At 41.3% G+C, this 144,179-nt stretch overlaps 1 protein-coding gene across 1 annotated transcript; it reads right to left on the reverse strand.

Moving 5' to 3' along the window:
• Positions 1–3,786: 3,786 nt before the first annotated feature.
• Positions 3,787–60,518, reverse strand: GAF1 (Polymerase/histidinol phosphatase-like protein). Its single transcript, XM_087673194.1, has 5 exons — positions 59,822–60,518; positions 6,074–6,151; positions 5,895–5,975; positions 5,374–5,528; positions 3,787–5,277 (listed from the first exon to the last, which is right to left on the reverse strand). The coding sequence occupies exons 1-5, from the start codon at positions 60,389–60,391 to the stop codon at positions 4,755–4,757; spliced, it is 1,407 nt and encodes a 468-aa protein (XP_087529320.1). The 5' UTR covers positions 60,392–60,518; the 3' UTR covers positions 3,787–4,754.
• Positions 60,519–144,179: the final 83,661 nt, after the last annotated feature.

The raw sequence follows: 144,179 nt of genomic DNA on the forward strand, positions 1-144,179 counted from the left end.
GGAATACATATGCTTAGAAAATAGGTTGTTTTTGTGTCTACCTCAAAAGGGATCATCCAAATTAATCCACAAGAATCAATCTAAGGTTCCAAATGACTCAACTACAATTGCTAATAACATTTTACTATTAAGTTAAGAAAGCCTCTTGTGTGATCAATCGAAACTTGAAGCAAGCAAGCATCACACTTGGCTCAATGGGAGTGAGAAATGAAGGAGAGTGGAATGTTGATCACTCTTCCCATAAAGGATAGTCTCACATTAGTCCCCTAAAACATTGTTATGCCGAGCTCTAAGACCTAAATCCTAAGGAAGTCAACATTCAACTGTAAATCCTAATTGTTGAGAAGCCACTTGACTGATTGAGTCCTCCAAGCCATAAGATAACTCCCATTGGGGAAGTCGTTCTCTTACTTCCCATGCACACACCCAAAAGGTTCATTTCATGCCTTTAGAGCACGTACAAGAAAACATGTGAAAAAGTTCTTTATTTCAAACAATAATACTTATTTCAAACAAAGTAAACAAAACTAGCTCTAGGCAAAAACTACCCTATATTGAGCCAAGAACCATCATAATCCGTCCAATATCAAGCAACCACTGTGAACTGCAACTATCGATATGGAGTGTTGCCTTGGATAGATCATTTGATATCGAGAAAATGTGCTTTAGACTAGAACTATCAATACTACCTAGCCAAAACGCATGCATATCTAAAATTGGGTGTTGCAACACCTACAAACATAAAGTCAATGAGGTTTCTATCTTCATCCTAACAATCACATGGCTCAAAACAAGTACAAATCCTCCCCCTCCGTGCAAGGATTTCTCATTATCAGACAAGTCAATTGCAAGTAACCAATACTTACATAAAAGCATTCTTTGCAAACGATTCTTTTTGGATGATAGTCTTCTTAGTTATATTGAAAGAATCAAAGCAAGAAAGCAAACAAATTTGATCAAAGTAACACTTTTTAACTTGAAGAAGATAAAATGAGTTATGAAAGAATAACTCAAACCTGATTATCACAATCTACATCCCTAATAATGTATACTGAATTTGTTGTAGCAACGTCCTTCTTAAATTCTCTAGAAGTGCTTGCTTTAACGACCTCTTTTGCAATGGTTTTTAAGGGCCATCATTCTAAAGTAATTTTGATAAAACTTCTATACATTGTGAAAAAGAGAGAAAAAGCTCAGCAAATTTTGGCAAAGCTTCCACACAAGGTGTGAAGAAGATCAAGCAAGCTTGGTAGATTCTACAAGAGCTTCCATGCAAGTGTAGAAAAGATGGGAGAAGCTAATAAATCTAGATATTCTCAAAGCTTTGTCCAATATAGGAATATTCATAATAATAATTTTTACACTTGCCATTTTAAGCTTTGTCCAATGTAGGAATATAGATTGGACAAAGCTTTGAGAATATCTAGAATTAAATCATTCAAAACATTTCTACACTTGCTATTGATAGAATTTACTTGAAGTTGAGAATATTTAGATGGAACAAAGCTTAAAATGGAAGTGTAGAAAAGATGGGAGAAGCTTTTGATCAAGAACTTAGAATTCAACTCGTTTGAATTGTTGTGATCATGGCAATTAGCTCTATGATTTTACTTTACTTCATGTGTCTGATAAATTTTTAAAATGCCAAAATTCAATCTCCTTGTTTTTCTATCACGAATTCTTAACAATATCTATAAAAAGTCAATAAAATTAAGATCTTCAGTACTCTCAAGTGTTACGAATATTCAAGTCCACTCATATATGCAATATAATATGTAACACAATTTATTTACTTAATCACTTTTTAAAAACATATATAGGATGCCAATGTGAATACATTAAAAATCTAGAGTGTCATTCCAACAAGTAAGTCCATCAAAAGCTCATAAATGCATGTCTCACTAATTATGAGCTTGAGGTTATGAAGGGAGTAACCCTTTAAGGATCTCTCTAATTTAGTGATAATCCTAAGGATCACACACACAATGAAGCAAACCTCTCCAACCTATTTATAATCTAAAAGGATTGTTCCACACATTGAAGCTATTCAAACAATGAGCTTAGTGGTCCATACCACCAAGAGGTATGTTTCATAGTAGCAACATGAGCACCAATATCCATTTAAGCTCCATCCTCCACTTAAAAATAGTGAAGGGTAATTATACTTGTTTGATTTCTTTTTGCTCCATTGTGGATACTAATCTCTTTAAAATAGAGCACTTGACTAATACAAATGAAAAAGTTTCAATTGATTACTAATAAATATACTATAAGTATAGTCGATAAGGAATTTTAATATGCCTTTATTGATCTAAACAATGTTGGATATCACAAACCCCCATTTTTCTTCCTTATCCATTATCTCCTAAACATGTCATCCAAATTATTACCATTAGGGATTTTATCAATGAGCATGTTTCTTGTTATTGCACATCTAATGAGAGCAAAAGTATTGAAGCACTTCTTCCGTGGTGCCATATGCATAGCTTAAATTTTAGCACTTATGTAATTGATCTAGCATAAATAATCTCCAAAAGCCAAATTATATGGGATGGAAACATTACGTACTATTACAATGGACTCTATGTCATGAAAGTTTGAAGGAAAGCTTGATCTCATGCTATACAACCATCCCAACTTTTGTTTGTACCCTAAGTCCTAACAGTTCCCTTTACAGTGCTACTCAAAAAATTCATTTGTTTTAAATGGCAATCACATGAAGACGTAGTATGCTAAAATCCACTTGCTATTAACACATTTGCACTAGGCATGAGAAGTTCAATCATGATATTTATTTTTCGCTTCAATGGTCATTGTGACTAGAGGCAATGTAGGCTATAAAAACATACCCAATGGCTAAAATACTGAGGCTAAAAATGTTATTGTAAGATAATCTAGTTGAAGAAATTACACACGCGAATCAAGGACTCTTGAAGGGAGAGAATTCACTTTTGGAGAAATTTTCAATTTAGAAATCTATGATTTTAGCACCCCATAAGATCTAGTTCTAAGGGGTCAAACAATCGCATGCTAGTGAGCAACCTTGTTATTACGTTCTTTTCAACCCTTCTCTAGGGGAGATGAAATGAGCACTCCCTTGATTCTCATTTTTCCAGCTTAGCATTGAATCATTAGTACATAATCCGAGATCTACAAAGAGATATCTAGCTTGAGTTCAAACCTACATTTAAGGCTCAACTTCAATGCCACAAATCAATATCCAAATGGCATATGAGACCTCGAAGAAAGCCTTCGTGTGCACTATTATTAAGACTGCATAATTGGATTGTGACATCAATCTAATTGATGCTTGAAAGATTGCAATTGTCTATTGGTGCAATCTAATGATAATAAAATGAGCAACATTTGCTACGGGATAGTAACCAACTCATTAAGGTCAAAATCAACTATACAACCAAGAGATGAGAAGTTTCAAGCTTGAGACATGTCAACATGGTTTTACAAATTACTTCAACAAAATTTGTGTTCGTTTTTAATTACTATTTCCCTTTTATGATCAGCTAACCACAAGTTAAAAGATTGACAAAATACAATCGTATAACCCATGGATATGTTCGAGAGTTTCCATGGGAGTGAAATATTAATCAAGCTTACTAGGTGAAAAGAAAATCCATGAAATGTTCATGACTAATTAATGATCAAGTAAGCCTTTTCAATAAGCTTAAATGAGACTAAAAAACTAGGAATGATGGCCAAATTAGTTTGAAGTGGTTACAGGCAAGCAAATATACACGTATGGCACACTTGTGCATGTTACTCAAAACGTTCAAGATCACAAGTTGGCTAGCTTCACAAGTCTGTCTTAGGGGCATTTATCTATGAATTACTAGTAGCATGGAATCATTCCTCAAATCTAAAAACATGCACAAGCTCGTTCCGACACACATAACACACACACACACAAGTGGTAGCATCCACACAAGCTTAGTTTAACTTCGAGATGGATACGCTTTGCCACGATTGGCCCTCTTGCCCCAGGTCCCAGGTGGCAAAGTGTGGCTTGAGATTGCAAATACTCACATTGTTTGCTTGCTCTTGTTTCTAGACATCTGTCAGTCGATGATCAGTGAAAATGGCATTGTGATCTGACGCGCCAATTGTTGCGGCCACAGATGATCACCTGCCTCGAGAGATCTATGTTCTCCACAATTACTTGGATTCCTAGGCAAGGAGACCTTTGCTCTCCACTTTCCAGAGAGCAAGGGCTGATTTGTTCCCCACACAATGTTAAAAACAGGATAAGATAGAAGTCCTCGTAATTCCAGTTAACTTGTAAAATTAGTCTTCCAAGAAAGAGTCTCCATGCCACCCATATGCCCTAACACGGCACAGGCAACGATAACAAATCTGTATTGTGAGGAGACTTTGGCCTTCACCAAAACCCTTCAAGATTTACGTGTTTCCATGATTCGCCCTCCATGAATATTTGCCCAATGTCTACTAACAATGATGAGAAAAGTAGGTGCCAGTGACCTCAAGGGTGAGCTGGTTTACGGCAGCCATGTGTGTGGGCATTCTTGCTGCGTTCGATTCCCAGGGACTGGGAACGGACCAGTCCTGATTTGCCTCACCCATATGGGAGGTATTGGCATCTTTAAAAATCGATCGCATTTTATTTAGAAAAACGATGAGAAAAGTGGGTGATCATGCATGACTGATGCATGATCATGTTTCATGAAAGAGGAGCTTGAAAAGTCATGGAGTCCACCTGCCTCTGGAAACGATGGCCATTATCATCGTTTAGTTCTTTTGGCTTGCCTTGTCTTGGGTTGTGCTGCTGCCTCCTTTGGTTTGCTCTTCCTACTTTTCTTGGGAGTCACACTAACATCCATGCTGATGAACTCTTCTTCTTTTAAGTCTGGTGCCACAGATGGCTCCGGTTCCACTTTCATGCTTTTCTTTCTGTGTCCCCTTGTGAGTTTTGAGACTGCACCAACGCTAATATTGTTGAACTCTGCTTCCAGCCTGTTTGATGCTACAGGCTGTCCTGATTTAGATGCCATTGCCTTATCCAAATTATCGACTGATCGTTTAGCCAGAAGCCTTTCATCAACAGAAGTCACTAATTGTCCATCCATCCCTACCTCTCCAGTTCTCTTCTCAAAAGAAAAAGAATCAGGTAACCTTGAGTTTGAAAGAGGATCCCAGACCTCAGGGACACTGAATAATGACTCATTGTTCCATGCCGGATGGCTATCAACAATGATAGCAGATTTGTAGGTCCTTTTCCTTGATAAACCACGTAGAATTGCATCTCTGTGAGTGTCAACCAGGCAGAGACTAAGTTAAGAAAAGTCAACAAGAAACCTGCAACTCCCCTCTCCCCAGCAAGACAAGGAATTAGCAGATTACTCGCAGTTCTTTGAAAGTGCAGATTTTGCAGCTTCTCTCGACAGCCCAAAGAAATGAGCCATGTTAGCAATATCATAGGGCCCCCTTAAGTCCACCGGTTGGCGAGCTCCACTACTAATTATGATGTTCCTTCCTCGTGTCAAACGCTGCAGCATCTGCATCCTACCAGGAAATCAGTAAGAAGAGGACATCTAGAGACATCTAGAGAGAACAAAATTCACTGTGAACAATTATATCAAGCTATGTTTAACTAAAACTTGGGACAGTGGGATAGGTGCTGATGTTTAATGACCAATCCCCACAAAAAGGAATTTGCTGATGCTACAAGTTGAATAGCAGCTAGTGCCAAATTTTTGGAAACAACCCAGCAGTTGCTTGTGTGAGATTGGAAAGACACCAGTGATACTTATCTAATTTAATTGTAAGCTTCATATTCATTCAAATCAGTAGAAAGGCACAAAAATTATCTAGGAACAATTTCTCTGCTTCATAAAGACCATCTGCAGCCAGACATGGAATACCTGTGCATTGGCAAACAATTCTCTTCGTGCTTTGGGATCAGTGAAAACTCCTGACAAGCAAACTTCGAAAAAAACTCCACGCTGTTAAGGCAAAACACAAGTGAATTCGTCATAGTCTACAAACCTGCACAAACATTGTTGGTAGGATATGAACGAATCAGGTTTAAAGAAAGGATTACCTGAATAGCTGCCTTAACAGAGGATGCCTTGAATGTGAATGGTAATCTATGGCATAAATCCAAAGAAATAATATCTATCTGAACAATGGCGAAAAAAAGCATTAGCAAGAACATGCCTTACAAGAAACAGAACCATGACATACCACATGTTTAAAGGAACCATGACATACCACATGTTTAAAGTATAAAGACGATGCATGCACACATGCAGAATAGGGCTGCTATTCCTAATCACAGGTTTGGAGAATACCACTACATACATATTAATAATATTATTGCATATACATTGAGCTAAGATCCTTGCTAATATGAAGCCCTTTACATTGCTATCGACAACAAAGTATACTGATTCCTATAATTACTCTATGCATCTCATTGTGCATAGCACCGCTGAGTGGATCCTAAGCTATCTCCACTGATGGTTCCATTACCACCACACTTTCATACTTCTCCATCTCTTTCCTTTATCACCAACACCCTTGAGGGTTGGTTTTGATATCTTCTGTTTTGTGATGTTGGATCTGACCACCTTGATGCCCTGCTCCCTGCACTGGTCACAGCCATCGCTGCTTGCTGTCCATTGCACACCACCTATTGTGTTACCTATTGTGCCCCATGTGGAAATGGAGAGAGAGAGAGAGAGAGAGCAATGGACAATGTGAGCTAAAAACAATTGACTCTACGTGTTGAACTGAAAGTGATAGAATGAAAGTACAACCTTAGGTCTAGGGTAGAACTAACCCCTAACTCAACTGAAATCAATTGACTATAGAACTAACTCTAAATGTGGTGACGCAACTTATTAGCTTAGTTGTGTTCACATTGCAAACTAATTAACTAGAACAATGGGCACTGCCCATAGAATTGGCAAATTCTAACATCCCCTTCAGGGCCAATTAGGAAGATTGATCACCAAAGGCTAGCAAGTTCAAGGACTTTCGAAAAGCCTCAAACTTCTCACAAGACTATGCTTTGATGAAAATGTTGACAACATTTTCCTATGTAGAAACATACATCAAATTGATCTCTCTTGCATGGCATCTCTCTCTAACATAATGGTAATGTACCTCAATGTGTTTCGTGCGAGCATGAAACACAAGATTCCGTGCCATTGCAATAGCACTCTGACTAAAAGAAAGAATGATTAGAACCCTCCAACAAAATCTATAGATCAGCCAACAATCTATGCAACTATACATATTTCACTATTATTGTGAAGGCTGGCCTCAAAGACGAGGTAGCCATTGTACGTTGTTTCTTACTTAGCCATAAAATGCATGAATGGCCCAAAAAAAAACAATCTCCACTAGTAGACTGCTTAGTGTCTGAATCACCAGCCCAATCTAAATTGTTGTAGCCTATTTATAGTTGCCACGAAACGTGTTTCCTACAGGTAGGTTAAAGATTATAGTTGGCCTAGCTTTGCACGTGTGGTCAAATTGTTATTTTTTGCCTTGTCAAAGCTGGCCTATAAAGAGATGGATTCCAAGTTTGAACATGTTTAATAGCAGCTTTTATGATTCATATGGCATCACATGGTCCATGGATTCATTTTGAAGTGCTGCAAAGGCATGAATTGTTATTGATTGATTGCAATTTGTATATTTAAGTAACTTTTAATCTATGATATTTTGCTTCTTTTATAAAATCTACATGATGAATAGTAAAATATGATATATCATGTATGTAAATTGTTGGTCTATTGACTATTCACTTAGATATTATATACAATGCTGAATCTTGTGCAATATGTGATTTGTTGTGACCCATGGGACTTAAAAGTACATTTATATGTTTCAAAATTTTAAATGATTTTCGTCTCAAATGAAACTTGTTTCTTGTATTTTAGGAAACTCGTACAAAACCTCGAAAACCCATTTCATACCACCTATTCCTAAAACCCCTAGCAACTAAGAGCCTATAGGCATAGTTGTCATGTACGAAAGGTACGGTAAAGTACAATAAAATACAGTACTAAATGGTCCCTTATGATTTTATAAGGTACGGTATGATATTAGTATGAGAAAAATAACATGATTTTTTTTAAAAAAAACATAAATCATCAAATGATAGAATACATGTTTAAAGTGAAAATAGCCATTTCATTACAAAATAAGATGAATGTATGAGGGTGAACTGCATGGGTTGTACAAAACATGCAATACAACTACAGTCTAGTACATACATGGATGACGCATCATAGTGGCATCATGCATGTGGATACAATGACAGTAGATACAACAAAGACAGAGCTCTGCAAAAATTATATCCTCCTCCTCATCCACCTCCTGATGTACACTCAAAAGAGTGTTGCCCGTCAACTTGAATGTATCAACATTCACCTACATAATGCATATAAGATTGTAAATGCTAAAGTCTAAATTGTAAAGTATATACTTCAAAGTTCAAAGTTTAAAACAACAAGTTTTAAATTTTATGGTTAAGTGTTTAAACTTTACCTACTTCGGACTACCCATGCTCATCATAGTCCTCATCATGCATAAGTTAGTGCAACAATAGACTAGCCGCTCTAACTATTGTGTGCTAAGCCGATTGCAAATCTTCTTATAAATGAGAGAATAGGCACCTCCAGTTTCTCTCACATGCATCCCAAGAGCAATCCTGGGGAGGATCCTTATGGCTAAGGGCTGAAGGGTCTTCAATGGGTATCCAAAGTTTTGCTACCAAAATAAAGGCTTCACAAGTGACTCTCTCCTCCAACAAGTGGAAGAATTAAAAGCCACGTATCCTCTCTAATCTGCATAGCATCCTAGCTCCTCCAACACTGCATTGTGGTCATCCATTTGGACCACACGAGTCAAATAAGCAAACTGATTTGAACAAGCTATCATCCATGATTGCCGGTGACTTGTAGGCCATATGTACCAATGCGACAAAACCATAGATGGGCTTATGCATACATGCCCATTTCCCCTCTACTATCTCTAAAACATGTACACATTGTGTCTTTGTGATCACTGTATAAGCATGTGCCTCCACCAATGCCGCTCTAAAGAAGTGAATAAGAAGGCCCATAATGGATCCCTCACAATCACTTATACATAACACCCTATAAAAGAGAGTCACGACAATGACAACAGCACGGAGTTTCTACCAGAACTGCTCATTAAGGCACAAGCATTGCATGGCTTTGGCCTCCTCTATCTCATGCTCAACCCACTCATTCCATAGAGTGGACACCATTGTTTAGCGCAAGGCAGACCACATCTCATAAAGGGGCTCCAGCAATAACCACATGTAAGCAAACTGAGTTGAAGAAGGCTTCTTCAACTCCAATGTGCTATGCTCATGATGCATCGCAAGCACCTTGACCTTTACTATGAAGAAGCTGACAACTAATGTAGCTTTGGGGACCACCCTCTTCACCCACTTGAGCTTCCCAATGTCCTCCATGAGCAAGTCCAAACAAAGACTTGCGCATGGAGTCCACTCAATCGTGGAAAACTCTGCCTCAAGCAAACGACCCATGCGCTGATAATTCAATGCATTTTTTGTAACAACTTGCACCACATTCAAGGGGCTCACCTACAACCACAATTTACAAATTACAAGTAGCAATACTTGGAAGAGAGAGAGAGAGAGAGAGAGAATGTTAAGCCTTTCAAGTTTCAACTTTCAAGATTCAAGAATAAAGAGAGATGGGGGTTGGGACCTGAGGGGAAAGAGAGTATGGAGATAGATATTAGAGAGAAATTAAAATAGGGAGATAGACAATTATGCATAAATCAATTATCATAATGAAAGAAAGTGAAACAAATTTAAAAGGCAACGTATACCTCAATGATAGCTTGCCGAATGTGGAGGTAGATAAATGTGCCTGTCGTTTTTCTCCCCCTCTTGCCGATATCTATGGCCAACAAAAAGTAAGTGCCGAGTGGACATTAGACGAGTATATTGATGATACCTCGTTTCTCACAATCACTCCATCCGTCGGTGAGAATGAAGCAACCATATTTTATCCATACAACCTGAATAGGATCAAGGGCTCTATCAATCCCCTTCTCCTCTTCATTAATCTTTTTCGTCCTCATATCGTTGTATGTGATATCAGTCCGTGCTTCACATGGACCCACATTGGCAATGGCTTTTACTATCTTCTTCCATTGCTCTTACTTTAGGACATTGAATGCAAGATTGCACTCAATCACCGTGCGTGCAATTTCAATGTCCGCAAGCCGTTGCCTTTCTCTAAGAGAGGCAACCGATACACGCACATGAACGGGAGCTTGAGAGAAAGAAGATTCTCTCTTCGGTGCCGCTTGAGCCTCCATTCTTTGTCTTTTATTAAAGCTGGATACGGATATGAAGTCTCTACCAGCAATGGTAGAGACCTCACCCGCATCAATTGAAGATACGCCCGCATTCAATGCTTCTTTATTAGTAGGCATAGGAGTTGGTGCCAATAAGCCACTTTAGGCTCCTCTTATGGATCCCCCCCTCATCTTGGCGAGAATCTCATCCCGCAAAAGGGAAAGGGGGAGGGGATTGCATAGCTGGAAAAGGGGGTGAGATGAGGTATCCAAGGCTTCCTACCCCCCAAAAGTGCCACGCAGGCGAAACACGCAAGTGAAAAGCGAAGACGGAACATGGAGAGACGCAGTGGTGGCCAGAAATGGCCCATTTTTCCGTACGAAACTGTATGGATACGTATGGTACAATCAATACCATACAACATACGAAGGCAACTATGCCTATAGGTGTAAGTCTCCCCCCCGAAAAATCATAAAGCATATGACCAAGAACCTTGCAAAAATATTTTAAATGAGAGTTGGCGGATTGAGACTGAGGCATTGGTGAAAAGTCTCACTCCTATTTACACTGTATTGCGCATCACTGATATAGAGGGGAGTACTTTGAGGCTTCTATATGAGTATATGGATAAAATTGGCGAGGCCTTGCTTTGCAATAGCTTTTTGCCCCAAGACAAGTAAGTTTTTGTTTAACTTTTACACGTGTAATTATTTGGTATTAACGACTCCTTGATGATTGATCATTATTCTAACATCTAAGTTTTTAACATATTTTATCTATAGGATTAATGAGATTCGCATAGTGTGGAATGCACGATGGGATTGGTTCCATAAACCAATCCGTGCTGTCACACATATCTTGCATCCCCTTTGACATAGCAAGGAGCAGTACACTAGTAAGGAGTTAGAGAAGGGCTTCATGGAATACATGAGGCGCCTCACAGGGGATGATATAGATATGATGAGAAGAGTAGAGGATGATTTGCTGGCATTCCGTAATCATTCTCTTCATTTTGGCCGACCCACAGCTAGGCTTTGAGAGACGTAGCTTTAGCCTATCTCTTGGTGGGAGAAATACGGCAATTGTGCTCCTACTTTGGTATGTGACTGGTGACTTTTATATTTTGAATCTTGATTATCTAATGCATTATGCAACCTAGGTAACAAGTTCTGTAATCTATTGCCCACTCAAATGTTGATTTTGCGGCATTAGCAATTGCCAATTACTTAACCTCAATCTTTTAAATTTGAATAGAAACGCATGGCCATTTGGGTCCTCTCCAAGATTGTAATTCAGGGCCTGCTAAGGCAATTGGAGCACATGGGCCCTCTTCCACACCAAAAAGAGAAACAAGCTCACAATTGCCCAGTTGGAGCGTTTAGTGTTTTGCCATTGTAATCTCCAACTTCTTGAGAGGACCGCTCTGTCCCCTCAGCCTTCACAGGTAAATTGGTAATGATTAGTATCATGTATAATTAACTTTTTAACCTTGAGTCCTTGACACTTGACATTGCTAATTTGCTTGGAAGTTGGATTGTAAATTGTGATATGTATGAAGTTTGAACATTAAGCATATCGAATCTCCTCTCATATGATATATCTGTCTTGTTCACCTTTACAGGTGAATGTTGACAAGATTGATATAGAGAAGATGCGTGACATTCTGCAGATACCATAGGAGGAGCAGGATATCTACTGCATGCTCTATGAGAAGCTATCGGCACCGATGCATGAGACTCGTGCACAGAGGAGGGTTAGAGTAAGGGCCACATATAGTCGTGCATCACAGGCAGAGTCTGAGTCTGAGTCTGAGGATGAGGCTGAGGCTGCTTCATCAACTTCTTGATCAGGGACCTCAGAGTCAGACGAGGAGATGGTGCACAGATCCTTAGAGTCCAGATGGCTCGTGATATACAGGAGTCAATTTAGCAGTGCAGAGTCCAGACTAGAGTTGTCGGTTGTTCATTGATGCCGATACTTATAGTCTCACTGGACTTTGGAGTTTTTACAGATAATAGATTATTCACATGACATAGTTACTATCATTGTATCTTGATCCCACTTATTATGCATCTCAGTCTTCACTGCTCTTTAAAGTTTAGACCATAGATTATTCATGAGTCATAAATTCTAATTCATTTTGTTACCTTATATTTTAAAAATTGAGTCTTAATTGTATTAAGTTGTCTTAAGTTTCAACCATGAAGTCCTCAATCATGACTCCTTAATCTTCACTTGTGACTCGTGAAATGTGTAATGAATCGTGATTTTAATCATATGACATGAAGACTCAAAGTTTTGTATGAAATTTGAATACACGTTGTAGACATTGATATATTTATATACCCACATATTACCGTTTTTTTTTTTAGTATACAATCCGAAACGCCATTTCTCCGTTTTCAAAATTTGGCCGAAACTCCGAAACTCCGGTTTTTTCCGTTTCCGTTTCCCCCGTTTCCGAAACTCCCCCTTACTATGAAACAAGGGTGCCATAGCACAAGGAAGACGATGAAGACAACCATGAACCGCAATGTCCTCCTGAAGGGATGTGAGGGTGATAGAGAGGCTAGAGAGAAGAGGTGATGGACTGAATGAATCAACCATAAAAAATGAATGAGAGTGGCCTATAAATAGGCACTGTCAGTCTAGGATGGCGCCCCTTTTTGGAGCTGCAAACCCTAAACGCAAAACGCAAAAATGCAAACTGCGGGTAAAGGGAAGGATTTCTCAACACCTCCTCTCATGCCCAAAAAGGGGAACAAGAGAAAAGTGAGGTGGGGATACAATGCCACATGCTGAAGAAAGCTCATGCAATAGGTGCCACTTGGACAATGTCCCTTGTGGGGAAATTGTTCACTTGCCCAAGCGCCCTAGTACAAAGATGAGAAAAACATACAATGCATAGGAGGAATGTCGAACTTTGTGTGGTGCCAAGAACCATAAGAATATGCATGTACTCGATCTCAGGAGTGGACTCCATGCTAACCAAGGGACGAAGAAGATCCACCCTGTAATCTAAGAATACAACTTAAAAGAAGGCCTTTGAAGATAGTCAAGAGACAGAATGAGCAGTAGAACCCGAAACTCAATCTCGAGAGAGAAGCCACTAGCTCTGTGACTCCATGCTAGAAGGAATACGAAGGCCTAACCACTAAGTCGTTGTTGAAGGCCCAAGGGCCCCAATCTAGGTAGATTCTTTAGATCCTGGGTATGAGGAGAGGAAATGGCTGCTCAAAGGAGAGCCACTCCAATGCGCAGCGGAAATGATAGAGAAATCAAATGTTGATGCCCAACCCACCACCGGTCTTTGTCTTCTTTGATGAGGAGCATCTTTGTGGGAAAACGCAACCAAGGAAGGCTGGATCTGATACAGACGACAATGCAGGAGAGAGAAAGACTAAAAACGCAGGAAAACCAACAATACTAGTTAGCATGCTAAAATTAGCTCCGAATAACGTGTGATAGACTAGAAACAGGCGCCAAACTGTTGTAGACAGCAATATCCAGCTTGGACCGCGATGTCCTCCGCATCAAGGGTGTGGACAGCAAGCTGAAATACCTGAAATCTGCAAAAACGAGATTGTTTTCTGAATGGAGAGTGATCAGCAACAGTCGCTCTGCTATAAATAGCTGCAAACTGCGGATGGAAGGCTGGAAACGAGCACTAGCATGTAGATGATAGCAAGGGACAGCTGAGACTGCGATGTCCTCCATGAAAGGGGTGTGGGCAGCTAGCTGAAAACACCTGAAACCTGCAAAAACGAGATTTTGATGCAACGGAAGATAAAGAGAAGTGGATGCCGAACATGCCACCGATCTTTGTCGTCACTAGAGTGGAGGATCATTGCCACTATTTGAGCAGATCCAGCTCTAATACCATATCAAAAGATGACATACCAGGGAGGCAGTAGGGTTTGCGCGGAGGAACACGAAGTGAACTCGGCAAACATAGAGAAGAGAAGAGAAGAGAGAAGAAACTCTGATGAATGGAATGATGAAGTTCTGAATCATGGAGTGAATGTGATACAAGGAAACAAGGGTGCCGTAGCACAAGGAAGATGATGAAGACAACCACGAACCACAAACCGTAATGTCCTTCTGAAGGGGTCTGATAGGGTAGTGGAGAGACTGGAGAGAATAGGTGACGGACTGAATGAATCAACCGTAAAGAATGAATGAGAGAGTGGCCTTTAAATAGGCACAGTCAATCTAGGATGGCGCCCCTTTTTGGGGCTGCAAACCCTAAATGCAAACGCTAAACGCAAAACGCAAAAACGGAAACTGCAAGTGAAGGGTGAAGGGTTTTTCAACAAAGTCTCCACAAGAGATAAGGTATCCGCCATCTGATAACACTGAAGAGTCATCAAATTACCAAAACTCATATGACCGAATCAAGCATATCATAGCACACGTAAGAATGTTAACTCACAGAGCATCATGAGAACTCCTCTCATATGCAACAAGAAAAGGCCCTTATACAAGGTGTCTGATAATCAAAGAGCGTAATCAAGCTTTGTCTCTAACAATACACTTGTCATCTTCAAAGATGATCTAAAATACATGCTTATTGAAAGCTGAAATGAACAAGAGATTCTATGCGATACCATGCACAAAGAAAACATCTAGAAGCATAAAATCTAACCCAACATATGTAATACACTTCCTGTAGGGGCTGAATGCAAAGATGTGAACAAACACTTCCATGAAGTGATGTGCTTGGATGTCCCACTGTCAGAATACAAGTATGCCATGTTTCAGCAACATTAAATGCAGTATCCGCCATGGAAGTGTCATAACTACATGTCAAAAATGCATAGTCCTCTACGAAAATGGTTGTGGCATCCCATCTAAAGACCGAGTGGCAGATGTCTCTTGAATAACCAAATCGGAGTCTTTCTTCTTCTCTTTGGCCAACCTTTTCCTGCATTCATCAATGTAATGTCTACGTTTCTTACACAAAAGTAAGGGGCTGCTTGTGCATCTTTCGAATCCCACTTTCTCTGATATGTTGTAGGAGGAGAGTAGCAAGAGTAGTTTGCTAACCTCTAGCACCATGCTGAGGTGTTTGAGGTGCAAGCTCTCCCAATCTTTGCAAATCACCGGTGACATAGTCCCAAAGATCCTTCGCAAAAAGTAGATTACAAACCATAAAACTCCACACGGGATAGTTGATGCCATCTAGCTTATCCTCCTGAGTGAGGACTCTCAAAATGTTGTTCTAACCCTTGATGTCCTAATTTGACATTGCTACAAATTAATGCACTAGTTCAGCAACCAAATACTTCCAAGCTTGAAGTGTGAAATGTATTCTTCCAAAATCCCAACACAAGATCCTAATGCAAGTACAAAACTATCAAAAATGTCAATCTCCTCGAAAAGCGTGTTCACACTGCACAAAAAAACACCCAATCTACAATTTACAACAATTCAATATTGTAGCATTGCATGTGCCTCGAAATGCATTCAACAACTTAATGCTGAAAATCCTCAAATTTTATTGTAATTTCCCAAGTTTGTTCAAATTTCTCTACCCAATTTGATACAACGTGTTCATTGCTTTGAAATGAGTGCCAAGCAAAAGCCCCAAATCTTCTCAATAAAACTTCGAGAAATAGAATAGATTGTATACTACAGTCTTAGATTTCGGTGTAATGTCACCTTGGGATGTGTTCAGACAACCACCACCAATTGGACTTCATGTTAAGATACATGTTGAGCCCAAAAATAAAAAAAGCCCCAAATTTCTTTCACCAATGCCGAATAAATTTAGTAATGTTTGCAATTTCTATGGAGATTCACGCATATGAGCTCGAATTAAACATAAGCCTCAAATTTTCTTGAAGGAATTTCAAGAAATTAGACAAGGCAATTAAAAACCCTCGAATTTCCTAGCACCGAGTGTGAGAAATCGAAAACTTCTTTGAAATCGAGGATAAGATGAGCAAGATGGATGATAAATCGTACAAATTTACGAAAACCCCCGAATTCAAAATTTAGGATTTGTGATTTTTTTTTGTTTCAGATCCACAAAAATGGCAATCAAGGTTGAGAAAATGGCAAACAAAGCTGAGAAAATGATAGGCAAGGTTAAAAATATCGCGACTAGGGCTAAGAGAGAGTGTGTATGCAAGACTGCATATGGGGTTACGTGCACGCTGAAAACAAAAGCATCTCCTTCTCAAAAACAACTTCTATCACAGGGACGTAAGATTTTGAGATGCCAATAACATTTAATTTTATTAATCAAAATGTGCAAGGCTGTTTAGCACATGATGCATGTGAAAATTATTTCATGATAACATGCCAAGGAGCCTGAGGATGCTCTGGATGTCAAAGACAAAAGTTGTGATAAGTTATACCAACTAGGATTTGGTGGTCAATTGGTGTCAATTTTTACCCTAGGGCAGTTATTTGGCCAATAAATATCAATGGTGATACTAGGGACTAGCATTAATTAATCATTTAATATCAATCTAAGGGTCAATAGATGTTGGGAACCACTCCAAGTTGCAAATGGCTTGGCCAATTTAATTATGGATGGGCACATTTAATTTTAGGCAAGGTTAGAAGGGCTGAAATTAATTTTCAAGACTATTTAATTTTGAATGGGTTTAGAAGATTGCCACTTGGCAAAAATGCCCATGTAAGCTGAGAAAACGTTTTTGGGGGGTTGAATCTCAACCATTCAGTCAATTTATAAGCTGGGAGAGAGAGAGAGAGAGAGAGTTGCTAGTTCATTTTCAAATCAAAGAACAACAATTTGTTGCAGAAGACAACCATCTCGTGGTCTCAACAAGCAAGGGACAACAAGAAAACACCTTCTAAGGACTAGCAACAACATTGCTAATCAAGTAACAACATATTGGAGGTGTCTCGCAATAGGTGGCCTCGCAATAGGTGGTTGCACTAAATGTAAGGTGGAGCAGACAACAAGCAAATTTTAGGGTTTTCTCTTGAAGAAAATCAGATTTCTCTCTCATCTTGGCTTTCTCTCACCTTCTCCAACCCCTTCTCAAGAGATCTCAACATTTCTCAACCATTTTGAGCAAATCTCAACCAAATTTGGTGGACAACAGAGACATCTGTACTATAAACACTAAATTTCTGCAAACATTAAGATTTAGCAACCACCTTGATACCCGTGCTGAAACCAGCCCTCCTCAGATAGGGTGGTAAATAACCTGATTAAGTACTAATTACAGCAAGCAAAAAATTTATATGAATTAAATATGCACACTTACCACTTTAATCTTGAACATTGGACAACTTGTTAGCCCCAAAATTGGCACCCTTGCAATATTTATTTATCTTCTATTGCAAACAGGAGTACAACTAAGATCCTCTAATCTCATCCGCTAATCTAAGTATTGATTGCTATCAAAACTAGCCGGCAAGCCTCCAAACCAATTTGCCCCTTGGTTTCCTTGGGGATTGCCTTCACCCTGCTTCTTAAAAGATAAATTCAGCCCCAAATCTAATATTGGCTAGCTGGCTTATTAAATCTCCCTAAAATTCCTCAATTTCAACTGCCAAAATTCAAGTCCTAGATTCTCAATTCTAAGCACACATCCCGAGGCGCGGACAAAACCCTAACTTCTATTGTAAACTAGGGTTTACAACAAAGATTAACTAAAATCTCTTCCTTTTGTGGCTCAAACTGCTAAAAAATGCTGAGATAACTTAAGAAACAGAGAGGGGATGGGAGACAATGTTGTAGAGAGAGAAATTTTAGAGTTTCATCGCTAGAAACATTGAAAAGCTATTGGTGCCCTCCTCAAATAGCCATGGAAGCTATCATCTATAGCTTAGAACCACCAGAAAGACTGTTCACCCTCTTGTACGATGTCCTCTATATGAGAAGGACCTTGGGCTATTACAACCTACACATGGAGGGCTCCAAATTGCTATCACATGCTGTAGGACTAATCCCTAGTGACTGCAAATCACATCAGCAGCCTCCTTGCTCTCTAATAGCCTTCTTCTCTCTCAAAATGGCTGAAATAGACTTTCACCAGCCCTTAAAAACGTTTTTCCCACTTACATGGATTGTATTGTGGTTGTGGGTTTTTCTCATCACATCACTTGTTGAGTGGGCATTTAGATTTATTTGGATTCACATCCACCTCTAGATACCCCTTTTCCTCTCCTTTTTTTTTTTGCACCAAACATCACAATTAATTATTAAAAGAAACTAATTGACCACATTTTTTATGTACATTTACGTTAAATACATATTTTAATTAATTAAAATAAACCAACCGTTTACATATGCACTTCGTGCGCCAAACACATCTTTTTAATTTATAATAAAATGAATCTGCCATCACATGACACAAATACACGCACTAAATAAAAATGTGCTACACACATAAATTTATAAAAATAAACTTGTATTTAGAGACTCTAAGTCTTACCAAGTGGTAGCCTTCTAATCCCATTTTCCAGCATTGTTCAGCTTATTAAATTCTTTTTTAGAATATTAATTCTGAAAATTAATGTAATACTTACTATAGTGTTTAAAAAATCAATTCCATCACCTAATAATTGAATTGGCTAGGCCAATTTGTCTTCCAAGTATCCCTGAGCAGTTATTGACCCTTAAACTCTAATATCACCACTGACATTAGTAGCCAATAAATTGGTTAGGTCCAAATTTGACATTGGATACCATCTAGTACCTGTCAAGCATAACTTATTAAACTTTTGCCTTTGACACCCACTGTATCCTTGGGGTCCTTAGGCTGTTACCATGAAATAACTGCCATGTGTATCACATGTGTTAAATAAGCCTACATATTTGATTAATAATTTAATCAAATGTTATCAACAAGATTAAAGCATCTCAAAATTTCATCTCTCCGTGACACTTGCCAACAAGAATATGTATCATACACTAAAATCAACACTTGAAATCGGTGAAATTGATAGGGGTTTTATATACTAAGCTATCCATTGTGAATTGCTTGGTGATTGTTTGTACAACAAAAGGCTTTTGGATTAGCAAAAGAGATTTTGGAATCTCAATCCATCAATAATTAAAGTTAAAGAAATACCAAAAGGGGTACCAATTTCAAGGCCAATCAAGTCTCTATTGTCCAAGATTGATAAGGTAATGTATACATATCAGTTTATACTTATTTATTAATTGCTATAATTAAGTGCTTGATCAAGCTTTACCACCCTCTCCGAGAAATAAGGTTAGTTTCATGGTTACATTGCTGGGATACCACTCAATCCCTTGATTTGGTGGGCCTGAGACACCTGATTGCAACTCAACGCTTTGTGCTAGTGCTGATTTTTGCTCTTAGTTGAGAAATTACAACACTATGTTTTCATATAGTGAGATGGAATCAAGCAATGATAATGTCTCTCAGCATGGACACTCGCATGGGAAATAAAAAAATCCAATGCCTAATCTTGGACAAGGCTTAGACCATGGACAGCAAGCTCAAAATATTGTTGTTGGGCAAGATGCAAGGCCTTCAAGGCATAATGAATTATGAGGCTAATGACTAGCAAAGTGAAGAGGAATTTGATGACCAATTCAAGAATCAAACGAGAATAGCAGCAAATCTCTTTGCTCACTTGCAAAGGATTCTCAGTTTACCTAATTTTTGAATACTTCGAAGAAGAACATCAAGGACAAGAAGAAGAAGTCATCTTCTACATCTTCGAGACAGCAAGGCGCATCGAAGGTAATGTCAAAGCCTTCACTTTGAAGCTTCCAAAGATGCTAATGAAGCAAAACAGTTGGTACCTACAAGGCAACGAATGCAAATGCAAGGCCATCATGAAAGTGTCAATTAAATGGATTTTGAACAATCGGACATGCATGCTATGATGGGGCAGTCAAAATACTTTGGTGGAAGCACGATTTTTCGTGCTATGGTTAGATAGCGACCACATACAAGAATGTATGGCACAAGTCCCTATCATATGCAGCAGCCAATGCATGGTGTGCAAGGCCCAATGTATTCAAGTATGGCTGAAAATGTACAAAACCCTATGTATCGCAACATTGGCTTCATGCCTAGACCACAAAGTAGCATGTTTGGTATAGCATTTACACCCCCGAATGTTTATGGGACTCAAGGAATGAGTGCTGGTAGTGCAAATGTTGTACAGAAATACCCTAGCATAGAAACACAAATAACAATTGTACGACAAAGCATAGACTGATAAAAGAACACAATTAGCGTCAGGGTGACTCGAAGACAATGAACACATTAAATAAATGAAATGACATGACTACCGAATATACAATGCTCATGCAGTAAACACACTATGCAATGAATGAATATTGAATGTCGAACTCCTGTATCTCAAGGATCAAGGCAGGGATATGTTGAGAAAAACAACGTATCAAAGAGACAGTAGGGTTTGCGGGGTGAAACACAAAGTGTGTACGGATAACACTAAGAAAGAAAAGAAACTCAGAAAAACACGATGATGATGCACTAGATCATGCTATAAGGAGAAACGCTGATACAGTGGAGCCGAAGCTCAGAAGATAACTGCATTGTCTTGTCTGAATCAGGCAACAGCACCTGTAGGGAATCTGCACAGTGAAGGAAGCGAAACGTAATCCTCCAGCAGTAGGGATATCAAAGATGTATGTTGAAAGTGAAGGACAGCTGTTGAGGGAGCGAAGCGCAGTCCTCTAATGTTGTCTGAGTGGAGGAGAGTGATCACCAGTTGTCGAGGGAGCGGAGCATAGTCCTCTAACGCCAGGAGACCCTGAGCTGCAAAACGCAGATGCCAAATGATGAAAGTAGGAGCCAGGATGCCAAACGCAGACTCCATCAGCCTCAGATGATGATGCCGATTGTGGAGGAGACGCCAGTCTAAGCAGAAGCCACCAAGATGATCAAACACGATGTGCAAAGCCTGGAGAAGATGACGCCAACTATGGATGATGACGCCAAATGGTTGGAGACTCAAAACGCAAGGTGTAGGGCTTGCTGGGGAAGACGCCAATTGTGGTGAAGTGACGTCTGACTGGGAGAAGCTCTCCAAAAGCTGAAATGCAAGCAAGGAGTGCCCAGATGATGGAGCAAAATTAACGCCAACTAATAGAGATGGTCACCAGGCCGTGTGAGCTATCGCCAAGATGTGTGGATGATGCCAACATATGATGGAGTCAAAAAGCAAGCAAGATGATGGAGATGATGAGAAAGAAGCCACCAACCACGAACCTCGATGTCCACCTGCAAGGGGTGTGGGGGCAATGGAGACACTAGAGAGAGTGTGAAGGGGTGTCTAATGACAAGAGAGAGGTGAAGAATAAACAGTGAGTGTGCTGAATGTGTGAAGAGGTGGCCTACAAATAGGCATGCACAGTCTGGGGTGGCACACCAATGATGTGGCCGCCCACTGATAAAGTGCCCAGAATAAGGGCACCAAACCTTTTTGGGGCTATCAGTGCAAAACCTTAACTGAAGGAGATAAATTTAAAAAATGGTTTCTCAACACCCCCTCTCATGCCCAAAAAGGGATGGAGAAAGGAGCGAAGAGATGCAATACTATATACTTAAAAATACTCATGTAACAGGTGCCACTTGGACAGTGTTCCTCATGGGAAAATTGTTCACTTGCCCAAGCGTCCTACTACAAAGATGATAAAGTCATGCAATGCATAGAAGGAAGAAGATCTAGAATATCCCTAAGATCCAAGATTCCCACTTGAAAGGGAACCTATATAAGGCCAGCCAAGCCCTTTTTCATTATATTTTACCCCAAGGTGTCCCACCCCAAAGCAGTCAACGCATCGCACAAAGAGGTGTCAGCTGCCCAGCGGCCTACTAAGACTACAAAGGTGATGGTTATCTTACCAAGGAAGCCCAAGTGATCACCCCAGAGAGGGCAGGGCATTGGACAAAGGGTGCTCGTCGGTTGCCTAGTGGCCTACCAAGCCCTACAAAGGCGAATGAAATCAACTATGAACTTTTTTTTAAAGGGCTTTATAGGTTTGATAGATTTAGCATTAAATAAGGATCGCAAATCAATTTTCGTCCTATTGAGTATCCGTGCCCCAATACAAGAGAGTGATAAGGGATGGCCAGGCCCAAGACCTTCACAAAACAAGTATACTATCCCTACCATTACTAGGTATCGATGAAGAAGGAAAATGGCTAAGGTGTAGATATAGCAAATATATGAAGGAAGCCTCCAAAAGACCAAAAAGGAATAAATGTGCACAAATGCATGTTTACATAAACAGGATGCCAATGCATGGGGGGTAATGTAAAGGGAGATGAAAGCTGTTATACTCACATAAAATGCAATGAAACAATGCCACTTGGACAGTGCCCTCGCAAAGAAATTGTTCAATTGCCCAACGGTCCTTTTACAATCATATCATCCTAACAGTGTGGATGAAGTTAGATATATCCATAATACAATACAAAAGAATAAATGAATGTCTAAAAAAATGTAAGCATTATCACTGTCACTATCAAGAGAAAAAGCCGCCCCCTCTCAAACTGTAAGGGAAAGCAAGAGGAAAGCACTCTCTCCAAATCAATCTGAAGTAGGGGAGGGTGTACCCAAGCCGATCTTGGGTAGCACGTACTGAAGAACCGGTGGTTGACCGCTTTGGTCAAGATGTCTGCAAATTATCTGATGAAGACACAAACTCTTCTGTGACACAAAAATACAGCCCCTAGATCGAACTACCTCCATCCCTAAGAAATAAGACAACAAACCAAGGTTTGTCATCTCAAAGGTAGCACTAAGCTTGGCCTTAATTTCTACTATGGCAGCGAAATCTGAGACCATGATAAGTAAGTCATCAACATATAGCAGGATATAGCTGACCCCCTCTGTAGTAGATCGAACATATAAGTTTGGGTCCTAAGGGATAGAACGGTATCCGTGAGTCTGTAAGAACTTGTCCATCCTATGGAACCAAGACCACGGTGCTTGCTTCAGCCCATAAAGAGCTTTCTACAAGCAGAATACCTTGTCCCTCGGGTTCCCTAGAGGAACACCTAGTGGCTGCTCCACATAGACTTCCTCCTCCAAATAACCATTCAAGAAGGCACTCTTGACATCCATCTAATATATCGGCCAACCATGGTGAGCGGCGAGCGCAAGAAGTGATCGGAAAGATGTCAACTTCACAGTAGGGGCAAAAGTCTCTTCATAACCAATGCCATGCTTCTGTCGAAACCCTCGCACTACAAGGCAAGCCTTGTACTTGTCTAAAGTCCCATTAGCTTTTAGCTTGGTCCTAAAAAGCCACTTTGTCCCAATGACTTTCTTGTGGCTCGGATAATCCACCAATGTCCAAGTCTCATTTCGGTCAATACTCTCAAGCTCCTTTTCCATGGCATCTCACCATTGAGGATACTGAAGAGCCTCCTGCCATGTATCCAGCTCAAAATGCACTATGTAATCAACTATAAACATGTCGCAAATGATACCTGAGGAGCAAGCCACGTAGGTCTTCTAGGTCCCTCCGGAACGGAATCCGGTGGTAGGATTCCCGAATCCTGCATGGTCTGCTGGTACCAACGAGGTAACGGGTCTCGCGAAGGGGACCTAGAAGCTAAAGAATCTGCAGGAATGTCAGAAGCAAGTAGACTAGGCACAATAGGCACGATCTTTGATAATGTGGAAGGAGGGATCGGATTGAAATCCGGTACAAAGGACTGCACGATATTCCTCTCATAAAAAACGACCTCTCCGAACGATCACCTTATTGTCCGAGGATCAAACAAACAATAGGCTTTCGCTTCAAAGGAATATCCAACAAAGATAAGCAAATCAGCTTGGAGAGTGAGCTTTCCTATCTTATCATCAGAGGGAGGGAGGGGGGGGGGGGGGGGGGGGATATGTGTGTGCGTGTGTATGTGTGTATATGTGGGCACAACACCCGAAGACTCTAAAGTGGAAAATAACAAGCCGAGAGCCAAAGAATGCCTCATGCGGGGTCTTTTGAGGAAGAGCCACAATCGGACACTGGTTGAGGATATACACCAAAGTGTTAACAACCTCAAGCCAAAGGCGCTCAAGGAGCGCTGTTGCGAACAGCATAGAGCATACCATTTCTGTGATTGTCCGGTTCCTACACTCTACAACTTCATTCTGAGAGGGGGAGTTGGTAGAGGTGAGCTGGTGAGAAATGCCATATTGTTGTAGAAACTCGGAAAACTCATGGGAGATAAACTCACCACCGCTATCACTCCTCGTGCAACCAACATGACGTTCAGTCTGGTTATGAACTAGCAACACCCAAGCAAAAAAATATGTGAAAGCATCTAACTTATGCTTGAGGAAGTACACCCACATGTATCTAGAATGATCATCCACTATCAAAAAGAAGTACAACGCGCCGTTCAAGATGGCAGTGGACGTCGGCTCACAAAGATCAACATGAATCAATCTAAGAGGCGCCTTAGCACAATGATTGCTGAGGAAAGAGGGTACGGTGTTGCTTCCTGAGCTGACATGCTTTACAAACATCTCGAGCTAGCTTCAAACATGGAAGGCTCTCAACCAACGCACACTGTGACACATCATAAACAGAGTCATAACCAAGATGCCCTAAGCGAAAATGCCAAAGCTGCTCATTGTTCGTAGGCTCTCGAGATGTGGCTAATGCCTAGAAGCTATGGAATACGAAGCCCTCGACGGTCGGCTCAATCAGAAAGTGTCATGTGGTATAGGCCATTAGGCTGTGCCTCACTGCGAGCAATCACTAAACAAGTCTGAGAGTCAAGGACCTCGACTGTGGTCATTGTAAAGAAAATTGCTTGCCCCAACCGGCAAAGATACTGAACACATAACAAGTTCATCCCCAGCTGAGAGATATGGTATACATTGTCCAGTGAAGCCAGATCCGGACCCTTGTCATTGGCAAAATTGACACAACCTTGAGCCTAAATCTTGATCGAGGAGTTGTTTCTTACGCGAACCTACTCGGCTGCAAGGACTCGGGTACGGAAGATGATGTAACCAGCCTTCCTTCCATGGATGGGTGGTAAATCCTTGATTACAACTTAATTACAACAACAAACAATAAATGCAAATCTGAAAATACAAATTTACCTGCTGATCTTGGACAATGCATACCCGATTGGCCCCAAAATTGGCGCCCCTTTCAGTATTTCTTTAGCTTTATTGAATAAAAAGTTAATTTACAATGGGATTCTCCCGATCCCCTTCGCAATCCAAACTCCCCTTGTTGTCCAAAGTGACTAGCAAACCTTCAATCTGATTTGCCCCTTGATTCAAGCACTTAATAAGCCTTCACCCACTTCATAGACTATGAAAATGCCCCAAATTCAATTGTTAGCTAGTCCTCCACTTGAATTTAGTTGAAATTCATCTTTAGCCTTGAAAAATTCAAGTCTTGGAGATTCCAATTTTCTAGCACGCTTCCTGAGGCTGTTGCTAAACCTTGATTTCTGATGAAAATTGAGATTTACAGCATAGAAATTTGTAATTTCTCAACCTCCAAGGGTCCAAATGCTGAGATCTTCGAAGCAAGGCTGTGAAATGGCTGGGAGATGAGAGAGAAATCTGTAGAGAGAGAAAATTCAAAGTTTTGTCACGAAGAATGACTGAAAATCAATCAAATGCAGCTACTGCCCTGCCACAAGAGCTTAAAGATGCAAAGAACTGAAGAAAATCAATCATTTACTGTTGCTGCCCTATCTCAAAAGCCTATAGATGCTGTCATCTGCTATTGATTGGTCTTCTCCTACCCCTAGCTGCCTCAGAAGGTCCTCCAATGGCTGCAAATCAGACCAACAACATCTCCTCTCTCTCTCTTGCAAGCTGAATATATTGCAAATGCCTCTCTCCAACCTCTAAAGACGTTTTTCAGTCTTGCATGGGCATTTTTTACAAGTGGCAACCTTCCCAAATGGTTTTTCTAGCATTAGCCATAATTAATTATTAATTTTTAGTCTTTAAATACTAAAAATTAATCTAATAATTATTTTGGTGCCCTGAAAAATAATCTGAATGGCCAATAATTAAATTGGCTAGGCATCTTTTATGCCCAAGGGTCTCTGTGCCATCTTTGACCATCAGATTGGCATTAGATACTATTAAAGGTCACTTCTTTGGTGTCACCAACTGACACTTAAGACCAAATGAATGCCCTAGGCCAACAACTGGCACCAGATACCACCAAGTACATATGCGGCATAGCTTATAGCAACTTTTGCCTTTGACATCCCGTGATTTCCTCGAGTTCGGGGCTCATAAATTTACTTTAACCCCAGTTGCACCTCACATGTGCAACATTTACTTAATCATGTGATTAAAAATTAATCCACAAGTTAAGTGAGGTTTCAAAAAAACATGTCCTCATGATAGTCCTTCCCCTTGAAATCCTTGCGATCGTCCTCGATTGCACTGCATCAATAGTAAAGTACTAAATTGGAATTTCCATAAGGCATCATATTCAAAACAACATTGCACACTATTGTTCAACCATTCCATATACCCAACATATGCTGAAAATTACCAGCCAACATAACATAACATTAGACTCACAAAGAATCTCAAAAACATTGCTAGATTATCATGTGACATGTCCATTTCTCATGAGCTCAACTCATCTAAAAAAAACAAACCGTAGTATAGCGAAAACCAAGCATAAACCATGGCTGAAACATCAATGGCATCATAAGATATGTTGCTGTCCATAAAACCAGTTGAATACCACTGAATATTAATGATCATACGCTAAAAAATAACATTCGATAATCAATCTCTGATGATCATTAACTGATGCTACATCAAGCATAACCAATGCCATACCAAGCATAACTGAATACACATCGAGCATATCAGATGCAAATGTACAGTTTCAGAGCTGCAGTGAAAACCATACCGATCTACATACCAAACATAGTGACTAGTACACTAAATAGTGATCCCGTGGCAAACATATTGTTCAGCTACAGTATCTTGAATGTATGTTGAATACATTCGAGATCCACTACTTCTAGAGCTGTCCATTACTGAGGAGCGAAGGTGCTAGCTCCCTCACAAGCATCAAGTAATACTTTGGACCTTGCTCTCTTGAACCTAATTGAGCCCGAACTAAAGTCGGCTCTAACTGAAAAGCCTCAAGGTAAAGCTGCAACAACTAAGGATGGTCTACCAAGTCATCCTCCTCCATTCATTTGGCATCCCTTGGTGAATAATTTTGAAACTTCACCAATTACCTTCTAGAACCCTTACTCTTGATGGTCTACCAACTAAGGATGGTCTACCAAGTCATCCTCCTCCATCCATTTGGCATCCCTTGGTGAATAATTCTGAAACTTCACCAATTACCTTCTAGAACCCTTACTCTTGATCTTCCTCTCTTTGTGTGCCAAAATCTGCTTTGGTACTAGTATTTCATCGAGCTCTTCAACCTCCAGCTGAATTTTAACAGATACACCCTCTGGCACATCTCCATGAAAAGGTCTAAGCAAGCTCACATGAAAGGCATTGTGTATCCACCAGTGTGGAGGTAATTTCAACCTATAGCATGCATCACTGGTCCTCTCCAACACTTGAAATGGCCCATAGTATCTCATAGACAGCTTTGGATACAATCACTCTTTACCCTTCATCTTTTTCAGCTGTGCCTTTTCAAATCACAGCAATACCTAATCGCCCTCTACAAAGTGCAAAGTACGCCTATGACGATCAGCTGCTCTCTTTTGCTTATCATGTGATCTTTGAAGCACATACTTAAACCTTTTGATAAGCTGCATCCATGCTTTCCACATAGCGATCAAACTCAAAGATTTTATCTTTTGTGTGCAAAATAGGGGGTACTTTCATACCACCCTCTATTCAGCTTGCTGATTATTAGGACAGTTGTGTGCTATATGCCCTTCTTGTTCACAAATATAGCATTTATTTGCAGCCATCAGCTCCCGACATCGTGCGTCACTTTTCCCACTCTTTCTCTGCGATCTGTTTCTCTTTCCAGCCCTATTTTCAGATCTGCCCTGATTTTCAGCTCTATTTCAGATTTACCCTTTTTCTCAGCCTTTGCCTCTTTGACATGTGACTTGGCATCATCATCATGGAATCCTAAATCCTTTCCACACAGCGATGTGTCAGCTGTAGTAGTAGTTTCTATAAGCTAAGACATGTTGAAAACAGTGGACTTAATGCAAAAATCCCGAATACCCTTTGGCAAACCACAAATATACTTCTCCACCTGCTCATGGAGAGGTACTGTGCGATAAGAAGTAACTGGCAGCAATGCATCCCAAAACTTATTATTATACTGATCCAAGTTTCCTGCAATCTTTGGAATTCAATTGATTCCAAGTTGTCATAATGTCTACTTCAAAGGTATTTGTCAACCAATTTGAAGCAAACATTTGCTTGAACTGGACCCAAGTGGTAGGTGACTTCCCTTGAATAAGAAGTGTAGACCACCACTACAATGCATTTCCCTTCAAAAATGTGGTTGTCTTGTGTATCTTAGATGCATGTGTGAAGTTGCCTCTCGAATAGGCTGTATCAAACTGCTGAATAAAAACAAGTGCTTTCAGCCTATCTTGTGCACCACTGAAAGGCTCACACTTCACACTTTTGCCACCTTCACCATAGTCCTTCAGCAGACCTATGGGAGTTAAGTTATCATAAATGGGCTGCTGCAAAAAGGGTGCATTGGTTGTATTTGCATAAAAACCAGCACTATATCTAAAGCACCTACATGACCAACACCAAATCCTTGTGCTCCAACAGTCCCTAGGAGTGCCAATACATATCCATATGGCCCGCTTTGTGCCCCAGGCATCATGCCTATGCTACCATACACGGGATTAGGCATTCCACTTACATTACCCGGATACATTGGGTGTTGTGAGCCATGCATTGGCTGCTGCATACCATAGGAATTTGTGCCATACATTCCCGTATGCGGTGCCTATCCAACCATACCGTAAAAAATGATACCACCACCAAAGTATCCTTGTTGTCTCGTGCTTGCATGTGCATAATTGCCTTGTTGCCCATGTTTCCATGGATTGGCACTACCAAGTTGGCCATGCACTTGCACTTGCTGCCCCACGGATACCAACTGTTTGTGCTCATCAAGCATTTTGGGCTCTTCTAAAGAAGGCTTAGGCATTTCCTTCAGTTCTTATGGCTGTCTCGAAGCTGTAGAAGGTGTCTTCTTCTCTTTGCCTTTGCTGTCCTTCTTTGGGGCATTCAAAAATCAAGTAAAGTGGGGATCCTTTGCCAATTCAGTAAAAAGATTTGCTGCTGTGGCATTCGATTCTTGAAGCTATCATCAAATTCTTCAATCCCTTGCTGGTCATCAACCTCTTTATGCATTGAAGTGCCAACATTTGGGTCATTTTCAGCATGCTGTCCATGTTGAGAAACCATGCCCAACATCAATCATTGCATTCCCCTCTTCACCACGTGATTGGCCAAGGAGTGATGTATCCTCTCCACTTGATCCCGTATCACCATGTGAAGACATGCTTGGTGTAATTCACTGCTGAGAATAATTTCAGCAATAATGCAATAGTTCCATGTTGCAATCAAGTACCACGGACCCACCAATTCAAAGGATTTGATGGTATCCTGGCAATGGAACCATGTAACCAGCTTTCTTTCTGTGGTTGAATGGGTGGTAAATCCCTGATTACAACTTGATTACAGCAGCAAACAATAAATGCAAATCTGAAAATACAAATTTACCTGCTGATCTTGGACAATGCACACCCGATTGGCCCCAAAATTGGCACCCCTTTCGGTATTTCTTTGGCTTTATTGAAGAAAAAGTTAATTTACAATGGAATTCTCCCGATCCCCTTCGCAATCCAAACTCCCCTTGTTATCCAAAGTGACCAGCAAGTCTTCTATCTGATTTGCCCTTTGATTCGGGCACTTAATTCGCTTTCACCCACTTCATAGGCTAGTCCTCCACCTGAATTTAGTTGAAATTCACCTTTAACCTTGAAAAATCCAAGTCTTTGAGCTTCCAATTTTTTGGCAAGCTTCCCGAGGCTGCTACTAAACCCTAATTTCTGCTGCAAATTAGGGTTTACAATAGAGAAATTTGCAATTTCTCAACCTCCAAGGGTCCAAATACTGAGATCTTGGAGCAAGGCTATGAAATCGCTGGGAGATGAGAGAGAAATCTGTAGAGAGAGAAAATTCAGACTTTCCTCGTGAAGAACTGAAAAAAATCTATCATTTACTGCTAATGCCCTGTCTCAACAACTTGTAGATGCAAAGAACTGAAGAAAATCTATCATTTTACTGTTGTTGCGCTGTCTCAACAGCCTGTAGATGCTGTCACCTATTGTTGATCGGTCTTCTCTTGCCCCTAGCTACCTCAAAAGGTCCTCCAATGGCTGCAAATTAGACCAGCAGCATCTCCTCTCTCTCTCTTGCAGGCTGAATACACTAAAAATACCTCTCTCCAGTCTCTAAAGACGTTTTTCAATCTTGCATGGGCATTTTTGACAAGTGGCAACCTTCCCAAATGGTTTTTCCAACAATATCCATAATTAAATATTAATTTTCAGTCTTTAAGACATGCGATCCTTCTATAACTTAGAGATGTTTCCAACATTCTCACTATCATCTTTATTCTTAGTAAAAACCAAGTATATTGAAATGTAATTTTTCATTACTTTAGAAATGGCACGTGCAAATACAATAGGGATAGATTCCCCTTTTAACTTTACATCACGTGTGAGTGTCTTTCCCTTATGTTGAATAGTGATCTCTTTTGCACAAGAATCAATCACTGCATGCATATGATGATACCATGGCATTACAATGATAACAACGTGTAGAAGCAATCATTTCAGGAGATGTATGGTGGGTAGAAGGCCTATGAAGTGCAATACGCCACGACCCTCAAGTGGAGCAATGAAAAACTCTTTGTTGTCCACATATCCTTGTATATGCAATGGAAGCTTTCCAATGAGTGGTGTGATAGGCTTTGCGCGGGTTTCACATGCCATTCCAACTTACCCCTATGGGTCCTATCTCATCCTCTTTGATTCTTAGATGGAATACCATGTTTATAGAGAAGAAGTTGGCTCGTGCACCATTATCAAATAAAATTAATGCATGCAAATCCCTAATTTTGTCCCATGCTCTGCACTACTCAATAGCGTCATCATTGGGCTGATCACTAACAACATCGGGTACCAATCCTTGTGATGTTTTAGGTTTCTTTCCCTTGGGATCTCCCTAATTTTTTGATTATCCAGCTTGTTGTCTATCGGGACAGTCCCTTGCAATATGATTCTTTTGTTCACAAATGAGTCATAATTTTGCAGCCATTAATTTCCTACGTTGTGCCAATGTTTTCGAGTCCTTTCTCTGTTGTTTTGACCTCTTTTCATGCTAATTTTCAGATTTGTCCCTTATCTTAGCCTTAAATAAATTTTTATTCGGCTTCTTCCCACTCTCTAAGAAGCTTGAATCCTTTCCACATAGCAAAGTATCTGTTGTAGTAGCAGTTTCTATGAGTTGAGACATGCTAGAGACGGTGTATTTAATACAAAAATCCCTAATTCCTTTAGACAACCCACAAATATATTTTTCCACTTGCTCATGAAGGGATACGGGGTGATAAGAAGTGATGGGCAGCAATGCGTCCCAAAACTTCTTATTGTATTGGTCCAAATTCTTACATTTGTTAGCATCTAGCTTATTCCAAGCCGTCATGATGTAAATCTCAAAGGTGCAATGGGCACACTTGACTAACCGTATGCGGCTCGGGATAGGACTCATCGTATAAATCTTGACCATGAGCTTCAAAATTTCAAAATCTCTGGCCGGGATGACTTGAAAGTCAAGTTGATTGAGTATCGACGTCTTTTTGCCGAATTCTCCACTACGGGGACTCCCAAGTTCTCTAACGATCAAGTCACACTATTTCTAAACAAACTCCCTAGGAAATACTTTTATTTTGTGGAAGGTATAGTTTCAAAGCCTACCATGTATACTTTCTATGAATTTGAATGTCAGTTGTTGCGTTATGCATGGTTGTTCGATTAATTTCATATGAATACTATCTGAAAGGGAACTCTTGTTGCTCATTCTTAGAAGGGGCAGTAAGGGAAGGGTAAACAAAATCAAACTTCCACTTAAAAACAAAATCAGTCCAGGGATTCACAAGGGAACTTCTAGGCACAACTCAAACCCAGGTGGTATAATGTACATAAAAAGAATAGGTATTTTGTCAACATTGTCAAAAGGTTGGCCATTTTGACGAGGAGTGTCAATCAAAGGCAAGAGGTACAACACCAAAACCTAAATCACAGACCTCTGCCCCTTAGTTGTGGGCAACCCCTAGTAGGGGAGGCAAGGTGATAGCAAGGGGCAGTTTAAAGGTCAAACTCATACTGCCATCGCTCAACTATCTCAGTCGACAACATTCTCAACTCTAGAGGGCTTGTCTGACTAGTCTACAAAGGCCCACATCGTCTCCGTAGAGACACCAGATGCGAGTCTCGTTCATATTTGTGAGTTGCCTGTTGACAAGGCTACCGTAGAGACCCACTCGTCACAGCCGAGCACTTCAGTTTCTGTTTCGATTGTGGATAGTGGAGCTACCCGTCACATGACTCCTATAGAGGACATTTGTCATGAGAATATGCATTTTTGAAACTTCACTTAACATGTGGATTAATTTTTAATCATATGATTAAGTAAATATTGCCCATGTGAGGTGCAACTGGGGTTAAAGTAAATTTATGAGTCTAGGATCGGAGGAAATTACAGGATGTCAAAGGTAAAAGTTGCTATAAGTTATGCTGCATAGGTACTTGGTGGTATTTGGTGCCAATTGTTGGCCTAGTTCATTCATTTGGCCTTAAGTGTCAGTTGGTGACACTAGAGAAGTGGTGTTTAATGGTACCTAACGCCAATCTGATGGTCAAAGATGACGTAGAGACACTCAGCGTGGAAAATGCCTAGCCAATTTAATTATTGGCCAGTCAGATTATTTTTTAGGGTACCGAAATAATTATTAGGTTAATTTTCAGATGTTGATTGCTTTGCTCACTCACTTCTAGGGCAGCTACCGTTTGAACAACCTGAAGATCATAGCATAGATTTTATCCCTAGAAGTAGCCCACCTAATAAGCCACCCTACAAAGTCCATGGTTATTGCGAGCTGGGTCTCAGCCATTGAGTCAATTTACAGCCTAGGAGAGAGAGGGGAAGATACTGGTCCATTTTCTGATCAAAAACAGCAACTTGCTGCAAAAGACAACCATCTAGGGGCCTCAGTTGGCAACAGCATTGTTGAGCAAGTGACAACATTTTGGAGGTACTTGGCGGTAGGTGACTGCATTAAATACAAACTCAAGCAAGCAACAGGAAGATTTTAGGGTTTTCTTGTGAAGAAAATCAGATTTCTCTCTCATCTTGGCTTTCTCACCTTCTCCGACCCCTTCTTAAGAGATCTCGGCATTTCTCGACCAAATTTGGTGGACAGCAAAGATTGGGATCTATACTGTAAACCCTAAATTTATGTAAAAATTAGGATTTAGCAGTCACCTTGGGACCCGTTCCAACAAGGGCAGGCATCATGCACTGAAATCAGCACTTAAAATTCGTGGAATTGATAAGGATTTCATATGCCAAGCCATCCATTGTGAATTGGTGCAACATTTGACCAGTTGGTGGTTCTGTTTATGCAAATTTTGGGTGAAAATCAAGGGGCAATTGGCCCAAATTGCTTACAGATTCTTTGTATAGCAAGAGGCTTTTGGATCAACAAAGTAGATTATGGCATCTCAACATGTACTCAATCCATCAATAATTAAAGTTGAAGAAATACCAAAAGGAGCACCAATTTTAGAGCCAACCACATATCTATTGTCCAAGATTGATAAGATAATGTGTACATTCAATTTATGCTCATTTATTAATTGATGTAATTAAGTGTTTGATCAAGTTTTACCACCCTCTCCGAGCAGGAAGCCTAGTTTGAACTTCTCTTCCAAAACAACAACTCCTCCCTCTAATACAACAGCTCATCTTTCTTTGTCGCCTGAGTGGACTTCACGTAGGTGGCACCACCTAAGTGGTGGCACGACAAAACCCACGTGTTTAGCTCTGAGTGGACTTCACATGGGTGACACTAGCTAAGCAGTAGCAAGACAAAACCCGCGTGTCTAGCTCTGATACCAGCTAAGCGGTGGCAAGGCAGAATCCACGTCTAGCTCTGATATCAACTCTTCGAAATGGAGGACAAAACCCACATGTTTAGCTTTGAGTGGACTTCACATTGGTGACACTAGCTAAGCAATGGCAAGACAAAACCCACGTGTCTAGCTCTGATACCAGCTAAGCGGTGGCAAGGCAGAACCCACGTCTAGCTTTGATATCAACTCTTCGAAATGGAGGAGGAGGAGAGTGCAATAGATAGTGTCAGCTGAAAATAATTGAGTGTACTTGCTAAACTAGAAGTGATAGAATAAAAGTACAACCTTAGGTCTAAAGTAGACCTAACCCCTAACTTAACTGAAGTCAACTACCCCAGTACTAACTCCAAATGTGGTGACACAACTTATTAACTTAGTTGTGTTCACACTGCAAACTAATTGACTAGAACATTGGGCATTGCCCATAGAATTAGCCAATTCTAACACCCCACCTGCTACGTTGCCTACTAAGCCCCGCTTTGTTTTGCCCTGTGCTTTGCACTATGTGCCTGTCCTACTACGTCCTGCATCGCCCACCCTGCTGCATCCAATGCTGCCAAGGCTTACTCCTCGCTCGCAGTCCATCTCAAACTTGAAAATTTGGGGATTTTGCTTGATTTGAGGTCCTTTGGCTACATTATCACCAAACTCACCAACGTTACCTGATTTCATTGATATTTTCACAAGAACTTTGGGGCTTTTGTGTTTTTTGGGTCTAGCATGCATCCCAAGGTGCAATGAAGTTGTTGCTTGCTGTCAATTTACATCCAGAGGCGAAAAGTCATCAAATTTTAGGACTGTAAGAACAAAATTTCTTCAATTTCCCAAATTTTCTTTGAGAAAATTTGGGTCTTCCACATTTCATGCATCCCAAGGCAGAAAACAAGTGCAAGTACAGCATTCATTTGCTGGTTGTTTGGGCACTGGAATTTCTGCAAATTCGGAAATTTACAGCATTAAATTACTGAAATTCAATTCTTTTTGGGCACACATTCCAAAGTACAGCAATGCATTGCTGTTTTGTGCAGATTTAGCATGCTTTACAAGGCACTTCTAGCAAAATTTGTTTTGTGACAGTATTGGAACAGTTTTAAGATTGCATTCTCTATCCCATGTTGGGATTTTCACACTCGTGGGAGTACAATTTACACTTCAGCTTAAAAGTGTTTGTTTGCAGATTTTGTGCATTTTATCACAGCAATGGCACAACAGGGTCACAATGATCAAAGCAACATTTTGGCCATCCATACTCGAGGACAAATTGGATGGCACCAATTACTCCTTGTGGTGTTTCATATGCACAATCTATTGGTTGCTAAAGATCTTTGGGATTATGTGACCAATGATTTGGCTAGACTGGGAGGGTTTGCTCCTCAAGCACCTCAAAGAGGTGCTAGAGCACAACAAGCTGCCTTGCTTCTGCCCCCTTCCTACAGACGAACAAAGGAAATGGGACTCTAAAGATGCACAAGCCTTGTCCTTAATTGCTCTATCTATCAAAAGAGCAATAATGCCTCATATTCAGACTTGCAAGACCTCAAAGGCAACATGGGATGTTCTTGAGCACATGTATGCAGCTAGGAATGAGGCTAGAATCTCTTACTTGAGAAGAGAGTTGACAAATGCACACATGAATGAGGTTGATAGCATGACAGATCACCTTACCTACATATAGAATTTAAGAGAGCAACAGCTAAATATTGATGAGGTGATACCCAATGAAAAGATGGTCAACATCACACTCAATTCTCTTCCGGCATTATCTTTGCTTCCATACTTCATTGAATCTATCTTTGAGGTGGGTGCAATAGCCCCTCACATCATAGTTACTTGGAATGGGGAATGGGAACACAACCCTTGGAACACAGGAAATGCCCAAGGTCACGGAATGGGAACAAAGGGAAGGGGACGTGTCTTAAGTACCCCAAATATCCCCTCCGTGCCCCAAATTGCTCCAAATTTCCATTTATTCATTCATATTTAGTACTTTTCGTTCACTTAGTTTATCTTTATCCTTCAATTGTGCATTTTTGCGCTACTATTTGAGAGTTGAGTTCACTATATTTTAGTTGTGGTTGTACACTGTTCTTTCTTTTGCAAAGCCTTGTTTGAGTTCATTATATTTAATTTGTGGTTGTACACTGTGCTTTCTTTTGCAAAGCCTAGTGCATATCCACATGGTATCATAATTGGGGCTCTTCTAAAGAGCAACTTGAGACTATTGTGAATTGCTTGATTTGTTCTTGACTACACCATATGTCACGCACTACCTCAAGATGGCTCAAACCACCCCATCTTGCAATCCTCTCATGTTCTCTCAAGTCACTCCTTCAATGGAGGCTCTATTAAGGCATTATGTTGTTGATGATGAGGAGGACACTTCATTATCATCATCTCCTAATCTTTTTTCTAGGTATCATTCATCAAAGTCTAGCTCTTCTTCATATAATATTCCTTCAGAAGGTGATACTTAGTTTGGGTACTCCATTAATTATATTGATGGGAAGACTATTGACTCGAGACACAATCAAGAGTCCAAAGTCTTCACAACCAACCCCAGTGGTAGGTTCACGCAATCCATTTTTATGCCATCCTGATTATGTCTATATTGCCCCTTGCGTTATGCAGCAACCAACTAGCAATCACCATGGAGAGCCAATTTGGTACCAGTATGGATTTGAAGAACACTCTATGATCAAAGATTCTCCAAAAGGTACTCCATCTTCTTCTATTTTGGAGGATGAGTTTGACATTTCAAATTCACAGTTGCCACCCTACCCACACACTTTTAAGCCCGTCTTTCAATTCAAATCCATTAATTTTAGGCCTTTGAAACCAGCGTTCCTTCTTGGCAAGGGCAGCGAGAATTGCCTGATTTACCACAAATTACAATGAGCAATAAATACACAAATCCAAAAATGTGAACTTTACCACTTAATCTTGGACGGCCAACACCTAATTGGCCCGAACAATTGGTGCCACTTGCAGTAATTTCCTTAAGTGCATTGCTCTAATTTGAAGTAGAAAGAAATATAGCTGATCCCTCTTCAAATTCAATACAATGGACTGCCATACATGACTAGCAGCCTATAGAAACGATTTGCCCCTTGATTAAATCATTGATTGGGCACAAATTGGTCAAGCTCTTGCATGTAGGCCACAATAAATTGAGAATGGGCCACCTCTCAGATCAGCTGCGAATTTCTTGCCTGCAGCTGCTACACTAAGTACGAGGTCTTCAATAAGTGGGCATAAATATAGAGCTGGTTGTGGAAACCCTAATTTGCTGCTATAAATTAGGGTTTCAGCAGCAATTTCTTCAATTGCGCCCAAAGCTGGAAATGGCTGAGAACTGTTGAGGGAATGTCCAAGGATGAGAGAGAGTATCAGCTAAAAGGAGTATGTTTCGAATGGTATCTCTGACAGTAATTTTGATGGCACCAACAGCATTGAAAACAGGTAAAACCCCAATGCCACAGCCAAACCTCCTCTTCTACCACCACCTCTCACTGAGGCTGCCCCTGCCATGTTGCACTGCGTGATCAGTTGTCGCCCATCTTGGAGTTCATCTCATGACTCCCTCCCCCCTCAGCTCCAAATTCTGGAATCACCCTCAACCAGCCCTCGAACAGCCTTCTCTCAGCTTGCATAGGTGATTTTGACAAAAGTGGCTGCCTCTTTTGCCACCTGGCAGTCTTCTAGCTGTAATTTCCAACATTAATTAATTGATTCTCAGAATTTAATATCTGAAAATTAATCATTTACTTATTAGACCTTACCCAAGAACTAGCTAGTACCCATTCACAAACAATGTGCTAAACCCCATGGGACACTTAATTGCCCCAACATTAATTGGCCTTGGACTAGCATTAATTTATTGATTAATGCCTAGTCCCTTAATGTCACCACCGGACATTTAATGGCCCAATTAATGGCCTAAACCTAAACTGACACCAAGCACCCACGCGTACCTATCCAGCATAACTTGCAAAGACATGCCTCTTGGATTGCATAGCTCATGTATTCTAGTACTTGCAACATGCTCAGTATCATGTGGATCAGCTACGCAGGCAGCAGCATGTGAATTTCCAACACAAGGGCCTTTTCCCTTTCGATCCATACAGAGACAGAGCAGCTTTGGAGGCAAATAAATTCACAAAACTGAAATGTACACTTTACCATGTAATCTTGGACATTGGACACCCTGTTGGCCCCAAAATTGATGCCCCTTTTGGTATTTTTTTTACTTAATTGAAGAAGAAGTCGATGTGCAATGGGATTCTCCCAATCCCTTTCGGTATCTAAAATCTGATTTGACCCTTGATTCCGGCAATCAATTGGCCTTCACCCACTTTGATGGAAATGGAAAATGCCCCAAATTCAATGACTTACTAGTCCCTCCACTTGAATAGGCTAAAAACAGCTTCAGCCTTGTTGAATCCAAGTCTTGGAGCTTCCAATTTCTGGCACACTTTCCGAGGTTGCTGCTAAACCCTAATTTCTGCTTGCAAATTAGGGTTTGCAGCAAAGAAATCTAAAATTTTTCAATCTTTTTGTGATCCCAATGCTGTAATCTTCGGAGCAAGGCTGTAGAAAGGCTAGGAAATGAGAGAAAATGCTGAGAAAAGAGAAAATTCAGACTTTCTTCGTGAAGAACTGAAGAAAATCTATCATTTACTGCTATTGTCCTGTCTCAACAACTTGTAGATGCAAAGAATTGAAGAAAATCTGTCATTTTATTGTTGTTTCCCTATCTCAACAACCTGTAGATGTTGTCACCTGCTGTTGATCGGTCTTCTTCTACCCCTAGCTACCTCAAAAGGTCCTCCAATGGCTGCCAATCAAACCAACAGCATCTCTTCCCTCTCTCTTGTAGGCTGAATACACTAAAATGCCTCTCTCCAACCTCTAAAGACGTTTTTCAGTCTTGCATGGGCATTTTTACAAGTGAAAGCCTTCCCAAATGGTTTTTCCAACATTATCCATAATTAAATATTAATTTTCAGTCTTTAAATATTAAAAATTAATCTAATAATTATTTTAGTGCCTTGAAAAATAGTTTAACTAGTCAATAATTAAATTGGCTAGGCAACTTCCATTCTGGAGTGTCTCTGAGCCATCTTTGACCATCAGATTGGCATTAAGTACCATTAAACACTTCTTTAGTGTCACCAACTAACACTTATGAATAAATGTATGACCTAAGCCAACAACTGGCACCAGATACCACCAAGTACCTGTATGGCATAACTTATAGCAACTTTTGCCTTTGGCATCTTGTGATTTCCTTGGGTCCTAGGCTCGTAAGTTTACTCTAGCCCTAGTTACACCTCACATATGCAACATTCACTTAACCATGTGATTAAAAATTAATACTACATATTAAGTGAAGTTTCAAAAATACATGTCCTCATGACAGTGTGCCAATAGAGGAAGCCTGAAAATTGATCACCCAAGACAAAGAACTATCAAGCAATAACAGGAGAGGTATTTGCTGATGTAGATGGCCTGTTGGACAGCAAAAATGCAAGTACTGCAGCAGTCGCCAGGTGGGTGAGATAGTAGCTGCCCATCACCTAGCACTAGATGCTAAAAACGCAGATTGATCAAGTGTTACAATGATGCAGCAGATGGAGGCCTCCAAAAAACAGGGCAATGGCTAAAAACAGGCCGCTTAGGACTGGATAGTAGTGGGCTGCAATTGATGATGACTAGATAGCAGATATTAGGTGGCTGATAGCTAAAATCTCCACGGTAGAGTGAGAAACCTATACCAAAGGATTGAGGCTGAATGGCGGAAAGCCAATCTATTTATAGATATCGAAGGGTACCCCAAAAAATTAGGGTTTTGGGAAACCATTGTTGAAACTCTCTCGAAATACATACCAAATTTGTGTTTTTTATTAATTAAGTGTGTTTTGGAGCTGCTTAAAAATGCTAGTTAGTTGTAAAGGGTGTTTTAGCTCAACACTCCCTCTCAAGCCCAAAACTAAGCATAAAAGGAAGGCCGGTAATGTGCACCCCAAAGCAGCCAAGGCATGGAACAAAGGCTGCACATCAGCTGCCCAATGGCTTAATAAGACTACAAAGGCAATAGTTATCTTACCAAGGGAGTCCAAGTAATCACCCCAAAGAGGACAAGGCATCAAATAAAGGGTGCTCATCGGCTACCCAGTGGCTTACCAAGCCCTACAAAGGCACATGAAACCACATTGAAAATTTTTTTAAAACTATAATATTGTGGGTGAAAAGTTAATTTTAAGAATGGCAACTAATTAAGTAACAATGACCGAGAAGACGAGAGTAGGGATGGTACACCCAACACATCACAAAACAATACAAGCTCACCCAACTACTCGAGGATGTTCATGACGAGGAAAAGATGATGAAGTATCATGGGAATAAGGATAGTGTTGTAATCAACCAGTGGAAACAGCTTGGAATAAGTCCAATGGTGCTCTGCACAATGGAATGCATAGTATGCTACATGCTCAAGAATACTCATGCAACAGGTGCCACTTGGACATTGTCCCTCGTGATATTTGTTCACTTGCCCAAGCACCCTAATACAAAGATGATGAAATCATGGAATGCATAGGGAAAGGTAGAACAGGGGGAAGACTGATGTCGAAGACAATTGCCAAAACCTATAGAATACCATGAAGGGTAGGAACCCTCTCTTGACTTGAATGTAGATGCCGAAGAAAAAAATAGCATAAGGATGTCGATCTTCATGTGGTGCCGAGAACCATGTGGATGAAGATGATGAAGCATTATTACTAGAAGAGCAAGGATGGAAGACACCGCCATGATAGCATCAAGAGAGGTGTTGTACAATCCACCGTGGGAGGGGAAACCTCCATGCTGATAGAAGAGCAATGCTTCAAGTAGATGGAACCATGAAAGGAACAACGCAAAGCTCCTATCTCCAACTTAGAAAGAACTAGTGCAAGCTTGTATGTCAACCCTACACTAAAGTACAAAACCCTACAAAAGAGATTAAATTTTGTAAGCGCAAAGGTAAGTTGTGAGATGCACCAGAAAACAAAAATAAAATTTAAATAAAATAAAGCAAAGCTAAGTACAATGCAATGAGTATGTACGTATGCAATGGAAGTCTGAAAAGGAAAATGATATGTGTGGCCACCATCGCATATGGCAAGGTAGGAAAGGGGTCCTAGAAGGTGCAGTGGATGCTCTAGGAACGGATGCGTAAAGTGCAATAGGTGAGCCACTAGCAAACCAATCGGCCAATCCTTCAAGGGTAGTGAAGAAGCTAGGCTCCTGAGCCTATCTAGGTGCCATATGTCCAGTAGCCACTAGGGCAAATGGAACAGATGGTGCAACAGCAAGAGGCATAGTCCCACTAGACTGGCCAGCCAGAGTGGAGGCAATCGCAGCAATTTGTTGTGGTTTTCTAGGTGGAAGACCTTGGGCCTTGATATGACATTTCTCGTCCACATGGCCCCACCTCTGATAGTGTGTACAAAACCTATTTTTCTTAGGAATTTGCTGCCAAAGGGGTCGTGTTTCTTTGGTTTCGTTAAAGAAAGTGGTGTCACCCTTGATTTGGCTTGCTTTCGTATCTTGCAAGTTCTTGCCACTTGTGGTTCTCACTCCCAAAGAAAAGACAACCAACCCTCGCCCCTTTGAATGGATGTGTGTGGAGAACTTCTTGTAGACTTGATCATGCATCCTCGCATAGCGCAAAAATTGACACTCAAATTTGTACAAGGTCAACAATCTAAATAGTGAGATAATATGCTAGATAAAATGGAAGTATTTGTCGAGCAACTTGTTCAAGAAAAATGTGACCTGATCATCGTCTGATTTCAAGGAGCCAATAGTGGCAAACTCAGTGAGTAACCACCGATATTCGGCCAACTTAACTTTTAGATCATTCCCTTTCTTAATGGGAAACTCTTGAAGCTCAAAATTGAGATTAATACATCGAGTGTGATCTCAAGCTGCATAGTGGTCAATGAGATGACTCCAACACTCAGACGCGAGGGAAAAATGCTGTAATTGAGAGTGGAACTCAAGAAGCAAACCCTACATTAACTCAAAATTGGCTATGGCATTGCGAGTTATCCATTGATGGACATGATCAGGGTGAGCTAATCGAGGGTCCGACATAGGCTTAATATCAACTATTGATAAACAACTTCTTCAATTTACATGCTTCCTTTAGAGTTTTGCGTTGACAACCCCAAAAAAAGTTGGTGTCCACATTTTTTGCCACTTTTTCAATGGGCGCCTACACAGTGGTGTGCCACCCTAGACAACTTATGTCTATAAATAGATAGTCACTTTAGTCATTCTCAACCCACTTCAGTCATTCTTCACCCCTCTTCCTTGGTCACTACGATACTCTTCTCTCCACTACTACCCATACCCCTACTAGAGAACATTGCAATTCGTAGCCACCTTTCACCTTCCATTCAACCCTATTGCTGCATTTCACTCTCAGGGGGTTCACTATAGATGTATGGTATCACATGAGTATAAGGGAGGGGGGTTTTTGGAAGGGGACACTTAAGCGTATACATTAGAGGTAGACCCCTCTTAATTTCCTATATTAAACTTAAATTTAAGGAGGGCATAGAGGAAAAAAAAAAGGGGGGGGGGGGGGGGATGGATGCATTTGATCACCTCTCTCCATAGATTGGTTTCTCCATAGCATACAAGAGACCATTTAGATACTTTTAATTGCTTAGGATAATTCCAACTTTCAAAAAGAAAGTTAGTATATATTCTATGAAGACTTACATTTAAGAAAGAGGATACATAAAAAGTCATACATGTAAATATCTTATAAGCTTAAATAGGGGGATATATTACTCTTACAAGCTTCATAAATAGGGTTTTTTTAGAAGTCCTTGCACACAGGTGACATGTCTTCTTTACTATGAGTGAACCCCCCGTGATTTTACTATGCCATTTTACTACTACGTTCTACTGATGCATTTTACTACGGCGTTTTACTACAGCATTCTACTGCAATGTTCTAAGGTGGCATTCTACTATGACGTTCTACTACTACGTTTTGTAGCCCGGTACTCTTTCTAGCATCTAAGGATTGCGGTTCGCTCCCTTGATAGGTGGTGATCATCTTATTCACCCTTCAAAGGACTGCGGTTCGCTCCCTAAACAACTGTCTTTCGCCTTGTAGTGATTATTTCGATAGCCCACTGTCAAAAGATGACATGCCAGCAAGACAGTAGGGTTTGCAAGGAGTACATGGAGTGAACTCAGTAAACATGGAGAAAAGAAGAGAAGAGGAAGAAACTCTGATAAATGGAATGATGAAGTTCTGAATCATGGAGTGAATGTGATACAAGGAAACAAGGATACTGTAGCACAAGAAAGATGATGAGACAACCACGAACCACAAACCACAATGTCCTCCTGAAGGGGTGTGAGAATAGTGGAGAGACTCGAGAGAAGAGGTGACGGAGTGAATGAATCAGCTATAAGGAATGAATGAGAGAGTGGCCTATAAATAGGCACAGTTAGTCTAGGATGGCGCCCCTTTTTGAAGCTACAAACCCTAAACACAAAACGCAGAAACGCAAACTGCGGGTGAAGGGTGAAGGGTTTCTCAACACCCCCTCTCAGGCCCAAAAAGAGGAACAAGAGAAGAGTAAGGTGCAGATACAATGCTACATGCTCAAGAATGCCATGCAGCAGGTGCCACTTGGAGAGTGTCTCTCGTGGGGAAATTGTTCACTTGCCCAAGCGCCCTAATACAAAGATGATGAAAGCATCCAATGCATAGAAGGAATGTCGGACTTTGTGTGGTGCTGAGAATCATAAGGATATGCCCGTACTCGATCTTGGGAGTTGGCTCCATGCTAACCAAGTGACCAAGGCAAGAAGAGAAGAGGAGGAAGAAGATGTAGAGAATCCCTAAGATCCAAGATTTTCACCGGAAAGAGAGCCTACAGTAAAGAACAGTAGACAGAGCGAACTAGAGAATCCGAAACTCAACCTCGGGAGAGAAGCCACTAGTTCCGTGCATCCATGCTGGAAGGAATACAAAGGCCTCATTACCAAGTCGCGGCTAAACCTCCGAGGTCCCGATCTAGGTGGTATCTGAAGATCTTAGATATCAATAGAAGAGATGACTCATCGAAGACAGCCACCCCAAGAAAGTAGAGAATGGGTGAAGAATTTCATATGGAGTAGGTTTCCACTCTAAGGTGGGAGGTGGAGGGGTCCCCGCTGAAGTCAAAGAAGAAGTAGATGCCCCCTCTGAGGGCAAAGAAATAACATCCCCCTCTGAATCCCCCGTTGAAGTAGACAGGGAATCCAAAAACTCATGGATCACGGACTCCAAAATGTCTGATGACGAAGAAAGTGCCGCTAGTAGTGCCAAAGAAGGTATCTAGGGTGGCGAAGAGCTTCAAGAGGTAGCCTCTCGAACCTAAGTAGTCGAGGGTAGGGAAGGATGGGACTCAGAATGAGCAAGAGGTGGGCAACAATCATTGTCTCTTACGGGAGCAAACTAGGTAGCCGAATAAGAGCAAGGAGTCGAGCAGCCATTGTCTCTCGAAGGAGTTGACTGCGAGGAGACGGTATCAAACAATCACTGTCTCTCGATGGAGTGGACTGCAGATCCATAGGTCGTGAAAGCCACTGTACCTAAAAATAAGTGGGAGAAGACTGCCGTTGGCATTGCGACGATCTCCAGGAGGTCGTAGAGTCAATCGATCCTCCATGTGCTCGAAAGGACTTAGTGCACATCCGATGCGTCTTATTGCCTTGAGCATAGTACTCTGATAGCCGATGTAGAACAATCTCTATGGCCCACAAAGGAGAGGTGGCACAAGGAGTGCTTGGCAACCTTTCAAATTGGAAGAGTGACACACACACATCTCAAGGCCATGACTTTATAATCATCAGTCACCGGTCTTTGCCTTCACTGGAGTGGAGGATCTTCGCTGCTAGGTGAGCAGATCCAACTCTGATACCATGTCAAAAGATGACGTGCCAACAAGACAGTAGGGTTTACGAGGAGGAACACGGAGTGAACTCGGCAAACATGGAGAAGAGAAAAGAAGAGAGAAGAAACTCTAATGAATGGAATGATGAAGTTCTGAATCATGGAGTGAATGTGATACAAGAGAACAAGGGTGTTATAGCACAAGGAAGATGATGAAGACTGTCACGAACCACAAACCACAATGTCCTCCAAAAGGGATGTGAGGGTAGTGGAGAGGCTGGAGAGAAGAGGTGACAGACTGAATAAATCAGCCAAGAGGAATGAATGAGAGAGTGGCCTATAAATAGGCACAATTAGTCTAGGATGGCGCCCCTTTTTGGGGTTGCAAACCCTAAACGTAAAACACAAAACCGCAAAAACGCAAACTGTGGGTGAAGGGTGAAGGGTGAAGGTTTTCTCAACACCCCCTCTCAAGCCCAAAAAGGGGAACAAGAGAAGAGAGAGATGGAGATGCAATGCTACATGCTGAAGAATGCTCATGCAGCAGGTGCCACTTGGACAGTGTCCCGCGTGGGGAAATTATTCACTCCCCAAGCGCCCTAGTACAAAGATGATGAAAACATGCAATGCATAGGAGCAATATCGGACTTTGTGTGGTGCCGAGAACCATAAGGATATGCATATACTTGATCTCGAGAGGTGGCTCCATGCTGACCAAGGGATAAATAAGATCCACCTTGTAATCTGAGAATACCACCTGAAAGGAGACCTTTGAAGATAATCAAGAGACAGGATGAGCTGTAGAACCCAAAACTCAACCTCAGGAGAGAAGCCACTAGCTTCGTGACTCCATGCTGGAAGGAATACGAAGGCCTAGCCACCAAGTCACTGTTGAAGACCCAATGGCCCTGATCTAGATAGACCCTCTAGATCTTGGGTATCAGTAGAAGAGATGACTTGTCGAAGACAGCAACCCAAAGAAAGTAGAGGATGGGTGAAGAACGTCATGTGGAGAAGGTTCCCCCTCTAAGGTGGGAGGTGGAGGGGCCCCCGCTGATGTCGAAGAAGTAGATGCTCCCTCTGAGGGCAAAGAAATAGCATCCCCCTCTGAAGTAGATAGGAAATCCAAAAACTCATAGATCACGGACTCCAAAATGTCTGATGACGAAGAAAGTACCGCCGATTGTGCCGAAGAAGATATCTAGGGTACTGAACAACTCCCAGAGATAGCCTCTCTAACCTGAGTAGTCGAGGGTGGAGAAGGGTGGGGCTCAAAATGAGCAAGAGATGGGCAACAATCGCTGTCCCTCAGTGGATCAGACTGGGTAGCTGAAGAAGAGGAAGGAGTCGAGCAGCCATTGTCTCTCGAAGGAGCGGACTGACGAGGAGACGGTATCAAGCAATCACTGTCTCAATGGAGCGGACTACAGATCCATAGGTCATGGAAGCCACTGTACCTCAAAATAAGCGATTGAAGACTGTCGCTGGCATTGCAACGATCTCTAGGAGATCATAGCGCCAATCGATCCTCCATGTGCTCGAAAGGACTTAGTGCGCATCGGATGCAGCTTATCGCCTTGAGCATAGTACTCTGATAGCCGATATAGAACGATCTCTGTGGCCCACAAAGGAGAGGTGGCACAAGGAGTGGCTGGTGAAAGTTGCATACACTTCGGGGGGGGGGGGGGGGGGGGGCAGCAAAGGTCAAAGTCGGCAAGCATCGGTGGTGTGTCCGATGATGCCACAATAGAAGCACCCAGTAGTCTGGTCATCTGTTGGTAAAGAAGCCATGGATACCAGTGCGCCTTGCTGAAGGAAAAGGTCAGCCACCATGAACCACGAACCGCAATGTCCGCCTCAAGGGGTGTGAGGGCAGTGTGAAGCACGAACCGCAATGTCCGCCTCAAGGGGTGGGAGGGCAATGGAAGGGCTCGAAGTGAGCTGCCAGTGGGAGGAGGATGTGACCAGCAGTAAGAGATTGCAACCAGTAGAAAAACGCAAGTGAGGAGAGAAAAAGACTAAAAACGTAAGCAGGACAGCATGCAAGAGACAAAAAGACAAAACGTAGGCAGAAGGTGAGAGAAAGACTAAAAACGTAGGCAGAAGGTGAGAGAAAAACTAAAAACGCAGGCAGAACAGCCTACAGATGAAAACGCAGGAAAAACCAGCAACAGCAATCAGCATGCTGAAATCAGCTCCGAACAATGTGTGGTAGGCTGGAAACAGGTGCCAGACTATTATAGACAGCAATGGCTAGCTTGGACCACCATGTTCTCCGTGTCTGGGGTGTGGGCAGCAAGTTGAAATACCTGAAATTTGCAAAAATGAGATTGTTGTTTTGAATGGAGAGTGATCAGCAAAAATCACTTTGCTGTAAATAGTTGCAAACTGCAGGTGGAAGGCTGGAAACAGGTCCCAGACTGTAGATGACAGCAAGGGGCAGCTAAGACTGCGATGTCCTCTACGAAAGGAGTGTGGGCAGCAAGCTGAAAACACCTGAAACTTGCAAAAACGAGATTTCGATGCAACGGAACAAGAAGAGAACTGGATGCCGAACTTGTCACCGATCTTTGCCTTCACAAGAGTGGAGGATCTTTGCCGCTGTTTGAGCAGATCTAGCTCTGATACCATGTCAAAAGATGGCGTACCAGCGAGACAGTAGGGTTTGCGGAGAGGAACATGGAGTGAACTCGGCAAACATGGAGAAGAGAAGAGAGAATAAACTCTCATGAATGGAATGATGAAGATCCGAATCATGGAGTGAATGTGATACAAGGGAACAAGAGTGCCGTAGCACAAGGAAGATGATGAAGACAGCCACAAACCACAAACCGCAATGTCCTCCTGAAGGGGTGTGAGGGTAGTGGAAAGACTGGAGAGAAGAGGTGACGAACTGAATGAATCAACCGTAAGGAATGAATGAGAGAGTGGCCGATAAATAGGCACACTCAGTCTAGGATAGTGCCCCTTTTTGGGGCTACAAACCCTAAATGCAAAACGCAAAAACGCAAACCGCAGGTGAAGGGTTTCTCAACAAAAGGCCCTCTATGGCCTGAAGCAAGCTCTTCACACTTGGTTCCAGAGGATTAATCAATTCTTTCTATAGAGTGACTTCCATTGATCAGCTCGTGACCTCAATCTATACTTCACGGCTGAGGGTAACAAGTGTGTTTTGCTCATCTTGTATATGGATGATCTTATCATTACAAGGAGCTCTACTCAGGAGGTTGATTGTACTCCGGAGATTTTGTTACAAGTGTTTGACATGATGGATCTTGGGATCCTACATTTTTTCCTTGGATTGGAGATGGCACAAGGCATTTTTATTTTGCAACACAAGTACATTAGCAAACTTCTCTTGGAGTTTGGTATGGCCAATTCCCGACCTATTTCTTGCCCCATGGACCCAAAGTCCAAACTTTTGGAAGCTCGAGCTCCCCTTACACATGCCACCCATTATAGGCGTCTTATTGGCTCCCTCATCTAACAGGATCTTGTGCTACTACAATAGCACTCTGACTGTCTAAGAGAATGGGAATAGGAATCTCCAACAAACATGTAGATCAGCTAGCAATCTGCATGCCATACACAATTGTTGCTATAAAGGCTTCCCTATACTTGGCCTTAAAAGACAAGGTAGCCACTATAAGTTATTTCTTACCAAGCCATGAAATGCATAAATGGCCCAAAAAGAAACAATATCCACTAGTAGACAGCCTAGTATCTGAGTCTCTAACCCAATCCGAATCATTGTAAGCCTATAAGAGTAAGTCACTCCCCCAAAAAAAGAAATATCAAGGCATGTGTCTGAGTACCTTGCAAGTAAGGGAAGATATGCTTAACAACTTGCCAATGAATTGTGCATGGGCTACGCATAGACCTACTCACATGCGATACTGCTCCATCACTCCATACTAGAATGAATTCAAAGGCCTCATCATCAAAAGTTGCAGTTGAGCCTCCAAGGCCCCAATCTAAGTAATACCTGAAGATCCTTGGTATCAATAGGAGAAATGACTAATCGAAGATACCCAAAGAGTAAATTGGTGGGTGAAGAACTTCATGATGAGTAGATACCCCCTCTGAGGGTGAAGATGCAAGGGCTCCCCTTTCAAGTTGAAGAAGTAGGACCCTCACAAAGGGCAAAGAAAGAACATCCCCCTTGAAATCCCCATCTACGAGAGATAGGGAATCTAAAAACTCATGGATCACGCACTCCAAATCATCCAATGATGAAGGAAGTGCTGCTAGTCGTGCCAAAGAAAGTATCTGGGGTGCCAAAGATGTCAAAGAACTCCAAAGATGTCAAAGAACTCCCAAAGGTGAGGCTCATGTTGAGCCAAGGGTGGGCGATAGTTGCTCTCTCTCAATGAAGCACACTATAAAGTCGAAGTAATGGAAGGTGTTGAACATCCACATTCTTGCGAAGGAGCAAAGTGACGAGCAGGCGATGTCCAACAATCATTATCTCTCAACAAAGCAGATTGCAAAACCGTGAGTTGTCAAGGGCGCCACCACTGAACCTGAAAACCAATAGAAGAAACCTCTATAGCACATTGTAGTGGTCTCAAGGAGATCAAGGTACCAAGTGATCCTCCTTTGGCTCAGAAGGACTTAGTGCATCAAATGCGTCTTATTGCCGTGAGCATAAAAATCTAAAAGCCAGTGTAGAATAAACTATGTGGCCTAGAAGGGAGAGGTGGCACAAATGCCTATGGGTAGACACACACACTCCAATGGTGTAGGAAGCAACGGTCGATATCAACAAGCATTGGTGGTGTGGCTGGTGATAAGGCAATAGAACTACCCAATGGTCTTTCCATCTACCTATGTAAAAGTCATAGCACTGGGGTGTCAACCTGTAAAAGGGAGGATGGGAGGGAGAGAAAGAGAAGGGTATCTCCCATTGATGCAGCGAAAATAGGGAAAAAATCAATGGATCATGTCGAACCCGCAACTTGTCTTTGCCTTCTTTGATGCAAAGGATCTTCGCCACTCTTTGAGTGCCTCTGGCTCTAATACCATGTCAAAATAACAGATATATTGTGATACCATTTCAAAAAATACAACAAACCATAGAGACAATACGTTTTGCGGGGAGAAACACACTGTGTACGGCAAACACTAAGAAAAGAGAAACTCAGAGAGCATAGAAGAACAAGATGATGAAGCATTGAATCATACTATGTGAAGAAAAGCTAATACGACAAAGCCAAAGCATTGAAGATGACTGCACTATCCTGTCTGAATCAGGCAACAGCACTTAAAGGAAGTCTACACTAGAGAGGGAACCAAATGCAGTACTAAAGTAGTAGGCTATCAAAGTAATCTTTGGAAAGCGAAGCGTAATCGTCTATGTTGTCAAGGACAAAGAAGATGATCACCAGCTGTCGAGGGAGTAAAGCGCAGTTCTCCGATGCCAGGACGTGGGCCACACTGCAAAACAGAGCAGTAGAATGCTGCAGTAGAGGTGAATAAACTGAAGAAATAGTTTCTTAATAAGTCCTCCCCCACTTCATTCGTAATGTATAGTGTAGGAGCAATTGGATTGCTCTTGAACCCTTTGTTGTTCAAATGATGTCAAAAGATGGCATACCAACGAGACAGTAGGGTTTGCGAGGAGGAACACGAAGTGAACTCGGCAAACATGGAGAAGAGAAGAGAAGAGAGAAGAAACTCAGATGAATGGAATAATGAAGATCTGAACCATGGAGTGAATGTAATACAAGGGAACAAGGGTGCCGTAGCACAAGGAAGATGATGAAGACAGCCACGAACCACGAACCGCAATGTCCTCCTGAAGGGGTGTCAGGGTAGTGGAGAGGCTGGAGAGAAGAGGTGACGGACTGAATGAATCAACCGTGAGGAATGAATGAGAGAGTGGCCTATAAATAGGCATAGTCAGTCTAGGATGGCACCCCTTTTTGGGGCTGCAAACCCTAAACACAAACCCTAAACGCAAATCGCAGAAACACACTCAGTCTAGGATGGCGCCCCTAAACACAAACCCTAAACGCAAATCGCAGAATCACAAAAACGCAAAACTGCAGGTGAGGGGTGAAGGGTTTCTTAAAACCCCTTGAACGAGTGACGTGGAGATGCAATGCTACATGCTGAAGAATGCTCATGCAATAGGTGCCACTTGGACAGTGTCCCGTGTGGGGAAATTGTTCACTTGACCAACCGCCCTAGTACAAAGATGGTGAAAACATGCAATGCATAAGAGAAATGTCGGACTTTGTGTGGTGCCAAGAACCATAAGGATATGCCCGTACTTGATCTCGGGAGGTGGCTCCATACTAACCAAGGGACGAAGGCAAGAAGAAGAGGAAGAAGATGTAGAGGATCCCAAAGATCCAAGATTTCCACCCGAAAGGAAACCTGCAATAAAGAACACTAGACAAAGTGAACTAGAGAACCCGAAACTCAACCTCGGGAGAGAAGCCACTAGCTTCGTGCATCCATGGTGAAAGGAATACGAAGGCCTCGTCACCAAGTCGCGGCTGAACCTCCGAGGTCCCGATCTAGGTGGTACCTCAAGATCCTGGGTATCAGTAGAAGAGATGACTGGTAGAACACAACCACCCCAAGAAAATAGAGGATAGGTGAAGAACTTCATGTGGAGTAGGTTCCCCCTCTGAGGTGGGAGGTGAAGGGGCCCCCGCTGAAGTAGAAGTAGATGCCCCTTCTGAGGGCAAAGAAATATAATCCCCCTCTGAAGTAAATAGAGAATCCAAAAACTCATCGATCACGGACTCCAAAATGTCTGATGACAAAGGAAGTGCTGCCGGTCATGCTAAAGAAGGTATCTAGGGTGCCGAAGAGCTCCAAGAGGTAGCCTCTCGAACCTGAGTAGTTAAGGGTGGGGAAGGGTGGGGCTCAAAATGAGCAAGAGGTGGGCAACAATCGTGGTCGCTCAATGGAGCAAACTGGGTAGCCAAAGAAGGGGAAGGAGTCGAGCAACCACTCTCTCTCAAAGGAGTAGACTAACGAGGAGACGGTATCAAACAATCACTGTCTCTCAATGGAGCGGACTGTAGATCCGTAGGATGTGGAAGCCACTGTACCTGAAAATAAGTGGGAGAAGACTGTCGCTGGCATTGCGACGATCTCCAGGAGGTCGTAACACCAATCAATCCTCCATGTGTTCGAAAGGACTTAGTGCGCATCGGATGCATCTTATTGCCTTGAGCATAGTACTCTGATAGCCAATACAAAACGATCTCTATGGCCTAGAAAGGAGAGGTGGCACAAGAAGTGCCTGGTAAAAGACACATATGCTCCGAGGGGGTGAGGAGCAAAGGTTAAAGTCGGCAGGCATCAGTGATGTGACCGTTCGTGCCGCAGTAGAAACACCGAATAGACTGGTCATCTATTGGTGAAGAAGCCATGGATACCAGTGTGCCTTACTAAAGAAGCAAGAGGTGGAAGAGGTCAACCACAAACCATGAACCGCAATGTTCACCTCAAGGGGTGTGAGGGTAGTGTGAAGCACGAACCGCAATGTCCGCCTCAAGGGGTGGGAGGATAGTGGAAGGGCTAGAAGCAAGTTGCCAATGGGAGGAGGATGTGACCAGCAGTAAGAGACTACAACCAGTAGAAAAACGCAGGTGAGGAGAGAGAAAGACTAAAAACACAGGCAAGACAGCTTGCAAGAGAGAGAAATACTAAAAACACAGGCAACAAGAGAGAAAGACTAAAAACGCAGACAGGATGGCCTGCAAGAGAGAAAAAGACTAAAAACGCAGGCAAGACAACCTGCAAGAGAGAGAAAGATTAAAAACATAGGCAGCAGGACTGTGATGACGTGGCAGGCTGTACGGCAACAGGTCTGCACAGGAACAGTAGTTGCCTGACTAAAATCAACTCCAAATTGCGTGAAGGGGGCTGGAAATCAGGCGCCAATTGATGGAGACAGCAATGGACAGCTTCGGCTAAGATGTCCTCCGCGAACGGGGTGTGGGCAGCAAGCTGAAACACCTGAAATCTGCAAAAACGAGATATTGATACAGCGGAAGAAGAAGAGAAGTGGATGCTGAACCCACCATCGGTCTTTGTCTTCACTGGAGTGGAGGATCTTCACTGCTAGGTGAGCAGATTCAGCTCTGATACCATGTCAAAAGATGATGTACTAGCGAGACAATAGGGTTTGCGAGGAGGCACACGGAGTGAACTCGGCAAACATGGAGAAGAGAAGAGAAGAGAAGAGAGAAGAAACTCAGATGAATAGAATGATGAAGATCTGAACCATGAAGTGAAAGTGATACAAGGGAACAAGGGTGCCGTAGCACAAGGAAGATGATGAAGACAGCCACGAACCACGAACCGCAATGTCCTCCTAAAGGGGTGTGAGGGTAGTGGAGAGACTGAAGAGAAGAGGTAACGGACTGAATGAATCAGCCATGAGGAATGAATGAGAGTAGCCTATAAATAGGCACAGTCAATCTAGGATGGCGCCCCTTTTTGGGGCTGCAAACCCTAAACGCAAAAACGCAAACTGCGGGTGAAGGGTGAAGGGTTTCTCAACAATGAGCATCTATCTTCAAATGCCATGCATGAGGAGCTTGCTTCAAGCCATACAAAGCCTTGTTTAACTTGCAAACCAAGTGCTCTTTATCTTTAACCCAAACCCTAGAGGTTGAGATATATATACAGATGACGATGACAATGTTCGATAGGTGTAGACAAACTGAGAAAAGTAGTAACTATCTAGAAAATGCACACAAAATCTTGACCAGAGGAGAAAATGCATCGAAAGGCAATAAACTGAATTCTCTAGAATGAGCTATCTCCTCCATCAAAACAAGTGACGGACAGGTCAGAGCTCCTAAAGTCCTCATCTTACTCAGACTGAGACTCACAAGTAGAAGATGACAAGGCATGACAAACATGACTTCTAACACCGCCTCTCAAATCTTGGATGTGGCAGAAGGCTAAGGAAGAAATAGATCCTAGGGTGGCAAGAGGAATGCCAATGTCAATGAAGTCCCGTCGATGTAGATTGCCGATGAAGAAGCTCCTTGCGATCTTGGGAATCTCCCTCTAAAAGACAAGGGGCCAAGGAATCCATAGCCGCATCACCGAGGTCAACCCCCTCTGAAAGGGATGTGGGGGGGGGGGGGGGGGGTGACGAAACCATCAAAGGAGAGAGTGGGGAATGGGAATTGTAGAATAGATGGTGCACAAGCAAGAATAGGTATAGCAATAGACAACTATCTTAAAGCACACTACATAAGAGAAGGGGAATGGAGCCTGTGAAGCCCGCTCTCCTATCAATGTGTTGCGATAACAGCCCTTGTAGAAAAATCCTCAATACAAACAACCATAAACTGAGAGGAGTGGAAAGTCCAAGTCTAGAACATAAAGGGCTTGTGAAAGGAAGCTCGAAGCACAATCGGGAAACAAAGGCAATGTGCCAACACCACAAATAGACACCCTAATACAATGTCTTCAACAGTGACTGAACCCTCAAAAAGACATAGATCCTACAACAAATCACCTCATAGAGTCATATGACTAGAAACTCCACTATCAACCAGCCATGGCGTCTCAGAAGACGAGGCAACTACAAAAGAGGGCTTCTCCAATTCAACAATATGAAGCAACATTGACTCATGGGTAACCGCTAGAGTAGAGATAGAAGGCTTGGATGTTATAGCTTCCTCCTACGCTCCCGAACAAAGGTTAGGGTACTTCTCCCAACATTTCTCCTATGGATGTGTCCCCTTGCCACAATATGGGCATGTAGGCTGTTAAGAATAGTGCTAGGGTTTGCATTGAGGACACACAGAGTGTACGACCACGACAGAAACACAAAGACACAGACACAGAGGACAAAACTCAAACCCTAAATGCAAAACTCAAAACTCAAACACAAACAGAAGAAGGGAGAGAGAGAACACAACTCTGAAGTAAATGAATGCTGTAAATGAATGTAAGAGTGTACAGTGTGCTCAAGGGCAGAGCGATGTCAGAGTGTGACGTCCACCGAAGACAGATCCCAAGTCTGTGACCACCAGTCCGAGTGTAGGAGTGCTGAATAGTGAATGGCAGCAGGCTGGTCACCAAAACGCAACATTCTGGAGGCTGGAAACTGGTAAACGTAGCAGTGTACCACCAATCAGGGACTGGAAACTGTGCACAGTCTGCTGTAAACAGCAGGCTAAAACAGTGTCTGAGAGTGTCAGGGCCCGCAATGCTGAAAACACATGCTGGCTGACCTTGGAGATGATGGACAGCAGGCTGAACAGCAGTCTGGGATAGTTTGGAGCGGTCGCCAGCAGCTGAGAGTTGTCACCTACAGCAATGGACAGGCTGAAGATGATGTGGCTGCAGTCGATGATAGCTGGACAGCAGATGGAGGCGGGCTGCAAACTGGAGACTGAGCGCCAACAGCATCAGAGGGTGTGTGGGCTGGTGTAACCTGCAAACAAGGATGATGGCTGAATGGGGGCAGCCTGTCTATTTATAGATGTGGAAGGGCGCCCCAAAAATTAGGGTTTCCACTAAACTTTCTCAAACCACTCCCTGTTTTAGGGTTTCCACTGAACTCTCTCGAACCACTCCCCATTTTAGGGTTTTACTCTAAAAGAGCATTTTTAGTGTGTTTTGGGGCTATTTAAGAGGCTAATCAGCAAGTAATGCATATTTTAGCTCAACATAGGCTTCTCCGAGTCAGAGTCAAAGTCAGAGCTTGAAGAACTCTCCTATCTTTTAGTCTTTGACTTCCCTTTCTTCTTCCCCCCCTCCCGAACCTACAATAAAAGCTTTAGGGAAAGTGGATCCACTAGCAACCTCTTCGGCACGCTCGTCGTGCTCCAAAACAAGCGGGGCAAGCTCCTCCCATAGAAGTTTCTCACAGATCCTCGATGTAAGAAGGCTAGTGTAGAAAACATCAAATCAGAGAGATGGCAACTGAGTCAAAATAATCATAGCCATATCCTCTTAAGGAATCATCCTACCAAGGGACGCAAGCTCATCCCTTATATCCTCCAACCTATTAATATAATCCCTCATGGAAGGAGAATCATCAACAGCAAGCATCCGTAATTTCTTCTTGAGAGTAATCCGGTGGACAAATATCTTCTTATGGTACAAAGAAGCAAGCTTTGTCTACACTTCTGCTACTTTCCGCAACCTGTGCACATGCACTAGGACAGAATCCTATAAGCTCACAAAGAGGAAAGATCAGGCTCTCCAGTTGAGCCAATCCCATAAGGCCACACGATCCATCAATGATCCAACGATGGGATCCTCCACTGGATGGGAAATAGGGTGGGCAACAAACTCCCAAAGATTGAAGGTATCAAGGATACACTCCATCTTACACGACCAAAGCAAGTAGTTTGAACCATCAAGCCGGTCCTCTTTGTGTAAACAAGGGAGTACGGGCACCTATATAGAGGGTGCCATGAATGGCATATGAAGGCTAGCAAAACGGGCCTTCTGCGAGACATGGAGTGAACAAGGAGAAGAGGGTTTCCGAACAAACGAGCTAGGTAAGCCCCGTTCTTTACGATCCGTGTAATAATCTTGCCGTTGTTTGGAGGAGTGATGAGAAAGCTTCTCGTTTGTATTATCAAAGCCGCAAAACTAGTAGTAAGACATCTTCAAAATCCTGCGAGACACCCACAAGAAATTTGCGTTTGGAAGTAGACAGCCCCAAAACACGAGGAAACGGCTAGAGGATCCTAGGGAAGTCAACGTAGAGGGTCCGCCTAGGGAAGAAATATTGTCGCCTACACAAATAAGTTGTCGCCTTCAAGAAGAAATATGAGTACTGAAAACGCAGACGTGGATGGCCTCCTTTATAAAAATCAAGGACTCTGTGTCTCTCTCATACAATGATACCATGCTCTAATACCATGTGGAAGTGTGCAATGGAAAGGAATGGAAACACAAAGACAAAGGAACACAGAAAGAGACCGCAAGAAAAGAATAATGAAATCTACACTCAACAAGGAAGAATGCTAACACACATGGGAAAACAAAAGAAGACTGATCAATCCCTACACGCAACCCACAGCGTTAGTGAGGGCACTAAATTAGGCTAATGATGATTGCAACACCAGAGAAGGAGAAAGATGACGGAGTTGGAATGTGCACCTACCAAGGAAGGAGAAAGATGAGTGAATGATGGGAGAAGCAAGCAATATATAGCCAAAAATGCCCAAATATGGCCAACCTGCATCAAGGGAGGTCATAAATGTTTGCCGACCAATAATAAATGCTGGCATATAACAAATAAAATATCATAAAAATAGAGGTAACCCTAGAAAAAAATTCCAAATGACAATGACAATGTCCGATAGGTGTAGACAGACTATGGAAAGCAATAACTACCAAAGAAATGCACACAAAATCCCGATTGGAAGCGAAAATGCACTGGAAGGCAATAAACTGAGTGCTCTAGAATAAGCTACATCCTCCATCAAAACGAGTAACAGACGGGTCAGAGCTCCTAAAGTCCTCATCTGCCTTAGATTGAGGCTCATGGGCAAGAGATGACAAGGCATGACAAACATGACTTTTAACAGAATCAACCATAGACATCCTCCTCAACCAAGTTGGCTATAGCATCACCATCCAAAGACCTAGACACTCATGTTTCATGGACAGCCAAGTTGGATACTTTCTTTTTCTCCTTTGCTAACCTCTTTCTATATCCATCTACATAATGGCTGAGCTTTCTATGCAGTAGTGGCATTTACCCTTCCTTTTCCCTTTGTCTGAGTCTTAGGCAACCTTGCCAAATGGCTGTCCCACATCAACCTTAGGTTGATTTTTCACCCGTTGCTTGTCTTTGCCTTTGCTTTTATAACTAGAGAGCATACCTACATTACCTATCTCATAACCGTGTTCCTCAAAGTCCGTTCCCCCTATAAAACAGGAGACCGGTTAACTCCACGAATGTGAGGGGCTTTGTGCCCCTCTCAAAGACGAACTCAATGAAGTATGAAAACTAAGATAAGACTCTAGAAGAGAGTTCAGTGAGATGTTTCAATATCTCCTCATCAGGTATCACCTCATCAATATTCAACAACTGCTCTCATAAATCCTAAATGTAAATAAGGTAGTCTATCATGCCATCACCCTCATCCATGTGTGCATTTGTCAATTCGCTTCTCGAATAAGAGATTTTGACCTCATTTCTAGCTACAAACATCTGCTCAAGGATATACCAAGCTGCCTTCGAGGTCTTACAAGACCAAATATGAGGTATTATTGCTCTCTTGTCTGGTAGAGCAATCAAAGACAAGGCCTATGCATCTTTGGAGTCCCATTTCCTTTGTTTCTCTGTAGGAGAAATGTTGGCAGCAGCAGGGGCAGCTTGCTGTCCCCTAGCCCATCTTTGAGGTGTTTCTCATAAGTGCACCTTGCTGCCACCTAACTGCTGTAATCACCACCCAGAGCTCAACCATTACCACCAACTGCCCCGGAGTTCCCCACTTGCTTCATTGTCTCAATTAGTGGAGATTGTTTTGCTCCTTCAGTGGAGATTGTTTTGCTCCTTCAACTTGCATATTTCCCGCTCAAAGGCCAGCCAATCGACATCTTACATTGTCTCCTTCATCTGCTGCCTGTGGAGCTGCCATCTCAGCCAGCATGCTTTGCGCCTTTGCCGCCCAGAGTCATCATCAACATCCTACTACCTGGATAACTAATTTGGCTCCCATGGCATCATCATCATAGGTTGACTGCTGCTGCTGCTGCTGCATCTCAGGACAAGTCACGAGTACAACAAAGTCCAACACCTTTCTCATTCACCTCACTCCAGTCCTTGAGAAACAGAGATCTAAGGCCAACTCCTCCTGCAGTTGGTCCTCCTTCATCACCTCTCCTGGAGCTCCTTTGTATCATAGTCCTCACTTATGTATTAATGGTATTCGCTTGATTTACCCAGGCATCTATTTGTTATTTGAGTTCGTATTTTTAAGCATTTTATTGGCCCAACTTATCCTTACAGCAGTAAGGAAAAATATAACTACAAAAGTGAAGCACTTATCGCCAGTTCTAGACTAGCACTTTCTTGACTGATCTCCATTCTCAAACCCCATCACATAGGATCATGGTATTAGCAATCCATTGGCATATCAAACACATTGGATCAAAAGGTCGAATTAGAACAGTTTTGAAACAATACCATACTTGGAGCGATTAGTGAGGGTATGGACCATCCTATAAGCATAACTAAGGGTACAAACGTGAACCCCTCCCAGACAAACCCCCCTCCCCCCAATAAGACCCCGGAAACCAAAAAAAAAAGGGACAAAACCCCCTCCAGCAAAATTTATATGTACATATCAAGCCATGACGGACTAAAAGCCGCTAATATGTGTTGACTTAACAATTTGCAAACCAAATGCGCACCTCGAGACTCGTGCAAGCCTGGTCAAATATTTTCGAATTGGTGGGACGAACGGCAACCAGGTCGTACGAGCGAATGACGGGATTAGAGGAGTTAAAGGCAGAGGCCTGGATAGAAGTCTCCACCACCACAGTCAGCCGGTCGAACTGCCTGAAGAAAGGGCGGGCATGTGCGGCCATGGAAGAAGCACTAGGCCCTTCTCCTTCTCCCTCGCCTTCGCCTGCTGCTCCTCTTCCACAAAGCACGTCACGATGGAACTGAGCCGAGCGGCCGACTCGCTCAAGCTCGAGAATCGGCTGGAGGTCCAGGGCGCGCGTTTTGCAGGCACCCGCCTGAGGCATCGAGCCCTTCCCCATGACGTGATTCAAGGCGACGCCAGAGAAGCCGAGCTGCAGCGCGGTCGTCAGAGTGGCCGTGCGGTCCCCGAGCGACAAAGCGTCCGTCTGAAGGTTAAGGTCGTAAAAGGAGCAACAGCCAGAGACTCTGCGCTTCTTCTTCTTCTTCTTCTTCTTCTTCTGCAGCCGCCGCGCCTCCTCTTGCTGCTGCTGCTGCTGCTCGTCCTCTTCCTCCATGTCTGCTCCTACGCTTTCTCAGTCGCCAACCCATACATTCCTACAGGTGAATAAGGCACTTCAAGAGTTGAACAAATTCATTCCTACACTCGAAAAATGCGCTCCAAGAGGGTGTTCACAAAAAACATTTTTACTAGCAGATATAAAAAACTTTTAATCCCAAAAAAAAGGAATAAAGCATTAAATTATCTTGCAAAGAGGAAGGTTGTATCGCGGCATCAGGAGAATCACAAGGGCAGGAAGGATTCGAGCCAAGTTCTAGAAAGAAGCCCAATGTACTGCTTTATTATAGATTGAGCATTAACTTAGAGCGAAATACAAGAGGAGTCCGAGTGTTCACAAAAAATCGTCTTTTAGTGTATTTTGTCAAGGTTAAAATGAGAAAAAAAAAATTGGATTTTCATTAGTTCTTTTATCTAAAAGATCAATTCTGATAGCTAGTCTTTATTTGAAGAGATGTATCAAAATCTATCCCTTTTTTAAAGATTCAATTGTCATTAAACCTTGATTTTCAAGGCATGCATAAGAAACGATCTTTTAAAATTTAAATATGTATTTGTCAAGACTCAAGAGTCAAGATTTCTAAATAGGACTTAATAACCCTATTAATACATCTGCGGCTTGTAAGATTCAATAAAATTTAATATGTAACATTCAAAGTTCCAACTCTCCTAGAAGTTAGTTCCTTAAGTTCTAAAGTTTAAACTTCTAAATCATTATCTTCAAAATACGAAACTTTCAAGCTTCCCATGTTGAGCTTCATCCAACTCAAGTGCTTTGAACCATATTCACTTAGCAACCTTCAAGCTTTTTGGACTCACACAAGCACTCTCGAATATTGAATCAAGCTTTTGGGGTTCACAAAAGCAAGTTGAGAGACTAAATGAGCAGGTTGCAATCTTGGAGAGGCAAACTTCAACTAGAAACCTCTAGGCTCTAAGTATGTCATAATTGTTCTACTAGTTGAATCTACTCAAGTGCTTTGTGCTTCTTTTGTGCTATGTAATCTAATGATGTATCACTACTACTACTACTATTACTACTACTACTACTACTACGAGAGAGAGAGAGAGAGAGAGAGAGAGAGAGAGAGAGAGAGAGAGAGAGAGAGAGAGAGAGAGAGAGAGAGAGAGAGAGAGAGAGATCTTCATCTCACACTGCATAGTTCACTACTCAGAATATTCCGAGCTTGAGATGATGGGTACAGGTCCCTGCCTCCAGGAGAGGGGGGAGAGAGAGGAAATCAGTACGCCGATAGAGAGGCTTGGGCCCTGCCCTCTCGAGAGAAAATCAGCATGCATTGTGGTCCATGGCACACTGGCGAGTTTGCTGAGTCCTAACTCTGCGTCATCCATGTGTTAAGTCACAAAGTCTAAGCTAAAGCGTGGAGAGAGAGAGAGAGAGAATCAACACGTGCAGAGAGAGAGAGAGAGAGAAAGGCATGAGCCCTTGACCTTGTAGGCCATGCAAGTCACGACGATGTGAGAGAGAGAGAGAGAGAGAGAGAGAGAGAGAATCTGGATTCAGGCTTCAGCACGTAGACTTTGGACTCTGGAGTCCTCGCTACTCAATTGTCTGGAGTCGCCTGGGCCCTGTAGAGAGACAGAGACTCGAGAGGCATGGAGTTCAGCAGCAGCCAGCCGGGCCGCCAGCGAATCAGGGAGCCACCACCACCAGTGCACAAAGAGAGAGAGAGAGAGAGAGAGAGAGAGAGAGAGAGAGAGAGGAGGGGAAAGAGAGAGAAGGTGGGAGAGAGGGAGAGAGCAAAGAGAGAGAGAGAGGGGGGGAAGAGGGGAAAGAGGGCTGAGGGAGAGAGCAAAGAGAAAAAGAGAGAGAGAGAGAAAGATGGGAAAGAGGGCTGAGGATAAATATCAGTATGGGCCCCTCTCTTTGATCGACGTGGAAGGGGGGGCCTTGCTGATCAGCGCCCGCTTAGGAAATATGAAAAGCTGTTTTCATCTTTCCTCTGTGCCCCCACGGCCCCACCCCTCGCATTTCGAGCACATACATGTCAGCAGTTAATACCCACAGCGCCTTTTTCCTCCTTCAGATCCACTCAACCCATGTCCTTTGTTCCTGCTGGCTCCATATCTCACAAGTGCCTGCAGCAGTTTGATCCCTACCATACCTTCCCCTTGCCTCATCGAGTTCGCATTCACTTCATTTGTTTGCTTGCTATCGATGTTCTCCCATGATGTGATCACATGTTCATCGATCAGTGTTTGCTATAGGCAAAGGATGGTTTGGTGCCGTTCTCCCCGTCCGTCCTGAGTACCGCCCCCACATGCTAGTGCATCGTGCCACCAGGGGCGATATGATTGCGTTGCCCAAGGGCACTATGTATTGGTGGTACAATGATGGCAACCTTTGCCATCATGTGCTTTGCTCTTCAGAGACAACCTTCGACTCGAAACCAGGACAGACGTAGGTGATGTAATGCCTAATGCAGAATGTATACACATCCACGCCCTTGGAGCTCCACTAGTATAGACTAAATTAAGATGGGTCAAAAACTTGCTTCATAGTGGGTTTACCCCACTAGGTGTTCCAACAACATATTGCATTGATGGAGAGACATGCAATGAAAGACTTGAATATAAAGTTAGGAAGGGACGCATTTATGACAATGTGGGATATTTTGAATATAGCATCAAAGATGGAATCAATCCTTACCTTCAAGTCCAATAAGGATGATGCATGTAGTGTGCATAATTGGGTGCTAGAGAACAATTGAGGAACTTTCATCTACCAACACTATAATGCTTCTATTGGTCAACCTCTCATCTTGGGTATCCAAACAGAGTGGCAACTACATATGCTTAATAAGTATGGAAAGGATGGTATACTTGCTATGGATGCTACATTCGGTACCAATAAATACAAGGTAAGAAGTTTATATATTTTTCACTTGTATATTTGCAAATACAATGTATTTTTAGAGTGTTTTTTTTAATGCATCTTTGTTTTCACCCTCCTATTTTATATTTGATTTGGTGCATGTTTAAATGCAATTCTCTCTATATTCTATACTTGTATTTGATGCACATAGAAATGGGGTGCCAATAGCATGGATCATTGCCTCCTCAATGGACACTACCTACTTGATCACTTGGCTAAAAGCATTTCGAAATCGCATATTAGATTTTAATTCTTCTTGGGAGGCAAGTGCATGGATGGTAGACGATGCACAAGCAGAAATTAATGCCATACAATATACATGCTTCTCACTATATTAACTAAAAATTGCATGGGAATATTTTTAATGCTTCTTTTCAATGTACAATTGAATCTCACTTAATGAATCATTGGTTAAATTGTAGGGCTATTTTTGGATCTCGTATATATCTTTGTGCATGGCATGTTAAAAGATGTTGGTTAAAGTAATTGATAAAGAAAGTTCCAGATCATCAAGTACGGACTAATATGTTTCGAGACCTTGGTCACATTATAAACATGAAGTGTAGAGGATTGAGTAGTGATGCCAAAAGAAAGGAGGACGCTACATCTCTTATCGAAACTTATGGTAGCGAGAAAAACTTCCTCACATACTTCAAGGAAAATTGGGTTCCCAAACTAGGTAAGGCTTTCTAATTTATAAATTCATCTATTCTTGAATTCACATGAATGTTGATCCTATAAGTTATTTTATATTATAGGAATGTGGGTTAGAGCCACACGAATACTTCCACATGCCAACCAAGATACAAATGGATCAATTGAATCTTACCATGGATTGTTGAAGTCTCGATTCTTGATTAGAAGGCACACAATTCATGACCGTAGAGCAAATTGGCTAATCCACAAGCTCCTCACATTTTGCCATCCATATTATTGGTATCTAGAGGCTATGAAAGAGGGAGGCTTTAGACAAAACTTCAATGTTCAAAAGACTGTATTGTCATCTCTTATGCGTGCAAGAGGCATTCCAGATCGATTTGTCAAATTTATTGGAGATGATCATAGTCTTGCAAAGGTTAAGAGCATGAGCAATGCAAAGCTCTAGTATACAATACACAATGCACATTGTGAGTGGGCATATTGCAACTGTGATTGGGCCATGCGAGGAAATATATGCAAACATCAAATGAAGTTCTTAATTTTGTCAAGTTTTGATATTGACACCATTGTGTCGAAGAGCATGGATATATGTTACAAGAATTTTGAAGGTACATGGACTTATTTTTGTGAGCCATCTTTTGTGATTACATTTATTCGATTCTAATATCAATTCTTATCAAATAGGATCTTCTCTAAGTATGAATATGGAACAACCTACCAACATTGTTGAGAGTAGTCTTACACCTATATAGAATGATGCAGATACACTAGACGACACTTATAGTGACATACAAGATTATGGTAAGTCAATCAAACCTTTAGTATATATATGTATATCATATCTATCTCAATTTGCAGGCCAAGCATTGCAAGGTGCCAAAGAAAATTTTTGTGAAGCAATGGCTTTAGCAGGTAAAATATAGTTACAATAGAATACACCTTGATTTCTTATATTTGAAGTATCAAAACATATACTAAAGATGTTCTCTTTATGATAGAGAAAGATCCAGAATTAGCAATGCATCTTGAGCGCTTGAGTAGCCATTTGCTTGCCTCCTTGAAACAAATCAAGTCTAGCTTGCAAGGACAAAGACCCTATCCCTTAGCTCCCTTGCAAAGGATCCCAAGCCATTCATTGAGAGACAGCCCTCCAAAAGACCACGACAACCACAACCCAAAGATGTCACACCATTTCCAATTCCTCCAAAGCATAAGAGGGTATCTATGCAAGCACGCCTTGATTCTAACGCAACTTTTGAGGCGAATGTTGTGCCTGATACAAATTGAAAAGAGCCTCACTAACACTACCCATTTTGTGATTGATTTTGGATTGTTGTTCTCTATTTTTTTTCATTGTGATAGCAAATTATATTAAGTACGTGGAACAATAGTTGTGAGATGGAGGGTTTGATACAAGAGTACAAACTATCTTCTTGGAAATGGTACAACATTTTGTGATTGATGGTGCATTCTTATTTTCAATAGTGTTTTCATTGTAAAAGTAACTTTTATGAAATACTTAGAAATGCCACTTTTGACTTAGTACTTAGATGGCCCACTTGTGAGATGGAGGATTTGATATAGTATTGCAAATTATCTTCTTGGCAATGCATTTTCAACTCCTTGTTTTTAGAAAGGGTATTTGTTGCGTTGATTGATATATGCCCACATAAAGTCTAGCTTGCAAGGACAAGACCATGTCCCTCAACTAGCTTGCAAAGGATCAATGATGGATTCAATAATTCTATCCAATGAGCCAAGCTATTCATTGAGAGAGAAATCTCTATAAAACCACAACAACCACAACCAAAAGATGTGACACCATTTTCCACATTGGCAAGAAGATTATTAATGCTTTACTATTTCACACACTTAGATGCTTGATTGTTGCTCATAATTAATTGAGAGAAGGTTTGCTAAAAAAGAGTGGGAGATAACATTGTGATTGCATGATAATTGTTTTTCACCACTTTTTACATCCTACATAGCTTTCTTTATAGTTAGAGTATAAACTAAGATGACTTTCAAATAACATTCTACATCCACATCAAACTTGAATTTATTGAATAAGTTCTTAAAGACTAACTTGTATGCTTTTTTCTCTCAAACATACCAATTCCAAATGGACATCGTGCCTCATCAAAAGTATAATCTGTGAAAGGCATAATGCCATAAAATAGTTGCTAACGCCATTTCCATTTATTCAAAAAACTTTCCACATAATGCCAGTTGATCTCTACTTTCCACATAGCATTGTGGTTCTAGAGTAGGGATATACCTTGTCTTCTGCCAAGTTTGCACCTTATCTCTCCTTGCTATACCTAGATCTCTACTTTCCATGTGCCAGAGTTAAACTAGGTTCCTTTATGATATAGATAGAAGAGCAATGTTGCCCATAGCTAATTAAGGGTATTTCAAAAAATGCAATCAACATAGCAAAAGCATCTTGCCCATAGTCTGATGCCCCAAGCCTCCATTTTGCAAAGTTATTTGCATCCACACTACATTTTGCAAAGTAACCTCCATTTTGCATCCACATCCTAGGATAGAAAAGTCCTACTTATCGTGAAGTGGATACCCACACCACAAGTAGATTATTGCTTACCTTAATGCTAATGCATCCAATCATTTGGGACTAGTTAAGTCTCATCTCCCCAACTACACATTCCAATCCAAACTAGCAGCTACAACATCCTTTTGAACATTGGGCAATGTATGTCCTACTTTCTACACCTTGAAAGCTCACTCCATGAAACTTTTTATGGACAATGTATGTCCAACTTTCTACTACTACTGTTGTAGTTCTAGTAGGCCTTATGAGCCATGATAGCATGAGATACATCTGTGTCTATTTTCCTTCTCCTTGTATATTCTATAAAGAACACATATTTGAGCTAAATTTCTCCAAAGTCATTGACAAGTTATGTGATGACTAACTTGTAGAATAAACAAGTATAATGTATATTGTAGCAGAATGACATCATAAATGAATTAAAATATCCAAGTATACACAAAAAATTATCTATTTTTTGTGGAATATCAAACATCAACTAATATGGAGTAGCATTCAATCAAATGAAACCCAAAGAGGCAACCTTCAATGGGGAAAAAGGGAGAATGAGAAACATTTGTGACAATGAAGACAATATGATTAACATCTTGGCAAGCAAGATCAAAATTGAACTACCATCCATGGTTAAGGTAGTGTAAACAATAAGGTGAACATATTCTTTACCTACCATCAATGGTGTAAACACGAAGAGGGATGACAAAATGTTGCCACATAAAAACATGGTTGCATGTGCAAGTGGCCATAAACATTTCCATAACTCAATCTTGGGAAGTTTTGTTTTTCAACTCTACAAATTTTATCATGTATACTTCATTAACCAGTGGAAATTTTCCATGTAGATATACTTAGTAACATATTAACAATTCCATATTAACAATTCCATGTAGATATCCCATATTAACAATTCCATGATGTACATAATTTAGGTAACTCATAGAACTCCTAATGTGAAAAAAAGATTCATTTTAGTGAAGGGCATTTATGAATATGCTTTTGTTCTTAGAATTTAACCAACCTCTCCATATGAAAATCCATATAAAGGCATCCCCTATGCAGTTATAGATCACACTACCTATTTCAAAAATGTCATCTATTCACCTATGTGGCATAATATAGTTGAAAATGTATTTACCCTAGGAAGAAAAGACAAATCATTTGAAGTAGATTTATTTTTAGGATTGACTATTCTACATAACAATATAGTTATGCCACCCATAGGGCCAAGCTTATGACTCCTTCACAATATGTGGTACATAGTCCTAGGGCCAAGCATGAGCTCTTTAAAAATAACATTCACGAAGGACATGGATTGAGTGGGTTTGAAGGAGGAAAAAGGCACTGACATGGATGTGCTGGAAATGCGAGGGGTGGGGCCGTGGGGGCACCGAGGAAATATGAAAATAGTTTTTCATCTTTCTTGAGCGGGGCGCTAATTAGCAGGCCCCCCCCCCCCCCCCTTCCACGTCGATCAAGGAGAGGGGCCCATACTGATATTTATCCTCAGCCGGGAAAGAGAGGAGGAAATACGAGAGGAGGGGAGGGTAAAAATAAAGAGAGAGATTTATATATATATATATATATTACATATTAAATGAGAGGGCCTATGCAATAGAGAGCCATGGAAAAGAGTAGTCAACATATTGAAGAAGTATGGGTTGAAAATACACACAAAATAATGAGATTTCACACACATGCTCACACAAAAGACATTTTGTTGATTAGTAATGTATTACTTGTAAGTTGAAGCAATAACAGACCTAGGAAAATATAACATGTGGCATTTCACATGCAACCTTGATGTAGTTGGTTTGTTTATTTGCTTTGAATGAGTTAGAGATGGAGATCATAAATAGTAGATGATATACCCCAAATGGTTAGGTCATTTGAAGATCACTTAGCATAATAAATGTGATGGTGTCTATCTAAAAAAAAAGTATTGCAATAATTGAAGAAAATTTACGATGAGTTATTTAGGTAAGTGCCTTGGTGTTTATCAATAAGATATAGAAGTTCTTTTTAGTTGCAAAGTACAATAGATAGATTAATATTGAAGGTATTTACAAACAATATTTACATGTAGTGGGGGATAAACCCACTTAGCCTAAAGATTTGATAAGCAAAGTAGACCTACTTTAAAAGCATACAATGCATTTCTAGGGTGCTCCTATGTAAGGTTACATCACTCCAATGAATTCAAATTGAGATCTATGTAATCACCAAAAAGAGCCAATCTCATCGAAATATTAGATTTGAAACCAACCTTGTAGGAACATGCTTTAAGACTCTCTAAATTGTCGTGGAACCACCACATTTGCACATAAGACACAAGGGAGAGATTGATTTGAACTTTGAGATTCTACCTTCCTATAGATTAGCTTCCAAAGAGTAAAATTGAGCTTGAGAGAGGGGGTCCTCTTTTATACTCTAGTTTAAGGAGGGACATGGTGTTAAAGAGCAAGTGAGAAGTATGTCAAAGTTCAAAGTTCCATATTCTTTCCATCTATCTTCTTCCCAATATATTTGCATTTCTCCATGTATGTATTCAAGCTAAGATTTAGGTAGAGAGAGAGAGAGAGAGAGAGAGAGAGAGAGAGAGAGAGAGAGAGAGAGAGAGAGAGAGAGAGAGAGAGAGAGAGAGAGAGAGAGAGAGAGAGAGAGAGAGAGAGAGAGAGAGAGAGAGAGAGAGAGAGAGAGAGAGAGAGCTTGCTTGATGTAGCCCACCATAGAGAGTGTGGTAACTCCACCTTTATCTATAGTCAATAGAGATCTAGTTAGGAAAATCAGCAAAGGAGAGCATATTGTTTTATTAGTGCAATAAGTTAATTTGAGGTTTTCTTTTTGCGAGAGAGAGAGAGAGAGAGAGAGAGAGAGAGAGAGAGAGAGAGAGAGAGAGAGAGAGAGAGAGAGTGTGTGTGTGTGTGTGTGCGCGCGCGTGTGCGTACACGTGCTCTATAGTCTATGTGCTACCTCATAGTGTATTGTGATGTCTTATATATTTAGTAACTCTTTAAAGTCTAATTTTTTATAAGTCATTGTACTATACATTTCATAAATTTACATTAGGTTTTTAAAATTTGATTTTTCGTGTTATTGGAAAACAGTATTCACTATGTCAAACTTTGTGCAATCTTCTTTGCTTTGTACACATGGTTTTATTAAAGTGCAATCAAAGGAAAATGAGGTATCATGATCTAAGCGTAGAAAGGTAACCAATAACCATATATCTACTGTTTGTAATAATGAAGCAGTTGATTTAATAAATGATGAATTTAAAGAAAAAGATCGGCTCGTAGGAGATGTGGAAATGTTAATATGTCAAAAGGCTAGGGCCAACTGGAATGAAGCATGGACTAAATCTTTCAATTGGGCATACTTTAATTGTGAATTAGCTAGAATATTTTGCACATTTTGTAAACAATATCCAAAATGCAAGAGCGAATTTGGTAAATGTGGCTCAATAAATGTCCAAATTAGTGCATTAACTGATCATGCGAAAACTGATTCTCATAAGCTAGCCACATATCATTGTGATGCCAAAAAGACATTAACACTGATACATTAGAGAAAGGAAAAGATAAAGCTGATTGTGCATATAAAGTTCTATTTGTTGTTGCATATCAAGTAGCAAAGCATGACTTATCCTTTTGTACTTACGAACATAGTTTAGAATTACTTGAGGTCCTTGATTGTGAATGAGTTCCTACTGAGATGTATAGAAATGATAAGGCGTGTGCCATGTATATATAGTATATTAGTGAATCTATATTTAAGGCTCAAATTGCTAAGATTAAATTGTCTCCTTTTTTTAGTTTAATGTTAGATGAGTCTACAGATATAGGAAATAGGCAAAATATGGTTGTCTATGTTTCTTTTTTGGATAATTATGGACCTATCACCATGTTTCTAGCGTTAATAGAGCTAGATATTGGCACTACATCTTGTTTATATGATACATCCATTGATTTCATGTCGAAATGAGAGCTAGATATTTCAAAAGTGGTTTGTTATGGCTCTGATGGTGCATATGCAATGATAGGTTGTCATACTGGATTATCTGCTTGGTTGAAAAGGGATAACCCATTCATGACAAATATTCATTGCATTGCCCATACGACGAGCTTTTGTTTAGCTGATACAATCAAAATTTTTGAAATTGCACAAAGCATTGATTCATGCATGAATTCAATTACTTCTATTTTCTCAAAAGTGCTTGTAGAACTAAAGTGTTAGAGAATTTAAGAAGAGTTCAATTGTGCAGTTTTAAATTTAAGTCATATTCACAAGGTAAGATGGCATCGTAGACAAATTGTTATAAAAAAAGTGTGTGATTCTTATGAGGCAATATTAGCATATACTCAATTAGAAAATATGACTCATTTTGATAAATTAGCAAACCTAGAGTTTATGTATAATTTATGTTTTCTATCCGATGTCTTTGTAGATTAGGCATGTTGAGTAGAGTTTTTCAAAGTGAATTTGTAGATGTTATAGCCATAGCTGGCTTTATAAATACTGAAATAAGAGCATTAGAAATGTTTTTTTGTTGATGATCCCATTGTTGATGTAAATGAACCAACACATGATAGATGTGACTTTCACATCATACTCGGTTATGGACCACCAGATGGTCAACTACATGCCCTCAGAGCTTCCATTCGAGGTAATTATTATAGGAGTATTAGAATTTCAAGAAAATTTGATGGATCTGATTTAGATGCATGTATCACATTTCAAAAGTTATTCGTAAAATCTATTATAGAAAGCTTAAAACAATGGTTTTGTGATAATGAGATCATAGGATGTTTTAAAGCACTTGCACCGTGCTCTTTTCCATCAAAGAAGGAAGCTTTTAGGGACTTTGGAAATCCAGATATAGAAATTAGTTGAATTTTATGGAGAATAAAATATTAGTTATACTGGTGAGACATATGACCCACTAGTTAGGAAATATGAAATAAAGAGAGAATATCAATACTTTAAGCTTCAAGCCCCATTTTAATGGCATGAATGGAGCTTAAAAGATACATGGGTTGCCATAGCTAGAAATCCCACAATGAGAGAGAAATATCGTATGTTATTGAGATTGGCTAACATTGCATTATTACAATGTTGTAGTACATCCTCTTGTGAGAGGTTTTAGCAAACAAAATTTGATCAAATCAAAGCTACAAAATCACTTGAATGTAAGGACCATTGAATCTTTGATGAGAGTATCTATAGAACGTCCTTTACTATGAGATTTTGATTTCTCAAATGCAATAGAGATGTGGAGACGAGGTGCAAAGACAAGTAGACATCTTTTTGGGGATACTATAAGGTAAATTATGTTTTTAACTTGTTCTTTTTAATATATGTATTTGTAATCTAAATAAGTATTGTTAATATTTTTTGAAATATGAATGTCTACTGAATGATATGGGGGGATAAGCATTAAGCTATATATCAACAAGCACAGGTGCTACTTTTTTTCTTTCAAATAGTTTTGTATGCTCAACTTATATCCAGGTATGTCTTTTCTTTCCAAGAGAAGTTAAAAATTTTAGATGATTTATCACTTTACAAAACATTATTTGATACGGCCAATGATGATATTATCTCAATCTTTGCTATATGCTAAAGCGAAGAAGAGAATGGGTAGACTGTAGATAATATCTATATTGTGTTAGTTATCCTCTCTCTATTCTTACTTGCACATATAGAGATATATTTACTATTATATATTTTTTTCCTTTTGTATAAGGCCTTTTATATATCAATGTATAATTCCATATTTATATTGCTTGTCTTCTTATCTATGGTTTTGCTATGTACTTGTACACTTATATGATTTTGTTATATGCTATTTTACATATGGTAACAATAAGCCTGAGGCAAATATGTTACATCTTATTTTATTTGTGTATATATATCTATAAGTAAACAAATCTATACACGCACGCACGCACGCACGCACGCACGCACGCACACACACACACACACACACACACACACACATTGGTATAAGTGTCAATATTGACACTTAGTTATGTTTTTTCCTTTTTCTAAATATTGTGTTATGTAATATAAGCATCATGTTATCTATTGCATGTAATCATGTATATAAAACTTTATATTCTTTAACATATTTATCATCTTATTTATAGACGATAGAGTTCCCAATCCATTTTGAGGCCAAAATACTACATATCATATAAAATATATATATTTGAGTTAATTATGTGATGTCCTTATATGATGTTTTTAAAGGTTAAAGTTATGAGTTTCTTGAGAAAAAGGGTTATGATCGGATGTTGACTTGTGAAAAAGGAACGATATGAGCATAAGTCTTTTAGAATTGGCTAGCTTTAAAAAATCTTGGACAATCTAAAGGTTAGGGGGTTTCCCCATTGGTTCCTAAAACGTTTTTCATGAGCAATAAAGAGGACTAGAACGGAGAGAGAGAGAGAGAGAGAGAGAGAGAGAGAGAGAGAGAGAGAGAGAGAGAGAGAGAGAGAGAGAGAGAGAGAGAGAGAGAGAGAGAGAGAGGAGAAGTTTCAATTAGATTTGGAGGATTTGGCAAGTTGGGGCAGCTTTGCTCTCTCAACCTTGGTCTCTTCTCCTCCACTTGCACGTGATTATCCTCCTTCTTATCTCCTTACCCATTGTCCTTCAAGAGCCATGTCATTTACATGTTGTTATGGCCACTCTCTTTTTAGTTGAGAGCTTACATTGCCTAGACAACACAACACCACCCCCATCATGAAGGAGATCCTTGCTGATGTTGTTGCATCTAAGATTCATTTATTTTGTGCTTACTTTTACCCCTAGTGTGTTGTATGTTTTTGTGATATTTCGGCAGGTTGTTCTCTAGTCTTCTTTATTTATGTGCTAGTGTTCCTTCATGGGCGGGTCTTGATGTTCGCGTTGTCGTTGATCATTGTCTATGTTTCTTATTTTCGTACCATAGCAAGGTTTGATTCTTACAATGTGCATTGTGGTGACTTTTTTGTTGTCTTCTCTTTGCAACTTCTAGGTGTTTGCAAATTTAGGCTTATGATTTTGTATGGGCCAATCCATCTATGCATCAAAGATTCAGATAGTCCTTTCTTCCTTATTGGATAATACAGACAGACTCTTTGACCTAGTTCATATTTGACATGTACTCTTTCTTAATCATACTGCTTCTTTTGCCTTTGTTGGGCTATCTATAGGTTATTTAGTAATGCTTGACTTTTTATTGGTATTTGCTCTCGCATGTGTTGTAGCCACTATGTTGCCTTTACTTTGTTTGGTTCTTTATGTGTTTCTTGTATCTCTAGTGGAAATTGTGGATATCTACCATATAGTGCTTGAAAAGGGATGATGTGGGTTGATTCCTACACTAAAGTATTGTATGCATGCATCACATATGATAAGCTATCCCAACATTTATGGTTAGGATCTACATACATTCTCAACATTTTCTTGATTGTCTAATTCATCCTCTCTATCGGACCATTTGTTTCTAGATGATAGGGGGATGTAAATTTTTATTTTATCCATAAGCGTTGTATGATTATTTGTAATTACCTCGTTTGCGAACTATTTTTCTTGATATGAGAGGATTGTTTTTGGGGAGGAGTGTCTGCAAATTCTCTCTAAGAGGAATTTAGCTATTGTCTTTGCTTTTGAATCTAGAATGGCTTTGGCTTCACACTAGCATGCTAGATATTCTCTAAGGAAAATGATATATGTAGATTCTAGAAAGGGACCTATGTTGTCCCCTTTGACTAGATCAAAAGGTTCTTGCACCAAGATTGATGTTAATTATCCTATCCTTACTTTTGGTCTTTGGTGGTTTGGCATTCTGTACATTCATGTAATGTTTGATTTATCTCTTTTCTCATTCTTGGCCAATAGAATGATGATCTCATTTTGTATAATACTTTACTTACTCCCAAAAGTCCAAACAACTAATGCACATTTGTGTCAATGCGTGAGGTAGATATAAATTGGGTGTTTTTTCTATTTGTATGAAATATAGTTTGTTGTCCCTAATTATAAATTGGTGGTGAAGTGGACTACTTACTATTGTTCTCATCTCATCTATTATATTGGATATTTTTGTATCTACATGTTGAAACTTGATGATGTCTCGAATTGGTAGATGCACTTGTTATACTTGGATTCTTGATAAACCATCATCAATGTAGTTTGTGGATCCTCTTTTGTATTGTAGTTTAAATCTGTATTCTTGTAATGCTAAAATCCATCAACATAATTGGCCAAGAGGATGTTTCCTTTGTATCAGGGCTATAAGGGGTTGGTGGTCTGTTTTTATTATTGTGTCACTTCCATGTACATAGGGACATGTTTAGTAAGTGCCCAAACAATTGTTAGTAGTTCTTTTTCTATGGTAGAATAATTTTGTTCTATTTTTGTTAAGCTTCTGCTGAATAATAATTTTTTTGTGGGTGTCCTCTTTCATCTTCATGTAATAATAATGCTCCCAAACCTTTGTTAAAAGTATATAGCTGGATGATGAATGGTCTTTTGAAATCGTGGTATTTAAGGCAAGCAAGAAAAATATAAACAGTAGGGGGTGTGGACTGAAATGGAAAGATATGTGATGAAGTTACTAGTTTCTTTGCATAGGCCATGGTTTATATAAGTTTTAAGGGGTTCAGTAGAATGGGTTAGCCCAGTGGTGTTCCCTAGCAATGCACACGATGCTAGTAGAAGGAAATCATGAAAAGATTCTTTGTGCACTTCATGGTGACTGGTTTTTTAGTTAAGTTATTTGAGGACGGAATGCCATGCGCTTTGCATATACAATCTAAATATGGTATCAGAAGATAAATTCGTGGATGCATTGCAATTGTATGTTTAGGTGACGACCAACATTGAGAGTGCAAGATTTCCTTTTGTTATAGGATAATGCGATATCTTGGGAAACTAATCAAGTGAAGAATTGTTAACCCCAATGCAAGACAGGAAAAAGAAAATTCAAAATTATGGAATAATGCAGAAAAAGGCAGCCATGCAAGGAATAAAAGAGGAAATGCTAAAAGCACAAGGGCAACCACAAAGGTCAAGTCGAAGGCAAAGGCGCATTTTAGAATGCAAAGGTGCCAAGCTCCCTCCCATCTGAATTGTAAAACATAGACGGGTATAGATGAAGGGAATAGGGAAAGAGGACCTTGGCAAGATGCTCGGTGGTCATGTAAAAAAGGGGTGGGTGTCCAAGGGATTTAGGGCTTGTATATAAACTCAAAAAGGAAATGAGAAGCTCATTATTTGGTGTGTGGCTAAAGTGGTTTCTTCTTCTTGCTTTCTTATGTGTGCTTGAGAGAGGGAGTGTGAGAGTGTGAGGGTGAAGGACCGTGGTGGAGAAGCTCTCCATCTTCTCCTCTCTTCCTCTTCTCTTTGCTTCTCTTTTCTTGTCTTGGATGGAGCTCAAAGGAGGAGGCTTGAGGTTGCTTGAGCTTGCATCTCGAATCATGGATCTACCGTGCTTGAGGGAGGAGGCTACTCATTCAAGCATCAAGGTAAGCTCACTACAACCTCATGGGATCGAAGACATGTTGACTAGTTGAGAGATAGCCATTTGTGCTCGCTTGAAATGCTTGAAGCAATAAGCGGTCCATGGGTCTTGGCAAATGAGCGTGAGCTCACACAAAACCAAGCGTGCAATGACACTACCTATTGGAAAGGAAGTCACACACATAGAAATAGAGACATCTGCTCCAAAGACTAATGAGAAAGGGAGTACTAAGGTAGACTCGAAGCCATAGAAAAGGTCAAGGAGTCGGTGAGAGGAGCCTAGGAACACCTAAAGGATGTGGAGCCCATCTTGGAGGATGAGATCAATGACCTCTCTGGCATTAGCACGCCAGTCTCTCCCACCCGACCGAGACATGCACCTGCATCTCAAGTAGTGTCGCCTGGACAGAGCTTGAATGCCACGGGCCAGCAAACTAGTCATGGTCATTGGCCAAGGAGCACAAAATTAGGAGAGAAGCAAGCAACCAACAATCTTTTGACAATGCTAGTGGCCACCCCTCTAACTCTGAGCTTAGGAGACCTACTTAGGTAGCACCCGACGCTATTGCAAGAGTTAAAGCAGTGGGTAGAAGGATTGCTAGAGCAAACAGGAGTTGACTTGCAAGACCACAATGTAGTAATGAAAATAGAAGCCTAATGCTGCACTTAGTATCCAAGTCCTTGCATGTTAATGCTTTCTGGGCAGGCACAAAGATGCACATAGTCTTGTTGGTTCTAGCTCTAAATGATACCACAAGGAAAGGGATTGTAGACACGGGGGCAAGAGTCAATGTGCTTAGCTATGCAGTACTCCAGGCTTGGGGTAACCCACATGTCAAGAATGCTAGGTTCAACGTCACATTGGCTAACGGAACAAAAGTAAGGTCATTCAGAGTGTTGAAAATTTGGCCATTGAAGATCACGAGAGTCCAATTCTCTATGGACTTCATAGTCATGAAAGGAGTGGACTATGATATCATGTTAGGTTGACCCTAGATGCACAATGCACGAGTCATAAAAGACTGGGGCAACGGTCTGATCTTCCTAGGAAATCGAATGGAAGTGGTGAGAGTGGAGATGGATACTTGGAAGACTACATCAGTCAACCTCTAGACACCATCTCAACTATGCTGAAGGGCGACACTTAGATTAGAAAATCTTGCAAGCCACTGACCAAGTATTTGCCTTGCTGTGAGGATGAGTGATATTGGATGCATGTGTTAGCCACAATCAATCTACCATTCTCAGACAAGGAGTATAAACAAGTTGCCAAGGCAGTTGGTGAGCCCAAGAACAAACCCTTAGTACCAATCTATATGATGGCTAGGAGCTCTCATAGATGACCCATCCTCATCACGCTCCATGTCTTGAACAACAAGTGAGAGCTCCATGAGATCTTAGAGCACCTGATGGAAAAATTAGCCGGTAACCTAGCCACAAATCTTAAACCACTCAAGGATCTCTTGGATGAACCCAAGTGGCGATGGACCAAGATGCATGATGTAAACTTGATGTACAATTGGGCCTTAATCACCAAGGACAAGGAAACACAATATCAAGGCCTAGGGGATGGCGAGCAGTTGGATGAGGATGATTTAGATGACAAGTGTGAGGATTGTTGTTCCTTCAGTGACGAGAGCAAAGGAGAGATCGACACAATAGAGTATGACACTAAGTGACACGTGATCTAACAAATACGGCAAACTCCGAACCGCCTGCAGAATAAGTACATCTTCACAATTGAGAAAGGAGTCCTGCGTATGGATTGCGATCACACATGGTTGGTGCACATAGGAGAAGTTGATTACGAACAAGTAGGCCTCGCTCAACCAAGTGCCGTGCCATTGTTTAGAATAGAATCACCATCTGAGCTATGACCACCAGGAGAGACTCTCTCTTCTAGCGAAGATAGAGAGTTTGATTCTGAGTCGGAAGTAAGCTCGGACAGTGGTCCTCAAATATCCTGACCACCTAAGACCAAACACTCCAAGGGAGATCTACATGTCCATCTAAGGTGCCGAATGTTGAAGGAGGAAAGAAGGAGACAACCTAGGGAACGGCAAGCTGAGGAGCAAAGAAAGCTACAAGACTTACTGAAATGATTCACTAAATTTAAGAAAGGCAATAGGGTAGTGATCTTGCGACGGGGAGCCAAGCAACAAGGGCAAGTAAGTGAGCCGATAGTAGGACCTGTCAGAGTGAAGGAGGTCAATTTGGCTAAGGAAGGGGAAACGCCCAGACCTGCATTCATAGCCAATGACTTGAGTAAGAAAAAAGAAGCGAGTCTCATTGCTCTCTTATGAGAGTATATAGATGTATTTGCTTGGTCTCTCGATGAGCTTAAAGGGGTAGATCTAAGCGTGGTGACTCATAACATCCCCATGATACTTGATGTAACACTGGTCAAAGCAGTGATCGTATCCTATGAATCCCAAACACACTCACGCCATTAAATAGAAAATCGATAAGCTATCGAGAGTAGGATTCATTTATGAAATTGAGCACACATACTGGCTTTCATCCATTGTGATAGTACTAAAGAAGAATGTAAAGATTAGAGCGTACGTGAATGATAAGAATGTTAACGCTACTACAAAGAGAGACAATTATCTGCTACCGTACATTGAGCATATGCTCGAGAGAGTAGATGGTAAAGAGGCCTATAGTTTTCTGGATGGCTTCTCATGGTATAATCAGGTGCATCCTGGTGATAGGCATAAGACCGCATTCGCTATCAAGTGGGGTGTCTTTGCCTACATAGCATGCCCTTTGGACTGACAAATGCACCAACCACGTTTCAACGGCTCATGTGTGCTATATTCAAGGACATGCTTAGGCAAGAGTTAGAAGTGTTTGTTGACGACCTGTGTGTCCACTCAAGTTGGAAGGAACACCTAGACAAACTCCGAGTAGTCTTTGAACGGTGTAGATTATATCATTTCTCATTGAACCCCTTAAAGTGCCAATTCTAGGTGAAGCATGGATGTATCCTAGGGCAGGTGGTGTCCAAGAATAACATTGCCACCACTGACTTTTCAAAAGTTAGGGGTACTGTCGACCTGCCACCACTATTTGATTACAAGGGAGTTCAGTGCTTCCTAGGCCATACGGGATACTATCGACGATTTGTGTTGAACTAAGCATTAATTGCTAGATCTCAATACAAACTACTGACAATATTCAAATGGACTAAGGAATGCCAACGTGCATATGAAGAATTGAAGAAATCTCTAACCATTGCACCAATCCTAAGAGCCTTAGACTGGACCATAACCTTCCATGCTTACATCAACGCCTCAAATTTTATAGTGGGAGTTGTGTTACGCCAGCTTGGTGAACACAATCTCGACTATCCAGTGAGCTTTGCTAGCAAACAACTCACGGATACGAAGATGAGCTACTCTATGGTGGAGAGAGACAGGTTAGCCATGGTGTTTGCTGTAAAGAAATTTCGGCACTACCTTTTGGCTACACCTTTTACCTTTTTTGTTGACCACCAAGCCTTATTTTATCTCATTAACAAACCCTGCACTATCGGGTGCATTGCTCAATGGTTACTATTGCTATTAGAATTCAGCTTCTTTGTGGTTATACGCAAAGGGAAGTAGCACTACATGACTGACCATATGTCTCGCATACCCACATGAGAAGCTGCTGGACAGGGTATCATGGACGATTTTCCAGATGTGCATTGAAAGGTGAGAAGGATTGAAGCTTGCTTGGAAGTGAGCTATGGTGGAGAGCAAGAGCAAGAAGAGAGAGAGAGAGATACAGAAATGGGAACTCTAACAGTCACAATGTGTGATCGGGTCTTTCTTTATTCAAACTATCACTAAAAGAATAAAGAATAAAGTGATGGTGATGGGCGCCTACCACCTGCAGTGTGTAGTGGCGGGTATTGTTAGTATAGTAATATACGGGTGGCTAGGCAGAGGTACCTTTACCCCCAACAACCTCCCACTTAAAGGCGAATCTGCCCCAGTGAGGAGTGAAAAGAAAAAGAAAAGACAATGCAATGTACACATGTACAATAGGATGAGGAAAAACGCCATCTCATCCAACACCCATCAATCTCCTGAGGAAGGCAAAGCACTCAGTAGTGAAGCTTTTTGTAAGCAGATATGTAGGATTTTTGTTAGTGGATATCTTAACAAGGTCAATAGACTTGTCCTCCATGACCCCATGTATGAAGTGATACCTCACCTCAATGTGTTTCGTCTTTGCGTGGAAGACTGGATTCTTGGCTAGCTGAATAGCACTCATAGAATTCGAATCCAGTACAAGTATAGTATCAATCCCAAGGTCATGAACCAAATGGCCCAACCATATGGCCTCCTTGCAAGCCTCAGTGGCCGCAACATACTCGGCCTCAGTGGTAGAGAGAGCCGTACACTTCTGAACCCTGGACATCCAAGAAACAATACGTCTAGCATAGATAAAGACATAGCCGGAAGCAGACTTCCTACTATTTGCATGTCCTGCATAATTGGAGTCTGTGTAGCCCACAACGCTTGTATCCTGACTGCCATAGCAAATACACATATCTGTTGTGCCCTTTAAGTATCTCAATGCTACCCTTTACGGCATCCCAATGCTTTTTGCTAGGTGTAGCCATATAGTGTGCCACAACACCAACTGCAAAGGCAATATCTGGATGAGTGGCTATCACGTCATATCTCAAACTGCCCACGACTGATGCATAAGGGATCTTGGCCATCTTAGCCTTCTACTCATTCGTCTATGGACAATCAGCCTGTGAAACCTTCACATAAGAAGGTAATGGATAGCCAATAGGCTTTACGTCCTGAATGTGAAAATGCTCAAGGACTTTATGAATGTACTCCCTCTGTGAGAGGTAGAGTAGTCCCTGATGCTTGTCGCACTTAATGCGCATACCAAGAATGTGAGAGGCTTGTCCCAAATCCTTCATTTCAAAGCTCTTCTTCAATTGAGATTTAAGAGCATCCAACTCATCATAAGCTTTCCCTACTATCAGCATATCATCCACATAAAGTATCAAAATAAGCAATGAGCCATCATGGGCTTTCTTCGTGTAAAGATATGGATCCATAGCACTCCTACTATAGCCCTGTGATTGCATAAAGGCATCAAACTTATGATACCACTCCCTAGGTTCTTGCTTCAAGCCATAAAGACTTTTCTTCAACTTGCACACTAGGTGTTCCTTGCCAGGTTTTGCAAAGCCCTTAGGCTGCTCCTTGTATATCTCATCATGCGAATCCCCATGCAAGAATGCAGTCTTGACATCCATCTGGTACAAGTCTGAGTCAAGCTGTGTGACTAAGGCCAAAACCAAGTGTAGATTAGTCATCTTGACCACATGAGAAAAGACTTCATCAAAGTCAACTCCATGCTCCTATTTAAAACCCTTAGTGACAAGTCTCGCCTTATAAGCCGGCTTGGGGTTTCCAGGGGTACTTTTCAACTTGTACACCCATTTGCATGGCAAAGCCTTCTTACCCTAAGGCAGTGCAACCAAAACCCAAGTCATATTCTTGTGCGGGGAGTCTATCTCAGACTGCATAGCCCTCTCCCAGGAGTGAATGTCACCCTTGCGCATAGCCTCATCATAGGTGAGAGGCTCTCCTGCATCTACTACCAAGACATAATGCATTAAAGGATCAAATCTATTAGGTGGATGTCTATCTCTAGTAGACCGTCTCACGACAGCTCTGCGACCGGTCCAACACCCTGGCCATGTGTACCAACTGCTGTTGCAGGGCTGTTATAGGCTGTCCAACTGGCTGTGCAAGAGCACATGGCTCCTTCTAGAATATAACCCTGCGTACCTCTATCACCTTCTTAGACTGCCCATGCATCTTGTCTTCATGGAATACTATATCATGGCTGCGGATGACTTTCCGTGCTTGCGGATCCTAGAGGCGATAACCCATCTCGCTTGCATCCCCATAGCTAAGGAAAGTGCATTTGACACTTTTAGGGTCCAACTTAGTACGCTTGTCTTTTGGCACATGGTAGAATGCCTCACATCCAAAGACATGTAGATGTGCATAAGACGGAGGTTTCCTAGTCCATACCTCCTCTACAACCTGGGAATCCAAACCACTAGAAGGTGATTTATTTATAACATGCACAGCTGTACTAACTGCCTCAGCCCAAAAGCCCTGTGGTAAGCTTGCATGGCTAAGCATACTGCATACGTGCTCTTGGATAGCTCTATTCATCCACTCAGCCAAACCATTATGGGGTGGGGTATAGGGGGTAGTCAACCGATGCTTAATACCTCTCTCGTCACATAGTTTCTCAAAAGCACGTGACATATATTCTCCCCCATTGTCAGTCCTAAGGCATTTCAACCTATTCCTAGTTGGATTTTCAACAAATGCAAGCCATCTTTGAAATACAGCCAATACATTTGACTTAAGCTTAATGGGGTAAGCCCAGACTTTATGCAAAAAATCGTCAATGAACATCACAAAATACTTTGTACCACCCATAGATTGACAGGGCATGGGCCCACAGACATCCGAATGTACCAATGCCACGGGCTCACTCATGCATGTCCTACTAGACTTCTTATGCGTATTCCTAGTCTGTCTACCATAAAGACAATGCTCACATGAATCAAAACATGCGTAGTCAAGGGGCGGTAAGTACTCTAAACCAAAAAGCATTTTCATTCCCTTCAAGGACATATGGCCCAAATGGGCATGCCAAAGAGATACACGCGGGATGGAACCCACTGACAAAACATGGTCAACAAAGGACCCATCAACTACAAGAGGATAGAGGCTACTAGATTTGGCACCTCTAGCAAGCATAAGTCTGCCACACGAGTGATCTTCCAGGGGCAGAATCCCCAAATGAAACATGAAAAGTTCAGCATTATCAAGCTGCCATGTAGACATAAGACTGCGTGTAAAAAGTAGGTACATGACATACATCCTGTAACAGAAAAGTACTACCACTAGAGAACTGCAACCGTACATCCTCAATGCCAACAATAGCAAGTGACCTATCATCACCCTAGCGAATTGAACCAGAGACAGTGCGGTAGGAGTCGAACCACTCACAGCATGGTGTAACATGAAATGAAGCACCAGAATCCAAAAGTAGCACTGTGCATACATAGAATAAACATCGGTCAATGATGTAGCATCACAAGGACTAGCTGCAAGTATGTACTCCCCATCGGAGTCATCAATCTGCATGAAATTTATCTCCTCGATTTTTACACTAGATTTCACATGCATAATGTTGCGATTAGAGGACTTTTCCTGTACTTTGTCTTTCCCCTTCTCTTTGTGCTTCTCATTGCGTAACTCATGACACTGTGGGCATATATGACCCTTCTTGCCGCAATGATGACATGTCACATTAGCATTTCCCCCATGAGACTTGCTGCACGACTTCCCACGTGACTTAGACATAGACTTTTGTGAGTCTCTACCATATCCATTCCCACAGTCATTCTCGCCATTACCATCTCTGCCTCTAACAGTCAAAGTATGCAACACATGAGAGGCATCCAAGTTCTTATGAGACACAGTCAAAGTATGCAACACATGAGAGGCATCCAAGTTCTTATGAGAGGCATCCAATTTCTTATGGTTGATCTCTTCCTACAAAAGAGCACTCTCTATATCAGGCAAGTTCAAAATAATAGCAGGACCACATAAGGTAGTGCAGAATACATCCCATGACTCATTGCACATCCAAGCACAAGTAGTAGGGCCAAAGGAAGTAGGGCCACAAGAGCACAAAAGAGAGGAGATGCAAAGGCCAACTAAACAAGCATGGCCAAGCCAGAAAGAATGGTCACTCGCTCCTCAATGGACATCTCTCGATTGAATAATGATGGAAACCCAGTCTCACAACCCGGTTTAGAAATCAACAAGGGAGATGGTTCGGAGGGAGTATGCCAGTGTGCAAAGTTGATGGTGCATTAGTGCGTCCAACCCCGTCTGGCATAGGTGCAAGTAGGAAGGTTAGGGAGCCTTGTAGTACAATGTATAGAACAGGGTGACATGTCATGGGGTGATGGCAAAGACCCATCCCATATGTGCATAGGGAAACGAGAATGTACTTGACGCCAAGTGTTGTAACATCCCTCAATCTGCACCTCTCAATAATTGTTTGAGGAAACATTAGTCATACTCAGTCCCCCCGTTGTCCCACGCTCTATTAATAGATGCAGGAGGGCAACCCATTCCTAAAACCCATTGATGTTATCCTCATTGTCACTTGTGCAGAGGGTGTATGCCTTGTGCGCAATTGATGGTGCAACTATGCATCCCACCATGTGCCAACATATGGTGCAAGAAGGAAGGCAAGGGAGCCTTGTAGTGCCATCCACATGAACAATTTTGTGCTTTGTATCTTGAGAGGCCCATCCCATGCATGCAACGCTCCATTCACACATCTCACCTCTCTGTTGGATATAAAGGGCAAGGGCTGGTCACTCACCCCACCCTCTGTCTCACACTCGATTGAGAATACAGAGGGCAGAACCCCATACTCAAATCCTCATCTGATTAGGATGAAATCTCACATCGCTCTAGGTTTGTCGACGAAGATTGACGTTAGCAGATTGATAATGTTACTTGGATCGGTTGATGAAGAGGCATACCCAATGAGGTAACCAACAAGGTGGTTATTTGAGTTGCATATTGGAAACACCGTCTGTTGGAGGAATCAAAAGCATTGATGGGGTTACACAATCTAGCGCACCAACGGAGGTGGCTCGAAAACTTCTTCTGCAAGAGTTCTACTAAAGATTCGGCGGTCCTGGACTATAGAGTGTTACCACCTCTTCCACAGCCAGCTTCTCATCCAAGGGTATGTGTCACCTTGTCTTGAACAAGGCATGTTATGACAAGGAATTTCTTTCCTATTCTCCCATAAGATTTTTCTTTTTATATTTTTATTATATTTTCTTTTCTTTTCTTTTGCCCTACTCCTAAGGGTGTTTCCACATTTTCTCAAAGAATAGATAGACATGACAGGGACCTAAGTCATTTTCTCCCACGATTTATATATATATATATATATATATATATATATATATATATATATTGCTTTCTTCTATTGTTTTTTTAATTTTCTATTGGAAGAGTAGAATAGCAAGAATGCCATGTATTAGAACCATCCTTGCCACCTTTGATGCATCAGACAGAAAGGAAGCCAGAGAGAAGGTGAAGGTGGCTGTAAGGGATTAACAGAATGAAGCCACATCATCAGGATCATCAAGAAGGTTATCAGGAGCATGGTAAAGCCATATCAACCATCGTGCAAGGGATGAGGAAGCTATCGACGATGATTGTTAGGATCCCCAAGGAGGTTAATACATCTTGAGGCGATAGCCATTAATCAGGAAGGGACCAGAGAGCCATTAGGGTTGACGGCAAGTACCTTATAAGGGCCCATATAGAGACATGATTTCAACACGATTCCAATCTCATATCCTGAAACACATCTTTGCAAGAACTCATCTTTTCCTTTCTTGTACATAGCACCACCTAATAGGGTATAGGGGGTTGATTCCAACAGAACTTCTTTTTCTTTCTTGTACAGAGCACCATCTAACATAGTATAGGGGGTTGATTCCAATAGAAGCTTCTTCTTCTCACAACTCAAGATGCCAGGGGGATACTGTTGGGTTGCCAGGAGGTTGACTATGTCTGCGTACCATGAGGTAATAGTTTCAACTAGAAAGGGGGAAGCATCAGGGAGGTCTGGATCATCCTACTCTTCTTTATCATCGACAACAAGTAGTATCAGAACTTCTCTAAGGCAAACACCATTGCTAGGCACTCAAGCTTCGTCACTGTGTAGTTTCGTTCATTGTTAGTTACTTTTCAGCTTGCATAATAGATAGGTTGATCTAACTTCGAGGGGCCCTTTTGGCATAAGACTACACCTAGGCCTTCAACTGATGCATCAGTGAGCACATGGAACTCCTTTGTCCAATCAAGAGGTTGCATGATTAGTGCTTCAATCAAACACTGCTTCACGGTATTGAATGCCTCGCCACAATCAGTGGTCCATGTAAACTCTGCATCTTTTTTGAGGAGTTTATGCAAATGGGCTACCTTTGTTGCAAAGTGTGCAATGAATCTTCTGTAATAGCCCACATGACCGAGAAATCCCCTCAATTGTTTAAGGTTGGTTGGGGCTATTAAGGTAGTAATGTTCTCAATCTTGGCAGGATCTGTTGCTATCCCCTATGTAGAGACAATGTGGTCTGCAATTTGGAATTGATTGTATCCACTAAATCCACCCAAGAGAGAATAGCTCATGGCCTACCATTGTGTCCAACACTTGGTCTGTGAAAGGGATAGGAAAATGATCCTTCTTGGTCTTGGAATTCAACTTTCAGAAATCCACACATATTTGCAGCTTTCCATTCTTCTTGGGTACTACCACAATGGGCGAAACCCATTCACTATTGGCCACTGGATAGATAAACTTAGCTTCAAGGAGCTTCAGTAATTCAGCCTTCACTAGGGCAGAGTATTTAGATTCATATGCCTTTGTCTTTGCCTCACAGGTTTGGCATCAAGCTCTAGGTCAATGTGATGTTGGCATATTGTGGGATTGATCCCCTTCAAATCTTTATATGACCATGCAAACATGTCTAAGTTCTCTTTCAGTAGGTCACACAAGACCAATAGTTCTTCTTCTGGAAGATTTATACCCACCTTCAAGTGGACATTTAGTCCCTTCAACATCCACAAATGTTAGTTGCTTTTCACCTTCCACTTCGTGAATGAATGTCCCATGAACTACTTCTAGGTAGAGATCCAACTCCTTCAAGGGAAGTAGTCTCCTCTTCTGATGATTCACTAGAACCGATGTCCTCTTTTAATGAAGGCTTAGCTTGCTCTTTGGGAAGCTGAAAGGGTATCATTGAGATTTCAGGTTTGGTTTGAGGACGAGTTACTTCTTGGCACAAGGACTCGTCTTCTGAGGATGCATCCAAGAACGTCACATAACAGAAACCTTTTGTGTTTTGTTTGAGATGCCAAATTGGGGGTTGTTGGCAAGGTGCGTCATCATTATCTTCTCTTAGGAAGGGTAACTTTGGGTGAAAAGAGCCACTCTTGAAGGAAGGCCTATTCTTCTTAATCCATTTCTTACAGAGGCTTTGCTTATGATGTAACTCATTAATCAGTCCAAAGGGAACCATAGTCATTCTATCGAACAGATCTTCTACTTCTGAGGTTTTTGGAACTTTTGAAACTTCTTCCTCATCTCTGTCTTCTGCGAGTAGGCTAGTCTCTTCTAGCTCGCTTTCATACTCTCTGTCTCGACTACTACCATGGAATAGGAAGAACAATACATCCATGCTTCTATCTCATTGTCAGAGGTGATTTCAAAAGTCAATTTGGGTTCAGGCAAGCAAGAGGTATTCACCCATTGACAAAGACTTTGCTTCTTTCGACAGTTGGCTTACAATGCCCACTGTTAGGGAAAATATGCCTCTGTTTTCTTAGGAAAGATTTGTTTGAAAATTTCTTCATCTCTTGATGTACCATCTGTTACTTCATTTGAGGAGTCTGTTACAACTTCAATGGAAGTGGATCCATTACCTTTTTGCGATCCTTACAACTTCAATACTTCTTTGTTAGGTCCTCTGCCTAGGGTTAGGGTTCCTTTAAACCAAGCCATCCTTGCTCTTGCTTCAAAAAGCCAAGGTATTCCTAGTAGTAGAGGGTATGAGGTCCCATAGGAATTTGGTTTGACCACCATATATAACCGCCAATAGTCTCTTCTTATGAGCTCCTCTATTTTGGTTTTGATTCAGAGCTCCTGTTGAGACTTGGGGTTGTTGATTCCAGTGGGTAGAATTCCACTGTTGTTGAGTCGCCATTGGAGGAATTGTTTGAGGCCACTGTTGTTGTGGTTGAATCATCATTTGAGGCATTGATGTCTGCAATCATTGTGGACTAGGTGCATTGTACTGCATCATTATTTGCATTTAGGGGTAGGGGTAGGGAATTGTCCCTGGGACTACATTTGGTGGGTATACCATTCTTGGCATGGGAGGAGGTAGGACTCCTCTTCTTGAGGTCATTGACAACCTTGCTTCAACTTCGTCATACAGTCTTGCACCTTCCACTACAACTTGTAGATTAACTAGTCTTCTCAATTCCATGAACTTACGAACTTCTGATTGTAGGCCTCTAAGGAAAAATCCCTTTTGGATGCCTTCAACCAAATGATGGTTCGTCCATCTCTTCAGTATGGATTTCATTTGCGAGACATAAGCTTCTACTCTTTCACTAGAGGACTAACTTAGGTTCATAAACTCCTCTCGCATTTGCTCTTCAAAACCTTCACGCTTGACTTTAGTGAGAAAGGCCAACTTCTCATCTCATGTGCCAAAAGTTACTGCTGCTTGTCTGTCATATCGTTGAAATGTCGTGCCTTTGAAAGTGGCGGGGAATATTACTAACCAATGCTTGGGGGTTCTGGCATTATTAGCTACACATGCTACCATAAACTTTGCTACATGAAGGTCATGATCTTCATTGTCCTCTCCCTTAAAGATGGGCAAAGGGACTACATTCGCTGGCCTGTCATCATCAATATTTCTAGGATGGGATCTAAGTAGGAAGGGAATCTTGAGTCGCCATGGGGACTTTTGTAAAGAGTGATTTTAGGGCATCAAAGGAGGTTTCTACTACAAGCTCATTCTCGGCCTTGATTTTTGCCTTCTCTCTTCTTATGTACCTCTAGACTCGTTTTAGTGCTTGCCTCTTGATTGCATCATTCATCAGGAAGTTGGCTCCACCCAGTTGGTAGTCTATACTCAACAAAATATTATCAGAGGGGGCTTCAGTCGCGGAGGACTCTCCGACCAATATCTCTTCTACTTCCTACTTTCTATCTCTCTGAATTCAGCTTTCAGTCCGCTATATAGAGGGGAAAATATTCTGTTCTAAAAGTGTCAAAACTCATTCTTTTGAGGATCGTTGTGGTGCCATCATCATAGTAGTGCCAGATCCTGATGGTTTCAATAGTGTATGTTGTGAAGAACACTCTATCTACCAACTTCCAGTGGGTTGCTAATTGGACAAACATGAGATTATCAGTGCACCATGCGTCCCACATGTCCTTGAGCATCCATGAATAAATTCTAACTCTTTTATTTCTTGTTTTCGTGAACCTCCACTGACCATGACTCCTCAAATTTTTTTACGATCTCCCACTTGATGATGCCTGGAAACTTTTCAATAAATGCTAAATCTCCCATGGATAATCATTCTCTCTATTTCTACACTTCAATTTGTTCCCAAATAGTTTGCTACCAAGATGCACTTCTCTGTTGAGGAAATAGTCCACCACATAGAGCTTGCATCATGATGGTAATATGTTTCTGCCATTGTGGGATGAAATTCTTATAGAAAGTGGCTTTGGCAATGAGAATCTCCAATTCTTCAGTGGTTGAAGGAACTTTGCAAACTCCCATTGAATTCTTCTCTTCTTCACAATGCCATTTCCTTGATGGCAGTCTTCCATGGCGCTGTGCACAAAAAACATGGAACCCCAAAAGGAACACCAAGAAAACGTGATTTCTACTGTAATAAAATATATCTTATACTATCAAAAACCATCTTTTTTATATTTGATATGATCTCAACAAAGAAAAGAACTCCAAGAATAAGAAATCTTCATGTAGCTTCATAGAAACAATTCTCCCACAACTTTAACTTTAACAAAATCTATCATTCTCTTCATATTCTTCATAGAATTATTTGATAGACATCAAAAACAAAAAATAATACTCCACTTTAAATGGAAAGATATCACATATGATTCATCTTTAAAGATTCCATAGCTTTCTCTCACAATCTCTCATAGATAGATACATTGTTTGGCATAGAATTGGCTATCTTTGACTCTCTCTCTCTCTCTCTCTCTCTCTCTCTCTCTCTCTCTCTCTCTCTCAGTCAATCAATAGTACATCATCTCCTCATTAAAATACTCAATAATCAATTATAATAACCCTTCTTTGGTCATGAATACCTCTCCCAAGAGGTGTGTCTAATATGAAAGGTCACTAGAGCCACTACAATGACTCTTCATAGCTCATTACTGTCACTTCACTCTAGTCTTCTCTTGAGTCTTCAACAACTACTTCTTCCACTTTCTTGAGCTCTTTTGAACTTACATTAACCTCTTTACAAGGCTAAATTTTTTTCCCAAAGTCTCACATACATTCCATAGAACACTTACAGAGGCATATTGAACAGAACAAAACATAAACATAGACTCTATAGAAGCTCAATAGAGGGTTATAGAAGGTCAACAAAAAGCATTAGAACCACATAACTCATACTAAAACCATTACAAACTATAAAAAACCATTCAATGAGCTTTCAAATAACCTCAAACTTCATCAATCATTACTCCATGCTTTATATAGAAGAAAAACATAACAAAACAGAAGCTATCAGAACCAAATAAACACTATCAGGACATCAACGGAACCTCATATCTCTACTAAAAAACACCATGAGATTATCAAAACCATTTCACCCTATCCAAAAAACTCTCAAACCACTTCTAAAACAACAAAACATCCCACAAAATCCATTAAAAAACCAACCATTCAGCCCTAAAAAACAATGAAAATCAACCAAAAAACAAGTCATTTCAACATTCAACATACATGTATTGGATTCATCACATATGGTTGTTTCACTAGTGTTGCATCTCTTACCATGGGGATGTTATGGGTGATGATTCTAAGGTCGATCAATTTAAGTTATTCCATAGACCAAATGAATTTATCCTTGAACTTTTTCAAGAGGTTAATGAGATTGGTCTCCTTGTCCTTGGTAAGGTTGTCAACTATGAACATGGACCAAGGCTTTTTCCCCTCACTTGCCAAATTAACTTCCTTTACCTTGGTGGGTTCCTCTATCAGTTCACTAGCCTATCTTTGATGCCTCACTCCTAGCAATACTAGGATTTGATCTCCTTTATTGAAATTTGTAAAATGTTTAGGGAGATCCTAGGCTTTTTCCTGTCTCTCAACTTCTGAATACTTGGTTGTTTTTTTTCTTTCCTCAAATTTTTGTGCCATAGGTAGACTAGAAGGTCCCCTTTGGTGGATCAAGTCCCGAGTGGAAATGGATCTCCATATCATTACTGAAGCTATTCTAACTTGGAGCTATAGTCCCATCCTTCGCTAGAAAGGGCCATTTCATTGAATGATCACAACTCAAATTCAATTCCAACTTATTCTACTTGGTTAAATCCCACTTCTTCATAGTCTAGAACCTCAAGGTACTCAAGCCAAGTCCAATTGCAATCCTTCTTAACTATACCATCAACAATAAATTTAGGTGCTTCTCTAAGTTTAGAACCGACAATGATTTGCACTATTGTATGCACATTGGTGTCATAGTCAATTGTTTTGACTCCATTACTTGAGTCTTCTCCCTTAGATTTACAATTGGTGGAAGCATTTTCTGTGTCTACTTCATTGAAAGACTCATCATCAGTTGGTACATTATGGTCTAAAGTGTTAGGCTCATTTAGAAGGGCCCAATGATAAAGAAGTTCAAGGTTATACACCTTGGTCCACTTCGACTTTTGAGCATCCAACAATTATTCAAGAAGTTTCAAGTTTGCACTAGGATGGTTCCACAATTATCTCTTAAAAACTCTAAGAATTTCATCACATCTAGTTTGCTGGCAAGCACATAATAGGTCATGCAAGGAGTTATGTTAGCACTTCTTGCCAACATGCAGATTAGGATTGAGGAGAACAAGGCATTGTTCAAGGAATCCATCACCCTATCTTGCTTTTCTTGGTTGCTTGACCTATTGGTTGCTCATCTGTAGTTATTATCATCATTTGAGAAGGGCAAGTCGATGGTTGCAAGGATGCACCATCTAATCTTGCTCGACATCAAGACAAAGAATGTATATTGTGAATGAGCCATATGTGGTGAGGTATCGAGACAAGGAATGTACTTTGTGAGAAAGCCATACGTGGTGAGGTTTTAGTATCACCTTTCAACAAGGTTGAGATGGCATTAGGTCAATGAGCAAGGTCTTCCACATGTCTATCTTGATTCAAACTAACTTTGTGCGATTGCCAACGAACTACATCAAGCCATTACCCCAATTCTTGATTGCACATGCATTCCTCATCCATGTTCTACCCAACAGGATATCATAATGAGCTTCCCTCATGAAAACAAAGTTTACTAAAAATTGGATAGGCCAATCCTTCAATACCTTGAAAGGTATAACTTTCATTCCATTGGCTAATGTCACATTAAAGCAAGTAATTTCAATAGGTGTGCTATCTCAAGCTTGCAAAAACCACATGGCTAAAGATGCTAACTCCTACCCTAGTATCAACTAGTACTTTCCTAGTTGTGTCACCCAATTCTACGATTGAGAGGATTGCATTGTTCAGTTTGACTCACACCTACGCTCACAGAGGATGTTGATGATCCATAGTAGGACAATGGGGTACCTTTTACTCTCCTTATGAGAGGTCTTTTTCCCTAGTTACATTATTTTATATTTTATGTACTTGTGTTACACAATGCAATCACTTGCAATGTTTACACCTTTTGAGTGTGAATGCACATTAAAAACCTTAAGGTTTAAGAGTTATACTTTGTACTTTCATTCCACTCCTGGTAATTGCATTGGGTGCCATGGTGTTTCTTCATTCTCTCACTCTCCACTATCAATTATGTACTCTTAGCTAAGCTTCATCCTCCATATCTCACATTTGGTATCAAAGTAGTGGGAAAGATCTAGCTCCAACTGCCATTTGTACCCACTGGCCTTTGTTGCTCTCGCTATTAGTTCGGACCTGCAGCTTCTACCACCAGCAACTTTTAACCGAGTTACTTGCTCATTAGATAGAACTATTGTTGCAAGTAGAGATGAGCCTCCTAGGTAGTTCACAATGTGTAGCCTCATATCCAAACCATCCACAATTTTTGTAAGTGCATGGCCAAGCATTAGGGCATTCCTCTAGAAGGTGGTTGCCATCACAATGGATGCATTGCACATGTGATCTCATAGGGCATTTCAAAGCATCCTAAAGCTTGAAAAGCTCTAATTTAAGACCGCATTTTAAGGCCATGGGTGAGATCCACCACTTCCCTTTGTATTATGTTTTAGACATTGGCTACTTTATGAATGGTGGACCTCCCATTATGTATAGTGATGATGCCCATTGGTTGGATAGCCTTAGCATTTCTCTCCTTTAGCAAGTCATCAATCCATATGACTTTTTCCAAGACTTTGGGCACCATGTCTCTTTATGGACTTGAATTCCTAGCTAATGCTTTGTAAATCTCCTCATTTCTAATCCCATTGATAAACATAGTGGAGACAATATTTTGCATGGACGCTTAGGTCGAGATCCTCTTGTAGAGGCTCTAGATGTGTGATATAGTTGTGGATTTCTTTCTTGTCATTCCAACTTAGATTCACGAGTCTCACTATCAAATGATCTGCATATAATGCTTCCAAAAATCCCTTAACAAAGAGTTCCTTGAGAATGTCAAAATCATTATGTTTGGCAAAATCTAGGCTAGTGAACCAAGTTCTACCATTTTCTTTGAGACATGGCTAAAAATATCATGCTTATCAATTAGAATCTTAGAGGTTATTGGCCTCACAAATTTGTTTAAACTACTCCATAAAGCTATACAAATCATCACCCACCTTGTACTTTTCCACCTTTTTTGTGACTATGGGAATTCTTATCTTATTTCTAATGTTAGGTGCTATTTCAAGTATGGTCAATATCGAGAATGCTAATGCATCACTACCTCTTTTGTTGGTTGAATTATCCAATAGCCATTTGGTCAAGAGTGTGGTTGAGGTGAGATCCACTTCAAGGGCTCTCTCCATGTCAATAACTCCTCCCAATCCCATTCTTCCTACCAAAGACCATGATCCATTGGACTTGATTCCATTCAACCTCTCTTCTCAATGTATCTACTTGTTGTGCTTTTGTGAACCTAGTGACCTATTTTAGCAAATCTTTCCCTAGTCTCCTTTCCTCTTCTAAGATTAATATTATCTCTTATACTAACCTCCCTACATGCACTATCGTCCTCTACTAGTTATATTGTGCTATTAGCTACTACTAAATCACCTAATGGTAATTCAATTGGGTCAAAACCCAAGCCATCCACATTTGAGCTCAAGACAGACATGATTCTTGACTCCTCTTGCATGATAGGGTCTCAATAAGGCTTATTAGTTGAGAGAAGGAAGTGAGGCTTCCCAAGGAAGACATGTCTTACATTAGAAGCTTATCTTAGCTTAGGGTTTTGCACACTTGATGCTGGGCAGGTTGTTACCTAAGTTACCTCGTCAACTAGTAAGGCTTGTTTAAGCACCATGGTTTATTGAATGAAAGATTTGGGCTATTTTCAATGATGCATTGAGCTTTCAAAGAATGTTTACTTTCATAATGGTTTGATTTGTTATGTTGGCTAGGTTTCCTTGGGCGACACTGTTTGCCCCACATTTCTCAATCTCTTTCCTTTCACTAAGGTTCACTTGCTCAGTTGTGGTTTGGGTGCATTGTTTGTTTAATGGGTTCCTTCTTTGAGTTTATCCCTTTATGTGGTTTGATCTCCTTTGGCAACTAGTCTTCTTATGAATTTGTGCAATACAATCCAAGTGATAAGTGCACAATCAAGCTTTTCATTTTTTTTTGCAAAATCAAGATATCTCAATGCAATGCAATTATCCTTATGACAATGGTGCCCAAATAGGTTTTTTACTTTACAATCCAAATGTGACATGTGCAAACAAGCATTCAATGACAATTCTTACATTCACATAGTACATGGTATAAATACTTTTCCTTACAATCAAACCATGTTCTAAGGGTCTTTGTAGGTTAATTAAAGCAAGATCATGGTCATCTAGTGCTGGTCATTTCTTTGATGCAGTTAAGTATGAAACTAGGGAAGTATTCTTGATGATGTAGTCATATGAGGTCCAAAGTTTTGAAAATTACAACTAATCAACATGTTAATTTAGGGTGTCCACAAGAGTGGTCCTATGCAAGCACAAAATGGCTTCAAATTGGCCACTCGAGTTTACTTTCTAAGATAAGCAATGGATCATTAAGGAAAATGTAAGGTCTTGAAAATGCCCTCTAAGGGAGTTTGTCCAAAATATTCCCTCAAAAAAGGGGAGCTCAGTGAAATTTTGGCAAATGAATTCCAAACTTGTTGGAGACTGCATTTTTAGAACCTACTCTTCGTAACAATTTTGATGATATATAACATAATGGGGTTTCAAGATTGGACAAGGGTAGATTTCATAAAGAATCCTTTTTGCTCTTAAAAGACTTCATTACAGTAACATTTCCTAGGCAAAAGGGAAACTTTGAGATGTAACTTCATTCTTCCACTTCCAAACCTTATCAACCCATACATCACCACAAAGTTCTTAAAGAGTATGTTCTAAAAATGCAATCTTTGACAAGTTTGGAATTCATTCTTGAAAATTTCACCGTACCTCCATTTTTTGAGAAAATATTTTGGCCAACCACTCTTAGAGGGCATTTTCAAGATCTCAAATTTTCCCTAATGCGTGTCTCTAAGGACCTCTAGCACTCTCTTTGAAAGTTCAGCTCTGCTGCCAATTTAGCCCCAACAATAGTACATGTATTTTTAGTAGTAAATTCACCCTCTTCTTCTTCTTCTTCTTCCATTTTCTCATATTCATGAGCTAAGTAGATTTCTTCTCATGTAGTGGTGTTTCCAAGAATTTATTGGTCCTTGACCATTTAGGATATTATGGCTCATGATGACTATTGCATTTTGCTCTTACTAGACCCCATAATTACTTCTATATGGTATGTGTCCTAGCATGACTTTAGGTTATGTAGAGTTGTTGCAAGTTAGCAAAAGGGTATATATAAGTTCCTTGATTCAGGTGGTTGTCAATAGCTTGTACATGATTCAACTCCACTAGGATTAAACATGAAACGAGTTTGCTCCTGGCTTCAATTGAGATGCTTTTGGTTCAAGTTTAGTGAAATCTCTCTCAAATAGGAGTTCAATAATCAAATGGTGTGCATGTCCCTTGTGGCTTCGCAATTGCAATGGCTTTGTGCCTAATTGTATGCCTAAATGTGGGATTTTCCTTTCTAAAAAGGTTTTAAGGTAGGCAATATCCAACTCATAACTATATTTGATTGTGATGCCTAATGGGATTTATTTAATGCGATTCAATGCTTCTTGGTGCCCTAATGATTCAAGTGAATGACAACTATTCTGAGATCAAGCCTTCTTTATGGGGATAGTTCAAGTGGTGCATGTTCCTTGGATCAAACCAAGGTTTGTTTCTTTGAGAATAGTAGTAGTGCAAGCTTCTAATTCACGTGTTAGTCTTGAGTCAAGACTTTGGCTCAATTTTCCACACATGCATGCATCACAACACTCGGTCTTAGCACCCTTGGCCTAGCCTCAACCTGCTTTGCTTGGCTCTCCATCCTACTTGCCCCCATCCTTTACATTTGGACCCCATTTCTCACCCCTCAGTAGCCCTTGAATCTCTTAGCCTCGGATGACCAACATCGCAACATTACCAATCAAGCTCAACCTTTGGATGGCTATGAGGGCTCTAACTCCAATGGCTGAGTAGGGAACATGACCTTTGGCATGCATGAAGTTGGACTCAGCCTTGGATGGAAATATAACTAGCCTTGGATGAGTCCACACCATGCACAAATTTTCTACATGCCCTTAGCCATCCTACATGCACCATGATCATGTAGGCCATCCCTGTGAAACCACCCAACCCTCAATCAATAGTACATTGCCCTTGCACAACTTAAACATGGGTGTTTCTTTAAGCCTCATTCCACATACATTGACCACCTTAGACTGTAGAGTTAGATTTAGCCTTGGATGTCTAGGAGGTAGGCTTGGACGTCTCAAATTGATTGCCACAAACTCAAATCACAATGCTAAAATTAGCATGATGCATTCCTTAGTTAGCTCGGACTACATGCACTAGACTACAAGCTAGGTTGGACTATGAAGTCTTGGTCAAGTGGATGACAACTATACTAATCCATCATTCCAAGAGCCCCATACTAGGGCATCACATTCCAAGGGCCTAGCCCAACACTTGGGTAGCCTACTCACTTGGCCTTTTAGCCCTTAGCCCTTGGCCCCAAGTTGGCGAGCCTACCAAGGCCTCACCCCCTTGGCCCTCATACTAGCCCTCAGACTAAGGTCATATTCATGGCACCTTCTCTTAGCCAATTAGGCCATGACATTCTATGCATCTCTCCAAAGTGTGTTGGAACCAGATTGGTCTTATAAAAGGAGGTCTCAATTAAGTGTTGTGGAAAGAAACTTACCTCGGAACAAATAAGGCCTAGCAAACTAGGCCTAAGTGGCCTACAAACATAGGTCAAGGTGATGACATTTGAAGGCCACCATTGGCTAAGAGTTGTTTTCATGGTGGTGGGGCTTATGGTGGCCAAAGGTTGAGACCTCTAAGATTGAGACTAGGGATTCATGAGATTTGGGTTGACGAGCCTTGTTATAATATTTGAGATACATGCTTAACTTTCTTATATACTTAAAAAATATATAGTGAATATTATGCTGGCGCAGAGAGAGAACATATGTGAGAGAGAGAGAGAGAGAGAGAGAGAGAGAGAGAGAGAGAGAGAGAGAGAGAGAGAGAGAGAGAGAGAGAGAGAGAGAGAGAGAGAGAGAGAGAGAGAGAGAGAGAGAGAGAGAGAGAGAGAGAGAGACAACACACTAGGGACTGAAAGATGGGCCAGTCCCCCCCTTGTGGAGCTATATTATTGACAAGAAGCAAGCTCCTCTGTTACACATAAACCAGTTCTTACTTGTAGATCTTGGAAACAAGATCATGGTTCCTTGCACGGTATACAACCGGCTCACACTTGCACAACTTGGAAGTTGGCACCTTTTGATCCTTCTCGAGTCTCCTTCTCTCCTACACAATATGTGTAGGGCTCTCCTCTTGGCGCTTGATTTCAGTAGAGCTTCCGCAGCACTTGCACCTTCTCTTCTCCTCTTGGAACTTGATTTTAGTAGGGCTTCCGCAGCATTTGCACCTTCTCTTCTCTTCTTTGATACATGCAAAGTGATGCTTCCTTCACCTCCCTCACACCCAAGGAGAGCCTTCTCTTTTATAGGCTTTCAAGAGCTCCTCTTCTTGGAGAGAGACTTGAGTTGATCTTCATGCAAGATGTGGCTGTTCTAGGACCTACACTCTGTAGCACCAATTTTGAGATATTTCTCTGTGTGTTGCTTGGATGAAAAAGCGTCCAAAACAAAAGTTGTAGATCTTGTTGTCTCCAATAACCCAAGTGAGTCATTTTTAGAGATCGTCTTTCTATCACGAGATATTTTAAAAATGGATTCACAATGTCTTTAAAAAAAAAAGCTTTTGAAACTATGCTCTTAACTTGTGGCCCATGCAACCACCTTAAGGAGAGTTCATTAAATTACATTGGGCCTCAAACCTTAAGATTGACTTCCACACAAAAACTTGTGTCATTTTAGACCTTAGAAAGAGAAACTCACTTTTCTTCTCACTTCCAGAGGATCATGTCTCTCGTCTTTCTTAGTGAGAGAGTTACCTCTCTCGTCTTTCTTAATGAAATAAAAGACCTTAAACCTTGACTTGTAAGGGAGAGGATGACCCCAAATGAATGAAATGCTCATTACACACAAGTAAACGTTCCTAGGCGTACCTAGATGCACACATAAATACATATACACAATGCTAATGCACTTCCTCTTCTTAGAACTTAATCCATCTTCATTTATGTGTAACTCCTTGGTTCTTGTGTACACTCTTACACTTGGCAGACACTTCTTTCCCCCTTCATAACTTGTACTGCCTGTACTAGATATCCTCGTCACAGTGCTCTGATCACCCCATTAAGTGATACACTAGGAACACTAGTCTCTAAATGGTCTCATGGCCATGCTAGATCATCATCAACACTTAAAGAAAAGTGAGTTATTAATTTATTGACATATTTATTAAATAGAGAATAAGCAATCAATTTAGTAACAAGCCTAGTGCTTCACCGAGCAAGGTGAGGTAGATGATGGAGAGGGAGATTAAGAACTCTATGCAAGAGAAAAGCCAAAACAAGATTATTAATCATTAAAGCTATAAAAGCCATGCATGTTTGTTTGGCAAGAGATGGAGGGAGGATGTCTTTGCTGACAACCGAACACTATTTCATCTCTTTCACCTCAGTCCATGTGTAGCAACTCCTCTTATTCTTCCTCTGTTTTCACTTCTCTAATCTTCGATCTCACCAAATTCCAAATAGACCTCCCAAAAATCAAGAAAAGGAAAACCCTAAAAGCAAAAGCTAGAGATGACATAAGAGCAAAAAGCTACATATTTGAGTTTAACCCTCTTGCTTCCATCCTTTTTCCTTATGAACAATGGAGATTCTAAAATTCTTCTCTATTTTGGGGTGATTGTTTAAATTTAAACTTTAGTTTTCTTATAGTTTCATCATTCCTACAAAGCCAAGGCCACCTATACACATGAAATCAAAAATCCAAATGCACCACAAACCAATCCCCTCTCAATCCACTCATCCTAAATGAATCAATGCAATGTTTCCAAGTGTGAGCTCCTATTTTGCCACTTGCTGTAGAGAGTGTATGCCTTATCAATCAATTCCATTGGTCTCAACAATGGAATGGGTGAAGAGCTTCACATAAAAATCCCTCACTCTCCCTCACATTCTCTCTCTCACTCTGTGTGTGTGTATGTACACATGCACACACACACACACACACACACACACGCACACATGCATGCAAGAAGGTAAAAACAAGAAGCAAGAAGAGAGCTCTCTTAATATCTCATACCAAAGAATGAGCTTATCCATTTATTTTCAGCTTTCATAGGGCAGATTGGGAACCCTACCCCTCTTTTTGATCCAAACCTAGACCTCCTTTGGTTTATGTATGTATTCTTGGTTTAATCAATCTTTCTCAATCTAAGAGAATCAAAGCTCCATGACTAAAACACCTCATGTTTGTCACAATCAACTGTCCTAACTAAAAAATATTGAAGAATTTGCACGGGAGTGAGCACAAATCTCTTTTTAAAATATGATTACAACATAATCTCTTTCCAAAAATCACGTGTCCAAAAATAAAAATATTGATAGACTAGAAAATAATATTGGCACGGCTCAAAAATTAGTATACCCTTTCTTCTTGTGGTTGCTTTTTCTTCCTAACTTTTTATGTTTCCCTGGCTTCTTAACTTTCCTTACTTCCAAGGAGAGGTTAATACCTCACAACTACAAATCAACTCAAACTTTAGGAGAAGACATTCTAAAGCATGTCAAGCCTCCCAAATTTGACAAGGAAGATAAATTTGTGGAGGCAAATGCAAAGGATGGATAGAATCTATGGAAGATCACTTCATGGTAGCTAGAATTAGTATTGTTAATCAACCAATGATAGCCAAGATAAAGCTTATAGAGGAAGCATGACTTTGGTTGAAAAAATGATGCAAAGACAGTGGCACCACAAGGACATAAGAGGATATTACTTACCTACTACTTATAAATCCATCAAAATGAATGAAATTTCCAACCTCAAACATTAAAATTTGTCCCTAGAAGAATACTATTTGCACTTCATCACTTTGGAAAACTATGATCCTACCATGGAAATCACCAACTAAGTGGCAAGGTTTTGTCAAGGTCTCAATTATCCCTTGAGTGCATAATTGTTGTCTATCTAGTCAAATGAATTATAGGATGCACTTGTTCAAGCAAAGCCCTTGCTAGAAACCCTTAACAAGAAGCCTAATAGCTAGTGCTAGTTGGGGGCAAAGTAATCAATGTAATGGGTAGACATATTAGCTCAAGAGAGAGAAATCAAGCAAATAATATGACTAAAGAAAGAGGGGCTAAGCTAACCTTGCAAATACTTTAGCTTAGACCGAAAAAAATAGCCATGGGGGGAAGTGCTTCAACTATGACAAGATGGGCCATTTTAGAGCCCAATGTCCTAAGCTAAAAAATAGAAAGGGTCATGGACAATTGAGTCTCCAAAATATATAATCTAACAAATCCACAAATGGCCAAGGTAGAGGACATGTAGCAATGGCACAAGCTCACCTTGAAGAACTAGATGATAAAGAAAATCCAACTATCGAGTAAGAAATTGAAAGGGAGACTTTGCATGTGGCTTTAGACATGGATCTAGACAATAGAGGATCATATTGCCAATTTTCAATGATCTAGAATAAACTAATTGATTGTGGCAATACCCATTCTTTTACTTCTCTAAAATATGCAAATTAAGTTAAATTTAGAAACTGAGCCTACAAGAAAGCTACTAATTAACCAATGAGAAAGAAGTCTCATCAACCCAACAAAAAAAAAAAAAAAAGAATTGAGGAGTGAACCAACCAAGGTTAAATTTAGGGTGACAAAACCAAGAGCTTATGACTACTTATTAGGTATGGATTCACTCATACCAAAATATGCCAATAATCTCTCTAGCAAGGGACTAGTTACCTTAAAAAATCTTCAAGAAAAATTTATCACAACACAAGGCAAAGCTAGAAAGCAAAGAATTAAGCTTACTAAAGTGTCCCACATAACTTAAGGCATCTTGAAAGGACTTCCTATGTACCTCATCAAGTACAAGCTAGAGAAGCTCCCAAGAATGAGGAAGAGCCTTCCTAAATGAAGAAGTACACCAATGCATTTTTGGAAGAGTTGATAGACCGTATTGGATGTCAATTCTTAAAGCCATCAAATTAAAGGAGCAACTTAGGCAACTATTGGATCAAGGATTTATCTACCCTAGATTTCTGCCCTAGCGACTCTAATTGGTGTGTGCCCGTGAAGCCATCAAACTTAAGGAGCAACTTAGGCAACTATTGAATCAGGGGTTTATCATCCCTAGCAACTCTCACTGGGTGCACCAATAATGTTCCAAAAAAAAGGGGGGGGGGGATGCTTCTCTTAGACTTAATATCAACTATAGGTGAGAGTTGGATTTTAAGAGCCGATTTTGAGCCGGGCTTGAAGCATTTGAGGCCGTTTTTGGGGCAAGAAGTGCTCGGGAAGCGTCAAAGACCAAATTTTCATGAAAAATCAAACAGTCTAACGTAAGTCTCGGTTCATCGATTGGAGGTCATTTCACCCCCCATTTAATCCCCGCAAGGTTTGGCATTGTAAAGTAGCTACTGGATTCAAGAGCTAAAAAGTGCGTGACAAAGGCCAAATTTATAGATTTTGATGCTGTGAAGCCGCCTGTATAGACGGATCTTGAATTCGAGTCTGTTTGCCCCCTCAAAACCAAAATATCCACTTGCAGGATAGTGTGAACAAAAAAAGATAAACGGGTTATTTTAATGTTTTAAACCTTAGGCTTAATAAGAAGCCTCAAATTAATGCAAAAACTATCGAAGAGAGAGGGAAGCGTCAATGCGACTCCTCAAATTTTGCTTAATGCCTATTCAATACACATCCGTTTGGAGAGAGAGAGGGAGATTCTCGATCATCAAGATAGAGAGAGGAATGTGATGCTATAAGCTTGCCTGTTTTAATGGAAGATTTAAAAATATGATTTTCTAGTCTTTCTCTGTTCTCTCTCCTCTTAGCGGCTATTCATATGCATCAATGAAAGAGAGAAGGGGGAGGGGAGAGGGGGTTGATGACAATTTTGAAGCAAATGATGCTAATGGAGTGGTAGAGGATGTAGATTGGGGCTACAGAACATGCCAGCGGCAAGACGGAAGCATCAACGGGCTCTCAATCTTGGGATACGTGCCTTGAATACGCGATTTTCTATGAGTAAGTGGTCTTTTTCTTTGTTTGATGAAAGATAATTGAAGGAAATGATTGATGATGATCAATCTTGGTTGTATATGCTGAATTATATCTGAGATGAACCAAAATTTTTGATGACATAATAAATTTTTTCCAAAACACGTAAAACTCGCAAAGTGTAATTTTTTACGAAATCATGAAAATTGGAGGTTTTAGTAAGTGTTTTGAGTTCCCATGGAGTAAAAATGAATATAAAAATAGAATTGAGTGCTTTTGATTAGTGGGAGCTCAGAAGTTTGATTTTTCATACTTTTTGAAGAAAATAAATAGAGAAAAATGGAGAAATTAAGGTTTTTTGCAATAAATAATTATGAAAAAATACGACTAATGTTTTTGGATATGTAGCAAGGTTGAGGCATGAGGATTAAGCCTTAGACCATCCTTGTTTTTATGTTTTAGTGCGTTTTTATTGCTTTCCATATGAAAAAAAAGAGATACAAATGAACCTTGAACCTTTGCAACGTGGCAAAAGCTAACCGATTAGGGGGAAAAGAGATTGTAAAAGTGAGATATTGCTGGAAATATATAAAATTCTAATTCATTTGGTTTATGTATAGCATATATGTGATAAAAATTTAAATTTAAGGAGACTAGTAGCACAAGGAAACTCGGTGCTAGTCTCTTGCAATGCAGCAATAACGAGTAGATCGAAAATCATTAAAGGATTGTCTTGCACACCACGTGGTTTATTTTTTATCATAGAATGTTTTCACACAATGCTCATATACTTTTGCATTTTGCATGTCACATGGTATAAAACTTGGATGCATAGCACTTGATTGCCTAATAAAAAACCAACATGGAGTGTGTGAGGATTCCTAGGCCGTAGGGCAGACTAGTGGTTCCTTGGGGTAATTTTAGTGAGGGAATATCAACTCTTGGATCATTCGATATACAAAAGAGTAGGGCTTGTATGTTTGTTCTCTATATTGGAGTAGTGCATCAAGGGGCCAATCCAATCAGTGTAAGAGAGTTGCAATGGGGCCGCAACATTCAACTAGAGAGGTTGCCTCCTATGTATGTGATATGTGGTATATTATACCAATGTGTATGGGATCTCCCTCTGAGGATTAGGGGAGGGCAAACATTGGATTGTGTCCTATTGCATAAACACAAGATCGATATTAGAGCTTAGTATAGCGTGTCCCTTAGACGCTCCTAGACGTGAGGCCGTGTGGGGTGTCTTGTGTATCTTAGAGGTCCAGCTAGTGCTAGAGAGCAAGTGTCGGGCCCGTTTTTGGTCCTGACAGGTGCTGCATTTGCCGGGAATCTTGGTCTTATAAGGGACCTACTAGCTTTATTCTATAGTTGACAGCTGCCTTGAAGCGATGGATGCTAAAATAGGATGATTAAAGTTTCAACCATGAGCATGATGATGAAACCAAGGAACCCCCATAACCCTAAAGATACTTTGTCAATTTTAAATGGTTTAGTGGAATCTTTGGCTAGAAGTGTGGTCGATTACTTTACCCTTTGCCTTGAAAGTGACACCATGATGGAGTTTGGGTCACAATGGGGAAATACCCATGGAGTAATCTTGAGAAATAGTCCATGGGAGTTAGAGGAAGGATTAGAAAGTAAAAGTGAGGCTAGGAAGGCATAGGCATCTACGATCCTTAGTGGGGTGATAAGGTTTTAGAGGGAAAGATCATGATGCCACTAGTCAAAGTAATATATGCCTATGAGGAGCAGGAGATACCTTTGATATTAGGGCCTGATGCTATTGGGTTCCAAAGCGCAACTTTTGCAGATCCAGAAAGCATTGGATGATATCTACATATGTGGAAAACCCTTATTAGAGATGAAGGCTCTATTGGGACCAACTTTCGATCCTAGGGAAACAATAAAAAATGAGGATGGAATTATTAAAACACAATCAGTAGGCAATGGGGTAGACTCTCTATTGCATAGCATGGGACTCCCTAGACCAATTTGTGAGTTGGCAGAAAGGGATGGCAAGGATGATATTAACCTTCCTATACCAATAAAGGTGGAAACAAAATAGGTTAGGGACCCTAAGACATTGGAGCCAGGTCATGTTGAACATGAAGATTTTAATATCCTAGTACTGATCCTGAAGGAGAGGACTAAATGCCCCCCCTCCTTATAGGGATCTCCCAATGTTTCATGGGATGGTAAATGAGGATCCAATGGTGCACTCAAAGGAATATGGCATAACTTGCTTTGCAAGTGGGTTCGATAATATTCATCGAATGCTTGTATTTTCTAGCACCCTGAAGGGAGAAGCTAGAAACTGGTATTGGAGCCTCCCAAGAGGGTCATTAAATCATTCGAGGAGCTGCATGATAAATTTTTAGATGAATATGAAAAGAAGGTGCTTATGACCCAGGTCTTAGGGCAGCTTATGTCGATACAACAAGAGTCTTACCCTTTTGCTAGAGCCTTTGACGATATCCTAAGACTTTGGCCACCCAAGAAGAGCTACTATGTTGCCTAAGGATGTGCCATGTGAGCTCTTTATGAGCGGCTTAGAGATTAATATGCAAATCCAAGTGAGGATGCGAGACCCTAAGTCATTAAATGAGGTCAAGAGGCATGCAATTGACTATGAGCAGTATATTCAAAGATGTTGGGAAAACTTTTGGAGTTTCCCCCGCTTGTTGCAAGTGCATCCAAATATCCAACCAATTTTGCAAAGAGAAAATCCTTTCGCTAATACCAAGACAAACTTAGCAGGAGATCTTGGTGGTCAAAATCTCCAAGTACGAAGTGGCAATCCTGTGAGCGGTGATAAGATGCCTCTTGGGGATAAAAAGATTTTGTGCCCAACAAGTCCCATCAAGGCTTGCAACAATTCCACAAGAGGTAGTTGCGATGGTAGCATTGATAGGACCATCGGGCCTATGATTATGGATAAGCATGCTATGAGTGGTCCTAGTTGTACTGTTAGTAAGGCTCATGAGAAGCCTTTTCAATTTATGGATGAATCATGCTTTCGAGTAGATGCTATTCCTTTTAGTAAAAGCATGGTTCCTATGGCTAAATAGTTGCAGAGTGGACGAAGGAAAGGGAAGACATCTCATATGAAGAAGATGTACCATGCCTAAGGTCCACCTATGCTGAGTAGAAGCCCTAAGGATGTGAGGCCATCTGGCTATAGCAATAAGCCCACATTGAGTCCATTAGACTAATGTGGCAAATCAAGAGTGTATAAGCATATAACGAGAAAAAGATGGGTTTGGAGGCCCACAACCCCTAAAAATACTATTGGTGTGTCAAATGAAGGGCCAGGAATTGCATGTGGACATGCTTTGATGGATTCACAAGAGGATGCGACTAAAGGCCATAATGCTACATTTGACAATAGGGACCGCCCTAAGTTGCATCTATGTGATGGGTCTAGGCTTGAAGCTCTGTCTAGTTTGGATCGTACCATTGACATATGTAAGGGTCCAATTAGAGAAGAGTTGAATGATCATAAATCCATGATTCTCCCTGTAGGAGTTATTGCAAAGTTGGGACAAGCAATCCGTTTGAATGATGACTAAGAAGATGAGATATATCAACCTAATGATGTCATTCATTCAGCTCATAGTGCCCAAGAAGAGATGGCCATTATCACTGAGATATCAATAGAAAGGCTTGGGCTAGTGGATCTACAAAGGGCCCAGATCAAGCTTTTAGCTGACTCGCATGAGTAGCATGGGGCTAGTCCTCCTATTGTATGCTATCCTTGGTATCCTAATTAGTTTGATAGGATGTGGTGTATATGCCAAGAAGACCATGCATTGCATGGATTAGAATGACCTATCCATTTTAGGCCAAGAGGGCTATATGTCTGTTTGGTGCAGGTGCGTTTAATGGTTTTCTGTTTTAGTGATTGGATCATACACGTTGATGAAGTCACTAGAGGGAGCCTTTGCTAATGGAGGAGCTTCTTATGGCCATTCCAGGTTGTTTTGCCCCCTTTCCTAGTCTTTTTCCCTTACGCCGATAATGATATATGCGTATGTAGGGGTTACTCTCTTTTCGTTTGTTGGGGATCGGCAATCAAGGCATGAAGTCCTAGGTTTAGGTTAGGTATGTCTATGGGAGGTCTGAGCCATTGTTGTCTCCTACGAAGGCATTGTCTGGCATTGAAAGACCTGTTTTAGAAGGCAATCCTAGTGACCTTGTTCTGCTGACTTGCAAGGTGGCCATTCTAGGAGTTTGTGTTAGTTGTGAGGCAACTAGAAAAGCCTGCTAGACAAAATGATGATACAAAGAAGAAAAACCGTGAATATCTGAAAGAAAATATATAAACATATGAAGGTGTACAAAAAGGGATTCTAACCCCTATAAAAATAGAAAAGGAAAGAAAGAAAAATTCTTGAGCAGTTGTTCATCGCCTTGCGAAGCCCTGGTAGGTTCTTGGGGCTGAGACAAGACCTAAGGCTAATGCCTTGTCTTCCTAGGGGTGGCATCTAGCTGAAAAATGAAGAATAAGAGAAGGTTGGAGCGAAAATAAAAGTGAGTAGAAGATGAAAAGGACATTAAGTGTCACTTTGCGAGGGCTTGCTAGGTTCTTGGGTACCGAGATAGGACCTGAGGCCGATGCCCTGTTCTCCTTGTGTCACTACACTCAGCTCCCTCAATTTTATACACCCGATTTTGGAAGAATTAAAGCTAAAGGAAAATGCATTAAATAAAAATATTTATTGCTTAGGATGTAAGAGTCCTCGCCTAGGAGGAGCTCTTGGTTGAGTTGTCCTCAATTAGGTAGGTAGTTCAGACCACCACTTAGGATCACCTCTTTGATAGTTCTTTTTAGCTTGGCCGTGTTGGAGCAGTTGGTTAGTGACTAGCTTTGGGCTTTCTGTCAAATTATGCTAGGCCTACTCCTCGTGGATTTCATGCCTTGGTTTTGACAAGGGGTAGAGTGAGAGCTGTGATGTATTTTGTTGTGTATCTATTTTGTATCAGCTTGATGCTCTTTATGATTATGCATGTACAGATCTGTTCGTGGTGAGATTTGACGGGGTGAGTCGCTCTATCCTGTGGTTGCCAATGAGAGATGGATTTGAGGAGCCGATTTTGAGCCGGGGCTTGAAGCATTTGAGGTTGTTTTTGGGGCAAGAAGTGCCTGAGAAGTGTCAAAGACCAAATTTAAGAGCCGTTTTTGAGTTGGGCTTGAAGAATTTGAGGCCATTTTTGGGGCAATAAGTGCTCAGGAAGCGTCAAAGACTAAATTTTCATGAAATATCAAATAGTGGCAAATGATCAAATTGGAGTTTTCCTAAATGCATTTCAACGTTAGGAATTTAACGCAAGTCTCAGTTCATCGACGATCGAAGGTCATTTCACCCCCCATTTAATCCCCACAAGGTTTGGCATTGTAAAGCAGCTAACTGGATTCAAGAGCCGAAAAGTGTGCGACAAAGGCCAAGTTTATAGATTTCAATGTTGCGAAGCCACCTGTCTAGATGGGGATCTCGAATTCGAGTTTGTTTGCCCCCTCAAAACCAAAATATCCACTTGCGAGATAGTGTGAACACAAAAAGATAAACTGGTTATTTTAATGTTTTATAACTTAGGCTTAATAAGAAGCCTCAAATTAATGCAAAAATTGTTGAAGAGAGAGGGAAGTGTCAACACGCCTCCTCGATACACATCCGTTAGGAGAGAGAGAGGGAGATTCTCGATCAGGATAGAGAGAGGAACGAGATGGCTATAAGCTTGCCCGTTTTAATGGAGGATTTAAAAATATGATTTTCTAGTCTTTCTCTCTCCTCTCTCCTCTTAGCGACTATTCATATGCATCAATGAAAGAGAGAAGGGGGAGGGGAGAGGGGGGTGATGACAATTTTGAAGCAAACAATGCTGATGGAGTGGTAGAGGATGTAGATTGGGGCTGGAGAGCATGTCAACGGCAAGACCGAAGCATCAACCACCTCTCAATCTTGGGATACGTGCCTTGAACACACGGGTTTCTATGAGTAAGTGGTATTTTTCTTTGTTTGATGAAATATAATTGAAGGAAATGATTGATGATGATTGATATTGGTTGCATATGCTGAATTATATCTGAAATGAAAGAAAAAACCAAAATTTTTGATGACATAATAAATTTTTCCCAAAACACATAAAACTCGCAAAGTGCAATTTTTGACGAAATCATGAAAATTGGGAGTTTTAGTGAGTGTTTTGAGTTTCCATGGAGTAAAAATGAATATAAAAATGGGACTGAGTGCTTTTAATCAGTGGGAGCTCACAAGTTTGATTTTTCATAATTTTTGAAGAAAATAAATAAAAATAAATAGAGAAAAATAGAGAAAATTAGGTTTTTCACGATAAATATTTAGGAAAAAATATGTTTAATATTTTTTGGATGTGTAGCAAGGTTGAGGCATGAGGATTAAGCCTCAGATCATCCTAGTTTTTATGTTTTAGTGCGTTTTTGTTGTTTTCCATATGAAAAAAAGACATAGAAATAAACCTTGAACCTATGCAACGTGGCAAAGCCTAACCGATTAGGGGGAAAAGAGATTATAAAAGTGAGAGATTGCTGGGAATATATAAAATTATGATTCATTTGGATTATGTATAGCATATATGTGATAAAAAGTTAAATTTAAGGAGACTAGTAGCACGAGGAAACTTGGTGCTAGTCTCTTGCAACGCAGCAATAACGAGTGGATCGAAAATCATTAAAGGATTGTCTTGCACATCATGTGGCTGATTTCTAATCATAGAATGTTTTTGCACAATGCCCATACACTTTTGAATTTTTCATGTCACATGGTATTAAACTTGGATGCATAGCACTTGATTGCCTAATAAAAAACCAATGTGGAGTGTTTGAGGATTCCTAGGCCATAGACGAGTGGTTCCTTGGGGTAATTTTAGTGAGGAAATATCAACTCCTGGATCAGTCGATATACAAAAGAGTGGGGCGTGTACGTTTGCTCTCTATATTGGAGCAGTGCATCAAGGGGCCAATCCAGTTAGTGTAGGAGAGTTGCAATGGAGCCGCGGCATTCGGCCAGAGAGGTTGCCTCCTATGTATGTGATATGTGGTATATTAAACCAAGGTGTATGTGATCTCCCTCTGAGGACTAGGGGAGGGCAAACGTTGGACTTGTCCTATTAGAAACGCAAGATCAATATTAGAGCTTAGTATAGTGTGTCCCTTAGACACTCTTGGCTGTGAGACCATTTGGGGTGTCTTGTGTGTCTTAGAGGTCTGGCTAGTGCTAGAGAGCTAGTGTCGGGTGGGCCCGTTTTTGGTCCCGATGATAGGGATCTAAATCAAGTCACAGTTAAACAAAAACATGTCTTAAGATCAATGAGCTCTTGGATCATCTAAAATGGGTAAGGATTTTCTCAAAGATAGATATTAGATTCAAATACTATCAAACCTAAATTAAGGAGGAGGACATACCAAAGATAGCATTCAACACTAGCTATAGACATTATGAGTTTATCATTATATCCTTTGGTCTAACCAATGCACCTACCATCTTCAACAAGATAGAGCAGGATATTTTCTGACCTTACCTAGATGAGATCATCTTAGTCTTCTGTGATGACATCTTAACATATTCAAAGGAGAAAGGAAGACACTATGATCACTTGTGCATTTTCCTATCAGTACTTAAAGAGCATAAGCTTATGCCACGAAGAGAAAGTGTATCTTCATCAAGAAACAATTTGAATGTCTCAATTTCTTCATATCAACCAAGCTCATTAATGTTCAACATTGGCAACCACTACAAATGGATAAGTAAATGAGAGGATTCCTTGGGCTGATAGGCTACTATTGGATTTTCATTAAGATTAGATTCTTACAGTAGTTCTCACCAAACTTCTCACAAAGTAGACTCAAATAGCTTGGATATAGGTTAAATAGAAGAGCTTTGACAAGTTAAAGGAGTACTTAATTACCACTCCTATCTGGAAGCTTCCAAACTTATCAAAAGAATTTGAGGTCATTATAGATGCAAGCATCTCTCATCGAACTTCTCAAGAAGCTGACTCAAATAGTTTGGACACAAGTGGAACATAAGAGCTTTGATAAGCTAAAGGAGTGCTTGATTACCGCTCCTATCTCAAAGCTCCCCGACTTATCAAAAGAATTTGAGGTCATCATATATGCAAGCATTCTAATGCTAGGATGTGTCCATACCCAAAAGAGACATCTAATAGCTTACTTCTACCATAAGTTAAAACACTATGAGAGAAATTATGCTACACATGACCTTGAACTTCAAGCCATCATTCATGCCTATGTGATATTATTTGGTAAATAAAAAAATTATATTGATCAATAACCATAAGAGTTTTTCACTTAACTAGACCTCAACATGAGGAAAAGGAGATGGATTGAACTGCTTGAGGAGTTTGATTTTGGGAGCAAATAACACCTAGGGAAGGAGAATATGCTAGTAGATGCCCTAAGTTGAGAGGCATTTTTGAATGCAATAATTACTAAAGAGCATTCTAGAGGAGAAGCCTTGGCACAACTCATATCAATGCTGAGATATTCTTGAGGTAGTTGTTGCTGAAGCCATTCCTAAGAATCCAAACTATGTGCAACTTCGCTAACTTATTCAAGATAATGAAAAGGATCCTGAAGTATAGCACAAGTACAAGGATTATTGTGTGTAGAGGAATAACATTTATACTTCAATAAATAGGCTATGCATTCCAAAGGATTGGGAACTCAAAAAGAGAATATTTTGGGAATCCCATGATTTGGCTACAGCAAGTCACCCAGATTACACTAAAACACTAAATGAAATAAGGAAAAGATTTTACTAGCCAACCATAAAGGGTGATATACTTAAGTATAATGCTCAATACCTAAGGCTGAAAGGGTTAAGTTACTAGGAAATCTACAACCTCTTGACTAATGAAATGGGAGTTCATTAGCATGGTATCTGTGCTAACACTTCTTACAATTTAAGAGGGCTATGACTCCACTCTGGTAATAGTGGATATGTTGACTAAACTAGTTCGTGTATTTCTAGTGAAGACTAATTTCAAGGCCTCAAACATCACCAAAATATTTGTGCAAGAGACCTTTTGACTTCACAACTTGCTTAAGAGGATTATGAGTGACAAAGACACTCTCTTTACCTTTAAGTCTTAGATGATTTTGTTCTAGGTGATTGGGATACAAAATTATGTTTCAGCACACGTTATCATTTGTCAACTAAAGGCCAAACTAAATGGGTGACCCAAGTCACTAAGGACATTTGGAGAGCTTATTGCGACAAACAACGTAAAAGTTGGATTGAGTATTTAGCCTGGGTGGAATTTGCCTACGATGCATCAAATCATTAGAGCATTGAAAGGATTCCATTTCAAGTGCTCTATGTGCAAGTGCTTATCTCATCTAAACTTCTCTTATCCCAATATCAAGGTAGAAGCATAAAAAATGATGGTGGATGATATGTAGGACTAGGTGAAGGTAATCCACCATGATATTAAGGCCATGCAAGATTAGTAAAAATATTATATTGATTCGAAGAGATTAGAGCAGGCATTCAAAGAGGGAGATATGTTCTACTTAAGGATTCAGCCAAAGAAGAGTGTCTTATAATTGGGCAAGATTAAAAAGTTGAGCCCAAGATACTACAATCCTTACAAAATCATCAAGTGTCTAGGAAGACATGCTTACAAATTGCAACTTCTCCCACATCTTAAGGTTTATGGCATGTCATATTAGTCTTCTCAAAGCTCATGTTCCTAACCCAAAGCATGCATTAGCTGATAGCCAAATTGTAATGCCTAGATGTCGGGACCTAAAACAGGACTAACACTAGCTCTAGGGCTCTAGTTGGGCTCCTATATGCACACCAAGCCACCCTCATGGCCTCATGGCTAGGAGCGTCTAGAGACTATACACTACTTTAAATGAATAACACGTTTGTATCGATTTGCAATCCAGTGGTTTTTCCCCTTTCCAACTCCACAGAGGGAGTATCCAAACATACAAGTGATCAACACCTCAATTCATGTACACAAAGAGCTCCCCTTGGTAGAATGATGTGGCTCCTATAGCTCTCCTACACCCTAGGGATCGGCCCTAGGATGCATTGTCTTACATAAAATACAAGCATAACAGAGTCCTCTCATGATATAAATGTAACGATCTAGGAGAGTATACATATTCCTCACTTAATTGATTTCCCAAGATATTGCACTATCCTACATCAAAAGGAAATCTTACACTCAACATTGTTCGTCATCTAAACATACAATTGCAATGCATCCAAGAATTTATCTTCTGATACCATATTTAGATTGCATATGCAAAGTGTATGGCATTCTGGGCTCAAAGAACTTAATTAAAAAACTAGTCAACATGAAGTGCACAAACAATCTTTTCATGATTTCCTTCTACTAGTGTTGTGCTGTTGTGTTGCTAGGGAACACTACACCACCGGGGTAACTCTGCTATACTGAACCCCTTAAAACTTATATAAATCATGGATTATGTGCTAAGATATGCAAAGAAATCAACAATTTCAAATATCTTTCCATTTAAGCCCCACACCCCCTACCGTTTATATTTTTATTGCTTGCACAAATATAGAGAGATTTCTTGATAATTTTCCATAGAAACAAGATCTAAGCATGCACTTTAATATATAAATAAAGGCAACCTGAGGCAAACCCTCATTCTTTACCTTCATTATACATTCACAGATATTCTCCTAGTTTTTTGTAATTTTTAACACACAAAAATTATTTTTTCTTAATCTTTTCCCTTCATTGGACTATTTTCCATGAATTATCCCATTTATTTCAACATAATTATTGATTTTTTTGATTTTTCTATTTTATATGACTTATGTGAAGTGTGATCATCAACGTACTCATTTTTATGCCTAAACATCATTTGCTTCCCTAAAAGCCAAGAACAACACTATTTTCCATTAAATCCCATATTTTGGATTTTGTAGTTTTATTATTTTTAATATGTGTAAGGAAAAATAAATAAAATTTTGAAATTGCAAACATCGACAAACATATTCCAATCATTTCTAATCATCTTTTCATCATATGCACTAATGATTTATCATAAAAAATAAATAAGAGTTTCTTTCTCTAAAATCCACGTATGTATGTCTCGTACCTTGAGAAATGGAGCCATTGACGCTGTTTTCCAGTTGCTAATGCATTCAAATTACCCAATCTATGTGCCATTATGCCTCCGAACCATTCTACATCATCGATTCATCAAATGAGCCCTCTGTCTCTCTCTGTCTCTCTGTCTCTGTCTCTGTCTCTCTCTCTCGTGGAAGTCTCCCAAGGCCGAAGGACTCGATAGTATGCATCCCATCGATCGGTCCGAGTAGATAATCTACAGTACTCGGTGCCGATCACACCTTTCTCAGTTTCTCACTCCTCACCTCATTACCATCACCACCTGTAGATATCATACCCCACATGCATACTACCATACACTTCACTCATGAGCTCTCACATGTTTACTCACAGCATCTGGAGGACCACATCACGTCACTTGATCCATACGCACCCCTTGATACACTGACCACTGATATCACACGCATTTTGCATGATTCTGCTACACTCAGTTTTCCACATCACACATACATGCACCCCCCTCGGACCAGTACCATGCCACATAACAGGTGGTATGATGATGAGTGCAGAGATCTACGTCGACAGCTACGCGATTTGGAGGCCAGAGGAGAGATCACACATAGATAGGCGCAGAGATGCATGCACCGCTTGACCTGCCGTAAAAAATGGGAATGGGAGGAGGAGAGATATTGGGATATATACCACCTTCTTATGAGCAAAGATTGTGCAGAGATATGGAGGCAGATCAGAGAACCACGCTCACCCACACCGATACATGACCCTGCAGTATGGCATGGATACACACAGAGTTTATATCATGTACCCGCACAGCCGCTGATACCCACACCATGTACACCGAGACTAGGTATTTCATCCTTTTTCACCACTAGTATGGTGAAACATGCTATCTCACGGTTACAGCATGGCCGCGCTCGAGACTAGTTTGATCTTCAGGCAGAGCATATTATATATGGCAGAGACACATTGGCTCCACTCATTGTTCACCTCTTCAACCGTGCATTGTCTGAGGGTTCCCTGACTTGTGGACAGAGCACACCATTGTACCTATCCACAAGTCAGGGGATCCTATGGATCCTAACACATATAGGACCATCATGATTGGGCTAGTTTTGTCCAAACTTTATGGCACAGTGATGGAGGAGGAGCTCAGCACGCTGGCAGAGAGAGAGTGCATGCACACACCCGGACAGGCAGGGTTCAGACGGGCATTTTCTACCATAGACCACATCTTCACTCTCCGTTGTCTGATCGACCAGACACGAGTGAAGAAATAGAGATTGTACTGTTGCTTTGTGGATTTCCGCAAAGCCTTTGACACGGTTCCGAGAGAGAGGCTTTTCAGATGCCTACTTGATCTGGGGGTGGATGATGACATGATGTGGGGTATTTATGCACTATATGAGCGGGTTACTGGCAGAGTCAGATGTCCGGGAGGTATATCAGATCCCCTTGTGAGCACCATTGGTGTGAAGCAAGGATGCCCACTCTCACCGACTCTATTTGGGCTATACATTGATGAGATAGCAGAGTTTATTCAACAGCGAGCCGGTGGAGGTATAGATCTCAGTGGAGCCACAGTTCATATCCTACTATATGCAGATGACATTGTGTTGGTCTCAGACTCAGCTTAGGGATTACAATAGCGTTTATTAGCATTGGATGATTTTTGCATACAGAGAGGCATGACAGTGAACCTTGGTAAAACCAAGGTTCTTATATTCCATACATCAGCTCAGATACACAAACAAAGTATTTTCATGGTAGCAGGAGGGAGTATTGAGGTCACTGGATCATATGTATATTTGGGAGTCACCTTTATAGCAGCTTCAGGGACTTTCTCGATGACACAGGTAGCTCGTGACTGCCTCACTAGAGGATACTCAGCATTGGCTCTTATGGAGAGACAGTGTCATCAGACACATTTCCAGGAGCCCCGCACCAAGGGGTGGCTCTTTGATACTCTAGTCACTCCAGGACTGATGTATGGAGCAGCTATATGGGGGCCAGGCCTTGCCGATTATGTATGGACATTAATGGAGAGACCTCAGGTGATCATGATATCTAGATTGATTCGCAGCAAGGCCTCAGTCCCACATGACATTGTGCGAGCAGAGCTTGCCACACCGCCCATGCTAGTCGAGGCATTATTTTAGACAGTCTGCTTCCTACACAAATTTCAGGATATGGACAGAGATCGCATTGCATATAGAGCATATATGGCATCTCAGGAGATGGCTCGAGCGGGGGATACCACATCATGGTATGCACAGACTAGAGCTTGGTTTGACAGACATGGGCTGGACATTGATAGACTCCCACCTCTTCTATATGATACTCAGGCTCCCACTTACACCCTCTCTCTCTCTGAGAGGAACAGAGTCACCAGACAGGAGATATGGCATATTTATATACAGAGGATATGGGTCAGCCCTGCACAGCCACTGCCATCGAAGATGGCACATTATTATACACGGTTCTTGAGGATATCAGAGCAGGGATTCATAGAGATTTTGAGATATATGCAGATTTATATGCCACATCGATTGAGAGTTCTTATTGGACAGCTTAGGGTATCATCACATCAGCTTATGATTGAGAGTGGCAGAGCTAGTGGCATCCCGCGGGAGGAGAGGATATGCCTCCTTTGCAAATCAGGGGTGGAGAGTGAGGAGCATTTTGTTCTCAGATGCCCGGCATACTCAGAGTTGAGATCTAGATACACATTGAGCAGCTCACTTCAGGGATGTATGACTGATATGGATCGGAGATCATTTGGTCGTTTTCTGGGAGAGGCATGGCACATCAGAGAGCAGAGCACACTGCGGGTCGCAGTCAGAGAGGGGCCCACCCAAATGACTATTACACAGTTCTTTCAGACAGACAGAGTGAGAGCTACTGTACCAGTCTCCAGCTAGACCTCCGGGCTCACACTACAGCAGGTTGAGGACCAGCGTACCCGACGCCGCACGAGGATCCGTGGGTTTCGGACCCCACAGCCACACCGATAGGAGATCCGGAGGATTCTTGATCTACATCGATAGCAGACTGAGATCCGACGACACTCGACACATTGGATCTCAGATCTCCAGTTTGCTCTTTCTCCATCGCCGATGTACCACATTCTGCATCCAGGAGGGATCACCTGCTATTAGCGACTTTGACGACTGCTACTACATCCCAGGATAGTATATCTCCCTGCATCTGTTACATATACACATCGCACCACTTTATCACAGCCGACAGTTGTTCCCCTATCACAGCCGACATTTGCTCCCCTTTTGTAGCCATTATTTGGAGTACTAGAGCTACATACACACATACACATACACGACACTTATCACACTCATAGCACCGTATTTTCAGTTTCCAGTTTTTAGCTTGTCATTCAGCACTTTTATTTTGGATAGCTGGAGCTCATTAGTTGTATCATAGTTTGTCTCATAGGCCAGTTTTGGTCTTTAGAAGATGTTAATATAACTTTCTTTCTTTCTTTCTTTCTTTCTCTCTCTCATACGCAACAATATGAACAAGGAATAAGGAGGGGAGAGAAATATTGAAAATAGATCTTTTCATTCACTATGTCATTTTGTGCAATTTTTGAGAAAATTGGCTCTAGTGAAAATTTGATGAAACTCATAGCTTGGAGGATGGAGAAGATTGTTGTAGTTGCAAAAATTGAATTCTTTAATGGAAGGAAGGGGCATCGAAAAAATGCACCCCCCCCATTCTATGAGTTTTTTTGGGCTTGTGGTTCTTCTTAATAATAGTTTAAAACATAACCTCTAAATTATCAAGATCAAATTTGGATCTTTACACTTGATCCCGGTTTCGACCTAGATAGAGGGGCAAATGACCAGAATCGTGATCCGACTAGATGAGCAGCTTTCTGGCATGAGAATCTATCACCTTAGCCTCTGTCACATGCTTTCTAGCTTCCGGATCTAGTAGCTACTCATAACTAAACCTTGTAACAATTAAATGTGGGGTCAAATGGACTTCAATTGATGAATCAGACACTTGCATTGGATTCCTAGAGTTGAAATGCATCTAGAAAAATCCCAACTCCTTGATTTGTGATCGTTTCATTTTTCACCAAAAATGCCTCTTTTACGGATCTCGAGTTACCTTTGTACATGAATTTCGTCTTGAAAATCCACTCGCATTGGTGACCATGGGATAGAGTGACTCAACCCATCGAATCCACGAAATGATCTACACATACAGAAACCATAAAGAGGATCAAGCTGATACAAATAAAATACACAACAAAGCACAAACACAACTCTCACCCTACCCCTTAACAAAATCAAAGTGTAAAGTCCGCGACAGATAGGCCAAGCATAATCTGATAGAGATCAAGAGCTAGTCACTAACCAACTACTCCAACATAGACTAGATAAAAAGAACTATAAAAAAAGTCAACCTAAGTGGTGGTCTGACCTACCTGCTTGACCTAGGACAATTGGACCATGAACTCCTACCAGGCGAGGACTCTTATAGCTTGATCTATATATGTTTCCATTTTATCACATTTTTCATCAATATTTTATACTTGGGCATGTAAAAAGGAGGAAGCTGAGTGTATTGTGACCCAAGGAGAACAGGGCATCGGCCTCATGTCCTATCTTGATACCTAAGAACCTACCAAGCTCTTGCAAGGCGACACTAAATAATTTTCTTCTTTCACTTAATTTTTCTTTTTCTCCAATCATCCTTATTTTTATTTATTTTTTGCTAAAGACCACCCCTAGGAAGATAAGGCATAAGCCTCGGCTAACTCATCCCCAAGAACCTACCAAGCCTTCACAAGGCAATAATCATTTACTCTTAGAAATTTTTTTCCATTATTTTTATTTTAGGGGGTTAGAAACCCTTTTTACACACCTTTGTATTACATAGTTTTTAGATATATTCATTATTTTCTATTGTATCTAGTAGGCTTCCCTATTTGCCTCATAACCAATAGGGATTCCTAGAAATAGCTGCCTAGCAGGCTAGTAGAGTAGGATCACTAGGAATATCCTTAAAATGGCTCTTAGAGTGATTGACAATGTCTTTACAGGAGGTAGACAATTGCTCAAATCTCCCCAGATACATCTAACCTAATCATGGGACTTCATGCCTTGAATGTCCCCCACAAAAGAAAAATATCCCATAGACATATACACATAAAACATAAAGGGAAAGAACTTATAAAGGAAAGGGATCACCTGGACTTAGCCATAAGAAGCTTCTGCATAGTAGCAAGCGGCTCTCTCCAGGTACTCCCTCCAATCTGTTTAATGTAGCACTAAAACAAAAAACCATTAACCACACCCTCACCAAACAAACAAATGGACCTCTTGGCCTAACGAAAGAAAAATTAAATCCAATAGGAACATTTGCCTTGGCCTAGCAAAAATATAGCTGTAAAGCACACCAATTAGCGTTGTACTGCTATTGGAAAAAAACCCTTGGTCCCCACATAAACTATATTGAAGCACAAAACTAGACCAAGGGAATGGCCTGATCATGCCCTACACTAAATGCATCAAATTATTGGCTAAGCCCCCTACATAAATAGCAAAAGGTATTCTATGAATATGCCCTTGAAAGATCTGATGTGTCCATGATAGAATAGGAAGGTGGTCAATCACTACGTGGCTCATAACCCATACTAAACATCGATGGCCAAAACAGGACATGTTAGCAAAGCAGTCCCCATAGTAGCCCTAGACTTACATCAAGAGGCAATTGTAAAAACCCCTTAGGACCACATTTAAGAAAGATATCTTCAACAAAGGCATATTTAGCCAGGGAGTCTACAAAGCAATTCCATTAGTCTAGGATGGTAATAAATCTTAATATCCCACATATGAAAGATGTGTCTTGCCACTCAATAATGTGATAACCCTTACTCCACCAAATCACTTTGCCTTGGTGGTAATGCTACTCTAAATATGGATGCTCAAGGTAAGGAGTGATTTTTCCCATCCAATAGTCTTGATACTCTTTGTAAGCCTGAATGACTTGCAAAGGCACCAAGTTCAACATCAGTCCTTATACATAATTGTAACGTGTCCGCTCATCCGCTTTTGGGACACGTCTTAGTAGTCCATCAGGAGGAGAGTCTAGAAAGCTCCGCCTGGCACTCGCAAGGAATGGCACAGGGTTTGTGATCTAGGTCTTCCCGAGTTTGCCCCGAGTGGAAGTGTCCGCCAGCCGTTTCCACTTCGGATCAACCTGAGGTCAGGGTTTCTTTCTTATCAGCAAGGTCTTTAGGAAGCCGCTAGCGTTGAGCTCCTGATGAACCACTTGCGTAGGAACAACAGAGTCGAAGCAGATTCATGCTGCACTTGGTTCATGGAGAATGGGAAACAAGAGGGATGCGAAGCTCAACCTCTCTGCCTGCCATAAGGCATAGTCCCATTCCTTTCCCCTAAAACAGCATAAATCGGGGTTCTAACTCTACTGACGCTAGGTCTACATAGTCTTATTATCTCGTCTTTTGAGAAAAGTTCCCAACTAATCGGGACCACCCTTCCGTAGGACGGACCCAAGACACGTCCACTACACTTTTCTCAGTTTGCTTTAGTTATCTAATTACCTACCACATTACGTTTGACACGCAAAAGCAACTTCCTTAATTAATCAAATTATTCACAGGTTCCTTCACGTAACTTAGGCATTGACACAAAAAAACAATGTCAAGCACATTCCTTTTTCTCAAATAGCTGATCTTTATTTATCATAATTTCGGAGTACATCCAATATCGTGCCCGACAGCTACCCCAACAATCTACAAGATTGCTGCTCCAAGTTTCACCCGTTGACTAGTACACGGGCCTCGAGATCCCATCTCGAGTCACGTTGGCCTCTTGTGCGGGATCCGGAGGCGAGGAATTTATAGCCAGAGTCTCCCTTGGCACCCAAGTGTCCTCCTGCTCCAAGCAGCACCCACAGAGAGACCTCTCACGGCGGGTTAGGTCCATATACTCAGCGCGGCTAACAACCCCCTTGGTTAGGGCCAGGCAGACAGTCGGAGGTAACTGTTCCTGCCTCTCCCTCCAGGCTTTCAACCTGAAGCATCAAGTGTTTTTCCTTGAATTAGTTCCTTGGGCAAAGAGATAAAATAATGTATCTAAGTGTACAATCATGAACATTTTGGAGGCCGTTTGTACGACCAACTGCTACCTAAGTGACTCCCTTTTTTCTGGATGCTCCCAGCATTTGATCCTAGGTCTTTTTTCCCGGACACTCTCTCGGCATCCGATCCTAGATCGTTCACGACTTGGTGGGATCCCAATAGTCTCAAACAAGATCATGCAAGCAAATAATCTTGGTAAGCTAACTTATTTTGACTTGCTCTTTCCCTTGGGTTTTACCTTATGGTATCTTGACCCTAACTCAAGCATTAGCTGGTCAATCAAGGCAACGGACATGCCTTATTCGCAACCCAACCAAGGGTCTTTTAATCTTCAAGTTCTAACCAAGTTCAGTTAACACACTTGGCAACATAGGGCTCTTCATCTAGGTCTTCAAGGTACAGCCTAGATGCATGCGTTCCATCCATTTCTCTTAGTGCGGCACTATGCAGAATTTTCCAATCAACCTTATCCATCATGCACATGGTGCGTTTGGTATATTTGTACATCCCAATTGACCTTTAAATCTCTTCATACCTAGCAACGAGTACTTATTCCTAATGCACCGGATCACATGTGACTTGCGTATATGAAAGTCTAGGTTTCTATCCATCGGTGCAAATGCATCTTGCGAACAGAAACTAACATTTCATGTATTTCTTTTAATCATGATTGCGAAGCATGAATTATAAATGACTATTCATGCACTGAACTGGTTCAAAAGCTATTATTTTATGTGAAATAATGTAGAAACCTTATTATTTTATGTGTGTAAAAGCTATCATTCCATGCATATAAACTTATGCGAACTTCATACTCTACCATTTCATGCATGCAACCTAACACTTAGAGCAAAACAAAAATCCTAAGGCTCGTTCTTGCTCCATGCATGTAGCTAACCCATTTATTTCTCCTCGAGAAATAATATAGAATTAATTATAAAGCTTAGGATATCTAAAGAACTTGGGTTTGATTCGTGATCGTAGGGGCATTTGTTGCGTTGGTCGGTCCGGTCGCCTCTCCCACATTTTTGGTGCCAATGGTAGCTTTGGCACTTACACTTCCCGCGACTCTCTTTTTGCGGGCCATTTCCATGCAGAGTTTGGATAGTCTAGTCCTTAAGGGCCTTCAAGATGACAGGCTCTAGGAGGAAGGTCGTGAGAAAGTGACCTTCGCCGATGAAGGGGTGGCTTGAAAAAGATGGCTTCATGAATATGGCTCCTCGACATGGCCCTCGATAGCTCACCAACTCTCAGTCTCTTCTTCTCCTTCTTCTTCTCCTTCCTCTCTCTCCTTCTCTCATTCTCTTCCTCTTTTCTTCCTCTCCCTCTCACTCACTCTCTCTCTTTGATCACGGGGACATAGCTTGCCTGGTGAAAAGGGGGGGTTTCACAGGGGCGTAGCTTGCCTGGTGAAAAAGGGGGGGAGGTTTCTCTTCGGAGCCCAGGAGGGGGGGACTATTGCCGCCAGACGAACGAGAAGGGGGGGGGAGTATTCTGACAGAGGCGCCAGGGGCCGCTGATGCTGCACGGAGGGGGAAAGGTGACGAGTACGAGGGGGGGATCGCTGTTGCTGCACGGAGGGGGGGTCGTTGTGTGTACCAGGGAGGGGGGAAGGCCTACACTTTATAGGAGGGGGAGGAAGGTGGCATGGCCGCCACCCCTCCCACCTAGGGGGCTGCATGCCCCCCTCACTTCACTTCACTCCCTCTCTCTCTCTCCCCGACGTGCTGTCGGCGGGGAGAGAGGGAGGGATAAAAAATTTTGAACTAATGTTAATAATTAAAAAAAATTAAGGGGGGGGGAGTTCTTATGGGGAGCACATGAATATTACAATAATAGGGCTTTAGTTTATTGAAGTTTACTTTACTTTTGAATTCTACCCTTTGCAAATTCACTAAAAGAGCTATAGAGCCATTCTTTCCTATATGAACAATTTTATAAGAATCATCCCATTTGGCATCCAAATTGCTTGGAAAGAGCTCATGAATTTTATAAGAACTATCCCATTTGGGTTCCAACTTGCTTGGAAAGAGCTCATGACGAGCATCATAATATAGAACCAATTGACCATTACCAAATTTATACTTATTAGCCCAAAGATCATGAATCATTTTTACTCACTTCTTTCCGGCTTCCTAATGTAATAAGGCTTGTAACCGAATCTCGTCAAGATGTGCAAGGGGAATGAACCTTTCTTCCAACGCTTCCTCTTCATCCAAAGAATGGTTTAAAGCAAACCTTATTATAGGTAGCTCAATCTTCAAAGGTAAAAGATAGTCTTCCCTATACACTAATTTAAAATGGGTGTGGCATGTAGCTCTTTTAAATTTCATATTATAAGCCCAAATAGCCACATACAACTTCTTGTTCCAATCACGCTTATCTTTAGATACAGTCTTGGATAAAATCCTCACAAGTTGCTTATTAGGACTCTCTACTTGTCCATTAGCTTAGGGGTTGTAAGGCATAGTCTTATTATGTTTAATCTTTAGAGCTTCCATCGAAGTCTCAATCACTTTATTCAAATAATATGTCCCATAATTAGACACAAGCTCCTTAAGTGGACCAAAACGACAAACAATATGTTCCAAAATAAAACTAGTTGTTTCCTTAGCATTTTCCTTCATTGTAGCATAGGCTTCAGACCACTTTGTGAAATAGTCTATTGCCATAATAATATAATGCTTTTGTATAGTTGATGAAGGGTGTATACGTCCAACAAAATCAATTTCTCACTTCTCAAATGATAGTGTAGCCATGATAAGAGTCACTGGGTGCTTCTTATTCTCCCTATTGTCATGTCTCTAACATGTATAACATCTCTTGACATACACAAATGCATCCTAGAAAATGGATGGCCACCAATATCCCTCTCTCAAAGCTTTTTGTGTAGTTAACTGTCCAACAAATTGTCCTCCACAAGAGACTCATGACACTCTTTCAAGATAAATGGAATATCATCAGGCATGACACATCAGTGATAAACATCATTGACCCCTTGCCAATATAGTGGTCTTGCAATCAAGGCAAATTTCAAGGCTTGCTGCCTAATTTTCCTCTTTTTAGCCTTCAATAAAGCGGCTTCAGTCTCTCCTATGGATAGATAGTGCATTATGGAAGCATACTAGGATGGAATGGAGGCCGTATCGATTTTGAATAGACTATCAAGGTCACTTTCTTCAGCCAAGAATTCCTTTGGCTCCTCAAAATCCACAGGACATTCAATGATGCCCTGCAACTTTGGTGGCTTACTTCTAATTTCATAATTAAACTCCTGCAAAGTGATTAGTTTCTTCGCTAGGCGGTTGGCCGGTTGCAACTTATTCAACAATAGTCTCAGCCTCTTTGCCTCCTTCGTATAAAATATTACCTTTTTATACACGATGTAGTATCCGAATTTCTTCCTTGCAAATACCATCCCAAGGAACTATTCCTCCATGTAGGTATAATTAGTCTCAAATACTCCCAATTTTTGACTGGAAAATGCAATCGGATGGTACCACTTCTCCTCCCAAATTTGGGTTAAACACTAGCTAATACTATACATCATATCTACTAAAAATATATAAAATATCTCACCCCTTTTTGGTGCTTTCAAGAAGACTGTTGCTTTTATCAATTCTCGATTCATATCCTCAAAGGATACTTGACATGGATTACTCCAAACAAATAGACAATTTAAAGGACAATAGATTCATCAATGGCAATGTTCTCTCAACCAGTGTATTAATAAATTTCCGATAATAACAGATTGACAATAGAAAGCTATGCACTTCTTTAGGAGTACGTGGTGGCTGACTCATAGTGACGATAACCTTCATCTTTTTAGGATCGACGATCGCAATATTGAGCTAACCACATGGTGCAATAGCAATCCATAGGGCACCCCAAAGACGCATTTCCTTGGATTGAGAGTAATGCAAAACTACCTACACTGCTCGAAACATTTTTTCAAAATAATTAGTTGTCTCTTCCTAGTGGTGGCTACCCCCAAGTCATGAATAAAGACTTTCAAATCCTCTAGGGAAATATCATCAAAAGTTTTATGATCCGTACATTGCCAAGAACCCAGTTCATTGCATAATCCAAAGGCTATAACATGATACACAAAGGTGTCAAATAAAGTGATAAATGCCATTTTTAACTTATCTGCCTTTGCGATAGCCATTTGGTTATAACCAGTGAAGCAATCCATAAACAAATAGATTTTCCTACTTGTTAACTAATCTAGAATATGATCAATGAATTGCAGCGGATAATAATATTTGATTGTCTATTTATTGAGCTCCCTAAAATTTACACAAAGTTGGATTTGATTCTTTTTCTTTTTTTTGATTACTACTAGTGAGAACACCACTTTGTGTGTTGTACAAGGAATATGAAACTAGCCTTAAGCAATTTTGGTAGCTCCTCAAATAATCCGTCCCTTATCTTAAAAGGCATATGCCTCACTTTTTGTCAAATAGGACAACTATACTCCTTCAAGGGAATAGTATACACAACTAGACTAGGAGGAATACCCCTCATCTCATCATAGCTCCAAGCAAAAATATTACAAAATTCTTAGATCAAGGACAAAAGTCCTTCCTCTCTTATAGACTAATCATAGATCCTAATTTAATTGGCCGTGGATCATTCAACGTACTGAGATCTAGCTCAATCACATCCGTGTCTCTGATTTTGTCTTGAGCTTCTATTGGCTCATTTAGAGTCACCTGGTAGACACCTTCTATAGTAGACTCCTCTCTTGATTCATCTCTTGATGAAATCTCACTACCAGAAAGATCCAAAGATAAAGGTACTCTCTCGCTTTGAGGAGATTCAGGATATGCATCCACTATTATGGCACTTCTATCAAAAATCAAACAACCAATGGGTATATCAACTTAACAGTTGGATTGCAAGGTCTTTGACCTTCCTAATAATACTTGATAGCTTGGCGGCCCTGCAAATATAATAACCCTAAAGTCCAAAATGCATTCCACATTAGCATTAATCAAGTAGACTTTGGTAATACAACCTTCTGGTTGCCTTAAACTGTCATCAGCCACATAAGTAGAATTGTGGAGGCCTCCTTTTGGATTTCTAGTCCTAGCCTTTCCTAAACTCATAATGTTGACAAAGGATCCCATATCCACAATGGCATGATCCACTTATATGCCATCAACATATGTTGCCAGCCTTGGGCAATGCTTTTCAGCATGTTCAAACCATATGGACTATTCCTAAGGGTTCGACAATATATCTAGTGCAAAGGATGTTCTTAAACTCTTTATGCCCTCTTGGAGATAACTTGATCAACTGCAGGAGATTCACATCAGGCTTTACCTTGCAAAGAGAATTGGCTAAGTCGAATTCATGATAATTAGCAATGGTTCGCTTCTCCCGCAAGACCATTCTTTCTCTTGGTCACATTGAATAGGCTTAGGTGCCTCTTTCTTGGCTTTTACCTTCTTCTTTGGCAACTCCTTATTGGAATCAACTTGGCCATCAAGAGCTTTTAGAGGATCGGCTTCCACATCAAGATTAAGGACTTTCATTCCCTTATCATCCTATTTAGGGTCTGCCTCAATAAGGTTAACATTATCTTTAACACCTTCTTTAACCTTTTGTCCTCTTGTAATGGCTTGTAAATTGGAAGCCTCAATGGTATTGACACACACATCTTTAATAAGGCTAACACTACTGCCACTAGGCAGCTCTTCTACCATATTTTTTTCTCTCTGTAATATTTGCTTTGGCCCCTAATCTTACTGAAGATTATTTCCTTTTCTTTGATGATTAATCAAACCTGGCTACTTACTCCCTTGCTAAAGAGAGCTAATCTTACTCCAGCAAAGTACTAGCTAGATGGCCAAACTTCCCACATATGTTGCATTTGACATTATGACAATTACTTGGAAAGTATTGACCACCACATCACTTACAACTAAATGTTGATGGACCACCCTCTTCAAGACATCGACTTTTTATCAAGTTTTGCTACTTCTATAAGAAATTAACATCTATGGCTGTTTGTCTATATCATTTTATTATCATATCGATATAATGCTTCATCATGTCCTTGACTTTACCAAGAACATTTGAAGCACTAGATTCATAATCGTGATCATCCACTTGCCATTCAGCTAGCCTAACCACTTGATTAGGGATTGGTTGCTGCTACCACTGCTGATTAATTGGCATGACATTAGGGTTCGTTATGTGGCTTCCATTGTTTAATAGAACCATTTGGCTAGCCATTAGCATAGCAACATTAAGAGGAGCCGGCAACATGGGCACATTCTACATTATGCTTCCTCTTCCATTCAAATTGGTTATGGGTGCACTAGTTGCTCCTTGACTTCCATTGGTCAATGCCAAATTATTTCTAGGACCTAGACTCAAATTTAAGTTTAGCCCAGATGCATAGGATGCTTGTAAGTGAGATTGTACCTCCTCTGCTCGTGTAATAGCAATGTCTATATTGGCAAGAGCAACACTACTCAACTGCACTTGGATATTGAATTTCAATCCATGTAAAAAGTACTAAAATTGGGCAAAAGATGGAATAGAAATAGAGTTTGTGATTTGCGAAATACATCTTTCAATTTCTTGGCATTAGCTTGAGCATTCTCATGGGGCTCTTAACGTATCACATTCAAAACATGTAGCCAATACTGACCACCTCTCTCAGGGGCAAACTCTCTTCGAATGGCTACAAAGAATAAATCTATCGTGGTTATGGTTCTAGCTTCCAAACCATGATACCATGTTGCAACTCTCCCTTTCAGAGTTATATTGAAAAACATCGTGAGATCTCCTTCATCTTGAATTCGGCAATTGAACATTAATTTCTGAAACGCACTGATGTGAAGTTTTGCATCTTCCTTTGCTAACCCGTTAAAAATGGATAGAGGGAACTCTAAGGTTGACAAATCCAATGTTCCTATAGGTATTGCAATGGGTTGTATCATCATGATGATGGGGTGTGCTCTAGGGGGTTGTATCAGTGGGGTTACACTCCCACTCGAGGTAAATTGACTTTTGGGGAAAAGGGGAATACTAAAGATTGCTCCTCCCCCAGAAAGAATAGAGTAGGATATTAATTTGGTCAACAAGACCTCTCTTTCTCAAGGATAGCAAACTACTATGCTTAGGAAAACACCTTTTAATGATATCAGCTCGTCGTCTAGCCCTTTCAACTCTTTGTTGTTGTTGAATCTCAGATGGATGGTGTCTATTAGGAAATAATGGATCTATTTCAATGTTCTTTGGCATACACTGAACAACTAATTCCTATTAACCAAGTCTCAAAAACCGTGGCTTATTAGTGGCTCATGGCAAACACACCACATGTTGGGACCTAAAATGGGCCCCGACACTAGCTCTAGGGCTTTAGCTGCCACGCTCCTATGCACACCAAATCACCCTCACGACCTCGTGGTGGCCAGGGGAGTTTGGAGACTATACACTACTTTAAGTGAATCACACGTTTGTATCGATTTGCAATCCAATAGTTTTAACCCTTCCCAGCTCCACAAAAGGAGTATCCAAAAATACAAGTGATCAACACCTCGATTCACATACACAAAGAGCTCCCCTTCGATAGAATGATGTGGCTCTACAGCTCTCCTACACCCCGTAGATTGGCCTCAGGATGCGTCATCTTACATAAAACACAAGCATTATAGAGACCTGTCATGATATAAATGTAACGATCTAGGAGATTGTATATATTCCTAGAGTGTGAGCTCACACTCATCCACCAAGATCCACGGATTGCTTATTGCTTCAGGCATTTCAAGTGAGCACAAATGGCTATCTCTCACCTAGCCGACATGCCTTCAATCCCACGAGGGTTTAGTGAGCTTACCTTGATGCTTGAATGAGTAGACTCCTCGCTCAAATAAGCTAGTAGCTCCATGATTCGAGATATGAGCTCAAGTGACCTCAAGCCTCCTTCAAGCTCCATCCTCCATAGCCGCATGCAAGAGAAGAGAAAAAGAAGAGAGGAGAGGATGGAGAGCTTCTCCACCACACTCCTTCACCCTCACACTTCCTCTCTCAAGCACACACAAGTAAGCAAGAAGGAGAGAAGAAGAGACCACTTTAGCCACACACCAAAGAATGAGCTTCTCATTTCCTTTTTGAGTTTATATACAAGCCCTAAATCCCTTGGGCACCCATCTCCTTTTTTACATGACCGATAATCTTGCCAAGCTCCTCTTTCTCTATTCCCTTTCTAGTTACCTTATCTTGTCACCTATGCTTGTCTATGTTTTACAATTCGCACAAGAGGAAACCTGGCACTCTTTTACCAATCTTTAGTGGTGCCTTTGGATTCTAAATTGCGCCTCTGCCTACTTGACCTTTGCAATCGCCCTTGCACTGGCATTTCCTCTTTTATTCCTTGCATGACTGCCTTTTTTCACATTATTCCATAATTTTGAATTTTCTTTTTCCTGTCTTGCATTGGGGTTAATATTACCCCCTCCTAGATGAGTGCCAGTCCCATGGCACTTGTAGGCCTGTGTTGATGAGGGTTCAATGATCTAAAGGGTGGTCGTGGGAGTCAATGATGATGGGGCCTTGTGGGGATTGGTCCTGGGGAGAGGCTAAAAAAACGATTGGAGAGTGAATTGAGTGGACGCCAGGGCCTCCGAAGCTGGTGGTTTGCAGCATTTATATTTACCTGTAAAGAAAGGAAGGTTTCACTATCTAGGGGGTGTGTCTACCTTACCGTGTGGTGCATTGTGCTCATGCTAGTGGAACTGGGACTTAGCTCACCAAGCCACAAGCAAGCCTGGATGTTGTCCCACACTTGAGGACCTAGTTCATACCTAAGGAAGGTGTGGTGGGTCTAGCTTAGGGAGATAGGTCTAACCATAGGCGAGGGTGACCTCCCTAGGTATGCACTGCCCTTGATGTGCCCTAAGCATGAAGTGGGGAATCAAAAAAGGGCTAGGGGGTCAGGGGTGGAGTTGGCCAACCAAGGCCACCGGATGCACCTAACTTCAAGACCCCTAGGTGCAGTGACTATGGTCTACATGTATAGTGAGGTGAATCATTTACTTTCTCTTGTTATTTTCTCCTCTTATTCTCTTATTCTTTTCTTTTCTCTTTTTTTTTCTTTGTCTTTTCTTTTCTCCTTTTTCTCTTTTTTTTTCTTGGATTATAACGAGGAACTAATCTTCATCATTATGGTCATGCGAGGGAGAAGTTGGAGGGTTAATGGATTTGCTTAAAAATTGTCTACTTTGGATGTATCCTTTTAGGCCCATTTGAGTGTTAAGAGATGTGGTGGATAGGAAGGGATGGTTGCAGCTAGTGAAACGGTTGTCACTCATATTCTCTAAGAGAGCTACACAAAAAGATGGCAGGAGGGCAGCGCGCATCATTAGTGACGGTGAGCTGAGTGCTACATCCTTTACCATCGATGGTTTCTTGTGACTTCATCACCAATGTTGCCTCCTTGAGTGCTATTGCGTGGTCCCTGCCATGGTAGATGTGTGCTGTTAAGACACTTTGGTACCTCTTGTAGAGTTGACTGTGACACAACGCATGACATCAACAATCAACTTCAATTCTTGGCACCATGGGCTAAGTTTTTCTAATCCTACACTTTTTGTTTCTCAGTGACAGTCATGTTTTAAGTGTGGGGATGTCAGCGGTTGGTCGGATGTGTGTTAGGGTAAAAGGCCCTTGGGCCTACCCATGTACATTGACCGCCCATATTCTTTATTCATATATATGAGATAGTGCAATAAGACTGTCATATCATTCTTGATAGCACCTACATTGTGTGTGCTCTTCTCTCCCGCATCTTCCTCTTCTCCTTCTCCACTGCCATTTCATCCCCTTCAATTCGTATCAGAGCTTTGGATCAAAGCTTGATCGTGGAGCTTGGCCCGGCATTACTTTAGTCCTGATTGAAGACCTAGAGCTTGAAGCTTCAATGCCAGCCATGGCTTCTTCCCCCCGAGGTAAGATTTCAACTCCCGCCTCTTCCCGGCCCTCATAGACTCTTTGTAGGTGTTCCTTGGCTTCATTGCGCACCTTATATGCTCCCATTTTCCCCCTTATCCTCAGCATAGCTAGCAGGTCCCACAATAGCATCTCACATTTTTTTTTGCGCCTGTTTCAAAATCTGGCTCAAAATCCCATTTTTGTCTCATATCTCGGGCATCCGGAACTCGATTTAGGCAAGGTAAGAGTCTAACTTGGGGTTTTGGCACGCTTCGGATGCAATGTCGATGTTAGATCTTCCAAATTTTGATCACAAAACGTTTTTCAATAGAACTGAGTTGATTTACAATAAGAAAATGTCATGCTCTTAGCTTATGTGATGCTCACGATGAGGTTTGGTACTTGATGCCCAGATGCTTTGGGGATGTTTGCTCAATGTTTTGAGATGCTTTGGGACTTGGTTTGAGCTTCCATAGCTCAATTTATGTAGGGATTTATTGTTGTACATTGTTTGGGTAGCAAGGTTTTATCAGGGACAGCTTATGCATAATGCTCTTTGTTGACATTCATGTGTCCCATTGGATGTATTGATGCTTAGTCATCATGGTTTATGCCAGATATGCTATTTGAGAGCTATTGAGCCTTGATTTGGATGTGGATACTTCGTTGTTGGTTGGGATTTATGCTACCTTGGTTGACAGGTTATTTTACCTCTAGTTTGGTTATGCCTATGGTCTATGGGTGCTCCTGACTACTCGGGATGCTATACTGATGTATTTGGATGATGTCACTTTGATGTTTATGCTCTCAGATGCTTCTTGAGCAAAGAGTAGAGCTCAATTCTTGGTTCACTATCATTTTCTTTGGAGCTAGCATTTCACTTGACAATGTTCATGCCTCGTGCTATCCATTATGAGATTGATGGTCTGATGTGGATGCTTTTGGGTTCTCGGCTGTAGTATGGTAGATGTTTGGGCTTGAATTGACTTGCATTTGAGAATTTTGTGAAGCAATTTGCATTTGGTCGGCTTATAAATTATGCAGCTTGGATGCTATTTGGCCCTTAATGCCCTGATTATGGATCTTGGATTTACTTGGATGCAAATACATGTTTGAGTAGTGCTTGCTTCATTGTCTTGGCGATTGATTATTGAGCAGTGATTGTTCATTGATACTTGGATTTATTGTGGATTACCTGGTTGATTAGTGGACTTTACAGTGCTTGGGCTGCAATTATGGCTTTCTTGCTCCCTTATTGTCTAGCTTCTATGCTAGTTAGGCTCTTGTTGCCTGTCCATGTTAGAGAGCACATGCTATGTATGCTTACTCGTCTATGCACATGGTCTACTGTTGTCTATCTTACAGAGCCACTTGTATGGATGATGTTGTACAGGTGTTTGGGCTTCTCTTGGAGCTTGACTCTTGCAAGGTGCCGGTCTTTACTAGACTTGGATGTTCCTAGGTGGCATGATGTACTACAGAGCTATGTGTATGCATATGGTTATGGGATGATTTCATGGCTGAATACCATATGCTCTTATGATAGATGTCTTATGCTTTACCGTATTGTGGTTGGTTATGTCATGTAATTGGCTACGACTCTTCTTCATGTGGGAGCTTTTGCATCCTTGGTTGATGCCTTTATGTTCTCTCGTCTGTTGAGGTTTCATGAGCCTTTGGAGCATGCTTCTATCACTGATGTATGTCAAGAAGAGGACATGAGAAAGAGAAGAGAGAGAGAGAGAGTGTGTGTGTAGAAGAGAGAGAAAGAATGTAGGAAGAGAGAGAAAGAGAATGATGAGGAGAGAGAAATACTAGAAAAGGAGAGAGAAAGACAGAAAGAGAGAGGAAAAAGCCATGAAAGCTTGGAGAGAGAGGTGAAGATGAAAAGAGACTTGTATTATAGTCTGATGGTCAAAAATCAAGTCCCTAACACCTTATATACCGGCCAGTGTAGTTAGTATTTCCCCATTATTAAATCCCCCTCTCTTACATTCCATCCCCACACCCGAAGGTTTTTTCCCTCAAAAACAATTTGGACACTTATGATAATTGGGTAGGAGCAGATCATAGTACTACTCTGCTGCATTATTATAGGGGTATACTAATGAATGAAGAGGTATTATTGCGTATGATGGATCATTGGATATGTACGATACATGGGCCTTATTGGGAAATTATAAAAACGAAAATTTGACCCAAATATCTTGAGTAAATGCGAGTTGTAGACAGTGGACAACAAGCTGTTTACTACAGGGCCATGATGTAGTAAATCTGTCATAACTTTCTGTAGGAGACTCCAATCGAGGCATGCTACACATCAAAATGGAGCTCTTGGTAAGTGATTTCAGCCCATGTAGGTTGGGTTTGGCTGTTGAAAGTTTAGAGTAAAATTTGGTGTAAAACAGTGAGCTATCTGCAATCTTCCCTGCACTAAAATATGGCCATAGATAACCAATCTTCAGCCAAAAAACTAATTCCTTTGATAAACACAATGGAGTCTACTCTCTCATTGGGTCACTCAACAAGGGTTATGGTTCTCTCTCCACATGTATTGCCTCTTCAAAGACCTTGGCTAACATGTCCCTTTGCAGGTTTGAGTTACCAGCTAAGGAATTATAGAGTTCTTTATTTTGGATTCCATTGATAAACAGGGTAGAGTCTACTCTCTCACTGGGTTGCTCCATCATTGGGATTATCTTATAGAGGCTTCTCACATAAGTGATATAGACTTGGATTTTCTCCTTGTCTTTTTGGTTGACATTCATCAACCTGACAATGAGGTTGTTTGAGTATCCTACTTTGAAAAATATTTTAATGGAAAGATCCTTTAGGATATTGCAGTTGTTGTGCTTTGTGTTGTTTAGGTTAGTAAACCAAGTTCGTCCCTTATCTTGTAAGTAGAGTTTACAAATTTATGCATGCTCAGTGGGATCCACGAGGCTATTTGCTTCGATATCTTCTCAAACTACTCAACGAAGCTATAAGGATCATTACCTATCTCATGCTTCTTAAGTTGCCTTGCAACTATAAGTATCTTGGTATGGCTTCTAGTGTTTGGGGTGATTCCCAGTCCAGCTAGCAACAAAGTTATTAGGGCCACTCCACTTTGCTCTATAGTGGCAATGTTGTCTAATAGTCACTTCATGAGAAGCTTGCTCAATGTAAAATTAGCCTCTAATGTTGTCTCCCTATCAACATTTCCTCCAACTCTACTTCTACCTGCGATGGTTAGGACTCATTGGACCTCATTGACCTCTATCTCCTAGTGTAGCCTTTAAGCACATTGCTCTTGGTTGTAGTTGGCTAATGTTGCAAGGAAACTCTTCCTATCCTCAATTCCTCCTTGAGACCGGCTATGATTTTATTTGTGGATCTCTCCTAGTGTGCAATTTTTGTTTGATGGTCATATCATGATATGAGTTGCTATATGTAGATTGAGAAATCTCCAAGGTCAATGTCTTAGTCACGTGTTCATGCTAGCCCCTAGCATGCTAGTGGTCTCTTGAACCGCTAAGGTGCCAATGAGGTCAATTAGGCAATGTCAAAGTTGAGGCTTCTCATGATCAGCCACATGGCTAAGCCAGAAGAGGTTTTGATTGTCAAGGATGAAAATGGCACAATCAAACCATTTCCTAAGATGATTTTAGTAGAGCGGGCTAGCATGCTATTTCGCCATTTCCTATTCCCATTTTGATGACACATAGAGCGACACCACCATATCCATCCCCTTGCACCTGCAATTGCCAGGTGACCCCAGTAGGCCTATGACTGGATGAGCAACAAAAGCATTTGAACCTTCCTATCTTGCCAACCACTACTTTCACTGGAGCTGCATTCTCAAATATGTTCATCTGGTGCAATGGTGCATTCGTCTGTATATTGCAAGCAGCAATCTGTTCTAGCACATTCTCAAAATTCACCTACTGGGCCCTTGTGTCTCATGAGTCATTCCTCGGGCATTCATGGGTCAGGGGATACTGGCATGGAAGAAAGTGTGGGAGAAGATGGCAATTCTGAGAACTCCAGTTGGAAGGGTTAGAAGCCTGGACCATTGTATGAAATGGATGAGATGGAGGGTCAAAGGAGCCGACCACACAGGGAGGGAATTTTGACCCGTTTTGATGGATGAAGCGTGGGAGTGCGCCGTGGAGGCTTCTCGAGGAGGGGAAACCCCTCCCTTTGTGCGTTTGCTCATGTTGGATGGGCTGTTAAGTTCTCACAAGGCTGCTTGCCATCACCGTCCCTGTTAGAATAACTCGTTCAGCTCTGAATCCTTTCAATTGCCAGCGTCGATCTGGCTTCTCGCTGATTTCCCTGCCCTTCCACATCTTGAACATCTCATCCTCAGCGATAGTTGCATCTCTGGTGTGAAAGGTGAGAAGGATCGAAGCTTGCACGCGAGCTATGGCGGGAGAGCAAGAGCAAGAAAGAGAGAGACAAGAAATGGGAACTCCAACAGTCACAATGTGTGACCGGGCCTTCCTTTATTCAAACTGTCACTAAAAGAATAAAGAATAAAGTGACGTGACGGGCGCCCGCCACCTGCAGTGTGCAGTGGCGGGTACTGTCAGTGTAGTAATACACGGGGCGGCACGGCGGAGGCGCCTTTACCCCCAACAACCTCCCACTTAAAGGCGAATCTGCCCTAGTGAGAGAGAAAAGAAAAAGAAAAGACAGTACAAATGTACATAGGTGAGGAAAGGTGACATCTCATCCAACGCCCATCAACCTCCTGAGGAAGGCAAAGCGCTCAGTAGTGAGGCTCTTCGTGAGCAAATCTGCAGGATTCTCGTCAGTGGAGATCTTGACAAGGTCAACAGACCTGTCCTCCACGACACCACGTATGAAGTGATACCTCACCTCAATGTGTTTCGTCTTCGCATGGAAGACCGGATTCTTAGCCAACTGAATGGCACTCATAGAATCCGAATGCAGTGTAGGTGTAGCATCAATCCCAAGGTCAGCAACTAGACGGCCTAACCATATGGCCTCCTTGCAAGCCTCAGTGGCTGCAACATACTCGGCCTCAGTGGTAGACAAAGCCGTACACTTCTGAACCCTGGACATCCAAGAGATAGCCCCTCCAGCATAGGTGAATACATAGCCAGAAGTGGACTTCCTACTATCTGCATGTCCTGCATAATCGGAGTCAGTGTACCCCACGACCCCTGTATCCTGGCTGCCATAGCAAATACACATATCTGCTGTGCCCTTCAGGTACCTCATGATACCCTTCACGGCATCCCAATGTCTGCTGCCAGGTATAGCCATATAGCGTGCCACAACACCAACTGCATGTGCAATATCTGGACGAGTGGCTATCATGGCATACATCAAACTGCCCACGGCTGATGCATAAGGGATCTTGGCCATCTCGGCCCTCTGCTCATCTGTCTGCGGACAATCGGCCTGTGATACCTTCACATAAGAAGGTAATGGACAGCCAATAGGCTTTACGTCCTGCATGCGAAAGCGCCCAAGGACTTTATGAATGTACTCCCGCTGTGAGAGATACAAAAGTCCCTGATGCCTATCGCGCTTAATACGCATCCCAAGTATATGTGAGGCCTGTCCCAAATCCTTCATCTCAAAGCTCTTCTTTAGCTGAGATTTAAGAGCATCTAGCTCATCATGAGCTTTCCCTACTATCAGCATATCATCAACATAGAGTACCAAGATAAGCAAACTGCCATCACGGGCTTTCTTCGTGTAAAGACACGGATCCATAGCACTCCTGCTGTAGCCCTGTGACTGCATAAAGGCATCAAACTTATGATACCATTCCCTAGGTGCCTGCTTCAAGCCATACAAGCTCTTCTTCAACTTGCACACTAGGTGCTCCCTGCCAGGTTCTGCAAAGCCCTTAGGTTGATCCATATAGATCTCATCATGCAAGTCCCCATGTAGAAAAGCCGTCTTGACATCCATCTGATATAGATCTAAGTCAAGCTGTGCAACCAAAGCCAAGACTAAGCGCAGGGTGGTCATCTTAACCACAGGAGAGAAGACCTCATCAAAGTCCACACCATGTTCCTGCTTAAAACCCTTTGCTACCAATCTAGCCTTGTATGCCGGCTTGGGGTGTCCAGGGGTACTTTTCAGCTTGTACACCCACTTGCATGGCAAAGCCTTCTTGCCCTTAGGCAAGGCAACCAAATCCCAAGTCTCATTCTTATGCAGGGAGTCTATCTCAGACTGCATAGCCCTCTCCCAGGAGTGACTGTCACCCCTGCGCATAGCCTCATCATAAGTGAAAGGCTCTCCTGCATCTGTAACCAAAACATAATGCATAGAGGGCTGAAATCTGTCAGGTGGACGTCTATCTCTAGCAGACCGTCTCACCGCAGGCTCTGCTGCCTGTCTAACTACTTGTCCAACATCCTGGCCCTGTGGAGGAACTGCTGCAGGCTGTACTACTGGCTGTGCTGGAGCTTTAGGATCCTCCTGAAAGATCACTCTGCGGATCTCAACCACCTTCTCAGGCTGCCTGTGCATCTTGTCTTCATGGAAGACGACATCATGGCTGCGTACTATTTTCCGCGCCTGCGGATCCCATAGGCGATAGCCCATCTCTCCTGACTCACCATAGCCAAGGAATATGCATTTAATGCTCTTTGGATCCAATTTACTCCTCTTGTCCTTGGGCACATGGCAGAATGCCTCACATCCAAAGACACGGAGATGCGCATAAGAGGGTGGCTTACCAGCCCAAACTTCCTCTGCAACCTGGAAATCCAATCCACTGGAAGGCGATCGGTTTATGACATGCACTGACGTACTAACTGCCTCAGCCCAAAAACTCGGGGGTAGGCCTGCATGGCTAAGCATAGAGCGCACACGCTCCTGAATAGTCCTGTTCATGCGCTCAGCCAAACCATTCTGGGGTGGGGTGTAAGGGGCGGTCAATTGACGCTTAATACCCCTGTCATCACAAACTGCTCAAAAAAATGCGAGACATATTCTCCCCCATTATCTGTCCTAAGGCATTTCAGCCTATACCCAGTCTGGTTCTCAACAAGAGCAAGCCATCTCTGAAAAACTGCCAAGACATCGGACTTCTGCTTTATGGGATAAGCCCACACTTTCCTAGAAAAATCATCAATGAAGGTAACGAAGTACTTCGCGCCACCCATAGACATGCAAGGCATAGGCCCACAAACATCGGAATGCACCAATGCCAAGGGCTCACTCATGCGTGGCCTACCCGATTTCTTATGCGTAGACCTATTCTGCTTACCATAAAGACAATGATCACACGAGTCAAAACATGCATAATCCAAAGGTGGAAGATACTGCAAACCAGATAACATTTTCATTCCTTTCAAAGACATATGCCCCAAACGGGCATGCCAAAGTGATACATGTGGGATAGAGCCCACTGCCAAAACATGGTCTACAGAAGACCCAGATACAACAAGAGGATAGAGGCTGCCAGCCTTGGCGCCTCTAGCAAGCACAAGTCTGCCTTTGGTAATCTTCCAGGTAGAATCCCCAAAACAGACATGAAATCCTGCATCATCCAACTGTCCTGCAGACATAAGACTACGCGTAAGCGCAGGTACATGACGTACATCCCTGAGCAAAAAGGAACTGCCAGTGGAAAACTGCAACTGAATATCTCCACAGCCCACAATATCAAGAGACCTGTCATCTCCAAGTTTGACTGATCCAGATACAGTACGGTAAGAGTGAAACCACTCACGGTAAGGCGTCACATGGAAGGACGCACCTGAATCCAATAACCAGCACTGTGCATACATACTAGGTGTCTCAGTCAAGTGTGAAGCATCAGAAGAACTAGTTGCAAGTATAAACTCATCACTACCATCGGACTCTTCAGTCTGCGTGACATTAATTTCCTCAATCTTGACGTTGGACTTCGCAGGTACTATGCTGCGATCAGAGGACTTCTCCTGCACTTTATCTTTCCCCTTATCCTTGCGCTTCTCATTGCGCAACTCATGACACTGTGGTCTAATATGGCCCTTTTTCCCACAATGATGACAAGTGACATTTGCATTGCGTCCACGCGACTTACTACGCGACTTGCCACCACGAGATTTAGACCGACCCTTCTGCGAGTCACGGCCTCGGCCATTACCACGGTCATACCTGTCATTCCTGCCTCTAACTGTCAAAGCATGACTACCACGAGAGGCATCCAAGTTTTTGCGATTCACCTCTTCCTGAAGAAGAGCACTCTCAACATCTGCCAATTTTAGAGTAGCACTAGAGGCACAAAGAGCAGTGCGGAATACATCCCATGACTCATTCAGAGTTCCAAGCAAGAAAAGAGGAGTTACTTCCTCTCCAAAGGTGATATCCTGCGAAGTCAGGTTCTTCAGTATAGCATGGAACTGGCTCAAGTGAGCAGACATAGTCGCATTATCCTTCATGCGCAGATCCATAAGCTGCTTCAACCAGTACATCTGACTCGCCGGACTTTTCTTATCATAAAGATTCTTGATCTTATTCCATAGATCCCATGCACTCTGTGCTTCCTCAAATACATTATAATGTACCTGTTCAGTGAGAGACAATACAATCGTGGACTTGCATAGCTCATCAAGTTCAAGCCAGTCGTCAATGTCCATAGTTTCAGGCTGCTCCCCACTCAACCGAAGTGGCTTAATCTGAGATTTCTGCACCAAAACCTGCCATATTTGACTCTTCCAGTAAGAGTAGTTGGTACCATCCAACTTTGTAATGTTAAAGATGGCACTATCATGCGAAGATGACGCCATTATGCAGGCTGGAAATGCCCAAACAGTCCAAAACTGCTTGCTGTTTTACTGCAGAAACTGCCCAAAAATGACCAAAACGGGGTCCAAAGGGTGAGCAAAGTGTGCCAAAAGTTGCTGCCCACTTAGTACTAGGTGCGGTACACCAAATCAGGATATTTCAGCATGAAAAGTACACCTCAGTCCACCAATAACTGCTTGCTGTAATAAATTGCAGGTATGCAGTCTAGAGAGCAAACTGTCCCAAAATAGGATCCAATGTCAAGCAAACAATGCTAGGTCCAAATCCGGCATGAAACGGACATAAGCAAGGCCAATGACAGTGAAAAGAACATGAGCTCAACACCAAGCATGTCAAAATAACATCTGCCAGTGAAAGGCACACCCCCAGACACTTTAGGCAAAGTGTTCCTGTAACTGCCAAAACCTGACACAAATAGGTATCTGCTCAAAGAGAAAGATCCAAATATGAGACTCAGCTCATAAGCATCCTGTGAACCAAGAGTACATCAATGCATATCCATAAAGATCGGAGTATGATCCCAAAGTCTCAATGTGTATGTAGCGGCTCAAGACATAAACTGCTTCAAATACATGTAAGTGCTCCAATAGCATGCAACTGTCAAAGGTCAAGAAAGCATGTAAAATGCTCCCACTGGCACAAAAGGCATACAAAGCGAGCTCAGAAGCTCAAACAACCCAAGAGAAAGCACCAGTGATAAGTGACCCTGTCAATGCATCAAGCGCATCCGAGAGAGCATGACATACATGAAGCACCGGTCGTATTAACCATGAAGCAATACATAAGCCCAAATAAGCTCTCGGTCAACTCAATGACATCCAAATAGCAACCAAGATCAGTGATCAAGTAAGCCGGGAATGCTCAAATACATCCAAATCCAAGCTCCAAATGTCGGTATGGCATACACGAACCAAATAGCATATGTCACGAACCAAAGCATGTAATGCAAAAGCCTAACTGTCAAGCAGAGACATGAGGCATAGGTGGTCCACGAGCATGCCGAGTCGGTCCAAATGCCAGTGAAGACGGAGCTAATGCGAAGCTCAAAAGCATCCCATAATCTCATACATATGCTCCAAGTCGTCCCCAAATGTCAGAGATATCATGCCAAAGCTCAAAGCATACATCCGGTATCGGTAGGTAAGTGCCAAAGCATGTAAAGTACCTTCAGCCCACTGTTATTCCAGCATGTATTTACTGTTCTAAACAGTAGATTTCAGCCCCAAATTCAAGCCAAAATCATGGTCAAACCAAATGCATACATCCCCAATACATCCGGGTAGGAAGTAGACCGCATACGGGCATCAAACAAGGTAACCGGAGTAGAGTATAAGCATTAAATGCCAATGCCAAGTGTGGCTGCCCTGTTTCCAGCACTGTATAACAGTAAATAACAGTCCCAAATCAGCCAATATTTCAAGCCAAAATCATGGCATAATCATGTGCATACATTCCCAAGGCACTAGGCATCATGTAGACCGCATACGGGCATCAAATAGCACAACCGGAATGGAGTATAAGCAACAAATGCTAATGCCAATGGTGCTGCCCTGTTTTCAGCCTGTTATGACAGTTTATGACAGTCCCAAATCTGAAGAAATCAGCCCCGAAAGATCAAGACCAATACCCAAAGCTTGAATGACATCAAACATGAAGTCTATAGCCCTCTTGATCAAGGTAGAGAGCAAGAAGCAATGGCCAAGTGTGGAGCTGAAGTAGATGAGTGCTCACAGCCTGGAAAAAAATGATGCAATCTGCCCTGTTAGTGCTGAACTTGCTGTTGCTCCATGTGGGCTGAAAAGGGGGTAATGGGGGGCTCAATGATGGCCCAAGGTAGGCACATACCAAGCCATGAAGGCCCAATGCAAAGGGGAGGGAAGATATGAGCTATGGAGCTCAAGAAGAGTGGCTGCCCTTTGTTCCTGCCCTATTTCAATCTGAGAATACACTCAAATGCCTGCAAATGCTGAAGCAATACCTCAAGGGCAAGGCCCTGATGAAGCTCAAGAAGGCCAGGATGGAGCTCGGGAAGCCGAGGAGAGTCGGGAGCTCAAGAGGTCGGCTATGGCTGCCGGGATGGAGACCCAATGCGTGAAGCGAGTCGATGCGAAGGTCGGGAAGCACCGAGTCGAGATCGAGCAAGAGAATGCCAAGCTTTGATACCAGTTGAAAGGTGAGAAGGATCGAAGCTTGCACGCGAGCTATGGCGGGAGAGCAAGAGCAAGAAAGAGAGAGACAAGAAATGGGAACTCCAACAGTCACAATGTGTGACCGGGCCTTCCTTTATTCAAACTGTCACTAAAAGAATAAAGAATAAAGTGACGTGACGGGCGCCCGCCACCTGCAGTGTGCAGTGGCGGGTACTGTCAGTGTAGTAATACACGGGGCGGCACGGCGGAGGCGCCTTTACCCCCAACATGGTGGACTTGAGCACCTTGTTGTAGCTGGCTTGGTCTCCCTGCATGATCTCGACCTTTCTAAAAGCAAAATTTCTCTCCTTGAAGACCTTGCTCCCCTTGCCAAGCTTAACCTCCTCTCCTTGGATTTGTATGAATGCCTTGTCACATGGATTAAGGATTAGAGGCCAAAAGTTTTCTCTCTCATCAAATCGTTGCATTATTTAGACCAGGTGGACTCAGAGAATAATCAGAGAAGAGGAAAGAGAAGTCTCCATTAATGCTCTTGACTATTGTCTTTGTGGTCCATGACCTCTGGTTCCTTTAGTGTACCTCCGTTTTACTGCCTGTCCTTGTGTACCTGAAGCTTCTTGGATATATATATATTTTGAAAAGGATGGTAACTATACATGTAAGGTAACTAAATGGATTAGAACTAGAGCTCTGATACCACTTGTCAAGAAGAGGACATCAGAGAGAGAAGAAGAGAGAGAGAGAGAGTGCAGAAGAGAGAGAAAGACTATAGGAAGAGATAGAAAGAGAGTGATGAGGAGAGAGAAATACTAGAAAAAAAGAGAGAAAGATAGCAAGAGAGAGGAAGAAGCCATGAAAGCTTGGAGAGAGAGGTGAAGATGAAAGGAGACTTGCATTATAATCTGATGGTCAAAAATCAAGTCCCTAACACCTTATATGCCAGCCACCAGTGTAGCTAGTATTTCCCCATTATTAAATCCCCCTCTCTTACAATGTACTTGTAGATGATTGTCTTCATGAGTAGGTTCCCTCCGTTGGGACATCCCTCGACTCCTTGAGCTCCATGGATGCTATGGATAGGGCTATTCATGATGACTTCGATTCCTTGTTGTCTTCTACAGGCTCTTTAGTTACAGATGTCATATGCTTCCATTGTGGAAAGCTTGGGCATGCTAAAAGAAAATGTTTTAGATGGATTAGAGAGCAACAGAGATAGAGACGGACTCGACATAAGCAGAGAGTCAGCGATGCAGTAGGTGTTACCACTCTTTCTAGTGGTGAGGTACATGTAGTTACCCATGGTGATGCAGTTGAGCATGTCCTATCATCTAATTTCCCTATAGCTTACTTGCTCAATGATCACATCTATGTCTTTGATTGGCTGTTGGATTCTTCAGCCTCTTGTCACGTTACCCCTCAGAGCATGGTTCTCTTCTTATAGGGAGGTTGACAAATGTATTGGGCTTTGAGTAGACTTATGCCATTGTTGGTACATGGGACATACACCTAGCTTTGCCCGATGGGACTTCTTTTATGCTCCATGATGTATTCCATGTTCCTATGCTTAGTAAGAGCTTGAGCTCTATTCGTCGATTACATGATGTAGGTTACTCTGTTTCTCTTCAGGATAGGTCATGGAAGATCTGTCGTGGTTGCTTGGTTTTGGCCAGAGGTTCTAGAGTTGGTTCTCATTACCCAGTGCATGTCTCTCATGTGGGAGATTCTATGGTTTCTGTTATCTGGATACCACATGCATTGTTACGGCATTATTGCCTAGGCCATATGCACCACAAAGAGATGGAGATCTTGTCTTGTTCAGACTCATTGCTACCTCCTATGTCACATGCAAATCTTGATGCTTGCTGTGATTGTTCTTATGGTCCTTGCAGAGCCCCTTTGGTTCATGGTGATCGTGAGAGGCATGATCCTCTAGATCTTGTCCATTGTGCAGCTTATGAACCTATGCCTACCCAGCCACTTGGTGGAGCTTCGCATTTTGTGACCTTCGTGGATCATGCTACCCATCATGTTTGGACTTTTCCCTTGGTAGATATTGAGGATGTTGTAGTTATGCTTGATAGGTTTATGGATTCTGCTGGTTGTAGACCTAGGTGCTTGTAGATGGATTATGATAGTCATGCTATCTCTCCCAGCTTTCAGTCCTATTGTCAGCAGTGTGGCATTGACTTCCTATGCCTATGGTTTTACGG

The sequence above is a fragment of the Lygodium microphyllum genome, chromosome 30, assembly GCF_053477565.2.
Source record: "Lygodium microphyllum isolate KBCC chromosome 30, Lygodium_microphyllum_v1.1.10, whole genome shotgun sequence".
In the NCBI taxonomy this organism is placed as follows: Eukaryota; Viridiplantae; Streptophyta; class Polypodiopsida; order Schizaeales; family Lygodiaceae; genus Lygodium; species Lygodium microphyllum.

What these genes read in the sequence shown, in the direction of transcription:
- GAF1 (XM_087673194.1), bottom strand. Translation starts at nt 60,391, where the DNA reads ATGGAGGAAGAGGACGAGCAGCAGCAGCAGCAGCAAGAGGAGGCGCGG. An exon ending in AGGCTTGCACGAGTCTCGAG is followed by an intron (nt 6,152 to 59,821) that starts GTGCGCATTTGG and finishes GCCATTGTTCAG; the next exon opens with ATAGATATTATTTCTTTGGA. An exon ending in GCACTTTCAAAGAACTGCGA is followed by an intron (nt 5,278 to 5,373) that starts GTAATCTGCTAA and finishes TGACACTCACAG; the next exon opens with AGATGCAATTCTACGTGGTT.